The sequence below is a fragment of the Rhinoderma darwinii genome, chromosome 4 (genome assembly GCF_050947455.1).
Source record: "Rhinoderma darwinii isolate aRhiDar2 chromosome 4, aRhiDar2.hap1, whole genome shotgun sequence".
In the NCBI taxonomy this organism is placed as follows: Eukaryota; Metazoa; Chordata; class Amphibia; order Anura; family Rhinodermatidae; genus Rhinoderma; species Rhinoderma darwinii.
The window spans coordinates 378,273,655-378,417,833 of NC_134690.1; the positions used below are offsets into that span (position 1 = coordinate 378,273,655).

The following is a 144,179-nucleotide window of genomic DNA, read 5'->3' on the forward strand; positions in this document are numbered from 1 at the left end:
AGTTGTGCAACTCTTTTTATCCCCATAAAAAATACTCCTTGGAAATAATGCATAACCGCCTGCAATTTCCCTTTTTTGCTATAGGGGAGATTGGTAGCTGCTGTGTGAAGAAAATCTAAGACGACTTAAAAATAATTTTGCACCTTCCCACACACGGGTGATCTGTGTGATCTCTCACGAGAGATCAGTCTTGTCCTTGTCTGTCGAGAGCAGACGAGTGAGAGCGTGTGCGCGCACAGACTCTCCTCTCTCCAGCTCTTGCTGTGGCACTGTCCGTAGCTGATTGGACAGTGTCACAGCCATGATACACGCCCCCTTGCCATTACACGCCCCATTGACAGTTCAGGGGTTTATTTAAATATTGGGCGCCAAATAATACGGCACCGATATCTAAATAATGGAGGAAGGTAGAAGAATATTTTTTAGTGCCCATGGGTTTGTGCAGCCCTGCCCATTACATGCTGCACATGCATGGGCAGGTAAAAGGTTCTTTTTAAAGGCTATGAACACCTTTGCACTGATTTTTTTTTAACATTTTATTCTTTAATAGCTTCCTAAATGCAAAATTAAGCAAATTTCTAAATAGGTTTCATTACAAATTTTCTACCATTTTGCTGCTGTAGAGTCTGTGCAACTCCTGTACATAGCTAATTGTCCTGCAAATTCTGACAAATCTAACAGCTCACTGCTCCTGTTGGTTTGCTCGTGTCATCTGATCTCTCTCTGCTTTCCCCCTCCCAACTCTCAGGAGGTTGCATACGGCAGATTAGAGTGTGTAAAGGGCAGATCACAAAGACGTTCAGTATCAGAGTGAAGATAGTGCGGAAAGCACACACAAGAGTCTGCAGAGGGAGGAGAGGAATTCACACAGTCCATGTAGTAAGCATGGCAGACTGTGGAGGAGGAGGAAGTGGGGGATAACACAGTGTTTGTGTTGGTACAGGGCAGAAGGGATCCTCATGGGCTGCAGAAGAAGATAGCAGTATAGGAATAAAGCGGTGCTTATTCATGTGAGCTAGTGAAGACAGCAGCATCCTGGATACACAGAACTCCCAGCTACATGTATTAATGGTAGGGATATGCCACATGATAGTCCTATGTTTTTGTGCGATGTTAAGTGGCTTGGTCTGGTTTATGGCTTTTTCATCGCAATTCTTCCATGAAGACCACTTCAGGCCAGACTACTCCACAACCACAGCCACTTTTTACAAGGTACAAAATCGGCATGTATTTATACTCCATAAACCTGGACAGTATTTTTAGTTGAAAAGGTGGCAACCCGACATATATATATATATATATATATATATATAAATACACACACACACACACACACACACACACACACTTCCCACAACTGGGAAGGGGGATTACTAGATGAAGTGCACTTGTTCGCCTTTCCAAAACAATGGTCTAAGGCAGCTAAGCTAGATTCCCACGTCACGGCTTAAATGGCTTATTTTGCTGTGAATTGCCGAAAAAACACAAAATTTTGCAACAATTTTTGTCAGAATGCGGAAAAATTGAGGTTTTTGGTTCACAGCATAATGCTATACACCGTTACATAAATAATCCACTTTGCATAAAGTGTTACCATTCAAACTGACCCCTAGTCAGAGCAACGCACAGTGTCCTCAAATAAAGCGAACCACAGTGCCCCCATAACAGAACCATTCACAGTGCAATAACAATTATGAAAATATTATGGGCTATTCCAAACAAGGTGCATAAAAATCCTAGACCACTCCAATAGGCCACACTTGAGTTTTTCACATCCTAGTTCATCGGTTCCCTCAATTGACTCATCTTGTAGTTATTTTAATCCACAATAAAATCTATAAAATAGTGTTTCCAATCAAGCAGCTTTACAATGTATTTATCTCCACATAGTCACTGCTGCAGTTACAGTAAGTGACAGTAAATTAAAATAGACTTTACCCTCCAGGAAGGAAGATTTGCACATGATGCGATTTCCTCCGTGACAGTGGGCACAATTTTTTATTTCTGCTAATTTGTCACAGCGGACTGTATGTGAAAGTTTGATCATCTTATTTATTGCATTTGACTTGAGCCCAGAGGTTATAAGCACCTGCGAGGTGCAGAACTGGGGCGTTTGACGATTTTTATCTACCTGTCACAATACAGCTCTTCTCCGCTAATTAGTCACACCTGCTGTTACTAATTGTTTCAAGAACGGGAAAGGACATTTTTAGCATTTTTGTAAAATGAGCGGAAGGCGATGATTCTACGCTGCTGCACACAGAAAACACGTATGTGTAATATGGATTCACAAACTACCGATCTCTTGTAATGAAAGGTAAAGATTGTGTAGATTTCCAATAGTACCATTGTAAGAGACATATGGTTATAGTATCCTTGGAAGCATACTGTATCAATTGCAGCTTGTTCTAGTAGAAGAAATTAGCACCAAAGTTTTGCAGCGTTCGAGATACACTGCAAAATCGCAATGCTTGCGAGGTACGACGGAGATTAAATTTCCTTTTGCACCATGAAACTTAGTGCTGTGTCAAATCATGTTCGAATGACACAACCTCCCTATATGTGTCGGTGCAGCGCCATTTTCAGAGTGGAGAATGGACCTGAATAGATATAATCTCGGCCATTTAGTGTTGGCCTGACACCGCAGACGTTAGAATTGGCTTGCTAATGCCACCTTGCTTCTTTAGGTGTTCCCTGTCACTAAACAACCCACAAGAATGCTCCTCTCACCCACGCTCTACACTGGGTCCTAGTGCACATGCGCTGACCCTTGCTTTCCTAAAGAGCCAGTGCGTCAAAATTACTTTCCCATGTTTTGACCTTAGCCTGTACTTGACCATCCCTTCCTGCCACTTGCCCTAACCTTTTGCCTCGTTACACGTGACAAACTATTGCCGCCTGTCCTGACCATTTGCTACATTACCCGTTTTGTACGCTGCAGCCTTCCCTGAACTTCCGCTACACTTGACCATGCTATCTGTCAGAACACCTGTTAAGTTAGCCGTCACCAAGGGACCTGGGGTTCCCCTGCAGCAAAGTCCAGATCCCTCTACAGTGGTTAAAGGGTGAAGACCAGGGAGCCCCTTAGACTCCGCTCCCCAGTTTAGCCCCACATCAAATCCCTTGTTGACAAAGTGGATTCCTACCGCCCTCTGCTGGCCCGTGACAGAAAATCCCACGGGCTCCGTGACAAGGTGTTTTTTCCATTTGTGACATGGGCAGTGAGTACTGCCAAATAAGTTTTATAATTTTAAAACTGGTATGGTACACTGGCAGAGAGGAGTCAGTTGTACAGTGAAGATAGTAGTCTACGCCTCTTTCTCTTCCACCTACCCCTGGTCACCACCAGCTACAGGTATCTTTACCAGTAAGAAACACTACAGCTCTCTATGAACACCTAATTGGCTAGCTTTGTTGTTTAGTGTAGTCCCTTGTATTTCAGCTAGTAGATTGAGGTGGCAAGCTAGATTGATAAATGGCAAGTTAATGGTGCTGCCATGGACATTCATTGAAAACTCCAAAATGTCAATATTTTCCTAAGAAATTCAAATCCACTAGCTACAGTCACGTTGCAGGGAATGTTGGGTGGTCTCTAGATTTTTCTGTTTTTACCCAAGTACACGTCGCCACCGCAATGTGTGTCCATTTAGTATGCAATATGCTCCTATTTCAGATGATCCCATGTCGCTTAATAAGCTCCCCTACATCCAGAATGGCAGAACAGCCATCAAAATCAGTGTCGTGACGGACTCCACATGCTAGATAAATTGTATGAACATCGCAGAGCTGTGAATAATTGCCTCATGAGGCACAAAAAATAAAAAAGTAGGGAACGTGTGTCAGGAACTGTATAAATACCTATGCAGTGAACTCCCCCTAGTGGTGGCTGCAGGCAGCCAGAATTTTATCATGTAACTCTATGACTGTGTGGAGCCAAGCTGGGGATTTGAATCCCTGAATAATAAAAACAAGGCTCTGCCCCTATAATAAATTTTAAACCCATTGAGAGCAAATAAATGTAAAATTATAGTTACCTTTTCCTGTCCCAGACTACTTCCATTAACCCCTTCACCATCTCATCAAGGGATACCAGTTGTACTTAGTTCTTTGTCTGCATAGTTAGGGCTTGGGGCAGGCATTTTCTCAGGCACCAATGCTATTAGAAACCCCCTTTAAAAATCCTTTATGGGGTGTTTCTATTCTAGAAAATAATTTCTGGACAATTGATTATATTGCACAAAAGAGAACCAAAGTTGGTGTTTTTTTAAATTTATTCTTACAGTTTTATTGTCAAAGAGAGGGTTATGCAAATTAATCACCAAAACAATTAAAATAATTGGCTGCATATTTGTTTAATTATATGTAAATAGATGCAAATTATATTACCATTGTAATTCAGGTATATCAGAATAAAACTCATTAAATATATTTAGTTACAAAGAATAATATACATCTAATATAATTCTTTACATCTGTACATGTAAGATCGCAATGGTGAATCTTTACCATATAGCCTCAGTAGGCCGAGCATGCTGGGAGATATAGTTCAGTGCACAGAGCCCCTCAGCTTGCCAGTTTTTTATATACTCGTTACTATATTTCCGTAAAGTAATCTCTTGTTTCTATTTTATAACTTTTTTACTGTGTTTTGCACTCTCTGGTCTTGTCCATGTCTTCTCCATCAGTGGGGATAAGTTTTCTATCAATCTCCACCTATGTAAACATAAAGTTGTAAGTCAACAGCAGTCTCTGTAGAGTTTTATTGTATCATATTGCCATCCATGAACATAAATGATTATCCAGTATCCGCCAATAGATCCTAGATGGAACAAGTCAAAAGACCCATACACAAAAAAATCCATTAGAGATAAATACAATCACCACCATCATCATGGAACGAGAATATCTGCCCCAGAAGTGCTGCAGGTCCATGTTGCGGATGGCCGTTTTAGTTTTTTGGAATCTAGAACAAGTGAAATTGCACCCACAAATCAATCCCACTACCCAAAAAGTATTTGACAGGTGGCTGGATTAAAGTGCATGACTTCCTGCTGAGTAGCTGACTAGGGGGAGGGGTTAGCTGGTCCCAGGTGCTATAAATCAGGACTCAGTACTCTGTAGAGCCTGCTCTGTGGCTTGAAAAAACAAGTGGTTTGTAGATCAAGTGGAGTTCCAAAAACCGGAGTTGAAAAGATGACTTAGAGCCCCTGTAAGTACTCTTCTACTTCTTTTTCTTTTTGCATTAACAACTGTTCGCTGTTTTTTTTGTAACTTGGCTAATGGATAGCAAGATTGGAGGTTTTCTTCAGTGCACAGTTTGCCATATGTATGCACGACTGGAGCAGGAGTTCCAGGGTGAATACCTCTGTGGCAGATGTGAGCATGTTGGTCACCTGGAAGCTCGTATTAGAGATCTGGAGGAGCAGAATGCAACACTGAGGAGGATAGACAATCTTGAGCTGAGCTTGCTGCTCACGGAGCATGCAGTTAGTGGGTTAGAACTGGAGGGTGAAGACATGGGTGAGCAGGATCAGGTAAGTAGCTGGGTTAATATAGTTAGGGGCAGTAGAAAGGGGTCAAAGAAAAGGAAGGCTGATCCGGTTTCTGACATTCCAGGCAAAATTGCCAAGTTGGGTGATGATGCGAGGGTGTCAGTCTCAGAAATGGCAGCCCTAGTGGATACTGATCTCCCTAACAGCCGGGAGAACAGCCCATCTAGTAGTCGGCGGGATGGTAATGCAGGTAAGCCAAGACAATTGATAGTCGTAGGGGATTCTATAATCAGGAAGACGGATAGAATAATTTGTCGCCAAGACCACCTCAACCGAATGGTTTGCTGTCTCCCTGGTGCCAGGGTTCGGCATGTGGTGGAACGGGTGGACAAATTGCTGGGAGGGGCTGGTGATGATCCAGCTGTCGTGGTCCATGTCGGTACCAACGACAGAATAAATGGTAGGTGGAGGAGCCTTAAGAATAATTTTAAAGAACTAGGCTACAAGCTGAAGGGAAGGACCTCCAAAGTAGTATTCTCAGGAATACTGCCTGTGCCATGCGCATCACAGGAAAGACAGCGGGAGCTCAGGGAGTTAAATGCATGGCTGAAGTCTTGGTGTAGAGGAGAAGGATTTGGGTTCCTAGAGCACTGGGCTGACTTTTCATTGGGGTACAAACTGTATTCTGCAGATGATTTGCACCTAAATGGAAGAGGGTCCGCTGTGCTGGGGGAGAGAATTCTAGCTGGGGTGGTGGAGTATTTAAACTAGGGCTGAGGAGGGAGGTCAATGTAGAAAAAAAAAGGGGTAGCCAGGTTAGAGAGGGGTCAGACTATATTGGTGGGGGGAGAAACAGAATGTGGGGAGAGGACTAGACAACAAGATAAGGAGATCCTTTCGTTACAAAACATCAGTGTAAATAAAAAGGCCCAATTAATGTCAAATCACATTTCTGATAATAAAAGTGAAAAACTGACAGGCAAGTTAAAGTGTATGTTCACAAATGCCAGAAGTCTAGCAAGCAAAATGGGGGAGCTGGAGGCCTTGATACTGGAAGAACATATAGATATAGTTGGTGTTGCTGAAACATGGCTGGACTCTTCACATGACTGGGCTGTAAATCTACAGGGTTTTACACTTTTTCGGAAAGACAGGACAAATAGGAAAGGTGGTGGTGTATGTCTGTATGTGAGAAGTAATATGAAGGCGAGTGTGAAAGAGACAATAGTGGGTGAAGATTGTGAGGAGGTTGAAACCTTGTGGGTGGAACTAGAAAGGGAGGTAAACACTGAAAAAATTACTTTTGGTGTAATCTATAGACCCCCCAATATAACTGAGGAGATGGAAGTTCAGCTATATAAACAGATGGAGCGGGCTGCACAGGCGGGTACTGTAGTGATAATGGGAGATTTTAATTTCCGGGATATTAATTGGTGTCATGGTTCAGCTTCAACTGCAAAGGGGAGACATTTCCTCAACCTGTTGCAGGAAAATTTTATGGGCCAGTTTGTGGAAGACCCGACTAGAGGTGAAGCTCTGTTGGATCTGGTCATTTCTAATCATGCAGATCTTGTTGGGAATGTCAATGTTCGTGAAAACCTCGGTAACAGTGATCATAATATAGTTACATTTTACCTATACTGTAAAAAACAAACGCAGGCTGGGAGGGCAAAAACATTTAATTTTAAGAAAGCCAATTTCCCCAGGATGAGGGCTGCAATTCAGGATATAGACTGGGAAGAACTAATGTCAAATAATGGGACAAATGATAAATGGGAGATTTTCAAATCTACTTTGAGTTATTATAGTGCAAAATTTATTCCTATAGGTAACAAGTATAAACGACTCAAATTAAACCCCACATGGCTTACACCTTCTGTGAAAGGGGCAATACATGACAAAAAAAGGGCATTTAAAAAATACAAATCTGAGGGTACATCTGCAGCCTTTGTAAAATATAAAGATCTTAATAAAATCTGTAAAAAAGGTAATAAAATTAGCAAAAATACAAAATGAAAGGCAGGTGGCCAAGGATAGTAAAACAAATCCCCAAAAATTCTTCAAGTACATAAATGCTAAAAAGCCCAGGTCTGAACATGTAGGACCCCTAGATAATGGTAATGGGGAGTTGATCACAGGGGATCAAGAGAAGGCAGAGTTACTAAATGGGTTCTTTAGCTCTGTATATACAACTGAAGAAAGAGCAGCTGATGTAGCCGGTGCCAGTGCTGTTAATATATCAGTTGATATACTGAATTGGATGAATGTAGATATGGTCCAAGCTAAATAAAATAAAATAAATGTGCACAAGGCCCTGGGACCAGATGGGTTACACCCTAGAATTCTTAAAGAGCTTAGTTCAGTTATTTCTGTCCCCCTTTTCATAATATTCAGAGAATCTCTAGTGACTGGTATAGTGCCAAGGGACTGGGCAAGCGCAAATGTGGTGCCGATTTTCAAAAAGGGCTCTAGGTCTTCCCCGGGTAATTATAGACCAGTGAGCTTAAAGGGGTTTTCCAACATCGTTTTTGTAATTTTATATACCTTAATATCTGTTACCTATGTTCAGACTATGTTCCCCACCTGTTTTTACGGGTCATTTCCTTCATTAGATGCTCCCTGCGTGTATTATCTAGTTTGTTTACCTTGCTCTTTTGTTGTGAACGTCCGTTTCCTGTTCTGAATAAACACTACAAATCCCATGATGCCAAGCGATTCTCCCAAAACCTCTCCTTCATCTATCGTGGAATCGGCACTTATGACTTAACCGTCCATTCTGATAGCCGGAAACCGGAAGTTACAGCATGTACGTGGCTGAGCAGGAAGTTCTGATTTTGGGTTAGCGAGGCATCACGTGACCAAAGAAGAAATATACAGTTACGAACATCTGATGAAACGCAAGTACATTAAAAAAATATTTGTTTGTACATGTTTAGTTAGGCAGAAGAGGATTTTTTGGTCCCGGAAAACCCCTTTAACATCCATCGTGGGGAAAATGTTTGAGGGGCTATTGAGGGACTATATACAGGATTATGTGACAATAAATAGCATTATAAGTGACAGCCAGCACGGTTTTACTAAGGACAGAAGTTGTCAAACTAACCTAATCTGTTTTTATGAAGAGGTGAGCAGAAGTCTAGACAGAGGGGCCGCTGTGGATTTAGTGTTTTTGGACTTTGCAAAGGCATTTGACACTGTCCCCCATAGACGCTTAATGGGTAAATTAAGGACTATAGGTTTAGAAAATATAGTTTGTAATTGGATTGAGAATTGGCTCAAGGACCGTATCCAGAGAGTTGTGGTCAATGATTCCTACTCTGAATGGTCCCCGGTAATAAGTGGTGTACCCCAGGGTTCAGTGCTGGGACCACTATTATTCAACTTATTTATTAATGATATAGAAGATGGGATTAATAGCACTATTTCTATTTTTGCAGATGACACCAAGCTATGTAGTAATGTTCAGTCTATGGAAGATGTTCGTGAATTGCAAGCAGATTTAAACAAACTAAGTGTTTGGACGTCCACTTGGCAGATGAAGTTTAATGTAAAGTTATGCATCTGGGTACCAACAACCTGCATGCATCATATGTCCTAGGGGGAGCTACACTGGCGGATTCACTTGTTGAGAAGGATCTGGGTGTACTTGTAAATCATAAACTCAATAACAGCATGCAGTGTCAATCAGCTGCTTCAAAGGCCAGCAGGATATTGTCGTGTATTAAAAGAGGCATGGACTCGCGGGACAGGGATGTAATATTGCCATTTTACAAAGCATTAGTGAGGCCTCATCTAGAATATGCAGTTCAGTTCTGGGCTCCAGTTCATAGAAAGGATACCCTGGAGTTGGAAAAAATACAAAGAAGAGCAACGAAGCTAATTAGGGGCATGGAGAATTTAAGTTATGAGGAAAGATTGAAAGAATTAAACCTATTTAGCCTTGAAAAAAGACGACTAAGGGGGGACATGATTAACTTATATAAATATATTAATGGCACATACAAAAAATATGGTGAAATCCTGGTCCTTGTAAAACCCCCTCAAAAAACAAGGGGGCTCTCCCTCCGTCTGGAGAAAAAAAGGTTCAAGCTGCAGAGGCGACAAGGCTTCTTTACCGTGAGAACTGTGAATCTATGGAATAGTCACCGCAGGAGCCGTCACAGCAGGGACAGTAGATGGCTTTAAAAAAGGGTTAGATAATTTCCTAGAACAAAAAAATATTAGCTCCTATGTGTAGAAATTTTTCCTTCCCTTTTCCCGTCCCTTGGTTGAACTTGATGGACATGTGTCTTTTTTCAGCCGTACTAACTATGTAACTTATGTATATGGTAATCAAGATACATGGCGGCTTTTTTCCTGCAGATCACTCTCAACAAGACCATAAAGGTGACGGATATGCTGAAGAGGAATTCTATTTATCTATCTACATCATATGTATCAATCCAATCCGATCGCTCAGTGGGTAGCATTGTTGCCTTACAGCACTGGGGTCCTGGGTTCACATACAACTAAGGCAAACATGGAGTTTGTATGTTTTCCCTGTGTTTTTGTGGGTTTTGTCTGGGTTCTTCGGTTTCCTTCTACACTCCAAAAACTGATGGGGCAATTTCATAGAAAATTAACCTTGGAGTGTGGGTGTGTGAAATAGAGAAATTAGATTGTGAGTCCCATTGGGGACAGTGACTTATTTGAATGGTGACAATCTCCGTACAGCGCTATGAAATATGTTTGCGCGATATAAGCATAGGAAAAAATAAATATCCATTTCATATCCATCTACTCTCAAATCTATCTATTGCATATATATACATCCCGAACACCAGGTTACTATAAAACCACACGGTCATCTCCAAGTTTTAAACCAGTCGTACATTGTACTCCAGTATCCGATATTCATATATCTCACAGGATGAAGTACATAGTTCTCCTATACATGAGACTTTTTATAGCTATTCAATTTTCAATATTTTTCTTTTTTTTTTTTTTTTTACAGAATCAGCATCTGTAAAGACAAATTACAATGCTATCGTTTACTACTGTGATTTAAATAAAAATAAAAAAACAACGTAAGAGAAAAAAAAAGTGTCACTGGAAGTAAAGCTTTCTTTCTGGTAAGCTACCAAAGGGTTAAGAATTAATATTTCATCACAGTTTAGGTCACCATTAAGCAGCTTGGGCTGAATACTCCAACGCCAGCAGTTTTGCTGACTGATATCATCTTTCAAAAACTGATGATTCAAGCAAGTTTAGCGTTCCTGTTTCATTAGGGGAGTCGTGTTTTCCTTGCGCTCCCACTGTTACATTTTGTCTGGCTGGTCATTCACTCCGGCACTAGTCACGGGAGCTTCTATTAATAAAATGTCTTACCGTTACCTTAGATGACTCCTGCATACCTCATATGGAGTCTTATCCCTAGAAAGGATGCTTCAATTTACAAAAAGGTGCAAATAATGCAAATTGCCACGAATCTATTAAAATGGCACACGAGGAAAGATAAGTATTGTGCAACTCTTTAGGCATGTAGTATTACAAGACCACCCCTGTGCTGTCCATATTCCCTAATAAGTCATGTGGACAGGGGTTGTCTTCATTAGACAATCACTTTAATGGCACGTTGTAGTTGGTGGGGGTCCATTGTTGCAAATTTTGCATTTGGGCCCAGTAGCTCCAAGTTACGCCTCTCGCTGCCATACATGTGTACCAGAATATATACATATGTATAAAAAACATATACACTTTTTAGAGAATTATTATACCCAAATACAGTCATACAATTGCGAATAATACATCCATACAATGCGCACGCATTACTACCATTAAGTATCTAAATAGTACCGCTATACAATGCCTAAATAGTGAAAGAGTTAAAAAAGGTAAAATCACTGGTGGGCCATGGTAGTGAAATTTTACATACCCCACTCTCAGGTTGCTCCAGGGGGGGCCCTTGGGGCTCATCCTAGGTAACCGAGGTCCTGTGCAAATGTCCAGCTAAATTCGGCTCTGCCCACTGGTTGAACTTTGATAGAATTATAGGAAGATACTTTATTCTAAACAATGCTCTTCTCGGTGACTGGTGCTCTTGCATTTAACCCTTTCCCTGCCAAGGACATATCTCATACATTGTCAGGAAAAGCAATTCAGTAGCCAAGGAAGTATCTGATTCATCCTTTCTACTAAAAGGTTCTAGCTCAGGCTAGAGGGATACTACAGTAGGCTGAAGTGGGAGCTGCATATACTTGCAAATTTCACCTTAACTTGTGTGGTGGAGGAGGAGGGGATATGTTCGCAGCATGCAGGGAGAGGAGGATCTGTAATCCTCCTCTTGCCCCTGTATAGCTCTAGATCACACAATGGGGAGGTTTAACAATAACTTTTGTACATGTTAACACCCCCCATATCAAATCGCATATGGGGGAGTATTTTCTTTTCCACATGTGTGAGAAGATGAGCAGTTTATGGACTCCATAACCAGGACGTCTGCCAGCATCCGCATCGCAGTGTCAAACAAGTTGCACCACACAAAAATAAAAATCAATAAAGTATCTTTATATTATACGGTTCCTATCCTGTCCATATCCAAGCTTTAGCATAAAATCTCTGCCAATAGTTTACTTGGTGATACATGTTACACGCTACAGCTATAGTGATATCGATTATTAGAGAATATTAGTTAAAGGGAACCAGTCATTAAGTTTGGAGCCACTAAACCAGTAGTTCCCATACATTCCCATGTCTAAGCTGGATGTTTCGGCAATAGCTAGTAAAAGAATTTACAAGTTAGCGAGTGGAGTCCAGCAGCATCTGGCGCATGCACATTGCGCACCTGAAGCCAAGGACAGTACACCTGACTTCACTGCGCATGTGCAGTGTACGGCCCTCAGCTTCAGGTGCGTAATGTGCAAGCGCCAGATGCTGCTGGACTCATCTCGTTAACTTGTAAGTTCTTTTACTAAATATTGCCGAAACGTCCGGTTTGAGCTGGGCAGGTTTGGATTGCTAAACCTCAGCTGCATAATGACAGGCTGTTGGCTTTGTAGCTCAAAACCTAGTGACCGGTTCCTTTTAACCCATTAGATTAGGTTTAGGGATTTGCAATTATTGGTTAGAGTTAGAGTTCATATAGGGGGATGGAGGAGCAATGAATACGACACACGAGTCCTACAGCCTGTCCCTCTATAGGAATGGCAGTCAATGTCTAATCAAAATGTAATATTGGACTCAGAACTCTTCTATATAATAATAATAATAATAATAATAATAATATCAAAAAGGAAATACCATCCCATGGACTTCTATTTCTGGAAAACCACATGGACGGGTGAGGACAGGGCCGCCATCAGGAATTTCAGGGCCCCCTACAGCTAAATTTTCTGGGCCCCCCTACCGTGGCACCGCCTGTTAACGGTACTCCATCCAGCACTATATCATGGTACCCAGGGCCGCCATAAGGGGGGTATTATGGGTACTGATGTGAGAGGCCCGGCCAAACCTAATTGAAAGGGGGGCCCGGCAACTGCCGCGACTTGCCTTTGGTAGAAAAAAAACAGGCCCCTGCAATGGGGCCTGTTTTTTTCACCAAAAGAATGTCGTGAGCTGCGGGCCCCCCTTTCAATTAGGTTTGGCCGGGCCTCTCACATCAGTACCCATAATACCCCCCCTGATGGCGGCCCTGGGTAGCATGGGGGTCGTCATGGGGGCCGTCAAACACTGCCGCCCGTGCGACCGATCGCGCGCACCCGCAAACCCCCGCGCATGCGCACCCGCCTGGAACCGCGCACCGAATTTTGAGGCAGATTTTGACCTGCCCACACTATCTTGCCGCGTTTTTTGCCCGCGGCGATTGAGGACAGCAGACAAAAAACGCAGGGAAAAATGCATTTTCTGCCTCCCATTGATTTCGATGGGAAGTCAGAGGCGGAACCGCGGCAAGAAAGGACGTGCTGCTTTTTCTTTTTTCCGCGACTGGCTCCCATTGATTTCAGATTAAATCAATGGGAGGCGGTTTTGGAAGTTGTTTGGTGCTGATTCTGACGCAGTGTCCGAGTCAATATCAAGGCCCAAAAACTCTGTGAACTGGGCCTTATTGTTAGGGCTTATTCAGACGAACGTGTAATACGTCCGTGCAACGTGCGTGATTTTCACGCGCCTCGCACGGACCTATGTTACTCTATGGGGCCGTGCAGACTGTCAGTGATTTTCATGCAGCATGTGTCCGTGTGTCCGCTGCGTAAAACTCACGACATGCCCGATATTTGTGCATTGTTCGCGCATCACGCACCCATTGAAGTCAATGGGTGCGTGAAAATCACGCCCAGCACTTCCGCAGCAGTATAAACGATGAATGAAAACAGAAAAGCACCACGTGCTACAAACATACAAACAGAGTGTCATAATAATGGCGGCTGCGCGAAAATCACGCAGCCGCGCATCATACGCTGCTGACACACGGAGCGGTTATGGACCTTTTGCATGCGCAAAACGCCACGTTTTTGCGCACACAAAAAGCACACGCTCGTGTAAATCCGGCCGTAGGGTAGGAACACACTAGGCATGAACACTGCGGATTTTATGCAACACATTTTATTGTGGAAAATCGGCAGTGTATTACAGTCGCAGCCGAGTGGATGAGATTTGAACAAATCTCATCCACACGCTGCAAAAAAAATGGACCTGCAGTGTGGCTTTTGGCTTTTTAAGCCGCAGCATGTCAATTTATTCTGTGGAATCGCTGCTCCTCTGTTGCGGAAATGCTGCGGTTCTGCCGCAAAAAGCACACGAGAGAAAAAAAAAAGGCACTTTTTTAAATTTATAAAAAAGTTTAGACTTGCCCCGGCCATAGTCCTGGTGACGCGATCCTCTATTCTTAGCGCAGCCCCGCCTCCTGTCATGACGTTTCATCCCATGTGACTGCTGCAGCGGTCACATGGTCTACAGCGTCATCCCAGGAGGCGGGGCTACGTTCAGAAGTGAGAGATGCGTCACCTAAACTACGGCCGGGGCAAGTCTAAACTTTTTTCCCCCTGCAGGATTCCCGCAGCGGACATGCCTCACCAAACCTGCGCCACTATTTGGTGCGGTTTTGCTGGCGGAATTCCCTGCGGCTACCGGGGCGGATAAGCTGTGTAGTTTTATTCAGCATATCTGCCTAGTGTGTCCCTTATGATGTCGCTCCTGGAGCTGCTGCCTGTCTCTAAATAGGCAATTGGTCCAGTAGAATTTGGAATTATTTTTTTTTGTGAACCAGCTTAAAAAAAAAAAAAAAAAAAACAAAATTTTTGTGTTAGGGCCTGTTCACATCAAACGTTCGCTTCCGCTCCGGGGTTCCGTCTGAGGTTTCTGTGCTATCACTTTCACTTTCCGTTGCGGGGTTCACCCGACAGAAACCTCAGACGGAACCCCGGAGCGGAAGCGAACGGTGATGTGAACAGGCCCTAACACAAAAGTTTTGTGTTTTTTTAAGCTGGTTCACAAAAAAAAATAATTCCAAATTCTACTGGACCAATTGCCTATTTAGAGACAGGCAGCAGCTCCAGGAGCGACATCATAAAGGACACACTAGGCGGATATGCTGAGTAAAACTACACAGCTTATCCGCCCCGGTAGCCGCAGGGAATTCCGCCAGCAAAACCGCACCAAATAGTGGCGCAGGTTTCGTGAGGCGTGTCCGCTGCGGGAATCCTGCAGGGAAAAAAAAAAAAGTTTAGACTTGCCCCGGCCGTAGTCCTGGTGACGCATCTCTCTCTTCTGAACGTAGCCCCGCCTCCTGGGATGATGCTGTAGACCATGTGACCGCTGCAGCAGTCACATGGGATGAAACGTCATGACAGGAGGCCGGGCTGCGCTAAGAATAGAGGATCGCGTCACCAGGACTATGGCCGGGGCAAGTCTAAACTTTTTTTTAAATGTAAAAAAGAACCTTTTTTTTTTTTCTCATGTGCGATTTTTGCGGCAGAACCGCAGCATTTCCGCAACAGAGGAGCAGCGATTCCACAGAATAAATTGACATGCTGCGGCTTAAAAAGCCAAAAGCCACACTGCAGGTCCATTTTTTTTGCAGCGTGTGTTTGAGATTTGTTCAAACCTCACCCACTCTGCTGCGACTGTGATACGCAGCGGATTTTCCACAATAAAATGTGTTGCATAAAATCCGCAGTGTTCACGCCTAGTGTTTTCCTACCCTAAGGCAGGATTTACACAAGCGTGTGCTTTTTGCGTGCGCAAAAACGTGGCGTTTAGCGCATGCAAAAGGTCCATAACCGCTCCGTGTGTCAGCAGCGTATGATGCGTGATTTTCGCGCAGCCGCCATCATTATGACACTCTGTTTGTATGTTTGTAGCATGTGGTGCTTTTCTGTTTTCATTCATAGTTTATACGGCTGCGGAAGTGCTGGGCGTGATTTTCACGCACCCATTGACTTCAATGGGTGCGTGATGCGCGAACAACGCACAAATATCGGACATGTCGTGAGTTTTACGCAGCGGACACACGGACACATGCTGCATGAAAATCACTGACAGTCTGCACGGATGTATTACACGTTCGTCTGAATAAGCCCTAACAATAAGGCCCAGTTCACACAGTTTTTGGGCCTTGATATTGACTCGGACACTGCGTCAGAATCAGCACCAAACAACTTCCAAAACCGCCTCCCATTGATTTAATCTGAAATCAATGGGAGCCAGTCGCGGAAAAAAGAAAAAGCAGCACGTCCTTTCTTGCCGCGGTTCTGCCTCTGACCTCCCATCGAAATCAATGGGAGGCAGAAAATGCTTTTTTCGCTGCGTTTTTTGTCTGCTGTCCTCAATCGCAGCGGGCAAAAAATGCAGCAAAAAACGCGGCAAGATAGTGTGGGCAGGTCAAAATCTGCCTCAAAATTCTTTAAGGAATTTTGAGGCAGATTTTTTCGGCCTGCAAAATACTCTGTGTGAACAGGGCCATACATAAACAGCACTTTGAGACACTTTACTCACCGTGTCAGAAGAGCTGCTCCCACTCCAGTCCTCTTCAGGCGATGTCTTCGGTCCGGTCCAGTCCTTCACCTTCACCTCCAGGCTCCAGAAAATGGCGGGGATCATAGAACTGCCGCCGCGCAACAACTAGACTCCTCCCCCTCTCCTTACGCAGCTACGCTCTGGAGAAGGACGAGGAGGCGGAGTCGGACGAGGAGAGGAGGACGAGTCGGAGGCGGGCCAGCAGGTAAGTAGACTGCGCCGCTGTCCCTGTGTGGCTGTCCTTCCCCCTAGATCTTGTGTTGCGGGCGCACCGCCTCCCTCTTGGCGGCGCGCCTTGTCGTTCGCGCGCGGTCGCTCGTACGCGCGCAAGCGGGCGGTGTTTCGCGGCGGTGATGAAGGGCCCGCAGCTCACGGCGGTGTTTCACGAGAGGGGGGCCCGCAGCTCACGACATTGTTTTGGTGAAAAACAGGCCCCATTGCAGGGGCCAGTTTTTTTCTACCAAAGGCAAGTCGCGGCAGTTGCCGGGCCCCCCTTTCAATTAAGTTTGGCCGGGCCCCCTACAGTAGTACCCCTAATACCCCCCTGATGGCGGCCCTGGGTGAGGAGGGCTGCACTGACTGGGAAACCATGTGGAGTAGTGGAAAAAAATCTGAATTTGTATGCTTTTTTTTTTTTAATGAAAAGTTTTGACGCATAATTCCATGAAGGTAAATGTGTATAAATTGGTGAGTGGAATTTTGACAATGTGCCAGGTGTCTACTTTCAGAAAATATATGGGCAGATGGTAGCCGAAGTGCAAAACGAAAAAAATCAAAAAAAATAACAACAATAATAATTATATATATATATATATATATATAAAATCTATGTAAAAAAATTGTTTTGTATATTTTGTCCACATCTTTTTTTACCTGTCCAAATGACAAACAAACACTGTGATAAAATGACTGTCGCAATTGATGTTAAACCATGTTTTCACGTCTGAATGATAGTCTGGAGAGCGGTGGTTTGAGTATTCCTGCATATATTAAAATTTTGAGTACATTATGGATGACAGCCTTGTGAGGTTTGCACACATTTGCTGAACTATGTTTTCCCCCGGTTTTGAGCACAAAAACAGCTGACACAGTCATCCCATGTAGATGATGAAATGCATATATTTATGCACGACATAAAGTAGATGGCTCATGTTTGAGCAGGCTATATAGCAATGTCTGCTTCAGATAGACTAGTTTAGATGTTGCTGTCACCGAATCCCAGATTTATCTGAAAGCCCCACAAACAATAAAGTGCTGCCTGTCTGAATCTAATCAGTATGTATAATGTTCCATCAGGTCTTCCTATGTCCTCCAATAACAATTTATATGTAATGTAAACCATTCAAACCAAATGTGGAAATCAATAATACCTGGATGTTGTAGCAAGCCTTCTGGGTGACGTGTTTATGGGGCTGGAGATCATTCTCGACGCCCATTGATTTCACCTCTGCCCCAGAGACACATGTAAACGGCATAATAAACTGCACATTTGCCATCGGGTTCCAGCTGCGAGGTATCTCCTGGTCAGACCCCAGCTCCAGCTTACAGGATAAACTGTGCGGCTGATCAGGACCTTAAAAAAAAAAAAAAGAAAAAGAAGAAATGTGGAGAATGTTAGAACTGGGGTGTAATATCCATTGCCTGCACACACCAGGGGATCGGATATGTGTCTTTGGTGCTAGCTCCACATGATGGAGCACGCTCACTAAAGCCGAAAATGTTGCACAGGACACAAATTTTGTATTTAAAACGCACATGACAATGTAGATACAATTTATATGTACACATTCACAAATTCATAGGCACATGCACATATGTCATGGGCATGTCCTGAAGTGTCCCTGCTGTCCCTGTACTCCTGGTTAGCCAGGTCCCAGCACAAATCCATCAGTGGCCATGTACCTCGGAGTACTAAAGACTGCTGCAACAATTACGGACTACAATGTAAAGCAGATTGTACAGCCTAAACCCACAGCTGAGCCTCCAACGTGCAAAAAGTGGTCATGGGGTCTTCCATATCAGTCATTGGGATTGTATGACCTTTAACTTGTTGTATTATCGGTTACTACTTTGAGCCGCTCTCACCACCTCCATAGAATTACAAGAAATAGTTAATCAGTGCTCCCAGTTGGACTGTTTGGCACTGAAGGAGTGGCATATTAGAGCGCAAAACAGTCCATCAAGTAAAATAAGGCTCTGTACACATCTGCGTCGGATGTTTCATTAGGAGCCTCCGTATCAAATTCCATCAACTACGCCAAACACTATAGCGTAATATGCTGCACTATTTTGTCTGCCAAAACGACGGACACTGACAGAAAAGTGACGGAACCCATTAGGGTATGTTCACACGCAGTAGCAAAATACGTCTGAAATTACGGAGCTGTGTTCAGGCGAAAACAGCTCCTGAATTTTAGAAGTTTTTGCAAGTACTCGCGTTTTTCGCAGCGTCTTTTACGGATGTTATCGGAGCGGTTTTTCAATGGAGTCAATGAAAAACGGCTCCAAAAACATCCGAAGAAGTGACATGCACTTCTTTGATGCGGGCGTATTTTTACGCGCCGTCTTTTGACAGCGATGCGTAAAATTACACCTCGTCTGAACAGAACATGGTAAAACCCATTGCAAGCAATGGGCAGATGTTTGCAGACGTAATGGAGCCGTCTTTTCAGGCGTAATTCGAGGCGTAAAACGTCTGAAAATAGGCCATGTGAACATACCCTTAAAGTCAAAGAGTTCCATCGGACGACATTGGTTTCCGTCATGCGAAGGATACAGCAGCTCAGTATTTTCGTTGGACTGCTCCTATGATGGAAAGGGACAACGGAAAGCCTTGACGCAGATGTGAATAGGTGCTAATAAACTAGTACCTTAGCAAGACGTGTAAAATTTGTTGAAAAGATTCATTAAATAAACCTAAAGCAATGAATTCCGAAGGGTGAGGTAATAAATTCGGGAAACAAGGGAATATGTCTTTAGACAGCTAAAGCAGCTACCATGGCATCCTATAACATAGGAGCCCCAGTTCATGTCAGCCTGCTCCTCCCTACTCCATGTGTGGGGTGAATCACAATATTAGAGATAAGTTAGTAAGAACAGACTAAAACAGTCATGCCACCCCCATATCTTTTGCAAGGAAGAGGGGCAAACTGATACTGTAGGGCTTATACAATTTATATGGAGGTGGCCCTATTAAGATAGGACCAGACATGTCCGCAATAACAAGACATGTCACCACAAAGACCTTGAATTCTGTTGAGGTCTGTAAAGATGCAATCTGTCAATGACCAATGGACTATAAATATTACTACATTGTTCTTGCTTTATATTGACATGATGAAGGGGTTCTTTCATTTTGGCTGGCTTAGCCCACACAGCTGAAGATAAATAATCTGGTCAAACAATGATAAGTGGTACACCTGGACCCACAAAGGGAATGATAACTATGTTCCCTAAGGCAGGTGGGAAAATTTTTGTATAGGGCATACTGTAAAGGGGGTTTTACACTGGGCAATTATCGAGCAGACAAGCGTTCATAGAACGCTCAATGCCCATAATTGCGCTGTGTAAACAGGGCAGCAATCAGCAGAAGAACGGGCAAACTCTCGTGCATCTGCTGATCATATAGTTTTAAAAAAAGTAAAATATTATCGTTGTCAGCCGCACATCTGCCTGTGTAATAATGTATGGGGACGAGCGATCAGACTAACGACCGCTCGTCCCCATCCATAGCGCTTTGTGACAGTAGCAAACTATGTCAATAAACCGCTGTAATAGGGCCTTAAAATATCTAAATAGTCTACATGAATATATGTGGGTGAACACTCTTCCCCTTCTTGACTTCTTAGCTCAGAGGGAACACTAACTTTAGGACAGTGCGTCATAAATAGAGCATAAAAATAATGTCATCTCAGAGTGTCTGCTTTAGTTTACAGTTATACACTATATCTGACCAGCTTATTCAGCAATGTTATATATATTTAACAATCAAGTATATATATTTACTAGAATTTTTATCAGGGAGTCGATCAATCTTCCACACAACAGCTTTGTATGCATTCTCGTATTTTGCCGTTCCAATCGTTACTTGTATTACTGGCTCGGATTCAATTTCATATCCAGTACTAAGGCAAGCTCTTCTATTCATCTTTGTCTTCAAAGACCTCTGCCTCTGTAGACTAACAGTCCAAAGTGCTTTCACCCATTGTGCAGGAACTGGGAAGTAGATAGTGATATTTTCACAGTATTTCATCTGTGAAGGACCCAACATATTAGTAGACATGTTTAAGAAGGCTTGGAGCTCCACGTAGGCTCCTTGTACCACAGCCAAGCTCTTTAGAGAAAATGGAAGCTCCGTCAGATCACAGGGAACTTTGAAGCGCATGAGTTCAAACCGGCACGCATCCAGTGGTGTGAATTTAACTACCCGGGACTTATTAAATTCATGTTGCTTAACACACTTGTGTAAATGATATTCCGAGATATTGATCAAGTTTTTTTCATTCTTCTTCTCAAAATAGTTCAGCTTTTGTAATTCAACGTCATTTAGTGCTAAAAAACACTCCATGCCGCTATTAACGAAACTAAGACAAAATAACTGGCAAACCACCGACTTGTCTCTTAGCTTTCCTTCCTTTGAGATTTCACCCCAAAAATTGTCCACTATTTCCACTAACATTTCAGGCTCTTCATAAGTCTTCTTCTGTTTGGAAACCGGTGAGAGCAACAAAAGCTCTTCCTCCATTGTTGCGATAAAGTCCATCAAATCAGAATGCTCTGTGGTTCCCAACTTTAACATTTGCTCAATTTCTGCCTCGTGAACCACTTCAAGTTTTGGATGGTATTTCCTTTTTTCCATATAAGTTACATTTTCTATCCTAACAGTGTGTATTTTATCTGAAACTCCTAAGTTTTCTAGTTTTGGTTCGGAAAGTCTGCAGAATTGATGAAGCTGAAATTCTTTGAACGGTTTTTCAAGGCCCTTTTCATAATACATTTGCAGAATTCCACCAGATACAACTTTCAGGTAAATAGGTCCCCACTGCCTGGAAGACATCATGTTCTTTTTTTCTGGTATCCTCAACATGAAAGGCCACCCGTCTATCCTCTGACTTCTAAAGAGACTTTGTGGAATAAATGATGGGCTTTTACTTTCAGCGCAGACAGGCTGATGCTTCAAGTTGTCAGGTGGGTCAATCTTTAAATGCTGAAGCCTTTCACAAACATAACTGAAGGAACACTGGTTAAGACTTTTCTGGTTATTAGAGCCTTCCTTTTCCGATATATTATATTCCTGTTTTGCCGGCTTTTTTTCTCTCGTGTGAGATTCGGCTGTAGTGCACAGATCCTTAGAACTGGTGGCATCATTGTTCCAAAATGGGCTTGAAAAGGCACAGGAATTTTGAGAGTCATCCAAATGGAAAACTGAGAAATGTCCTAAACTATTATTACTTTTGTATGGTGATGGATTTTGATTTGAGTCATTTGTATCCACGGGCGGTGAAATAGTCAGTGTCTGATTGTCGGTCAATGGAGTTGATCCTTCAAATATATAATGGTGGCTCTGAGGGCTCTCGGATATAGGGTACAAGTTAAAAGACCCTTGTTTAGGAGTGCAAGGTGTGGATGGGCTGTCCTTAATAGGGGTACAAAGAGGGGAATTGCTCGGAGGACCTGGACTCATGAAGAAGTCCATTATCGGAGACGTGTGAGGGGGGGTGGAGTTGGAGGAAGAAGTGCTTGTCTTCCGTTCATGGGACAGGCTTAGTTTAAGTTCATTTCGTTTAGGGCTATGTGCATTGTCTTGAGGAAATATCATGGATTTTTGGGGAGACTGGAAAGGATTTTCATCATCAAATGTTACCCAGCTGTCAGGATTTGCTGAATACATTTCCTTGAATCTGAATGGCCTAGAAAATACAAAAAAAACAAAATGAGTATCAATGGTTTAATCTATTACTGATCTGCATAACATGTAATAATGTTCAATCATTCTGTAGGTTTTGTAACAATAAGATATTAAATGCTTCAGTTTGTTAATTATTTCAAAAGGAAAGAAGATAAATCGGACATTAGTCATAGCTAGAACTATATTTACCACATAGGCTAAGTTGGCACATACAAATTAACCCCTTCCCGCTGCCATAAATGTAAGTTGGTACTTAGCTCCCAGCTATGATCACATAGACAACCCATGTGTGATTTACAGCCACCACCTAGGGGTAACAATGATCGCTGGGGCTCACAGTTTTAAGAGAAAGCCCTGGGCCTAACAAAGACATCCAGGGCTACCATGAGGAAATACCTGTTAGGTCAAACACTAAAAAAGATTTTTAAAAAAAACAAAAAAAAAAACAAAAAAAAAAACACACGATTTCAGCTATATTTATTTTTTATTTTTTTAATTAATGTTTAAAAAAAATGGAAAAAAAAAATGTGTCTAAGGGGTTAATATAGGCTTGAGTTTTGCTTGCGATCGTTTGAGGAGGTTGAGATTTTTGTCCACTAAGGGGAATTCAGGGTCTTACTCCATATTTACATATTTATACAGATCTATAAGAGTTGGTGCTCCCTTTTTTGTTGCAAAGTTTTTTTTTTTTAACTAATCAGCACAGCATGAAACAGGGATTTTCACCCATCTTTTCCACATTCCTGAAAGCACAAACTGCCTAATCATGGACAGACTTGCTACATAACTCTAATCAAATTTACTATTCGGCCTAGAAAAGCTGGACGTCAATCCCTGTCGGTGCTGTAATGACAGCCATATTGGTTATCACCCAGCTTTCCCAGAAAAAAACATATAATAAAGAAATTGCCAAATTAAAAATTGTAGCAACTCAGCAGAAGGTGACAACTCAGACGTCTGTAAACTGGCGATGTATTTCTTTTGGAAGAAATTCTCTTTCAAGCATTGTATTTTTTCAATTCAATCTACAGTACTTGCAGCCCTGAATTCTACCGCCTCGGGCCATTTCTTCAGTCTCTTATTACAGGCTTGCTGCTCTGGCGAAATAACTATAGCCGATAATTTCATGCCATGCAATTTACGGCAAAGATTTTTTTTTAATTTTTATTGTTCATAAACAATATATTTTTCAGACACAAATTATCAGAGCGAACTGGTATATAGAGAAAGTTTTCTTCTCCAAAGATGGTCTGTATTCATTTATGAGCCCACATATATATATATATATATATATATATATATATATATACATATACACACACATACACACACACACACACACACACACACACACACACACACACACACACACCATGTCTATAGTATTTAAAGGGATATTATAATTTTCTCACCAAGACTGCTGTATAGAAAACTCAATATATTTCAGATACTGAAATTTAAGGGAGTCATTTCTAACCCTGCTGGAGAGCGTGTTAATATGTAAAAAGGAGAAGGAGGGGGGATCCCATTTACAAAAACCTGTTTATCAGTTCTTTGTAATGGAAAATGAACAGGCACGATAATGAAATGCCCCAGACATATCATCAGAAACAGCCATATGCATAAATATTAACGCACATAATGCTGCACCATTAATGGCCCGAAAGCCGATTTCCCACAGAGTCATAATATAGAATACCAAAGGGTGTCATTACTTTCACATACATAAATTCATGATGCATGGAGCAGAAAAGTCGGACCCAGTGATAGATTTTTTTTTTGCTGTTGCGAAGTACAGCTTTCTTATGATTTCTGCATTTGCTTTTATATATAAAATATCTCCACTGTTAAATTTATAAAAGACTTTTATCTAAATTATTAACAGTGACAGCATAAGTGAAGGGATGGCGCTGGGTCCTGCCGAGCAGCAGATCTGTACTCCCCTGAAAAGTTTGGCAATGTTTCCCTTCTACAATGTGCTAGGATACATTCCTATATGCCAGTGTAAATGCATAGGGTGCTTTATTACAAGTATTTTTCCAATGCGTACTGCATTATACTATAGATATGACCAAGGACGGATTTACCAAGAGGAATATGCTGGAAAGTCAGGGCAGGCTTATAGTTTATAATATAATTATGCAAGCATTGACTTTGTATAGAGCTCTTTTAATTATATAAATTGATTTCAGGTTAACATTTAGAATTTATTTGTATAAGTGGTGTGGTTAAGATATGGCTTTGCACCCATAGGCTCCTGTGATGTCAATACAGTACTAGCTATGGCATAGTCCTCCGACTTAATCTACATACCCAGCCTAAGATGGCTATAATATGACTGCCCCAAGGAAGGTAAAATAAATACTTTAAAGCCTATAGTGTATTGGAAAATTGCATTCTATAATAATATAATATTATGTAAGCTATTCCATTCAGCCATGGACACAATTCATGGATAAATAAAGTGTCCATGGCAGGATGTCTCGAGTTGACCATGCTGCAAGGGAAGCCACTTGGAATTTGAAGACTCCGGGTTATTATAAAAAAAAAAATATATATGTTTACCGAAGGAAATGTTTCCAAAAAGACTCCTATTAGCTCCATAGAATAAGAATATGATGATGTTCAAATTACTTTCAACTAATATATCCTGCAGTATACTTGAATGGGTTTAGGAGCTCTGTTTTTGTGTCTTCTGCTTGTTTCTGCACAGAAGTCTGACTTTGTAGTCTGTACCGCCCCCTCACAATTGTCAATAGGCAGGTAGATGGTGGTCCAGACTACACAGTGACTTTGAGCCTGGGAAGACGCTGTAAGAAACAAACAAGTTAAAAAAAAAAGACTGACAATTTTTAGGGTTCCCAGCTTTTTGTTAAAAGCCTTTTTAAAGTGAACCGACATACTGAGTGCTCTGCCAGCTATAAAGGGAAAAGAAGAAGGAAAAGAAGAAGAAGGAAAAGGAAAAGGAAAAGAAGAAGGAAAAGAAGAAGAAAAAGGAAAAGGAAAAGAAGAAGGAAAAGAAGAAGGAAAAGAAGAAGGAAAAGAAGAAGGAAAAGAAGAAGGAAAAGAAGAAGGAAAAGAAGAAGGAAAAGAAGGAAAAGGAAGAAGAAAAAGGAAAAAGAAAATAAGAAACAACCGTTTTCTTCTCTTCATTCCAAAAATTATGTGGTGTGCATCTTTATGTATATGTAACGAAGAACTTTTTTTGTTGTTTTTTTTTTTTTTTAATTATGCCTGGGGTTTGTGTTCCTCCCGTATATACAGGGTTATTAGAAAAAAAAAGGATGGTACAAAATGAAAGGCCTGCAGTTAAAGTAGCATCAGTGGTAAATGGCCAGTGAATAAAAAAAATCAAAGCAAAACTGGCTAAGTTGCCCATTGCAACCAATCACAGCACAGCTTTCCTTTTCAAGAGCCAAATTTGAAATGTGCTTACATATTGTGACATAAGATAGCGACATCAAAAGGAAGAAAAAGCTTTTTGCGTGTTGGAATTTGCAAGAACAGGGTGTGTGTTGACAGTACAGCGAAACTTTCAGAATAAATTTGGTAAATGTGCTCCACATAGAAACTGCATTTCGCATTGGATGAAGTATTTCGAAACCATTGGTTGTTGAGGTCATGGGAAAAGTCCGGGACGCCCAAAGATTTCAGAAGCGACCGTGAACAGGATTCGAGCCGTGTAGGAGTGTACTCCTAGAAAGTCGACCAGGCTAATTAGTTTGGAACTACAGGTGCCACAAACTACAGTATTGCACATCTTACAAAAACATCTGCGTTGTAAGTCATACAGACAGGGCCGGCCCTAGGATAGATGGCGCCCTGTGTGAAATTTTCTGTCGGCCCACCACTCCATAAAAAAAAAATGCCCCATATAAAAAAAAAAAATGTATGATGACTGACACAGTATAATGCTCTCAACACAGTATAATGCCCCCAAGTGTCCCCACAAAGTATAAATAGTGCCTTGGAGGCCCAGGGAGTGAGTGTTGGTATGTCTTCACTCACCAATTGGCTTTTCTGCTCCGACCCCGTCACTACACAGAGTCTGACATACATTGCATTGTAATGTCACATGACACGTGTCAGTTTCAGTGCAGCACCAGCAACGGAGCAGAGAAGAACCGCACAGGCCGGAAGGCAGCTGCAAAGTCGCCGGACTCGGGAGCCTGGGCCGGTTTTAGACAAATTGTGGCCCTGGGCAAAGTTAAAAGTGGGGCCCTAAATGATAATTATTATATCAATAAGGCAATCAATTCAGAAGGTGGTGTGCAGAGAACTGCATCCCTGATTTCTAGCACGTCTAGGAGTGTTGGAAGCCCTAAAGTATACGTACCCCCCTCTCACACAAAAAATTGAAAATATACACTACCGTTCAAAAGTTTAGGGTCACTTAGAAATTTCCTTATTTTTGCAAGAAAAGCACCGTTTTTTTCAATGAAGATAACATTAAATTAATCAGAAATACACTCTATACATTGTTAATGTGCTAAATGACTATTCTAGCTGCAAACGTCTGGTTTTTAATGCAATTTCTACATAGGTGTATAGAGGCCCATTTCCAGCAACCATCACTCCAGTGTTCTAATGGTACATTGTGTTTGCTAACTGTGTTAGAAGGCTAATGGATGATTAGAAAACACTTGAAAACCCTTGTGCAATTATGTTAGCACCGCTGTAAACAGTTTTGCAGTTTAGAGGAGCTCTAAAACGGACCTTCCTTTGAGCTAGTTGAGAATCTGGAGCATTACATTTGTGGGCTCGATTAAACTCACAATGGCTAGAAAAAGAGAGCTTTCATGTGAAACTCGACAGTCTATTCTTTTTCTTAGAAATGAAGACTATTCCATGCGAGAAATTGCCACGAAACTGAAGATTTCCTACAACGTGTACTACTCCCTTGAGAGGACAGCACACACAGGCTCTAACCAGAGTAGAAAGAGAAGTGGGAGGCCCCGCTGCACAACTGAGCAACAAGACAAGTACATTAGAGTCTCTAGTTTGAGAAATCGACGCCTCACAGGTCCTCAACTGGCAGCTTCATTAAATAGTACCCGCAAAACACCAGTGTCAATGTCTACAGTGAAGAGGCGACTCCGGTATGCTTGCCTTCAGAGCAGAGTGGCAAAGAAAAAGCCATATCTGAGACTGGCTAATAAAAGGAAAAGATTAATATGGGCAAAAGCACACAGACATTGGACAGAGGAAGATTGGAAAAAAGTGTTATGAACAGACGAATCGAAGTTTGAGGTGTTTGGATCACACAGAAGAACATTTGTGAGACGCAGAACAACTGAAAAGATGCTGGAAGAGTGCCTGACGCCATCTGTCAAGCATGGTGGAGGTAATGTGATGGTCTGGGGTTGCTTTGGTGCTGGTAAAGTGGGAGATTTGTACAAGGTAAAAGGGATTTTGAATAAGGAAGGCTATCACTCTATTTTGCAACGCCATGCCATACCCTGTGGACAGCGCTTGATTGGAGCCAATTTCATCCCACAACAGGACAATGACCCAAAGAACACCTCCAAATGATGCAAGAACTATTTAGGGAAGAAGCAGGCAGCTGGTATTCTATCTGTAATGGAGTGGCCAGCGCAGTCACCAGATCTCAACCCCATAGAGCTGTTGTGGGAGCAGCTTGACCGTATAGACTGACTTGCTGTATGTCAGTCAGCATTTACTCCTGGTTGTTGTAATATCTTGCTGGTTCCTCCAGCGAATTACTCCTACTTCGGCTTCTGGCAGTGATAGTTTTAAACTCATGTATGTGGTCTGTCTTTTGCTATACGTAGCTTAATAAAATTTATATACTTTTTCTACTAGTATTGGGTGGTCAGGAAAAAGGGTTCCGTCTGCCTGCAGGCATTCCTTCTATTGATCAGCTTGACCGTATGGTACGCAAGAAGTGCCAATCAAGCCAATCCAACTTGTGGGAGGGCCTTCTGGAAGCATGGGGTGAAATTTCTCCCGATTACCTAAGCAAATTAACAGCTAGAAAGCCAAAGATCTGCAATGCTGTAATTGCTGCAAATGGAGCATTCTTTGACAAAAGCAAAGTTTGAAGGAGAAAATTATTATTTCAAATAAAAATCATTATTTCTAACCTTGTCAATGTCTTGACTATATTTTCTAGTCATTTTGCAACTCATTTGATAAATATAAGTGTGAATTTTCATGGAAAACAAAAATTCTCTGGGTGACCCCAAACTTTTGAACGGTAGTGTAATACCACCATATCATAACCACATAGTGACTGTATAATACCCCCATATGGTCACTGAATAAAAACTAAACAAAGACCAATATTACCACCATGTAGTGATCATATAGCGGTAGATGTCAGTTAAACACAGGAGCTCTGCAGACAATAGAATATTAATAGCATAGAGCAACCATAAAGTGGTAGATGGCAGCTATACACATGGTAGCACAAACCCCACAATACTCAATCAAAATGAAATAAAACATGACAACAGTTTCTTTGGATAAAAATGGCCACGGTGTTTATTAAGGGTAACCTAAGATAAAATAATTCGAAGAGAATAACCATAAATAATCGAATAAATAATAAAATATAAATATTTTGACCAATAAAAACCAAGTCCGCCCAGCATTAGCTGGGTGACAAACCCCTCTAACAAACAACGTGACGTGAAGGAATTTAAGAACAATAGGGCGGGAGGGTGGGCGACGGTCCAATCTTCAAAAACTGGCTGCTTGACCACGATGAACTGCTCCTTTTATGTCCAATTTTCCCGCCTTTAGGATTTTATCAATGACCAATCAGCTGGCCTTCCACAAAACTGCCTGGAGATAGAATCTGCCAGAACCTGCTCATGCAATTGCACAGCTGACCTAGGTCCAATCAGCTGGGACCAACTCCAAACTGCCCAGAGACAGAAACATCTGGAAACCGGCTCGTGCCACCAGCACAGCTTACCCGGGGGACACCACGATGGTAAGTACCATTCTAATATAAAATAACAAATGGAGAAAAGAGGGAAAGGGGGAGAGAAAAACATACCAAGCAAAAAAACATATTTTATTAACAACTTATGGGGGGCCGTGCGACCATGTGTCCCCCAGGCAATAGCCTGGGGGGCCCCTGACAGGAGTTCTGCAGACAATATAAGTGATTACAGCGCACATATCTACTGATTCACAGGTGATGTCTTCTCTGACTAGAGTCGTTCACTTTCCCTTTTATTCTCCATATGGCCCAGACCACTGTGACTACTTATTCCAGCCACGACTCATCTCTGCAGAATTTGACACACATACATGTTGGTTTCTCGCTTTTCCAGCACCCACCACACCTATACCCCCCATCCTCTAAACAAAGTCGTAATCCACAGTGCCCCAAATGGTAATAATGATCCCTCAGTGCTCGACACGATAAGTATCCCATCAGTTACTGTGCCCCCTTTGTGCCTCCACACAGTAATAATGCCCCTTTGTGCCCCATCAATAGTGCCACTGCATCCCCAGTAGATAGCGCCACACACAGCCGCCTCTTGTAGATCGTACCACACAGCCACCCTAGATAGTGCCACACAGCCCTCCCCCTGTAGTACCATACAGCCCTTTCCCTGTATACTGCCACACAGCCCCCTTGTAGATCATGCCACACAGCAATCTCCCCCGTTTTAGATACGACCCCCCCCCCCCAAAAAAATTTTTTACTTACCAAGCCCTGTTCCCGCAACGGATGGAGCACTCCATGGCCTCCAGGCAGGACACATGCGTAGGCCAGCGTGATGAAGTAACCTCACCACATCGCCCTGCACAGATTGTATCGGTGTCCTGAGGATGCAGATACAAGTGAATGTGGCAGCTGCTAGCACCAGGCCCCCCCCCCCCGGTGCTATAGAAGCCACAGGGCATGATGGGGCCCATGCCGCCCGGCCCATAAAGGTTATGGGTTGGGCTAGGGGGCGTCCTCATGCCGTGGGCCCCCTAGAAGCCACTATGGGGCCAGAAACTATCGGAAACATTGGAACGGCTGCACCGGAAACGATTGACAGATGTTGCACTGGCCTCCACCATCGCAAGATCTAACATCCTGCGACTTTTTTCTGTGGTGCTAAATCAAGGACTCCGTGCATCTGTCCCCCCAGCTACATGATCTGAAGAACCTGAGACAATACATCACTGAAACTGTGCAGTCCATATCCAAGGCTATGCAGGCACGCATTTGGACAGAACTGGACTACCGCCTAGACATCTGCCGTATCACCAATGGAAGTCACTTTGAGCATTTGTAGTGTATAGATAAAACTTGGATAGTGTGTTTTTTCAGGTTAGTAAATTTGTGTTATGTTCTCTGTTATGAATACAGAGGCTATAATTTTGCACCATCCTTTTTGAATCTCCCTGTATGTTGCAAAATAAATAAATCAATCTTTTTCGCTGCATGTGGTGCCATTCTTGCTGTCAAATGTGATAGGACTGTCGACAGACGCTCCAATTGGAGAATCCAAAGGCAGTGTAAACATAGCCTTAGGCCTTGTGTACACACACACACACACACACACACACACACACACTGTAGATTTGATGCAGATTTTACATGTAGATTTTTTTTTTTTTCTTTTTTAATTACGCCAAAACCAGAATTGGATTCAGGAGGAGACACTTTAAAAGCTTTCCTCCAGGCTCCGTTCCTGTTTTCGGCTTGAAAAAAAAATACTTGCAAATCTGCAGTGTGTGTACATGACCTTGTAATGCAGAAATTTTCAGGAGGCTCTTCTAATATGCACTTTATATGGGGACTAAGTCTGTGGGGTGGGGGTATGCACATGTACAAATTTCTTACCTGTTGATGAGACATAAGTAGACATATACTGCCCCTGCTGTCCGTGTGGACAACATATAGAAATGGCTCAGAATGTAAAACATAATATCAGATTCCTACATCAACACATCCTGAAGCACACAAGTGCCAATCACACATCAGTAGGACACTTTACAGCTTTATTCATCAAGATATAGATAGAGGTGAAACACATAATTCAATGTTCAAGTCATCAGCATGACAATAGGGGACAGGAGCCGAGGTGCAGATAATGGATGACAATACCGGGAATGAATAATGCTGTACTGTGCTTTACACTGCTATTATAAGTCTACGTGAATATAAACATATTAATTTGATTCAAAAGTATGAAAGGAAACAAAAAGTGTTGCCTTGGCAACAACCATATACGGCTACCGAAACCTCCAAGCAGTAATATAGAGCATTACAATAAGTGTTAGAAATGCAACAATCAGAAATAACCAGCAAGGAAACATATGCAGAACAGAGATAATATAAAAATATATTATCACCGACCATAATTTCATACAGTAATGGCTTGTCTATGGTTCATGCATACTGTGCCTCCAAAGCCTAAGCAAGACCCCTGAATCTCTTTTCTGGGGCTCCTGAAAGAAATGGGCAAAATAGGTGCTAGACACAGCCACATGGACCAGAGCAGCGCTGTGTCGAGTACTGCAATAGAAGGGTCCCTCATTTTGCTGGTCGGTGAGAGTCCCTGAGGTGAGGGTGTGGTAGGAAAGATTTAGGGTAGGAACACCCACAGCGTAAACATTGCGGATTTTCTGCAACTGATTAATTTTCTGAAAACCCGCAGTGTATTAGTGAAATTTCAACAAATCTCGTTCCCACACTGCGGAAAAATGGCGCCAAAAACCAACAAATTCACCTGCAGTGCGGTTTCTTCAACCGCATGTCAATTAATGCTGCGGATTCGCAGCTCTTCGGTTGCAGGTTTTAGCATTGAATTCAATGGGGTGCTTAAACCCACAACAAAGTAGTGTGTGTTGTGATATTTGCGGTGGAATCAGTGATTCCGCCGCAAAAATCGGAAGAAAAAAAAAAAAAAAAAAAACGTACCCAGAATTCCCTTCTGCTCCATTCCGGCCTCCCTGGATGATGCTGCAGGCCATGTGACCGCTGCAGCCAATCATAGGCTTGCCCAGTTCTGCTGATCAAGGGAGTGACGCCAGTGAGGTTGGCCCCTTATCTAAATGATTATCCGGATAGGGCCGTGGCTAAGTTGATTTATGAAGGGTTTAGTTATTCCCGCTCCTCCACATGTAGTCCCATGTAGTCCCAGTTACCCGGCGAAACCTCCAGTCTGCTTACCAGCATTCTGAAGTGGTTTCCTCTAAACTTAAGAGAGGTATTGCTGGATCATGTGGCGTGCCCCTTCCTTGCCGTCCCCCCCCCCCCCCCCCCGGTGGGGGATCTGGTAGTTTCCCCTTTGGGCGTTGTGCCAAAGCGGGAGCCCAACAAATTTTGTTGATCCAACATTTATATTTCCCAAAAGGGTCATTGGTAAACGACGGTATTGATCCAGACCTGTGTCCTGTAGCTTATACATAATTTGATAAAGCGTTTAGTATGGTTAGACGGGCCTGTTGCGTGGCTCTTTTGGCAAAAACCAACATTGAAGTGGTGTTTCAGCTGTTGCAAGCGCACCCTGACAGCCAACGGCTGTTGGGATGTTTTTGGGATGGGGGGGTTTTATGTTGATCGGTGCCTTCCTATGGGTGGCTCCCTGTCGTGCGCGTATTTTGAGGCGTTTAGTTCGTTCGACTGGGTCACGAGGTTGACTCCTTGATTCACGATCTTGCTTATTTTTTGTGTGTTGGCCCCAGGGAATCTCGTTTGCGGTAACCTAATTGTATGCGTTGCAAAATGTCACAAGGGATTTCGGTGTCCCTTTGGCACCCGAAAAGGACAGAAGGCCCTGTTACTACCATCTGTTTTTTGGGATTGAGACAGATTTCGTCACAATGGAATGTAGACTTCCTGAGGATGTTGCGCGTCCTCAGTGACTAGGTTCAACGCGCGTGTCATTTACGAAAAATGACCTTACGTAGTCTGCAGTCGCTGTTGGGGAAGTTGACTTTTGCTTGTCGGCACATGCTGATGGGAAGGGTATGTTGTTGCCGGTTGGCGGCCGCTATGACGGGCACCACATCATTTTGTGTGATTGGGCGCTTAACATCGGGCGGACTTGCGGGTGTGGGGTGATTTTCTTGAGCAATATAATGGCCGGTCCCTTTGGCTGTTGCGGGTGCTCGATACATAGGATTTAGACCTCTTCACGGATGCGGCGGGGCAGGTGGGTTTGGTGCTTACTGCAGAGATCAATTGTGCGCGGGTAGCTGGCCATCGAGCTGGGTGGTAAGCGGTCTTACAAGGAATCCGGCCCTGCTCGAGTCATTCCCCATCGTAGTCTCCGTGACCATTTGGGAGGATAGGCTCAGAGACAAGAAGGTTCGCCTTTACTGCGACAATCTCAGGGTAGTGTTGGCGATTAATAACATCACTGCGTCCTCTCCACCTGTTGTGCGATTGCTTAGGCATTTAGTACTGGTTTGTTTGTCATTGAATGCGTGGGTGGTGGCAACTCATGTGCCAGGTGTGGAAAATTGTATTGATGACGCCCTCTCTCACTCAGTGGGACCATTTGACAGCTGGCACCGGGTGCGGAACAATTTGGGAGCTGGTTTCCATTTAGCAGGCAGGTTAATTGAGAGGTCTTTGGCAGGGTCAACATGGGTCGCTTACTCTGCCAGTTGGCGCAGTGGGAGAATTGGGTAAGATGCTTAGACGATGTCAGTACGGATAGTGACAGGTTGGTCTCTCTTTTGTATTGGTTGGGGGATTCTTATGAAGTGGGCTATTCTGCAGCTAAAGTTCATGGTTTTGTCTCGGCGTTAGCTTTTGGTTTTAAATTGCGGGGTTTAACGATGTGACTAAGGATTTTCTGGTAAGGCAAGCGTTAAAGGGTTTCCGTCGAGGCAGGGCAGAGTTAGATCGTAGGCGGCCTGTTTCTTTTTCCCTCCTTTGCTCGCTCGGGACGGCTGTAGATGCAGTATGCTGTTTGCGTTTTGAGGTAAAGGTGCTCCGACTCGCTTTTTCTCTGGTGTAGCTCTCAGGCTGGGCGAGCTGGTCTCTCCAAGTACTTCCTGCGTGTGGTGTCTTCAACAGGACGATGTGGAATTGAGAGAGGGTAGACTGGAATTTTTATTGAGTCGGTCAAAAACAGATCAACTTGGTCGGGGTAAGCGTATAGTTTTGTTCTCTCACCCGGTGCGATGTATGTGCGACTTCAGGCCCCAGGGTAGCTTGTCAGATGCGCCCTTGCTGTGTCATGTGGATGGTACTTTTCTTTCTAGATTCCAGTATTGTGCAGTGTTTAAGAAGTGTTTGTCGGAGGCGGGGGTTAGCTCGGTTATGCTTCACATTCATTCATCGGTGCGGCGACAGAGGCGGAGCACTGGGGGTTGGACATGGTGGGAGTTCGACGCATTGGGAGGTGGGAATCCAACAGGTTTAGGTCTTATGTTCAACCTCATTTGTTATAATGGATGCCTTGTCAATTGTATTTTATATGTTGTGTGGCGGTGGTTTGCTACGGAGCCGGTCTTGCATGAGTTCCACACATATTCACAGTTAAACCGGGTTCCTGAAAATTCTAGTCTTGCATCTTGGCGGGAACGACTTGGGTGTCCACCCATTTTGCGAGCTGGTCCGGGACATTAGGCATGACCTACTCGGTTTGTGGGCTTCGCACCCAGGCCTGGGATTGGTGTGGTCTGACATTGTACCCAGGAAGCACCGGCGCTTCGCTCGGTCCTCTGAACGGATTAACAAAGCCTGTATAATGGTTAACGGAATGGAGGGGTTTGCGTCCGCCATAGGGACTTCGAGTCTGGGGATGGTAATTTTTGGAGAGGTGACAGGGTACACCTCAATGAGGTTGGTATGGATTTGTGGAGTCTGGCCCTGGCAGAGGGGATTGAAAGAGCAGTGTTCATTTGGAGGGACTTACAGGCTTGAAGTGGTCAAGGGCCTGTTTCCCTGTGGCGGGGGGAGTCCTTGAGGTTGGTCAGTACAAATTGGTGGGGGGGGGGGATTCGCATCGGGGGTATGCGTCCTCAAAATTGGAATAATAGTTGGAAGACTTTTTAGGGTGTTATCCCTTTGAAGCAGGTTTCTGAGCTGGGTTACGGCTAGAGGTAAAAAAGGTGGTGGTTGCAGATTGCTAACTCAATTAAACAAAAAAAAATAACTTCAAGGACTTCCCCTATCTTATTGTATGTTGCTCATGTTTATTTACGTATGTTATTTATTATATAGGTTTGTTGATATACTGACCCAGGTAGGATCAGGTGAATTTTGGGAGGAATTCTATTGTGGAGAATTCCCTATGTTTTATATAAATGTTTTGAATAAACTTAAAATGTTTATGTTATTTAATTAAATAAATGGCTGCTGTGGCCGCTAAAATCCAACCTAGTTTCCGGTGTGTGTTTTCTCGGAATTAAGGGGTTAGAAATTAGGTAAGTTGGACATCAACACACGACTCTAACTAACCAGGTCATGCCTTATTGATGTTTGTTCTTGAGGTTTATTAAATGGTTAATCCAGTCAGCATATATTTTATACGTAATATCTGTATACAGTCTGTTCTTCACCGCTAGAACAACCTTCACAAAGTTGACAGTTTTGTCCGCTACGTTACTTTCCATGCAGTAAGATGTTCTGAAAGAATGAACTCTGCCATAACAAATAACACCGCTTTATTACGGAGCGCATTAGTATGCACAATCTGCCATGTTTTAATTGTGAGCCATCAGCACAGCATAAGAATAAAGTAATAATAAGAAGAATAATTAAATCTAAATATAAAGACCTAAAATGCACAGCAGATGTTGTGACTTTGAAAACTTTGCATTCAGCAACTCAAATTACAGCTCAGTGATCTTAAAGCAACAATGCACAGATAGGCCTTTATTGTATATCAGATCTCTTAATGTAAAAAAATAAAATAAAAATTGCAACATTTGATATTTCGCGAGAGCATTTTTTTTCTGGGTACGCACCCAGGATTTTAATTTTTTTTTTTTTTAACATTACTACTTTCCAATCCCAGGTCTATAAATTGGTTGTCTCTGCACTTCCAAAGTAAATGACATGCAAGTCATATAGAGGCACTGATGAGAATTTTAAAGCGGATATACACATTGGTGTGACCAATCCTCGGGTAGCTGGATGAGGAAATGCAGGAGAGACACACTCTGCGTCCCTCCTACCTCACTCTTAATATATGATAGCGAACTGATCTATAGCAGTATGTAAAGTAGTAGATATACAAAAAAAAAGTTATTCCAAATCCCTGTACCCCAGCTCCACGAAACCATTTATATACATTCTGGTCAACAAAAGGTTTGTGCTGCTGATCTGATGAAGGGGCGAGTGAACACCTGGAAACGTCTTATCCTATTGACAAGAAAGATGGAGCTTTGCTTTACCCGTTGTGAACAAATTTATACACTGGTATACATGTTGCACCGTCCGTGCTGCACCGCATGGTGAGAGCGTTACGTTATCCATTCTCATTACCCTGTTTACCACCAGTAATAGGAGCGCTCCTTGAAGTTCTGTGAACTGACGTATTGCTGTCCTACAGCAAATTGTGTTGCATTATTTTCATAATGTGCGTCTTTTTTTTAATGAAATTCTCCTTGTTATAATAATGCCACTATTCACATTGCGTTTGTGCTATCCGCCGAGCGTATACTTTTTTTTAAAATAAAAACGTGGACCAATAAAAATTTATACAAACATGTACCGTTTTCTGTTTAAGTCTGTTTTTTATAGCGTGTACGTTTAGTGCAAAGTCGGTATACGTTTCTGTACATACCTTTTTTTTTCTTAAAGTGAAAACTGCTGGAAAAAAATAAATAAAAAAAATTGATAGATTAACTGTATGTAAACTGATACAAAACGTATAGCATTGCGTTTGCATACGTCATCCATTGAGATCAATGCTAAAGAAAACGTTACGTCGCGTATACCTTTTTTTGGCACTACAGAATAGCGTAGCAGACGACGTTATTCAGTACTTTTAAAAAACAGTATCCCAACGTAAACCATGACAAACACAGACCAAACGGATGTTATTTTAGTTTACGTTTGACCAATTATAGTCTATGTATACGCTTCAATAATTTTTGGGCGTTTAAAAACGTATATGCTCGGTGGATAGCACAAACGCGATGTGAATGGGGCCTTATTCAGACAAAACTATTGCAAACTCGGACGTAAAAAACGGCCGTTTTTCACGTCCGAGTTTCACCCGTGTGGGACCGGTTTTCACGAATCTCTATAGACTTGAGTATCAAGGGATCGGTGAAAAAGAAGAGGAAAGGAAGAAAATAGTATACGTTCTATTTTTCAACGGACCCTTCAGTCGGTCCGTTAAAACAACGGCCGTGTGAACGGCCCCCTTGAAATACATGCGTCCGTGTATTCTAGCTTCGTGTGAATAAGCCTTTAATAAATTTCTCCCCCTAAGTTACAATTTGTTTGTGCATTATTCATTTCTTCCATTTCTCTGCCTTTTACGAAATTCAATTTAACCGGCACTCTGTTTCATCATCTCAGGACTATCCTATAAACATGCTAATATTATATGACCTGTGTGAGCACTTATAGACTTTGATCTCTGGGGAACGATTGGCTGGCAGCATAGGCAGATCATGCCAGACCAGTCACCCTAAGGCCTCATTTACACGAGCGTAATATACGCGCGTGCGACGCACGTGCTTTTCACGCGTGTCGTACGCACCTATATTACTCTATGGGCAGTGCAGACAATGCGTGAATTTTGCGCAGCTCGAGTGCGTTGCGTAAAACTCACGACATGTTCTATAATCGTGCGTTTTTCGCGCATCACGCACCCATTGAAGTCAATGGGTGCGTGAAAACCATGCATGCCGCACAGAAGCACTTCCGTGCGAACTGCGTGATTCGCGCAAGAGCTGTCAAACTGAATGTAAACAGAAAAGCACCACGTGCTTTTCTGTTTACAAACATCCAAACGGAGTGTCAGAATTTAGAGATGAGGTTCGGCCGAACTCGTTTTGACCGAACCCAGCAAAAAAATTTCCGGTACGCGACGTCAGGAGACAGTCACTGTCCACGGTGCTGAAAGAGTTAAACTGGTTCAGCACCCTGGACAGTGACTTCCGATCACAATATACATGAACGTGTAAAAAAAAAAAAAAAAGAAGTTCTGACTTACCGATAACTCCCGGCTTCTTCCTCCAGTCTGACCTCCCGGGATGACGATTCAGTCCAAGTGACAGGTGCAGCCAATCACAGGCCAAGCACAGGCTGCAGCCAATCACAGGCTGCAGCGGTCACATGGACTGCCGCGTCATCCAGGGAGGTGGGGCCGGATGGCAAGAGAGGGACACGTCACCAAGGCAACGGCCGGGAGACCGGACTGGAGGAAGCAGGAAGTTCTTGGTAAGTATAAACGTCTTTTTTCTTATTCACAGGTTGCTGTATATTGTGATCGGAATTCACTGTCGAGGGTGCTGAAAGAGTTACTGCCGATCAGTTAACTCTTTCAGCACCCTGGACAGTGACTGACGTCGACTAGCCTCAGCTCTATGATGGTGGCTGCGCGAAAATCACGCAGCCGCGCATCATACACTGATGACACACGGAGCTGTCAAGTGACTTTTGCGCACGCAAAACGCTGCATTTTTTTGCGTGCGCAAAACGCACACTCTCGTGTAAATGAGGCCTAAGCTTCAGCAGGAGGAAGACTCCGACCCTTGCGGGACCTTTCAGCATGGAGAGTTAGGGAACGGATTCTGAGCACTTATAAAAAAAAATTTTGTTTGTTTATTAAAAAGGACAACATGCTAAAGAATGCTAGTCTTCATAAATCAGACTATACAAATTTGCAGTAACATTTTCATAGATATCCATTAATATACGGATAAAATCCAAAGCTTTGGGAGATAATTTATTGCATGTGCTGCTCCTGCTCGTTTCCTAAATGATCATGAAATTCTCATTGCCTGTAAAATTGAAAATGTAATTTTTTAATAAAAATAATATTAAAGCAATTTTTCCATTATAAATTCTGGTAGGAAATTGTATAAAATCTGTATCAATAAGTTACCATATTTTCATCCTGAGCATCTTAAAAAATGTAGTAGTACTTTAGAATTCATTTAATACTGTTGAGGCCTAAAATAAAAAATGTTTTACTTTTATTGAATTATCTATTTTTCTTTGTTTCTTTTTATCCCAATGAATTAAATGTTGTACTCTACTGCCAGCTAGTGGCAAGAAAAGGAACAACAATGGTGATTATGAAAGCTGCTGTTTATATGTGAGGATAACGCAATTGCATTGACCCGCACATGTCTCTGCAAATAACTGAGTATTTTAATTTGTAGAACTACAAGTCTGTGAAAACCAACAATATTACATGACAGTCCTTAACTGTTACATAGGATGCCGAATTTACCAACAGTGTCGCTAAGCATGAAAAGGTTGTGACCTCTGGAAAACAGTTCAGCAAAATGCGAAGCACATGTCGCAAGGGGCATAGCTAGAGTTCAACATCAAAGCCAAGCTTGGAATTACCCCCCCCCCCCACAGATGTAATGATGCGGTCTTATTAAAAGGGGTTCTCCAGATAAAAGGAAATTAATGTTGATATTGTATAATTAAAAATGATACAATTTTCCAATATACTTTCTGTATTAACTCCTCATGGTTTTCAAGATCTCTGCTTGTTGTCATTCAGTAAGAACAATCATGGTTTACTTCTATTGAATACAATTCTGTCTATGGTCATGTGATGGTCGCACAGGTGCAGGGCTCGTTACAGTATATGCATCAGAGCGGTGTCTAAGGATCCCAGCACCTGTGTGAACATCGCATGACCATGTAACGAGCCATGCACCTGCGTGTCCATCACATGACCAGTACAGAATTGTATCCACTGGAAATAATGTTCCTAATGAACATACACAAAAAAAAAAAACATTTATTTGCTGAAATCATAAAACCCCTTTTAACTAATCAACTGCAATGAAATAACTGGAGATAAAGTCCCCATCAGGGAAGTGTGACAAAGGAATCACCGCAGTACAGAGCATTTTAGAAATTGTGAATATAATTTTACTCTGAAATTGCGAGTAGTTAAGCAGGTGCTTGGGGCCAAATCACTTTTGAAGCCTATGACGATTTCATTCAATCGGTTATAAGGACCATGTATGGGACAGTCTCTTAGGATTAACATCCTCGTCAACCGTATCATATCCAGGATATTTATACAGTCAAACCAAAAAGTCCAGCTCAGTAGCTATGGCTGTATAAAGTGGGGAAGTTTAGGTTTAAGAGTGGGGACAAAGCCACAGAAATCTGTGGTCACTGGTATCTCATCCCTATAAAGGACCATGCTAAGGGGAAGTTATTCTTTACAGTCAACACAGTCAGGGGGGGAGGGACATTTAGTACCCTCAATTTCTCTACATTTATCTTGAAATTAGACCAAATGCTAAATTAAAGGGAACCTGTCACCAGCATTTCACCCATTAAACCAGCATTACCTTGCGATAGTGGGTGTAAAATCATTTCTATATAACCTATAATGGTCTTCTTAGTTGGCTCTGTAGCTTTAGTATTATGTTTTTTAGTGTTCCTGCACCGTATGCGAATGAGCAAAAAAAAAAAAAAAGTCAGATCTTCATTTCTCAAGTCTTTGAGTTTTCCCCGCCTCCTTACTTTTGATTGACAGCTCCACACCTGCTCAAAATCCTGTGCTTGTGCATTGATATCCTCTTCTGGTGTGTGCGCACAAAGGGACACCGGATTATTACGATAAAAGGCGCTAAATGTCTGCTGACCGTTATTTACAGTTGGAGGAGGAGTTTAGGAGCGGGGATAACGGTAATGAACTTTTGATAGCAGCGGCCAGTGAGGGATAAGTAAAGTTCAATAGGTGAAATGCTGGTGACAGGTTCCCTTTAACACAGTTCAATCATGAGGGATGGCAGCGAGATGTGGGCAAAAGCAGGAGATCCACAAAGGCCAAGCATGGATATCCAGGTTGACTCAGATCATCAGGTGTTCCATTATTGGATGTATAAAGGGGGGAGGTGGGGGGGGGGGGGGGGGACATCCTTGTCAAGTTGCTTGTTCACAACATTATTTTTTTATTAAAAGGAGCGGCTTAGATCCTGGTATATATGGTGGATGTGCGGTCCATGTCTAGTCTCACAATGCTGCCGTTTTTATTAAAGGAGTGGTCTACATTTGGCTATACTTTCTTGCAAAAAAAAAACGGTCGACTGACAATAAGCTCATCACATGGTGTCCCGCAACCGTAATCTGGGGGGGGGGGGGAAATCGGCAGCCTGTATTCAGTTTCCCTGAAGTGGCAGGGGAAGTAAAAATCACAGTGTCCATTGTAATCTATGGGCTGTCCATGTAATGAATGGATGTGCCAGGTCTTCCAGTGAAGGAGACACTCTTTGAAGCCGTTTACCACTCAGGCAAATATAGAACATCAGAGCCTCCATCACATATTTCTGTGTCTCACACAACCAAATACTTAAGGCACCGCAAGACCATTACTCCACAGGCAAATCCGATCTGTATCTGCGGCAGAAATCCAAGGCTTATCTGACCTATGTAGATCGTGCCACACAGTGCCCCTTGTGGGTAGTGCCACAGCCACAATTCCACCTGTCCCTGCTCCTACATTGGCCTCTTATGGACAGGCCTGCTCCAGCGGAATGACAGAAACGGCACAATGACCTCATCAGAAAGTGCACCGAATAGCAGGCAGGGAACTGACCTTACAATTGAATAGCCTCTCTTAGCTATTGCGGTGTATCTGCGTCCTAATAACGTCCATGGTCCGGATTGGGACCACGGCCAGTTGAGTGGACCTGGTCTAGGATTCATTAGTGGTTGAGGAGATTACTGTCCTCTTGGTCATTGCCCAGTTTGCTGCTCTGCAATTTAATCTCTATACTAAGGGGAACACAAGATGTACTTTACTGACATGGGGGAAAAGTGGGGTACCAATGGGAACATTATCTCTGTATGACCTTTAAGTCCTGTAATAAACATCTAGTGATCCTTGTAGAACATGTTTTTTCACCCTGTTAACTAGAATCACTTTCTTAAACCAGACATCCCCTTTAAAGAAGAGGACTTATGACATCAGAATCCGCACTTAAAATACGCAGCGTGTGAATACACCTTATTCGGCCTCATGAACACGAACGTATTGTTGTCCTCCCGTAAATACGGGTCCGCTGTCACCCGTATTCCACCCGTATTTACGGGCACGTTTTCGCTGCAAAATTACACTGCAGTAAATAGGCAGCCCCTTCTCTCTATCAGTGCAGGATAGAGAGAGGGGACAGCCCTTTTCCCAGAAAAAGTAAAAGAAATTCATACTTACCCGGCCGTTGTCTTGGTGACAAGTCCCTCTCTTGACATCCAGTCCAACCTCCCTGGATGATGCGGCAGTCCATGTGACCGCTGCAGCCTGTGATTGGCTGCAGCGGCACATGGGCTGAAACGTCATCCCAGGAGGGCGGACTGGAGGAAGAAGCAGGGAGTTCTGGGTAAGTATGAACGTCTTTTTTTTTTTTTACAGGTTGCTCTATATTGTGATCGGTAGCCACTGTCGCGGGTGCTGAAACAGTTACTGCCGATCGTTTAACTCTTTCAGCACCCTGGACAGTGACTATTTACTGATGTCGCCTAGCAACGCTCCCGTAATTACGGGTGCACACATGTAGTCACCCGTAATTACGGGAGCCCCATAGACTTCTATGGGCCTGCCCGTGCCATAATTACAGCCTGAAATAGGACATGTTCTATATTTTTCAACTGTACGGGCACCTTCCCGTAAGCATACGGGGAGGTACCCGTGGCCAATAGAAGTCCATGGGCCCGTAAAAACGTGCCATAATTACGGGCGTTTTTACGTTCGTGTGCATGGGGCCTCAGTCAATGGACTCCAACTCATTTCAGCTGCCATAAAGCACACACATCATGCTGCACTGTCTAGACATGCAAAAAAATTAGCAAGACTGACTCCAATATGGCTACCGCAGGGAAGTTTTTAAAACTAAAAATATCTACATTATAAAAAAAAAGATAGAAATATTTTTTATTTTTTTTAAAAAAAAGGCAAATACACATTTCTTCTTATCTACAGACTTACATCATTAATGAAACAAAATGAAATACACTTTCCATTTAACCCCTTAAGGAAGCAGCTCATTTTGGCCTTGAGAAGGCAGCTGATTTTTTTTTGTTTTTGCCTCACTGCATTCAGAAAGTCATAACTTTTTTATTTTGTTTTTTTTCGCTGACGCTGCTGTGAGGTCTTGTTTTTTGTGTTTGAGGGTATTTTTTATTTTGGAATAATGTGGTAAAATTTCAATATCGTCTTTTTGTTCAATATCCGATCACCTTAAATTATATGTTAATTTAATCATACAGGTTGTAATGGTTAAGGAAATAGTGTTTTGTTTATTTTTTATGTTTAATAACTTAATAAAAATGGTTTATATTCAAAATAATTGTGTTTAGTCTTTTTCCGGGTGCATGTTTTTTTGTTTATTTTAAAACTATTTATGTAATTAAATCTTAATTTTTTTGTCTTACAGGGGGACATTTACATTAAAACTTGAAGAAGCGATCCGGCTTTACCCAACCCCCTCCCCTTCCCAAATGCGATACAGTGCAATTGAGTCATGTGTATCGGCTTACCTGGTGCTGTATATCACGGGTAGCCGCTCCATTGCGGGCTATCGTGGGGTCATGTGAGCTCCATTCTGAGTCCCTGAATCCTACAGCATCTGCTGTAGAAACCAGAGGTCAGTTTCTCAGTGCAAGTCTAAGGCTGGGTTCACACACCCTATTTACGGACGTAATTCGGGCGTTTTAGCCTCGAATTACGATCCGAAAATGTGGCTCCAAAGCGTCGGCAAACATCTGCCCATTCATTTGAATGGGTCTTACGATGTTCTGTGCCGACGGTCATTTTTTTTACGTGCCGCTGTCAAAAGATGCCCGCGTCAAAGAAGAAGTGCCTGTCACTTCTTGAGATGTAATTGGAGCCATTTTCCATTGACTCCATGGAAAAACAGCTCCAATTACGTCCGTAATGGACGCAGCGAAAAACGCCTGCACATGCCATTACGACTGAAATTCCTGAGCGGTTTTCTCCTGAAAACAGCTTCGTAATTTCAGGCGTAACGGAGGCTGCCGTGTGAACATACCCTAACAGGACACAGGATAGGCCTTGGGGCCTTTTTTAGGACCAGAGTGGTCTTTTAAAACAATCAGCCACGGCAAAAGGCATCACCGGGGCTGCCGATCAGCTACAAAAGAGATCACAAATGATTGAAACATCATAAAAGATTAAACGGCCTTTGCCACAGGACGGCAAATATAAATCTCAGCCAGCCCTCTTTCCCGCAAATGATCATGCAGGCACAAACACTGTTCACTGCAATCACAACACTGTAAATGTTTGGCACTGGATGCCAAGTACCATTGCAGGGTGTCGGAAATTAACAGTACATGTCGCCAAGAGGTTAAAAACAGATATCACATAAAGATGATCGGAGTATTGGTTCCCATACACATTAACAGGCTGACGAACGTTCATTCGGCAAACAATTATTTCTCTCAACTCGGTTGAGTGGGCTGGGCAGAGCGTGCGTATTTATGTCAAAGGGGAGTGGGAAATACACCACTGCTCCTCTGGCACCGGCTTATCTGCAGTGAAAACAAAGGATCGGGCACATTAAAATCCAACATTCTTGATCCTTCTGTCCCCCGACATCTGCTGTCGAGGGAGATTCAAATTGTGACTCAGTTGTGCCCTTGTTAGCGGCATTGTTTTATAAAAGCCGAGGTCGTTCGGAGGATTTCAATTAAGATTTTCTCTACAGATTGGTAAACTTAATGTGGCCCATTGCCAGCGACATCATTATTATACATATTCATTAGTCTTTATGATAAATTTCCTCTGTTCACACGGCTTCTACACATTCAGACCAGTTTAGTATTTGCAAGGTTTCAGAATTGTCTATCAATTCCAGGTAATTGCATAAAGAAGACAAAGAAAAAGTTGACGCATAGTTCATTAACCCTTAATGCAACCTGCTTTGGGCCTTAAGGAAGCAGATATTTTTTGCTTTTTCAGCGCCAAATTCCAAAGGCTATAACCTTCTTATTTTTCTGCCAACATACGGTAACCATACTAAGACATGTTTTTTGCAGAATTACCATGCGTTATAAATAGTATTTTTCCTATTGTTAAGCTCGCGGCTGCCATGGCAACCCATCAGCACCCTGCGATCACATTGTAAGGGGGTCGACAGTCTTACAGAGGGAGCCCCCTCCCTCTGAAACCCTTTAGGTGCTGCGGTCACTATTGACCACAGCATCTGTGGGGTTTACCGGCTGGGATTGGAGTCAAGTCCATTCCTGGCAGGCTGTTGCTGAGCCGATGCAAAGAACTTTTGGACTTTTTCAATGGCTTAAGTGATACGATATCACTCTGCAGCAAGTTATCAGAGTCATGATAAGGATTGTTACATCTGTACACAAGGACACTAAATAAAAAAAATGCAGGTAATAAAAAAACAACCGAAAAATGCTTGAAACTTAAAATGCGGGAAAAATAAAAAAAAGTAGTGTGAGAAAGAGACCAGAGTCTGAAAGTCCAGTCTCGGCCCAAATATTCTCCATGTTCCTGGTTAACCATCTAATCACAAACATGTGTGGTATTTGGTTGAGAAATGTGACAGGAAATACCATTCACACAGCTAAAAAAAATAAAAAGAAATTTGACAAAATGGATAATAATGTTCCAGAATCCATCCAGATCCTATTTATAGGAGTATGAACATAGTGGAAAAACTGGAGATATCTGATAAGTGACATTTTTCCAGGTGTGTTTATATAGTGTAGTGGAAAGTTATACAAACTTACATTTGTGTTTCAATAATTCAATATTTTAAAGATCTGTTTACTGTCAGTGAAGAGAAAGTTTCTAGTTTACATAAAACCAGTAACTGTCTTTACTAGCATGTCTTTTCTAGAACCGATGTTCTATGCCGATTTCTTAATGTTTCGTATGTTTATATTGGTCAGAGCTCTACCTAATGTTTCCAGTGCTGGTGAGAAGAAGAAATTTTCCACAGTTAGAGACCACAACGAAGGCAAATACAACATTACAGATCATCCCAGACTGAAAACGGAGTCATCTGTCCATCACTTACAAAACAAACACATTCAAAAGCGGTATATTCTGTCCCTGCCTGCGATATAACAGGCACTGTGTGATATGACAATTATATTTATATGTATGTACCAAACATTGTTCTTGCATATTAGATGGGTAACATTAGATGGGTAATATTCTGCATTTATTGATCGAAGATTAAATGTTCTTAAAAAGATAGCAAAAACCGCGTCAAGAAAGTTTAAGGAAGTTCGGGCAGGACTTGCAACGATGGCTGCAGTTTTGATTACCATATATGAGAAATGTGTACATAAATATAGGATAGACTTAAATGGGTTGACCACTTTAGGTATGCCATTTCCAAATGTGTGTTAAACACTAAAATAGGCAACCAATAAATAATTATTTTTTTAGTAGTTCTGCAGCATTTTCGCTATTTATGACGCCATGCTTCCTGGTTCACATATACTTCCTCCCTCAGACAGCGCGCTGCCCCATCCATAATAAGGCCGCAGATGGAGGGACACTTGACATTGGATGTCCATCAACTCTGAAAAAACCTACTGCGCATGCGTGACTCGTCTGTACAGGTCCTGGAGAGTCTGAAAACTGGCGCAAGCGCAGTGGGTTACATCAGGGGTTGTGGACGGACATCGCTTGTCCCGTGTTCTATCCACGCCAATCATATAGATGGAGCGGTGCGCTGTCGGGGGGGGGGGGATATTTGAACAATGAGGCGTAGCTTCACAGATAGCGAAAACTCTGCAGGACTTCTAAAAATAGGCAACTTACTAATTCATTATTTTTAGGTCTAAAAACACATTTGGAAATAGTATACATAAAGTGGCAAACCACTAACCATATCAAACTTGCAAATGTCCATTTACAGTGCATTTTTTCAAAAAGGAATTTCAAAGGTCAGCATATGTGGAATTTCCTCTGAGGTACCCGGCTGTCTGGAAATTCAGGATATTCGAGCATGGAAACACATGGGAAACAGCTTTAAAAAAAAAAAAAAAAGGGAGTTTTCTCCAATACATACATTCAAAATGCCATAGTTCTAAAATCATGATGAACATGACCCATATGGACATAGCCTTTAAGTGTCAGTCCAGTTATACTCTTCTTCACAAACACGTATATATATCTGGACCTACACTTTAAGGGTTAATTCACACTGCAGATTCGTTGCAGAAATTTCTGCATCTGAAAATTTGCTCCATTTGAATGGGGTTGTATTTGCAGCATGTGCATGGATATCTGCATACCCCATTCAGGTGAATGGGACACTGCAAAATTTTGGCAACAAATTTGCCGCTTGACTATATTCTAAAAGGTGTTTTCCCACCACGATTTCCCACTTTTATGACTGCAGCAGTCCCGCTCACAATGTGTGAGAAGGGTCTCTCCCCATTGAGATGAATGATAGTAACAGAAACCACTAAGTGCTTTTACTTTCTGTAATTCCCATTATTTTCAGTGGGGAAAGGGTACGCATGCATGGAAAGCTAGACCAATGGCATTGTGACTAAAGCGACCAGAGACCGTAGGGATCCTAGTGGTGAAATCTCCAAATTAGCTAAAAATTCTAGCAAATTTCATAAATCTACATGAACCTGGTCCATCACATGGCAAGTTATGAAAATGCAACCGTTTAAAACCAATGGGATGGCTCCTCCTAAACCAACACTTATGATATCATACTCTCATCCAGTTCAGGCTTGAATCACAATCCAAAAGAGTAGAAAATATCAATATATAAAATGATCTTGAATTTTCGCAGAAGAATTGACTTTTGTCTCTTACTGCTTTCCCCTTTGTGTTAAAAGGGTGGTCTCAAGATCAACGTGGGTCTGGCTTCTCTAACCCCTACATCTGGAGCTCAGATATAGAATTACATAGTGACCATTAAAATGAATGGCCATCCATCTAATGCATGAACAGGCCAGGTCATGGGAGACCCTCTTACACATCGGCTCCATGTTATGGCTCCTTGAGGGTGGTCCTAAGCAAGGGACATCCATCTATTACGCCCATATTCCCTATTATAGCATATGGACTGGGATTGTTTTGAGACAACCACTTAAGAGGTGAATAATTGGTTTGAAAAATGAGGTAAGACCTAGTCTGCTTTGTCTCTATTTAGTAGGCAGCTGCAGCAGTACCCTTGTAGTACCCATTGTAGTGTCCCTTTTTAGATGAACCCTTTTATCTAATCCCAGTCCTTTCCTAAAGCTTCAGTCAAACATTGGGAGAACCAAGAGGTGACAAACCCATGTTTTCTCTGTCAGATCTAAAACGGATTAGGCGTTTCCAGTTTAATTTCTGATCTTTTTCTTATTCATTAATAGATTAGTATCTCTACTTATATAATATGATGTCATTTTTCATTATACATATAAGAATGAGTCTGATTCTCGAAAATCCTGTCATGCCCCATGCACACGACTGTATATATTTAATCCGTAATTACGGACTCATTCATTTCTATTAGCCACGGACACCTTTCAGTATTTTTACTGAAGGGTGTCCGTGCTTAAAAAATATGCTAGAACCTGTCCGGTTCCTGTCCGTAATTACGCCACAGACTCTCCCATAGAAGCCTATGGGTGCTTCCGTAAATACGGATGGCTACGCATCCGTAAACTGGTCGCATTTACAGAAACATTGCTATGCAACATGTTGGTGACCTCGTTTGCATCCCCCCTCCTTTTTTACGGATCCGTATATACGAATGGAATACGGACTATATTTACGGACAGTATTTACGGATAGATGAAAATACGGTCGCAAGCACACTACCGTATTGTCATCTATCCCGAAATACTGTCCGTAAATACGGATCCACAGGCACCCGTATTTTATCCGTATATACGGATCCGTGAAAAAGGAGGGGGGGATGCAAATGATGTCACCAGCATGTTGCATAGCAATGCTGCCGTAATTACGGACGGTATATAGTGGGAGAGTCTGTGCCGTAGTTACTGACAAGAATAGGACGTGTTCTATAAAAAAAAATTCAGCACGGACACCCTTCAGTAAAAATACTGAAAGGCGTCCGTGACCAATAGTAATGAATGGGTCCGTAATTACTGATGAAAAATGTGGTCGTGTGCATGGGGCCTAAGTAAGCAAGATGATAATATAAAGTAATATAGATAGTAGTATAGCTAAAATTAGTATTAGTGTAGAGAAGATGCAATAAGTTCAGGCTACATAGTGCTAGTTAATGTGAAGAGAGCTGTAAATGGGATAAATATGACCGGCTTTACTAATCCATTTAGGGTCCATTTGTCTTACTAGAACAACGTCCAATTATTTTGCGATTGTTTCGTACTGCATTTCTCAAAATGGTGCCACGTTAATTGGCTAGAAAATGACTTAAGCTCTACGAGGACATTTTGTGGAATCAGTAGGAGTGAAACAAGGAAAGTTTCCATGGTGTTTTGCAGGGTAATTAATGTACGACTGCCTTTGTTTCCCTAGACACAAGTACCTGCAAAGCCGAACATTCATTCAAATCCCACACAGTGCAAACATTTCTAAATCCACTTCTATATACAAACTATGCGGCCAATTAGCCGTGTCAGCTCAAGTGGGCAAACTTTAACTGTACATACAATATAATGATTACAATAAGGGGGATAAACATGATCGGCTAAAGTATGCGGAGACCCCTTCTCATCTGCCATTTCAGCCGTACCACATTGATATTAGGTGCAAATAGCCAAGTAATCTCAATCACCTTCCATGGTCATAGGATGCCTCCTTTCCAAATAGTCATGGTGGCAAATATTTGCTCTTCTTGAATTGCTCTTGGTAAGTTGTATCTCAAAGATAGGACATCCAAGTGGTTAAGAGCATACAAATATTCTGTTCAAGGTTGTAGCACCCGCTACCAAGATTTCCTTGAATTCTGTCTCCAAGGCAGAGTAGCCACACACACAACCATGGAGTCACCATGCACAGTGCCAAGTGTTGGCTCTAAAGGTGTAAAGCACACTGTCAATGGACTCTGGAGCAATGGTTCTACTTTTATTAGAGGGATTAATTGAACTTTACCATCTGAAAGACTGACCTGATGAATCTGTGGATGTCTGGCGAGTAATTCCTGCCTTAATGCATAGCTCCAACTGCAAAGATCGATGGAGGGCGAATTATGGTCTGGGGCTGTTCTGGTCTGGGCTGGGCTCTTTAGTTCCAAAAAAAGATAAATTATAATATTAACATATAAAATTACATTCTGAAGAATCATTTGCTTCCAACTTTCTGAAATGGCTTGGAAAATGGCCTCTCTCAAACGGAGTATTGACCTCAACACCATACAACATTTTAGGGTAAATTGGAACTCTGACTGTGTGCCAAGTCTGATCAGCCAACATGGGTGCCCAACCCACTAACACACTTGTGACTGAATGGATGTGAATTCTTTCAGCATGTTCTAGTGGAAAGCCTTCTAAGAAGAGTGGAGGCTGGTGTAGCTGAAACGGGGATTCACATTAATACACATAGTTGTAGAATAAGATATACAAGGACTTATGAATGCAACATTTAGGTGTACAGATATAGGATCTGGGAATTTGTCACTATGTAGTAGTTTCAAGTAGTGGACTGTAAGCCATATGTACCTCTGGCCTACTGTATGTGGCTCCCCAACTTGTGGCAGCCCTAAGTAATTGTGTGCCCAAGTGGTACCATGGATGTCATAGTATGACAAACTTTACACTTAATGGTTAAAACCATATTACTGGCAAACAATATACCCATAGGACTAACATCATATCCATAAACAGACTTTTCCCCTTTAAATACCCAATGTGGCTCAAGACCACCTGAGACATTTGAAAGTGGCTTGTGAGCTAGATAAGGTTGCGGATCTCGGCTATATAGTTATATGATGTAGCAAGAACTAACTTATGGTTTCTCCTGATTAGGGTAAATTCAGACTCTGTGGTCAAAAAGCAGTTTATTACAGCGATTACCGCAAAATTGTAGCAGTGTTTTCGATTGAACTGCAGAACTTGATTACATCAAAACCATAATGAACTGCAATTTGATCAGACCATCTCCTTCATAGGAGCTCAGCTAAGCTGATAAGGGGTCTGTCAACAAGCTTGTCGACTGTTTCCAATAACAACCACTAGAGGTATAATACAGGCTTTAACTGAGGGCCAGTGCAAAATAACAACGTAATGTTTTTCCAGAGCTCGGCTGGTCGCACACCACACCACGAGAAATTGTCCTGTACATTTTTTTGTTATCGAAAGTAGGAATGGATCTCAGCACCAGGGAGATGTTTTATTTCTTTTAATATAAGAGAGAGCAGAACTACCGAACCTGGCGTAAAACCAGCCTTACGCAACATTTTATGTACATTATATATGAACTGTCAAATGTGAACTTTACCTGTAAACATAAAACACTGTGAATAAACTTATCCCGTGTTTCCCACTGAAGCAGCTCGGGCAGCAGTCACGCGCTTTGCTGCGGGTGTCTTTCGTCTAAGTCAGGGGTGGGCAAACTTTTTGACTCGCGGGCCACAATGGGTTCTAAAATTTGACAGAGGGGCCGGGCCAGGAGCATTTGGAGGGAGTGTTTGGGCCGGATATACTAAAGCATTAAATGTAGTGTGTGCAAACCTCATAGCACAGTAAGAACACTACAACCCAATTTATTAACTGTCTTTCAAATGTGAAAAATAGCCCTTATCAGTTAATAAATTTGTCTCAAGGAATATGCAAGATATGGCATTTACATACTATTTCGCAGATACTGGGAGGAGGAAATGTAAATAGATTAAAATAACATACGCACTGTGATTTATCAAGAAAAAAGTTCTGTTGACTCTGTAAATTAGCTGCCAACCTCTGAGCAGTAGCCGCCCGTTCTTGTGTTGACTGCTTGCTAGCATAGTTTGCATGCTTCGTGGCAAAGTGACGGCTGATATTGTACTCTTTGAAAACCGAAGGGCTTAATGGTGACGTGAAACGAAGTGAAAATTAAAGTGAAAGAGAAATACGCGCCACATTAACCCCTTAATGACCGGGCCATTTTGCACGTTAATGACCAAGGATTATTTTTTGTTTTTCCACGGTCGCATTCCAAGAGTCGTAACTTTTTTTTTATTACGTCGACATAGCCGTATAAGGGCTTGTTTTTTGCGGGACGAGTTGTATTTTGTAATTGCACCATTTTTAGATGCTTACAATATATTGATTAACTTTTATTAACTTTATTTTAGGAGAGAATTGAAAATAAGCAGCTATTCCAGCATTAATTTTCACGTTATAAATTTATGCCCTTTACTATGCAGCATAAATAACATGTTACCTTTATTCTACGGGTCGGCACGATTACGAGGATACCAAATATGTAAAGGTTTTATATGTTTTCCTATGTTTGCACAATAAAAACCCTTTTAGAAAAAAATTACTTGTTTTTGCATCGCCGCGTTCCAAGAGCCGTTATTTTTTTATTTTTCCGTCGATGTGGCCGTATGTGGGCTTGATTTTTGCGGGCCAATGCGTAGTTTTCATTAGTACTATTTTGGGGTACATAGGACTTATAGATTAACTTTTATTTTATTTTTTATGGGGGGAATGGGAGAAAAGAGAGAATTTTGCCGTTGTTTTTTGCGGGTTTTTTGGACGCCGTACATCCGGCGGTTTCATTAATGTGTTCATTTTATTGGTCAAGTTGTTATGATCGCGGGGATACCATATATGTGTATGTGTTATTTGTTTTGACACTTTTACTGAATAAAACCACTTTTTGGGCAAAAAAAGTAGTTTTATTTGATTTTGACTGTAATTATTTTATTTTTTTTCAACAAACTTTATTTAACTGATTGACATTTTTTTTTTAAGTCCCACCAGGGGACTTCACTATGCGATGTGCCGATCGCATATATAATGCTTTGGTATACTTAGTATACCAAAGCATTATTGCCTGTCAGTGTAAAACTGACAGGCAACCTGTTAGGTCATGCCTCCGGCATCGCCAAACAGGCAGTTGCGGAAGACAGACCTGGGGGTCTTTGTTAGACCCCCGGCTGTCATGGAAACCCGACGGCGACCCGCGATTTGTTTGCGGGGGCGCCGATCGGGTGACAGAGGGAGCTCCCTCCCTCTGTCAAACACATTAGATGCCGCTGTCACTATTGACAGCGGCATTTAATGGGTTAAACTGCCGGAATCGGAGCGCGCTTAGATTCCGGCAGTTGCAGCAGGAGCCAGGCTGTGTATAACAGCCGTGCTCCTGCCGCTGATCGCGTGGGTACACTGGCAGTACCCGCGCCATCACAGGACGGATATATCCGTCCTCCTGCGCGAACTAGCAGCTGCTGAGGACGGATATATCCGTCCTTCGGCGTTAAGGAGTTAACAACGGTCAATGTGTTTTGAGTGCGCCATCTATTGGGAAAACGTGGGCATTGCAGGGAAAGGGGAAAAAAAAGGAGGTTTTTACTATGATTTGGACAAGTTCGGCGGGCCGGATTAAAAAGCCTAACGGGCCGTATGTGGCCCGCGGGCCGTAGTTTGCCCATGTCTGGTCTAAGTGCAGGGCTCTTTTTTGGAGGCATGACTGTTCTGTAAGGGGTACAATTTATGACAATGCTGAAATCCAGTATAGGCTCAGTCCGTTCACGGCAAGTAAAAAAAGATGGCTGGATTACTATGGAAACCCGGTGTAAAGCAAAACGGACTGGGTTGTTATGGGAACCTGGTGTAAAACTGTGAATTAAGATCCTGCAAGCTTCTATTGGCTAACATGGGTCATCTGATGTGATATAGGACCCTTGATGTGAAAGCCAGTGGTGCCGTATTTTTTTGTTGATATTTTAAGAACAGCCTAGAGAGCTGAAACCCGGTATAAAACCTTCAAAAGTGCCTGATTTACTTGTGCCAAATTTGGTGCAGATTGGTCCAGTCGTTTGGCCGTGCATAAAGAACAGTCAGACAACAGTAATTTGTTTTTATATACAGGGGGATTCAAAATGGAGGGTGCAAAAGTAAAGGCCTGAAGTTCAAGTGTCAGTGGTAAAGTGACTGAAAATCAAAGCAAAACTGGCTTAGTTGCCCATAGCAACCAATCACAGCACAGCTTTCATTTTCAAGAGACAAATTTGGAATGTGCTTACATAGAGCGACATAAGATGGCAACATCAAAGCAAGAAAAAGCTTCTTGCAAGAATGGCGTTTGTTGTGACAGTACAGCGAAACTTTCAGAATAAATTTGGTAAATGTGCTACGCACAGAAACTGCATATCACTTTGGGTGAAGCAATTCGAAACAACTGGGTGTTTATGTCAAGGGAAAAGTCTGGCCCGGGCCAAAGACTTCAGAAGAGAGAGAGTGAACAGGATTCGAGAAGTGTATGAGCGCAGCCCTGGAAAGTCGACCATACTGACTAGTATGGAACTCCAGGTGCCACAAACGCTGTGACTTTTGCATGGACTAGCATGGCCTAATGGAAGAGGACGAATTCACTGCCAGGCTGGTGTTGAGATGAGGTTACCTTTCACCTTAGTGGAAGGTCACTGACCACAACGTTAGAATTTGGAGCGCAGAAAAATCATGTGCCACCAAATGAAGGACTCACCCAAAGTAAACCTGTTCTTTGAAATGAGCAGGCGCAAAGTCTACGGTACGTTCTTTTTTGCAGAGGATCCGGTCACTGGCCGCTCCTACCTGGACATGTTAAAGGAATGGCTTATGCCATAGATAGACTATGTTTACAGTTTAGCAGATCTTCCTCCATCAGCAGGATGGTGCATCTCCACATTTCCATTTGGATGTTCGCTGATACCGGAATAAAACTCTACCGGAACGTTGGATTGTCCGCAAACAATGTTGTGCTGGTCTCCAAGATCGCCAGATCTAACACCCTGCGACTTCTTTCTGTGGGGCTACATCAAGGACTCAGTGTATCTGTCCCCGCAGCTACATTATCTGAAGAACCTGAGACAACGCATCACTGAAACAGTGGAGTCCATATCCAATGTTGTGCTGGCACGCGTCTGGACAGAACTGGACAACAACCTAGACATCTGCCGTGTCACCAATGAAATCCCTTTGAACATTTGTAGTGTATAGATAAAACTTGGATAGATAGTGTGTCTTCTCAGGTTAATACATTTGTGTTATGTTCTCTCAGTTATGAATACCGAGGCTATACATTTTGCAACATCCTTTTATATATAAAAGATAAATATCTGTTATTTTTTTCCTCAAGTACACAACATTTCATGCTATGTAGCCCATTCCTTATATTGGTTACTACACTCTGTTTTCACCATTTATTTCCCCATTAACCTGGGCTGAATCAAGGAATAGAGTCTAAAAAGAAGTTTAAAAATGAATTCTTTTATGCAGTTCAGGTTAATTCAGCTGGGGAGCAGGTTGAGAAATCGGCAGCAGAATTGCTGAGCGTTCCAGGTGAACAGAGTTATATAAACAAACATACTGGAACATCTGACTCCTCGGATAGAAAGTTCACTACGAAAATTAATTTGTGTCACACACAATCATATTTCTGCAGCAATTATTGTCAGTCTTAATAACCAATGCGCTGGAGTAAGAAGGGACATATTTAATAATAGGCAAACGCCTCTTAATAAAATGCGTTGCATCTTTCGGCTGGCCGTGTGCAACAATTGTGGTGTAAAAACCGCGGCTGAGCGCCATGAATTCGTATCCCCCATTGGACACAAAAGAAAAAAAATAAAGTATACTCACCATCCGTGCTGCGTCAGATACAACGTCCTGATGCTGCCCGACGTCAGGATCTTTTATGAGCCGCAGCATGCTGAAGGAGCCTGGGTGGACCCAGAGGGAAGACGACGAGCGGTCAGGGGAGTATACTTTTCTAATTATTATTTTTAAATTGTCCGATGGGGAAGGTGGGGGTAGTTTGCTCAGGGAGGGTGTAGGGCACGGGGCCCGGCACTGGCGTATATGTGCACTATAATTTCTGCCATGATCTGGTAACAACTATAATAAATTGGTGGTGCCGCGATGACCCGCCAAAATTTTGGGAAGCCACACCCTATTTTCCCAAAGTTCTGAGTGCGACAAAAAAAAAAAAATTGTTAAAGGTCGCAATTTTCAACGCAAATTGCAACTTTTTGTCTCTTTAGCGACTTTTATACGCCAGAAAACTGGCATAGAAAGGTTCCGCCCTAAGTTTATAGAATTTTGCAGCAGACTAAACATTTCTAGGTTAAGGTTACATGGCGACGCAACCTCAATTGTTCCTTATGGGGGGAAAAAATTTTTGCAAGCGACCTTGTATTTACTTTCGACTTTCCCACTAAAACTCGCCCTGCAACCCCGATTTTAAAGAACTTCTCTAGAAGGCCCCACAGAAGCAGCATAGCTCATAGTCATGTTTTATGTAAAACAAACATTTAGATTTTCAGCTTCACATTCTTTAAATTTGCTCTTTTCTATTCACTGGAACATTCCCCTGCCTTAGGAAATGGACCTATAGTTATTCTCATCCTGAGCCTCCTGTTTCACGAATGCTAAACCAGAATTACAGGGCGGTAAGTGCAAAGCAGGACAGCTCCTACAAGAACTATAATGGCTGCCTTTAGTGGTTGCAGTGTCTGTTTCTCCATATAAACGGCCAAAAAAAACTTATTTTTATAGGGGATTTGTTATTGTGCTCTTTAAGGGCACAGCATTTTGCTCACATCTGAAATCTGAATATAAATGGTTTTCATTTAGAAACGCTTAATGCAACATGGATCGCGAATCCAGTTATTAAGCAACCACAACAAACAAGCGGTCCGTCTGCACATTCCTCATTGTCTGGAAGAGAACTGAAAACGAGCTATAGTGGGAATGTTTCAACAATAGATATTCAGCCAACTCACGTGAGCGATTGCGATCAGATTCCAGCCTTATTAATCGATTCTATCTTATATTAACATCGCTTTTGTGTTCAAAAATAATGCATGACGAATGACATGATCTCTGCAGAACTGGCTACAGCATTGCACCCACAGGATTTAACAGTGAGAAGAGGCAGAAGTACACTGAAAAGTGATAGTTACACTTTTATAGGTAGCAGTGGCTAGATGGTTGTTGTCAGATGTGTGGTTTAAAGGGGTTTATGTCCAGATCACCTGCGCAGGCAGTGGCTGGCCATCCATTTCCCCGATAGCGGCCGCTGCAGAGGAAATGTAGTGTTACATGCTAACCATGGCCGTCCATGTGATATACGAACAGGCTGGGTCCGCCAGGGATCTCTCTTCTGGTTCATAGATCCCAAGCATTACCCCTATGACAGCTATAGGATTTAATAGGGTATATAGACATGGTGTGTCAATAAGACAAGCCTTTAAAAAAATATATTTATTTTTTTTTAAAAGTAAAAGAAACTCACCAAAATCTCCAACACAAATTGTAATTTCAATTTTAACAGCGTCAACATGTGTATATATCGTGTATTTAAAAAGTTTATTAACTGTGCAGATACGGTAGAAATTTTTCAGAAGTTTTGATCGGTGGGGGTCAGAGCACTGAAACCCCCACCAATCGCTAAAACGAAGCAACAGAAGCGCCGTGCCACTTTGAATCTAAATTTCTTTCCTCAGAAAGCCAAGCGAGCAGTCTATGGACTCAGACTTGTTCTGATCCCCACCGATGAAAACTTCTGACATGACATTATGACATGTCAAAAGTTTTTTTAAAACTTCAGTTACACAGCAAGTTATGAAGGACTGCCCTTCCTGTAATTGGCTGTCAGAAAGCTTCTATATGTATGTCACCCACTGAATAGTATCTTCTCCCAAGAGTATTCGAGATGCACAGGATTTGTTGGCACTACCTGTTATGCGCAGCCGATCATCTCTGTTCCGTAAGGTTTGCGTTTTTTTGGCGGTATCAATAGCGTAGTAGACTACGCTATGGATTTAGTAAAAAAAAAAAACGGAGAACTTACGGATTGGAGACAGACTGAAACCATTAGCAACAAAAGCGTTACCATTGAAAATCAACGGTAAGGCTAATGGAAAGCTATTGTTTCCGTTCGTGGGTTCCCCTGACAGCAAGGTTGTAGCTTCCATGGCCGCGGACCTGTGAGCGCTGGTCCGCACCTACTCCCCAGGGGACGCCACCGTTCTCTTCCGCTCTGTTCTGCTGTGTTCCTTAGGGCCAGCGCGCACACATGAACATAATCAATTAACCCATGACCACCCTGGACTATAAAAAGTGCTCCGCCCTTTCACTCATTGCCTGAGCGTTGTTGTGTTTACCCGTGTTAGTCTTGCAAATGGTCCATTCGTCTTGTCCTGTTCCCAGTGTTCCCGTACCTGCTACCTGTATCCTGTATCCCGTGCTACCGTTGTTCCTGTGCCTTAGAAAGTTGGAGTCGTGTTGGACCATCGGTCACGCCTGCTGTGTTACACCACGCCTGGTGTCTGCTGCCAAGGTCCCATCTGAGCCTAGCCGTTACTACTGTCTGAACTGCCAGTACCCTTGTGCTTGGACTATATAGACATTGACTTGGTACACTGTTTGGCCAGCTGTTATCCCGCTACGGTAAATCTCTAAAATGTACATACATTTTAATGTGAGTCAGATTGAACATAAAAATAGCCTTTTCACATAGAAAATTGTCCTCATGTATATGAAATTGTAGTTGAGGTCACTGTCCCCACAAGATCAGCACACTCCTCTCCTGCTGCAGTCATCATTATTATAAGGTCATTGTCTTTGGGTTTTATTTCATCTTCTACTTTATTTCGTAATCCCTTTCACATATAGACCTGTCCCTTCACTAACATTCACACATGTGAACAAGACACTTATTCTGTCTACACATTCAGATCTTGCTGCTCTCATAAAAAATATATTCAGAATGGTGTCAGATTGTTCTCTACATACTAACTTCAATCTTCCCGTCACAAACAGACACGTTCTCACTTGAAGATTCATACCAGTGGACAGGTCTGTTTCTCCTACTAGGTCAGCACACTCTTATCCTGCTGCTGTCATCATTCACATATTCTGACCAATTACAGGTTGTTCTCCACTTACAGGAAGATTGTCATTATATTGGTAACACATAGTCATGTCCTCACAAGATCGACACACACCTCTACTTCTGCTGTCATAATGAATACGTTTTATTTCGCAACTTTATATTTAATCTGGTCTATGTAATTGGTCAATTTGTCACACGCCCTGTCCTCCATGACATATCCACAGGAAATGCCATAAATGCCCTATAGGTGAGGGTCCTAGCAGTGCTGGTGCCTTTTCGTCACTCCTACAGACTTCAATAGAGGGTAGAGGTTTGGATTGGTGGGGGTCCGAGCACGGAGACCCCCACTAATCGCTAGAACGAAGCAGCTGAATGAAACGCTGGTGTGAGCGCTCAGCCGCTTCGTATCTGTTCGGCATTTTCCGGAAAGCCGATGTATCGGAGTACGGGCTCAGACTTTCTATTGAGTCCGTACACCGATATATTTATTTCCAGAAAAAGCCGAACAGACACGAAGCGGCTGAGCGCTCACACTTGAATGAAAAATTAATTCTCTGTATGGTTACATCCTTTTATATTACTTTATACACTAATACTGGTTTATTTCCTCCAGGTTGAGTACATGTACAGTATGTAATCTTTTAGCATATGTTTGCACCGGACCTCTCGCAGCATCATGAATACCCCAGAATGTGTGAAAGCTTCAGCAGGTGTGCTCCAGACCTTACAAACAATTAAGAATAATCAATCCTATATCCCGAAGGGCACTAATTCTATTACAGCTTTGAGATTTCAGTAATTAACAGACAATCGAACAACTGCTGGGGCGGACATACTCTAACCGGTCATGACGTCATCTATATTCTAATTAGAATTGTTTTAATTAATCTGTGATTACTATGAAGAAGAAAGTGGATAACATCAGTCAAAAGAAATTGTTCTCGTTACGATATTATCTCTTCTCATCCATTCAGGGTGCTGTATGAAGTCGCCATGCACTGTCTCTCCCTGCAACTGTGGCGCTGAATATCCACTCCTAGGCTCAAGTACGTGACCTTATGTACAGATCTATACACACAGATGCATTGTTACTACGGGAGGATATGGTTACTCGTGGATTCACCATACAGCAGCGCATTGAGCGCCTACTGGTCTGTAATACAGAGCCGTACAGACTCTATATGCCGCCATAAACAAGATTTTGCTACACGCTACACTGCCTACCACCGTGAGAGCGTTTTATGTGTCTCTGTGCATGGCATCAGGCTTACCACCACTGTGGGAATACTCACTTTCTTCACATAAGTATCCGCCATTAACATAGGGTCCCATCGTACCTTATGAAAGTTTATTTAGTTTGTGTAGACCATCTAATTCACTGATGACTCTCATATGAAACATGGAAAGAAACGCGTTGGGAATTTGTTTTGTTGTAGGGTCAGCTTAGTGTAGGGACAAGGTCTGGACCTCCCATGCTCTACACAGCAGACAGGGTCAGTAGCAGGACTGAACATGCGTCCGGTTTTCTTTTAGACGTTAGGGAGAGATAGGGACAGGTTGCTTTTCTCGGAGTTCCCTGGTCTACCAATAGGAACTATCAGAGTATTGTTCTCTGCCGATAGGAACTACCTGAACCTCATCCCACATGTCTTGTGTGCACTAGGAAGAAGTACGGTAAAATCCCCAAAATTTTTTTCTGCTTTATATACTGCTTTGGTTGTATACAAATATTTAACGACCCTATTTCGCAGTGGACTGGATTTACAATTGACCTATGTTCCAGAGTACATGCCATAGGGACACTTAATCCAGCTGTGTGTATTTGTTTTGTTTTTTTGTACCAATCTATCGGCTTTAATTATTATTAAAAGTCACATTTTATTTTCGTATTACGAACGTATAGTACACGAATATAAAAGATTTTTTATAATATATATAGATAAGTATAGGTGTGTAAATCCTTTTAGGCACATGGGATCCCTGCAGCTGCATACTATGGAGTGATAGGCACTACGTGTGCTGCTGCATGGTGCACTTTATGGCACAATATTAGACTATGTTCACATCTGTGTCATTAACTTGTTTTCTGTATAGGGCTCATCCACACGTAACGGAATTGCTGCGTATTTTCTATCTGAAATTACGGACGGAAAATATGCAGCAGAATACAGTAGCAGCTGTGGGCGATATGTAACAAATCACATCCACGCACTGCGTAAACATTCCGTCCAGAAATTGACCTGTGGGGCGTAATTTTTCGTAGCGCAGCATGTCAATTCCTGTTGCGGAAAGTGGACTGAATTAGGGCACGTTCAGACGTGGCAGAATTTTTCCGCTGCAAATGTTGGTGCAGATTTGGGACAATTATGCAACGAATCTGCACCAACATTTGCATATTTGACAGGTAATTCAGACGTTGCAGATATCACAGCGGACTTGCCACAGATTTCAGTTTTTGCATTGCAAAGGCTGAAATCCGCAGTGAAATTCCGCTTCTTCTCTGCAACGTCATGAGCATGATGCGGAGGGAAAATTCTGCACCGCAGCCTAATTTCCGCACAGTCTTTTCTGCAACGTCTGAACTAAGTTTCCTAAAAATGTATAGAAACAAATTTAAAACACGGCTGCTGCAGAATTCCACTGCGGACTGTCCACAGCAATTCCTCCACGTCTGAAGGTGCCCTTACAGCGTTTTTCAGAGGAGGAGATGTCACCATCTCCTAACATTGAGAAAAACGCCGCAAAATACGCACCAAATTCTGCAATTAAAAAACGAAGGAAAAGCGTTTTTTCTGCAGCGGAATGTCTGCTACTTTCAACGGAATTGCTGCAGAAATGTTCTGCAGCAATTACGTTACGTGTGGACAAGCCCTTAGTCATAGGAACAGAAAAAACGAAAACAGAAGTGCTGGATCAGTCACATGATGGACTCCCTCGGTGCCTGACAGAATCCATTAACTTTAATGGGTTCTGTAGGGTTTTCAGAAATTTCCCAGGCAAAATAGCGCTGCATGCCGAGCCTCCAAAACAGACGTAAAGACGTAAGATGGAGTTGTAATATGGCCATGTCAGTGGTGAACATAGACAGCAGAGGGCCCCTGTGCAAGAACAGTATTAGGATATGTTCACACGGTTAACAAAATACGGAGCTGTTTTCAAGAGAAGACCGCTCCTGATTTTCAGCCGTTTAAGCAACTAGCTTTTTTCCCTGCGTTTTTTGGGACCGTTTTTGGAGCGGTTTTTCTATTGAGTCAATGAAAAATGGCTCCAAAACCAGCTCAAGAAGTGACATGCACTTTTTTACGGGGCGTCTTTTTACGGGCTGTTTTTTTTAAATAAGGCGTAAAAAAAACGCCCCGTCGGAACAGAACGCGTATTTCCCATTGAAAACGGGCAGGTGTTTGCAGTCGTTCTGCTTCCGTTTTTTCAGGACATTTACGGCCCGAAAAATGGCTGAAAATAGCCCGTGTGAACATACCCTAAGGGCTCTGTACTCCCCATTAGCTCACCAAAAGACACCCCACCGTCACTAACAATTCATCAATAATTCTCAGCCATTGTCAATAGCCAAGTCCCTTACATGCAATACAATAGACAGTACAAAGCTGCTTTTAAGGGTGGCAGTGTGCCCCCTACCTACTGGACCCCTGTGCATCTGCACACACTGCACCAATTGTCTGGCCCTGGGCCATGTGCAGGAGGCCTAAAACCCATAAAGCTATGCAGAATATAAGAGAACATAAAATCAGAATTTTTAAAGTTTCCAAACATTGTTACATGCAATCTACTGATAAATAAAATATCTACTTTTGCTGACAGTTGTACCGCCTATCGCTGTACTGTATTCATATGTAGATTACAAAAACAATGTCTTTCCCTATAGCATGCAGAATGTCATAAATGGTTAATTTTGAACTTCATAAAAGCTAAACTCATTAAAAACCAAAAACATAAAAAAAAAAAAAATGTACAAATATAATTATTCATATGAAAATATTTACTATTATTGCGATCAACAATACGAAGAAATTGTAAGGCCCAATTCACACAGAGTTTTTTATGCTGATTTTGACGCGGAAACCACGTCGGAACAGCCATAAAACGTCTGAAACCTCCTTCCATTGATTTCAATGCGAGGCAGAGTAGTCTTTCCGTGGCGGCTTTTAGCCGCTCGCGGTAAAAAAAGTGGCATGCTCTTTCTTGCTGCAGTTACGCCTCTGACCTCCTATTGAAATCAATGGGAGGCAAAGAAAGCGTTTTTCAGCGCTCAATGGCCGTGGCGAAAACGCAGCGAAAATCACGGCAAGAAAACATAAAAAAAAAAAACTGAACAGCTCCTAAATGTACATTTATGCTACAAAATTATCCAAGCGAGACCGGTGATCCCGGACTTCCAGCATTTACATTGGTGACTTTGTCTATTTTTATTTACACTTTTGTGCTACCAAATGGAAAAAAAAACTCCAACAATATTTTCATCCAACATTTTAGTCAAAAATAAATAAACAAAGACTTTTATAAACACCAATAAAACCATCAAGGCCAATTTCCTAAACAAACAGTGAATTTCAGAGGAATCTGAAAGTAGGATTAAAAAAAAAAAAAAAAGTTTGTCAAAACAATTTACACTATAATCTCCAATCACGTCACAACTTTAACTCATTGCAGGTATATTATTATAGTTTATTCATAACATCTGTGGCGTCAGCCGCCGGCTACCCAAGTAGGATACAGATGTAGCAGAACCGAATTGGTCACATCATTTGCTCATATTTTATGAACATAGTAGCTATAGGGTATGTTCACACGGAGTGTTTTCAGGCATATTGTGAGGCGTTCACGCCTTGAAAAATGCCTTAAAAAAAACGGAAGCAGAATGCCTCCAGACATCTGGCCATTGATTTCAGTGGGAAATTTGGCGGTCTGTTCCGACGGGGTGTTTTTTACGCCTCGTTTTCCAAAAACGGCACGTAAAAAGACGCTCGCCAAAAAGAAGTGCATGTAACTTTTTTGGAGCAGTTTTTCATTGACTATAGAAAAACAGCTCCAAAATCATCCGTAAAAAACATTGCAAAAATCGCTTGAAAACCGCTCCGTATTTTCAGACGTTTTTGATTTTGTGTGCGCACATACCCTTAGAGCTCGCCCACACGCTGCAGAACTGCTGCGTTTTTTTCATCCAGATTTGGACGGCAAATACACAGCAGAATACAGTAGCAGCAAAGTGGGTGAGATTTAACAAATCTCATCCACACGCTGCATAAAAATTTTGGCTAAAAATTGACCCGCGGTGCATATTTTTCGGACTGCAGCATGTCAATTCCTGCTGCGGAAAGTGGACTGAATTGCTGCGTTATTAAGAGGAGATGTCACCATCTCACAAAAAAACGCCGCAAAATACGCACCATTTTCACCCGTAAAAACCGTCGGAAAAGTTTGCGAGTTTCAACGGAATTACTGCAGAAATTTTAATATATATGGTCCTGGTAATATAGTGCATGATGAAAAACTCATTGGACCAGCTCAGTTATACATATTTGAATGGAAAAAAATAAAAATAAAAAAAATAATTGACTAAAATCCTAAACGTTGAGGCATTTAACAAATCCAAACAATTTGACCATCTGTTATAAACAAGGCTCTGTTAAAAAAAAAAAAAAAAAAAAAAAAAAAAAATTCTTCTGAACTTACACAAGCATTTCATTTGCATGCACTCTTCCAGTAAAAATGTTCAGCCCTGTGGATACAAGAGTTCCCCAGCTGTGACCATGAATCATATAAAGAGCGCAGCTTTATAAAATAGCAAAAGGAACAGGAGTTTTATCAGCGAGCTAAATCAGGCAGAAAGGCTGCACCAGTGGGAAGGTCATCCTAGGCCCTGGGGCTATAAAGCACTGCCAGGCTTTGTGGTGAGATTCACATTACCCCGTTTGCATGGATTAATACATGGCTCTCGTTTGCGAGCCATCGACGCTCCCAGTAGATACACACTTCATTAAATCTCTCGGTTCTCCAATCCTTCATATTTATAGCGTTTTCAATACACACAATATGATAGGCACAAAAATTAGATAACTCCTGAGGTGTTTTCAGGTTCTTCTTCACGGCCTGAATTAATTTTACACTCTTTTCCTTCTTCCAAATAGCCTGACAACACTTTCTGTAGACAACACGAAAGCGGTTTCAGAAATTAAATTTTTATTGACTTCAAATGGAATTTCAATCCCGAAACGAAAAAATAATAGATCACATTTACTGCTTCGGTATTTTAAAGAGGCATGCCAAGTTTTCAGCTAATGCCCGTGCATGTTAATGGTTGTACGGTATAAATAAGCAATCCATTATAATTAAAGGAAGTTTATAGGGATTGTGAAGGATTAAAAAAAACATGGCTGCTTTCTTTCTAAGGTCCCATGTGCACGACCGTAGAATTAGTCCGTAACTACGGTCCGCAATTACGGACCAATTCACTTTTATTGACCATGGACACCTTCCTGTATATTTGCAGTAAGGTGTCTGGGCCATGGAAAGCCTTCGCCCAAAGTTAGGACTTGTCCGATCTTTTTCTTTTTACAGACCGTGCTCCCATACTTTGTATGGGAGGACGGGCAGAAAATGCAGCTGGCTGTCCGTGGCCGCGCCCTTAATCACGGACCAAGATTACAGGCACAGCCGTGTGCATGAGGCCTAAAACAGTGCTGCACTTCTTCACAGGTTGTTTGTGGTATTGCAACTCTGCTTCATTCACTTCAATATGCCAGACACGCTTCATGGACAGGGTGTGGCACAGACGCTGGAAGAAAGCAGCCATGTCTTCCCAATCCTGTACAACCCCTTTACGGTGCAGTCACGGTGCGTTTAGAATTTTCCTAATTAATCTACGACATCCCTCACACACCGTGATCATGTCTGTCATAGGCTTTGCATTAAAACTGCAGCCAGGACGCCACTTCTGCAATGTATTCTTGCAATCAACCTTGTGACCACAAAATCCGACATGGTAGGAAACGCAACTCCATCTCACTGTAGAGCCCTTGCCTTACAAATCCAGTAAATTGTTGACCAGATACAGATTGGTACTCTAAGGCCATGTTCCCACGTAGCTTAAATGCTGCGGAATTTCCGCAACGGAATTCTGTGCGGAAATTCAGCAGCATTTAGAGTGTCAGCAAAGTGGAGATTTAAAAAAATGTCATGCCCGCGCTGTGGAAAAAAACCCCACACAAAAGTTGTCCAGAAAGTGTTCTGCAGTGTGTTTTCCAATTCCGCTGCATGTCAGTTTAGGCTGCGTGTTCGGTGCAGAGATTCTGCGTGTTTGGCCCATAGACGTCAATGGAGAGCAGAAATTCTGCAACAGATTTATGTTGTTGCGGTTTATAAAGAGTTTAATCAGCGGAAACGCAGTAAAAAAAAACGCTTGAAATCCGCAGGTGCACATATACGTTGCTATAACCAATGTTTAACACTAAATACACAATATAAGCAGACAAAAAAAATAGTGCGGATTTCTGTGACAGATTTACCAGCGTAAAATCTGCAGCATATCCTGTGTGTGGGAACATAACCTAAGGCCCTGTTCCCACGTGTCGGTTACGTTGCGTAAAAACTGCGCAGCGTATCCGACCTGGAACCCGCAACACCTTCCGTCCGAAAAACCGAAAAGTGGTGCGGTTTTTCAAGTGGAATTTCTGCTGCAATAAGCAGCGCTGTGGAAAAAAAAAAAAGCTGTTAATGTCCATTCATTAATGTCCGTAATGACCATTCACTTCTATGAGCGTTACGAAAGCAGCGTAACTCAGCGGGTTACGCGGTTTTCGTAACTCCTGACCATATAGTCAGAAAGTGGCCGGGAGGCAGAGGGAGCAGAAATAGGTAGAACGGGGTTTAGATGGCCTCGTTCTAGCGATAGGTGAAGGTTCCAGAGGTGGGACCCGCATCTGTCTGACATTTATGACATATCCTGTGGATATGTCATAAATGCCTTATATGGGAAAACCCCTTCAAGGCCCTCCTTTATATAGTTCTTTGGCTTCAGCTCCGTTCCTGGTTTTGGTTTAAAATATACATGCAATAGCTGTATCCAATGTGCACTGTGTGAATAAGGCCTTAGGGCAGGGGTCTCAAACTCGACCGGGTAAGTGGGCCACTATATTACTATAATAATAATAATACTACATTACTATAATAGCGCTAGGTTTACAATTTGAGAGAGTTCTCCACGTGCTTATTTCAACAATACAGTTTTCCAGTTTAAGTGTCGCGAAATGCAGTCCGGCGGCTCAGTTGGCAGCGTTTGGCAGACACACGTCAAGATTGGGCAGCCCCTTTTTAGATAATACCAGTGCCCTCTGCGGATAATGCCACAGTGCCCTCTGCGGATAATGCCACACACCCACAGATGCTGCCACAGTGCCCTCCGCAGATGCTGCCACATACACCGCAAGTAGATAGCTCCATTGGGGCTCCCTCTAAGAGTGGAATCTCCAGCCAGAGCGTTACCGACGCTTTGGCTGGGGATTCCTCTGCTGTTGGAGCTCCTTACGTCACTGTCCATACACTGTTACGCAGAGCACTAGTAGGCTCTTCCTGGGACTCCAGCTGTGCTCCTGACATCACTGGGACTCCTGCTCTGGGGAAGCCCCTGAAATCACTGTCGATGTATGGACAGCGATGTCAGGGGATTCCCCAGAGTCCCAGAGCAGAGCCTGTACTAGCGCTCTGCTCGGGACTCCGCTCTGGGGAAGACCCTGACAACACTGTGCATATATGGACAGCTATGTCAGGGAATTCCACAGAGTGCCGAAGCAGAGCTGATACTAGCGCTCTGCACGGGACTCTGGCTTTGGGGAAGCCCCAGACATCACTGTCCATATGTGGACAGCGATGTCAGGGAATTCCACAGAGTTCCGGAGCAGAGCCTGTACTAGCGGCTCTGTGTCCCGCGGGCCGCAGAGGACTGCCCCAGGGGCCGCATGCGGCCCGCGTGCTTGAGACCCCTGCCTTAGGGTATGTGCATATAGTTTCTTCTGTCAAGCGAAAAAAATCGTGCCTCAAAAGCCCAGAAGGAAATTTTGACGCAATTTTGAAATACAAAAATTTTCTGATGCAGCTTTAAGGTGTTTTATTTTTAAAGCAAGTGGGAATAAAAGCGAGTGTTTTTTCCGCCGTCCATTGATTTCAGCGGAGGTTCAGAAGAGGAAACTGCTCCAATAAAGGGCACAATTATTATTATTTTTACGCAAGCAGACAAAAATTGTCCGGGAAAGAAAAAACGCCTATACTTTATATTGACATCAATAAAAGGGAGATTTGGGGCATTCTTGGCGCTTATTCAAACACGGATTCCGTATCAAAATCGGCAAAGTAAAAAAAAACAAAAAAAAAAAAAAAACTGTAAACTGGGATTTAGGGATCCAAGTTAGGACAGAAAATTTTGGTCGTATTCCGAGGGCTCATTGGAGACCCATTTTATGTACGGATCCAAAATACAGCGGTCATACCCTGCTATGGGCCCATATGGTGCCTCTGTGTGTCTTCGGTTTTATACAGAGGCTGTAAAAGGGGGTGGAGTAATAGCGGGGTTCACTTACTCGTGTCGCCCACTATTACCAACTCCTTTACATAGTAAATAACTCAAGTGGTTTTGTGAAAAATCTCAGATAGCACATTGGAATTGTGTTCCTAAATATTGCAAACGACAAACTCAGCTCTGTTACATCTGTATTCACAGTAAGAGGTAGGAACAGTATGGATACTATAGAATCTGTTTACAAAGATGTACAATCCTGTCTATTCCCTCCCACGTAATGTAATCTCATTTCTGCATCTATATGTCATTGCCTTCCCATATTATATACATCACCTTCGTAATATCCTTTATGCTGATACTTGTCTGATTGACAGTTACTTAGCAACATTTAGTCATACTAATTGGTTCACTTGTCTGTAAAATATGTTCAGCCGTGCAAAAACTAGGCCTATTCCATCATTAAATAAGAGGAATTGGCTTCCACACAGCAGGTTTGCATATTTCCACATTCATAACTAATCCAAATTGTCTCCTAAATATGTCTAGCGCCTAAATTCACCTTCAGCGTCTTCAAGTTGTGAGTTTCAGGAGTCTGTGGAATAATTGGCCTTGTACAGTAAGCAGAGACTCTCTGCCAAAACGTTTAATACGGGGACCAGCGCGTCAGCACCCGGCAAGGTCGGGCAAATGTCAGGGACTACTGCAGGAGGGACGGTCTATTGCCCACTACCTTTATGTCCCATGTAGTTTCTCCTACACAGGACATTGGGGTAGGGGCCAAACCGACACTATGGTGCTCAGAGGTTGCCTCTATATTTATTTAACAGGAGTTATCAATAAACATCACTAAGTACCATATCCGGAACTCTAAGTGATAGGTAAATGGATAAATAAAAAAAATTAAAAAAAAGGTCAAACAAATGCAATACCCATTATTGGTGTATGGTATTCTGGATGGGGAAAGAAGTTGAGGAATAGAGGGTTAACAGTATCCATCCCCCTAGGGGCCATTGATGGGGATCCCAAAACATACTAAAACCTTGTGCAGATGCATGGTATAGTTGAATGCACTGTCGGGTGTCGATATTCTCCTCTAAGCATTGCTCTGTACTTGCAACATCTGATGGAGAATGCCACTTTTTGGGGGGGGGGGGGGGGGTAAAAAAAATAATATATATCCATTTTCTTCTGTATGGAATCCGAAAGAGAATGCCTTCATATGCCCCTGTATGAGTTTAGAGGCATACGGAGATCTAGTAAAAGACCAATACACCCTTAGGCCCTGTTCACACTGAGTTTTTTTGCAGGCAGAAAAATCTGCCTCAATATTCCTTCTGGAATTTTGAGGCAGATTTTTCCCTGCCTGCACTTTATTTGCCAAGATTTTTGGCCATGCCCATTGAGTGCCGCAGGCATAAACCGCTGCTGGCAAAAAAACACTTTCTGCTTCCCATTGTTTTCAATGAGTGGTCACAGACAGAACCGCGGGAAGAAAGAGCATGTCTCCCCCCACCCTAAATATTAGTGAGGCGATTTTGGCCATTATTTGGGCGCTGTTTCATACGCAGTTTCTGCTCCAAGAACAGCACCAAAAAACTGTGAACTAGCCCTTAGGGTCCCCTATGAATATAAGTGCATAAGAAAAGGGCTACATGGGTGCATTTGCAAGAATATTTGGTCAGAAATGGACACTTGATGTATACTTTAATTTTAGCAAGACACTTGGTAAAACCCCTACAGCAACCCCCTCCTCCTCACTAAATGCAGACACTGAGTGGTTATGGGACCCAAACAACTCCCATAGTCATGATATATTTGAGGTGGGATAAAGCTTTTGTATTTGGACAGGCTCTATCTTTGTGAAAAGTTTCCCTGAAATGTGCTGAATGTAGGGGTCACTTTGTCTCCTGTTATAATGTGCTCTTTTTTTCTTATTTGTAGGCCCTTTAATGATTGTTGCAGTTGTCCGAGGCGCTTTGGGCACCCTCTGCCCGTGGGCTCTCAGGTAGTGCCCAAATGTCTGAATGGTCAGACAAGTGCTGCTTCTAACAAGGCGGCGATCAAGTAAGGTTGTGAATGTAGACGGATATCTGTGTAAAGTCAATTTTTTCAAGGATATCATAGATAAACCCCTACTTTACATGAATATAACAGACTACCACTTATTTTTTAACGGTCTGGTATAAAAATTAAAAAATAAATAAAAGCTGGCAGAGCAACCCTCAAGATGATGAAAAGAGTCCTTGTGGGCAACCTCTCCTCGACGGATTGCGATTCCCAGGAAATTGCCATCTCCTCCTGCTTCTCTCCATCTTCTCCGGAGGCAAAACTGAACTGATATTATTTATCTGGATTTTTGTATTTTTATCTATTTTTTTTACGTTAGTGTCCCAAAGCTCCAATCTAATCCTCAGTAGGCTCAAGTGGTTGGCGAAAGTCACTGGTGGTTCACAGACATTCATCCATAAATATGGGGTATGTCCATAGATCCCTAGACCCATGGGAAGGTATATGTAGAAAACCAGGGCCCTACTTTCCAGGAATTACTTTCTACAGTGGGTATACCAGTATTGTGGAGTAGTACATAGACGCTCTTTCATTAAACCATCCCCACAAATAAATTGAGAGGAAATCATCATAACTGCAAATTAAGGCCGGATTCACACGAGCGTGTGCGTTTTGCGCGAGCAAAAGGTCCATAACAGCTCCGTGTGTCAGCAGCATATGATGCGTGGCTGCGTGATTTTCGCGCAGCCGCCATCATTATGACACTGTTTGTAAACAGAAAAGCACGCGGTGCTTTTCTGTTTTCATTCATAGTTTTGACTACTGTAAAGTGCGTCCGTGTGCCGTGCGCGGTTTTCACGCACCCACTGACTTCAATGGGTGCGTGATGTGCGAAAAGCGGGCAAACATAGGACATGTCGTGAGTTTTACGCAGCGGACATACGCTGCGTGAAAATCACTGACAGTTTGAACGGCCCCATTGACTAACATAGGTCCGTGCGAGGCACGTGAAAATCACGCGCGCTGCACGGACGTATTATACGTTCGTCTCAATAAGCCCTAACCCCATGTATTCCACATCACAGATGCAGATATCATGTCTCATAGAAGTCAGGGAGAACTTTGCGGCTTCTCTACAAGCCGCCCAGATAAGTAAACCTAATTTCCTGACTTCACAAAGGGACAGCAATTCCCAGCCTACAGAGCACTTCACAGCTTGTTCATAGCAAGAGGGAACTGTCTGGTATATGACATGGTGGAAACCGTATTTCCGGAATCTAAAATATATTTATGTTCGGAAATAATGAAGAGGATGAGACATTACAATCTACATTGTTGTGCCGTCTAACTCTCCTCCATAAAATAATGGCTAGCTCCTGCAAAAACCATGATGCCTTTTCCTCATTATTACTCGTTCTCCATCACAGTAGGCAAGATAATCTCATAATGCAGAATGGTTTTATATTCCGAATACTACATGCCAACAAAAAAAATTATTCACATATATTTTCAGGTCTGGTCATATACTTTGTCCGTGCTTGTGGTCAAAACAGGGATTGGATCAGAGATTGTCATTTCTACTCTTCGAGGGATGTTCTCTGGCTAGACGGCAGCTTAAGCGGCACAGTTTTTCTCAGCAGCCTAAGGCATCATGCACACGACCGCTTCCGTCTTGTGGAGCGCAAAACCCAAATCCTAGTGGCTTTCGAGTGCTGTCCGTTTTTTACACTAGAATGGGTGAGACGGACCGCAAACACGGACAAGATTGGACACGTTGTATAATTTGGATGAACGGACACCCGGATCGGCAAAAACACGGTCGTGTGCATGGCTCCATAAAAAGGAGTGGTTCAGTGTGCTATCCGCAAAAAAAATAACAAAATGGACAGAACACTGAAGAAAACAACTGTCACGTGCATGAGCCCTAAATCATGACTCCAGGCCACAATAGGCTTTCATAGGGTGTGTGTCCTAATGTGGGTGGTTCAATACAACGGTTTTAATCTTCACTTCACCCCATGTTCTCCTACGTGCTGTTCACGTCATCAGTGATGGCCAATAAGTAGATCACAATTTATAGGACGACCAGAAAACCAAGAGCAGGGACCAGTAGATATCAGACTCTCGCATTGGAAGGTCTCGATTAAAAAAAAAAAAAATTCAGCTACAATAGTCTATCTGAAAATTAATTACAGTTACTAAGAATGCAAAATTATTGTTAATAATTGAAAATGTGTTAAGTCCAGGCTATGCTGAGATTATGGTTGCAAGTTTGAAGTGAAAATAGCGGGACTGTTTTTTTTTATCATAGGAATTTTTTGCTGCATGGCCCTGGAATTACAGTATCTAGAGCAAGGAACAACAAACAAACAGAGTAGATGGCTCATTGGTCTCAAAGGGTGAAAAAAAGATTTCTTCTCAAATTCCACATATGGCAATAAGGTGAGTTCCCTGGATCAGTCACTTCGACATTCCTTGTATGGAAGGTACCAAGTCATAAATCTGTGTAACAAATCACACCCTCTCCTTGTGACAGTGAAAACATCTTTCCAGAAGTCTCTACGGCCGTCCTGTGGTCACCTTAACTTTTGTGTAAATAGGATTTTTTCCAAGCTTAGCAGTCCGCCCAAAACAACCCAAGTTTCTGAAGTTTTCTTTTCCCTTCATTTGATAATAATGTAGTGCCCAGGGATTGTTTTCTGGTTTCAAGAAAATTAAGTTTAATCTTTTTACAATGAAAAGTTCTACCATTATCTAATATACTTTTGGCCATATATACGAAGACTGGCATTCAATACGTGTGTGAACATACCCTTAGGATCATGGAAGATTTACTGAAAGAGGTCTGGTCAGTCTCAATACAGGAAACTAAATTTGATTCCCAAATGTGAATTTTTTCTAAGATGGCAGATGCTTCAATGGGGGTTTGGTTAGGTCTTCTTCTTCAGTGTGTGTACATATATACTGATCAACCATAACATTAAACCCACCTGTAGGCACCCTTATTCCACCAAAACAGCTCTGACCCGTCTAGGCATGGACTTCACAAGACCTCTGAAAGTGTTCTGTGGTATCTGGCACTAAGACATTAGAAGTACATCCATTAAGTCCTATAAATAGCGAGGTGGGGCCCCCAAGGACCGGACTTTTTTTTTTCAAGTGTATCCCGCAAATTCTTGGTTGGATTGTGATCTGGGAAATTTTAAGGCCAAGTCAACCCCTTGGTCCTCAAATCATTACTGAACAATGTTTGCAGTGTGGCTGGCGCCTTATTCTGCTGAAAGAGACCACTTCCATTAGGCAATACCGTTGCCATGAAGGGGTGTAATTGACTGCAACAATGTTTAGGTAAGTGGTACGTGCTAAAGTAACATCCACATTAATTAACCCAAGGTTTACCAGCACAACATTGCCCAGAGCGTCACACTGCCTCCATCGGCTTGCCTTCTACCCATAGTGCATCCTGGTGCCATCTCTTCCTAAGGTAGCAACGCACATGCACTCATCCACCCACATGATGTAAAAGAAAAGATGATTCATCAGACCAGGCCACCTTCTTCCATTGCTCCAAGGTCCAGTTCCGACACCCACATGCCATGGGATGACTACGCAGCCCCAAACACAGCAAGCGGTGATGCACTGTGTGTACTGTCACCTTTCTATCATAGCCAGAAGTAACTTTTTCAGCAATTTTTACTAGAGTAGATCTTCTGCATGATTGGACCAGATGGGCTAGCCTTGGCTTTATGCTCGCATCAATGAGCCTTGGGCACCCCTGATCCTGACATTGGTTCACCGGTTGTCCTTCCTTGGACCACTTTTGGCAGGTACTAACCTCTGCAAACCAGTAACACCCCACAAGACCTGCCATTTTGGAGATGTCTGACCCAGTCATCCAGCCATCACAATTTGGTCCCTTATCAAAGTCGCTCAGATCCTTACGCTTGCCAATTTTTCCTGCTTCCAAACCTTCAACTTCATGAACTGACTGTTCACTCGATGTCTAATATATCCCACCCCTTGACAGGCGCCATTATAGCAAGAATTAATGTTGTTATTTGCTGCACCTGTCTGTGGTTTTAATGTTATGGCTGATCGGTGTATACTAGGATCATTTCGATTGACCCCCTTGTCCTTTTCTACCTCTATATACTGGGCTACAACATTCTATAGACATCTACTGTATGTAGTTCTGGGTAATTCAGACGAAGAGTTAAATCAAATTGCACATTTTAACGATATTTTTTTCCTGCGACTTCGGTTTGGGTCTTGGTACTCGTGATTTCATTGCTAGGGCGCTGTCCGGTAACTAATTCTCGGAGTAAAATTGGTAGAAAAACTTCGTTTTTGTCGTTATTGTTGGCCGCAACCGATGTCTCGCAGTCATCTGGCCAAGTCTGAATAAGCAACTCGAGTGCAGTGTCAAAAGGAAACAGCAAGAACATATTCAAAAACTAGCCCGGGTTGAAACAGAGCAAAACACAGTGTAAGGGGCACAAACAAAATAAGACCAACCGAGGTCAGCAACCCAAACAAGTTACATAGGGGTCACAAACTAATAGCATAGTCAAACAATCTGGGGAAACACAAGGTTAGGCTAGATTCACACGAGCGTGGGGAAACTCGGACGTGAAAAACGTGACATTTTTCATGTCCTAGGTGGTCATCTTGTAGTCTGCCAAGGAAGTTAAGTTAATGGAGAAACACAAAAGGTGACATCATGGATCTTGAGGCATTGCCTGACATAATCGTCCATGTAGCTAATAGATATTTATCATATGATTGTTTGTTTCATGCTGACTGTCAGCCATCCGAAAATGCCAGTGCTATGATTTAATGCCGAACATAATTAAGAGAATATACACACTAATTTCTCATAGATTTTAATTAGCAAGTTCAATAACAAACTACTAAAAAACTGAACATAAAATACAAGTTTATGTAGAAAACTTATTAAACTAATTTGTTTAGAACGTACAAAGATTTCCTTTCCCTGTATACTGCCTGGGCAGCGCTCAGTTTGCTGCGGATCTCATCTACTAATAACAGTGCTGTAAAATAATTCAGCAATCTAACACAACATCTGGTCAGATGTGGACCCGTTCTATAAAGTGGAGGTAAAGGTTCTTCATACAAAGATAGAAGACACAAATGTACAAGACGTTATGAAAAATTGTTAGGCTCCAACCCCAGTGATCTGCAGAATAAAGGGACTACGGCACCCAAGCGACTGCTGCATCCCCTTATTTCTTTACACAGGCACAGTGCCATATATAGGTGTGGCTGTCCCTGGTACTGCAGCTTAGTACCATTCATTTGAGCAGAAGCACCAAGCTGCCCATATGAGCGAAACTGACAAAGAAGAGAAACTTACGACTGCTGGAGCTCTGCAGCCTTTTTATTCTGCTAATGGCGGGGCTCCCAGGGGTTGGACTCAACTGATCAAACATTAATGGCCTATTCTAGAGGACCTGTCACCTCTCCTGACAGGTATATTTTAGTACATTCCTGTATTTCCCATGAAATAACAATTCTGGAACATATTTTCTTAGAACTCTGCAATGTACCGTTCCTCCATTATTCCTCCTAGAAATGTATGAATAAATTGACAACTTTGTATTACCGTTCCCCTTGTCAAAGGGGCGTGTGGCTACAGTTGGTCAGAACTGATTGGATCACGTCAGTCTGTGTAGAGACACACCCCTAACTGGTAACACCCAGTTGTCAATTTATTCATATACTGTATTTCTGGGAGAAATAACAGAGGAACAACAACACAGAGCTCGAAGAATAGATGCTCCAGAATTGTTATTAGACACATCAGGAGAGGTAACTGGTCCTCTAGTCTGTGAGGAATCCGTAACATCGCGGCCCGCACGGATCCACCTCGGACGTGGAAAAATGCAGTTTTTCACTTCCGTGGTGGGCTACATTCGTGTGAATGTAGCCTTAGGGTGAACAATAAAACTGCTGTATTTGTGCTTTTTACCTTTCTTTCCACGTAGTTATGTCCAAAGTTATTAGTTAAATGGATTTCTATTGAACTTCCGCATTGAATATCTTACAGATTTGCATAAATAGCAAATCCCTTATAGGTTATCAAAATCACTTTTATTAACTGCAGATATCATCCAAGGCTGCTGGGAAAATTTTTACATTTCCAAAAATTAACCAGATTATACATTTGCAATTTGCTAACAGATTGTGATTACAGCATAATTTTGCAAAATTTAATGTTTGAAAAATTGACAAATACAAAAATCTCCAGCTATCTGTGGACTTACATAAACAACTATTTCCTAATATTAGTTTTAGTAACAGAACTACTCCCACTGGAAACAGGAGCAGTAAAAAAGAAAAGAAGCAGACTGAGAAAACTTCATATTCCCTGGGGATTCCCTGTCATTCTGCCAGCAGCCTATTGACTGATTTACAACAGCCTGTAGTCTAGAATGAAAAGTGCCACATTGAGCTGTATGTGTGGCCAGCATTAGACTGGGGCTCCTTGGACCTAGAATCTAGGCCCGCCGTCCATCCTCACGGATCAGGTGTCCACTTTAAATTGCATTGTAATCTTTATGGTTCTCAATGAACGCAAAGAGGGATAACCTGTGCAACAAATGTATTAGGCTGGATTCAGACGAGCACATTACGGCCGTAATGGACGGAGCGGAGCGTATTTCGGCCGCAAGTCCCGGACCGAACACATTGCAGGGAGCCGGGCTCCTAGCATCATAGTTATGTACGACGCTAGGAGTCCCTGCCTCTCCATGGAACTACTGTCCCGTACTGAAAACATGATTACAGTACGGGACAGTTGTCCGGCAGCGAGACAGGGACTCCTAGCATCGTACATAACCATGATGCTAGGAGCCCGGCTCCCTGCAGTGTGTTCGGTCCGGGACTTGCGGCCGAAATACGTTCCGTCCATTACGGACGTAATGTGCTCGTGTGAATCCAGCCTTAACGTTAAACCATGGATCTAAACACGCTCAACCCCTGTCCCTACACACCCAGTTCCATTTGTGCCCCACACAGTAATAGTGCCCTCCTTTGGGTACCAAACAGTAATCGTGCCCCACACACTTTCATAGTGCCCTCTTTGTGTGCCACACAGGAATAGTGTTGCTGCACTTATCTCCTTAGTGCCTCATCACAGTAATGATCTCCCCTTAGTGCCTCCCCACACAATACGAATTCCCCATACTGCCCCCTCATACACACAGTATGATGCCCTTATAGTGCCTAGCCCACAGTATAATGCCCGATGGTAGCCCACACAGTATAATGTCCCATAGTAGCCCACACACAATATAATACCCCCATAGTGCCTTTTATACACAGTAAAATGCCTCTAAAGTGCCGCCCCGCACAATAATTCCGCCATAGTGCCCCCTACACAGTTGTATTAGGGGTCTATTTTCATGTCAGAGCCTCGGGCCACCGCAGTATCCTCTGGTACTTGGTCAGTCTGAGCCTCTGTGCCGCTACTGTCACTATAATTTGTGAGTACTACAGAAACAAAAGCTCCTCCATACAGAGCGAAATTCATACATTAAACTTGTATTGTGCTGCAGACAGGAAATATGAAGAACATTTAGTTGCTAGGATTGAGGACAGCCGCCTTCCTGTAACAATGACTCGTCCTGTATTAGGAGTAGGGCTCGTTGAGCGATTGCCTATAGTAAGTGAAGACGTCCTGACAACAGCGCAGCAATAATAGTGGCAATGACCATCAACGCTTTCCTATGAACAAAATTACTTCCCTTTATAACAAAATGCCTCATCTATCCCGCTGGCAAAAAAAAAAGACAGACAGTTACAGTCCTGTATAAGAAGGACTGAGCCATAATGTTGTTATTATGTCCTTCAAAAGACATTCTAGATACAGGATGAGTTTATATAAAAAGAAAACCCAGCTGTCATATTGGATTTTAACTTTGTGCACGACTTGTAGGATGAGTAACAAAAATCAGGATTGAATGCCGGGGTAGGGGTGCAATTCACAAAATTGGCAATATAGAATTTGCAGATATTTATCATTATTTTTAGATCAAATTCCGGTCGTGATGCAGATGCATTTTAAATAGATGCCGATTTAAATGGTTAAGAAAGAGCTGTTCTGCGGTTATTAAAGGGGATGCCTCATCTGGGCATACAATTTCCCTGCAGCGGCCACTACAGGGGAATTGTAGTATTACATGCCGTTCATTCAAATAAATGGCCAACCATGTGGGTGGTCAGTGTCTGCAACAGCACTGCTCTTAGGGTCTCGCTCTGATTTAGTTCCTGAATGGGGGACCCCTCCCCCATTTATGACGTCCGTATGCCGTAATAGAGCACATGGATGGACTGGGATTGTCTTGCTGAGAAAACCCTTTAACATCTGAATTTTAGTCTATATAGCAAGCTGTAAAGGAAGCCTTGTCCATCACCGCGCTTGGTTATCAGAGCTTCAATCATGTTGCACCACCGAGACATCTAATTCAGATAAGTGACTGTGGTGTGCACCCCCATCAAATACTGAATTTGGAATACTTTGAAGTAAACGCTCTTGGCACCCACTGTAATAACCCTTTATAGGAGCTTCCTTGAGTAGCAGTACAGTGTTGGGCACCCTGTTTGGCACTATACAACTCCTATAGTTCTACCGATATTGAGTGGCAGTAAGGGAGGGACTTGCCCTATCCCTTATCCAGGTATCTAGGACACCCATTGTAGGAAGAGGAAAACGGGAGGTGGAAATGATCCGGCTGGTCTACAATGTCAATAGAATTGGTGGTGGGATGGAGGGAATGCATGGCGCCAACTCCCAATCTAATACAGCATTTTCCACCACACTGTACAAGTACCTGCAATAGTAGGAGGGATGTTCATATGTAGCGGTAATTATTTAGCATTTTTCACTTTTATTATATTTACGTGACTATGTATGTAATGCGTTAATGTATAGATAGAATTTCCAGGGACAGATGAGGAACCCTACTAGATTTTACTTGGTTTAAAGGCAACGCTCGGTCACTACAAATAGTAAATTTGGATTTGGTACCTAGGGCTTAACATTATGTTTTACAGCTACGATTATTATTACTAGTATATTTTAATCTGCCTTACACTATTTTCCTATACATTATTATTTGATCTACCACTCGCTGGTTACTGCAGCTGGGCAATGAATGGATTCATCTACCACCCACCAGTCGCTGTACATCTCTTCCTAGCTCACAGCAGGTTTATCTACCACCCGCTAATTGTCGATAATTTACTGGTCTAGATCATCAACCTCAAGCTTCCTGATCAACCTGAAGTTGTCCTGCGTTTTGGACTAGAACGTGTACCCTTATACACTTACCATAAGGCTACATGCACACGTTGCATAATTTGGTGCAGAAAATCCGCAGGTAATTCCACAGGTAAAGACCGCAACTAATAGTGTGGTTTTTTTATGCGATTTTTAAGTTTTGACGTCTAAATAGGTGCGGTTTTATGCAGCGGATTTTGGTGCGATTTTTTTATAAACTTGTCAGATACAATTCGCAAGTGGAAATGAAAGATCAGTTGACATGCTGCAAATTTTAAAATACGCACCGCGTGCGGAAAAATTCCGCAACGTGTGGATGAGATTACTTGAAATCTCATTTACTTTGCTGGTAGTGTATTACGCTGCGGATGTTCTATAGGAAAATCTACTCTGCAAATCCGCACATCATACACATCGTGTGCATTTGGCCTACGGGTGTTGACCCGGAATATGAGGCTTTAGGCACATTACGAGTCTTGGAACTTTTCGTCTACAAGTAAATGGCTACATTTAACTTTGTGCATGACTTGCAGGATGACTAACAACGCAGGATTAAATGCCTGGGTAGGGATGAAATTGACAAAAATGGCAATAGATAAACTCAATGGGACTTTGACTTGGCAGATGTAGAGGATTACGTGAATATCTATGCCAGAGATAAATGATGGATTAGGCTTGTATACCCTGTGTTTTCAGGGAGTATCCTATACTTAGGATAGGCTGTCAATGTTTGATCGTGGGGGAGGGGGTGGGTTAGTCCAACTTTTTAAGCTTCAGCATCACTCTTCTAGGTCTCACTGAAGTGATCACTGCTGCGCACTGAACTATTAGCCACAGCATTGGTCGCCTCAGCCGCTCAGCCTGTATCTCAATGCACCAAAAGTTTTCCTTTTAAAGAGGTATTCCAGCAATAACTCTATATAAGAACAGAATAAGCCACATGGGAGTGCTCAGCGGTTTCTCTAACTCCCATAGAGTTGTCTGAAATGATCGTCACTTCATACAAACTCCTCAGCACAGTCACGCATGTCGGGGAGACGGTGTGTGGGGTGATGTCCCCTGTTTGAATAATTCGTGGGGGTCTTCGCGGTGAAGCTCCTATAGATTTAACACTTATCACCTAACGGATACAAATTTTCTGCTGGAATACCCCTTTAACTTTGTACATGATCAATTTAAAGGCATTCAATGCTTTCTACTATAGAGCATGTCCCCGCAAAATCATTGTCCGCCAGACTCCCTCGTTGCAGTATCTCAGTATAGGTAGCTAGATTTTCCATTCAGGAAAGCGGTCTTGACCTAAGTGGGTACTGTAATGGTGGGCATATTGGATGTCACTGGTGGTCATCTCCGTTCTAATATATGAGGAGTTACACTCCCTAATAACTGATCTCATGAAGCTTTTCTTCAGGGTTGATTTATTTGCTTGCTCTCCCTGCGTGTTTGTCCAGACAGCTTGTCTGTATAGATACAATACAAGCATAGAAAGCAAACACCACAACATATCCATACAGATAAGCCGTGTGAACCAGCGCGCAGCGGGCGTAAATAAATAATTGGATCCTCTTTGCATTCGGCAGTTCACAAGATCAGCTCTTTTGTGACCACAGAATACAGTTTTGTTATATCATTGTGACACCTACTGGTATTCCTGGATCACAAAGAATTGAGTTTTGTAAAAGCGGAGTTTATTGTCTTTATTTTGTGTGTACATTTTATAGTAAAAAAAATTATTGTAAAGAGCACCTCACATGAGACGGATCAGTATCTACTGTCTAACTAAGCTCTACTCAAAAGGGGTTCTGTGCTATCTAAAAGGGGCTGTCTCCGAATTACAACCCCTGCCCATTTGCCCTCTCGTTCGAGACCCTCCTCTATCCGCCAGGACTGGCGAACTTCAGCTATCCATGTATTACAGGGATGGCCTTTCATCTGAAGAGCCAACGTGATGATTTCCCCTGCAATGGCTGGCCGGGTAAGGCTTCTCCCGGGACAATCGGCTGTTTGCCAGGGGTGCAGGGAGCCGGGTCTGATGAGACAACACTATAATGTACAATAATAATAATAAATAATAATAATTAATTATACTAATTACGATTTCAACTTTTTTTAATTTTGAACTGCAACACCAAGTGGCACCAAAATTGTAGTTGACTGCGTCTCCAGCGTTTCTTCCAAGGGACGCAATGCTTAATTAAAAAAAGGGCATTCTGTCAACGCCGCTGCTCAGAAGAAAATATAGGTCTCGAACAGATCCATTTTATTTGTCTTAGGTCAGGATCACGCACACAATTTTGATGCAGTATTTGTGATAGTTTTTGCCCATGCTTTTTATCCAAACACAGAAGTGGTTACAAATCAAAGTAGATGCATCAGTTTTTTCTAAATACCTTTTGTTCCTTTTAGGCTCTGTTCACACAGTTTTTTATAGGCAGAAAATTCTTCCTCAAAATTCCGTTTGGAATTTTGAGGCAGAGTTTGCTCTGCCAGCACACCGTTTGCCGCCGCGTTTTTTGCTCATGCCCATTGAGCGCCACAGGCAAAAAAAATACGCTTTCTCTGCCTCCCATTGTGTCAATGGGCGGTCAGAGACGTAAACACCCGAAGATAGGGCATCTCGCTTCTTTTTCCCGCAAGCTTTTTTTACTGCTCGCGGGGAAAAAAGCGCCTCCACCTCCCATTGAAATCAATTTCGGAAGTTTTTTGGCGCGTTTTCAGATGTTGTTTCCGCATCAAAAAAAACATGTAAAAAAAACTCAGTGTGAACAGGGCCTTAGATCCACTTTTGGTTTTGACTAAAAAAACAGTGCTAAAAAAACTGCCACAAAAACGGTGTGTGATCCCGACCTGAAAAGGGCTGTACAAAATGAACCATTATCAACAATTCACAGGATAGATTATAATTGTCTGACGGCTGGAAGCTCCAGTACTGGGACCCCCACTGATCGCAAGAACGGGGGGATCCCAAACTCTCCATTCCTCATCACTGCACCCCAGCAGTGAAGAGGAGCCAGAATGGAGCGCCAGTCAATTGCGCCCTGCCGCTCAATTCATGGTCTATGGGGCCGACAGAAACAGCCAAGCGCTGCTCCAGTCAATGTCAGGAACGCAGGGTTTGGGACCCCTATTCTCACGATCAATGGGGTCCCAGCCAACAGACAATTATCACCTATCCTGTGAATAGGTGATATTTGTCAAATCTGGTAGAACTCCTTAAAAAAAATTATGATGATGAATTGGGGACCATCTTTACGGTGTCTTGAAACAGTCATGTTGCAGCCCAATAAAAGGAAATGAGGATCTGACCAAGTTACTCACTGAACTTTTACTGGGATCGCAGCCTTATAACAATCCATGCTGGGTATCCATTGTGCGTTTTTGTGGCAGATTCGTCCATAGTGGCCAATAATCATACGGCCAGAATAAGAGATCTGTGGTATATGCCATGACAGGATGTTGGACAATCATTACAATAGACGTACTGTAGGGGCACATTTATTTGTGTATTTATGCCAGTTTTCTGGTAAAAAAAAAAAGAAGGATTCTAAAAATGTACATTTGGGGCCGAACACCATATTCACAAAGCCCCTGCGCCCCTTTATCCCAGAAATACAAATATGTTGGAAAAAGGGAGAAAGGCTTCCAAGTCACACAGAGGGCCACTCATTTCTTAAAGACTTCTGACACTTTGCAAATTACTGAAATACTTCTTCAGATCTTCAAAACTTTTTTTTTTTTGTATGACTAGTTTTATATAGATGCAGCAGAGCTCTGTTTGTCATTGAACTCTTCAGGCTGAACGGTTAATGCACCTTAATGACTTCAGATAATGTAGAAGGTTTACTGCAGTCCCATGTAAAACTACAGAAAACATATTGTGATACTACAATCCACTTTGCTAAATGACAATTTCCGCTCAGCTCTATTTGCGGCTCAGCACTACAGATGTAGCAGTGCTTAACTTGTCATGTAACTCTTTTGAAATTCATGGCAGTCCTATGAAAAACTACAGATTGTCTTTTACCAGAAACAGCTGTAATTCAGTAATCCAGATGGCATAGCAGTGCTGAATTTGTCACTTAAAAAGTGTTCAGAATTCCTGTGCGGAGTAAACATAATATTGTCAATTTATCTGCAGTCCTAGGACACATCATGATATCACAAAGAGTTGTGCCAAATACCAAACTCAGCTCTGCTACATCTGTAGGTAATGTCAGAAATACATAAGGAGTCATAGTGAATATTGGATGCGTTACATGGGGGTAGGGGGACTCACTTGTTCTGTTGGTGGATCTGGATGAGCAGGATTTAGGCCGGGACTGTATGATCCGGATGAGGGATGAGTTGGTTCATGTGCAGCTGCTGTCGGGTGTTCTGCTGTGAGTCCTCAGGGACAGGGTGATGCTGCGGCTGCTGCCCGTGATGTGGAGGGGGAGGCTGCATCTGACAGAGGAAGTTCAGCTCTACAACAACAAGAGAAAGGGGGAAAAAAAAACTTTGCAGCCTGGAGAACTCTGTGCAGGAAGCAGAGACTTTCCAGGAGCCGTGATGTCAGCCCCTGTGTGTCTGTACCAGGCCCAGGCTCATGTTCCCTCTAAGCTGTGTGCTCTGGAAAGGAAAGAGTTAAAAGGACATTCTAATGAGGACTCCTCCCTACATAGATGATTTCACCGTCAGCTGGATTTTAATTTTTAACACTGTAATTTCCAGATTTCACAGTTAGTCCAGGCCAAATCCTATCCATCCATCCATATCTCTCTCTAACCAGGATTGAATCCTAGGGTAGGATGGAAAAATTGCGCTTTCTTTGGTTACTCCACTCGCTACACCTCGAAATATTTAAACCACACCATCAACACAAATAGGAAAATTAAATTGGAACATAGAAACGCCTAGTTATGTGGTAAAAGACGGGCATACTCTCGCCTTTAGGCCTGATTCACACAAACGTGTTAAACGTCCGTGGGGCGGCCGTTGAAACAGTGGCCGTCCCACGGACCTATGTAATTCAATGTGGCCGTTCACACAGCCGTTGTTTCAACGGACCATGTGAAGGGTCCATGAGAAAATAGGACATGTCCGTTCTTTTCACGCATCCCTCCATAGACTCTCAACTATGGGGGATGCGAGACATCGCGTCCCGCAGAGCTGAGCACGGATGCACCTCGGACGTGAAAAACTTCAGTTATTCATGTCCGAGATGCGCAGCGCTCGTGTGAATCAGGCCTTACAGTGTAATTGTACGCCAGCTCTATACAAACACCAATAATACCGCCATACAGTGACCATATAGTGGTCAGATACCAGTTATACACAACGATCTGCAGAGTATTATCACAGCGCAGATTACACGGTGACCATACAGGGGTCAGATACCAGATCTACATTACACTAGCGCTTTGCAGAGTATTATCACACTGCAGAATACACAAGAATATACTCTTCTGATCTGACGCAGTCACAAGCAGAATACATAATAGTTAGGCTGGGTTCACATGACCTATGTTCAGGCGTAAACGAGGCGTTTTATGCCTCGATTTACGTCTGAAAATACGGCTCCAATACGTCGGCAAACATCTGCCCATTCATTTGAATGGGTTTGCCGACGTACTGTGCCGACGACCTGTCATTTACGCGTCGCTGTCAAAAGACGACGCGTAAAATGACTGCCTCGTCAAAGAAGTGCAGGGCACTTCTTTGGACGTAATTGGAGCAGTTTTTCATTGAATCCAATGAAGAACAGCTCAAAATTACGGGCGTAATTGACGCCTCGCAAAACGCGAGTACGAGCAATTACGTCTGAAATGCAGGAGCTGTTTTCTCCTGAAAAGACACACACTGACACCCCCACCAGTCGCTCAAACGAAGCGGCAGAAGCCGATATATCGGAGTACGGGCTCATAGACTTTCTATTGAGCCCGTACTCCGATACATAGATTTCCGGAAAAAGCCGAACAGACACAAAGCGGCTGAGAACTCACACGAGCGCTTCTGCCACTTCGTTTGAGCGAAGTTACCGTTTAAAGACTATATCCACCTTAGTTAACCATTTTATTAATTGCTCTAATGTCTCATCTTTGAATATTTCTTCATTAAAATGATCCTTCTAAATAGATGTTAGCATTTACTAGGGGGCAGATGGAAGGGACTGTCTGTGACTGCAGGATCAGACTACATGGGGTTTGTTTGTAGTCTGTATCCATGGAGACATATGAGCTGTAAAATCAAAATAAATCAAGACTATTTGCATAGCTGCAAATATTTTTCATTTTAGCAAAAATTGGTAACAAAGTTGGACGTAGCCTTTGAAAACTGAAAAACAGCCCTTTTTGTGCACCCTTATATATACGGTATATACTAAGGTACGCTAATTGATGCTTAGGAAATCCTCTCTAGTCATATGTGAGTCTCCCATACATCTACAGACAGCACTGACATATTTTTATTTTGGGACAAAGTTAAATCAGTTATACAATCCACTTCGATTTTTTTTTTTTTTTAAGAAAAATAAAGGTGCCACAAAAAAATGTGAACCTAGCCTCCCTCCGTATTTCAATACATGATCATTTTTCATATAGAACAAGGTGCTCTGGGATAAAGGTACAGTTCACTGGATATAATGAAATGATGTTCTTATTCATGTGTGGACCTCATTGCCGGATTCAGTGTTGGATTATCAATCATCATCCTTTGCAGATGATTACATTACACAGGGAAATATATATTCAAGGTAATACACAGCAGCGATATAAATGACATTTACCTCACAATTTGTCAAAATACTTCATTATATGCCAGCTTCATTCTCATGCTCCGTGAACTCCCTACATCCTAGCCTTGTAAAACATTTTTTTGCATCTTTTTGTGTTGTCAATGTAGCAAATCACTGGACGGGGGCAAACACAGGATTTTTAAGAGATGGGGGGGGGGGTTCAAGTACGTTAGTGCCCACAACAGATGGCAAAATCCTCCTAAAGGTGGTTTAAGGGTTATTGATAGTATTCCTGTAACATCCCTGGAGGTCTAGGGTGGCTTAGCACTTTGGTTTATTATTAACTAGTATCTTTTGCAGTCTAATCCATAGCGGTCTAGGATAGTAATGGGTAAGATCTAATATCCCTGGTATGGTAGGTTTATGTAATATAATTATAACGTTTATTATTATTACATGGCTTAGGATGATGAAGGGGTTAATGGGGGTGGTCCAGGGCAGGAAAGTCTATCTATAATTTTATTTTATTTCTTTCATTCAGAGCTACAAATCCCCTACTTTTCTTTACACAGCCATAAAGATGATAAAATTCTGGCTACCTGCAATTGTTGGAAAATCACTCTTTTATATACAATGCTTTCTGTGTCTCGTAGATAGCAAGGTAACAATGAGAAGGGCTAAAGGAACAAAACTCCTGTCTTCTTTGCAAAGCCTTCTTCAAACAGAAGTTACTTACATGCTCAATTCCATCACATATCCACACCACAAGGAAATTAACATTTATTCTGGGACAGTGGGTGAATTCAGTGGCCAACTATGTATCCACAGCCACTGATAGAAAAGGGATGTATTGGACCTCCACTCAACTACAGCAGGGGGCTAAGAACTGGTAGATATCTCATCAAATATAGTTGTGATCGCTATGTATGGGCAACTTAAAGTGGTATTCCCAAAATCATAAATTATCACCTGTGATCATTTTCTGATCGCTGGGGGTCCCACCACTGGGAGCCCCCCCCCCCCCCCCCGATCGCGAGAACATGTGTCCTGAACCCCCAGATCCTCCGTACTGTACTCCGTACAGCGCGGAGGAGCTTGAGTGGAGCAGCGGTCGAACATCTGCCCACCGCTCCATTCATTATGTCAGAGAGTGTTGTAAACAGCTGAGCGCTGTACTTGACTGTTTCCGGCATTCCCATAGACTTTGACTGGAGCAGTAGTGTGCATGCTCGACAACCACTCCATTCAATGTCGTCCTTACTGTGGTTGAGCAGTAAGGAAGATCTGGAGGTTCAAGGCCTCTGATCTCACAATCGGTGGGAGTCCCAGTGGTGGGGCCCCCAGTGATAAGAAAATGATCGCCTATCCTGTGCTCAGGTCATAATTTATGATTTTTAGATTTTAAGATTTTGTATTTGTAGGCATCTGTTAAATTCTCATGCTCATTGGTAAGTCAAGCACTTAGCGTGATTAGAGCCTATGGACATCATAGAGTAGAAAAAAATTATTAGCTAAAATGGAGAGCGCTACAAAAAGTAGCTCCTGCATCAGAGGACTCTTTCAATGAGCGCCATGTAATACCAAATTTCTCCTGCTGGGGCCACTCTCAGATTGCCCTGGTGAAATTAGCTGATCAACACCGGTTTCGGTTGCTCTCCAGATGGGACAACCGGTTTACAGAATTTCCCTAACATCCAGTTATTAGCAGAACCACTGGTGGGTGGGTAACTGTAATAACGCAAGGGGATTCCCACCAGCTTTCTAGTCACTGGTTCTGCAAACTTTTACATAGTTCTTACTTGTAATGTATACAGTACTATGTAGTACATAAGGTATTTTTTAAAAGCAAACATTGGGCTCCTCTCTGACCCCCGGAAAACAGTTTATCATCACTAATCTACTGTCAGCTGGCGGACTTTCTCACACAGTGCAATGATCTGAACAGGAAGCTGATCCAAAACTGAGCAAACTTTAATCTGAAAGCCATGCATGCAACAGGAAAAAATACTGATAATGGACAACTATTTTTAAATGTTTTAAAAAAAGAAAAAATAATGGAATGTGAGAAGTACTCGTCCCACTGGAAATGTTAGAACTAAACTGTGAGAAGTACTGTATTGCTTAAAAAGTTGCAAAATAAAGAATCTGCTTTCTTTTTTTTCCCAGAAATAGCACCAGGTCTGTCCATGGGATGTGCCTCGTATTGCAGCTGATCCCTGTTCAAGTAAATAGTGCTGAACTGCAATACCAGTTATGGACAGACGTGGGGCTGTTTCTGGACAAGAAGCAGGTCCTTTTATTCTAATTCTCCACAACCACTTTAAAGGAACAGTGTCACCACAATTTTTTTTTTAATATGTTAAAGATGTTAGTGCTTTATTAAAAACGTTTGGATTAATTTGTGTGTTTGTGTGTTACTTTTTTTTATTTTTACACTTTTTCTTCCCTATGGGGGCTGCCATTTTTTTTTCCATTTCTGTATGTGTCGATTAACGACACATACAGACATGGAATACGGCAGCTCCAGTCCCATAGGGACTGCGACCGGGGCCCGTTCCAACCACTATCATGTACGCCGCTGTGTGGGAACGGCGCATGCGCCGCTCCCACACAGTTCAATTTGAAATGCGCGCCGTCCGGCGCCATTTTCCTGTGGACCGGAAGTCGCGGCCGGACAGTAATATTACTACTTCCGGTCGCGGCTTCCGGACTTGTGCACATGGAGCAGCGGCAGCAGACGGAGCGGATGGACCGGAGGGAGCGGCGGCAACTGGAGCAGGTAAGGGATTTCTATGTATGTTTGTGTTTCAGTGTGTGTTTACTACTGTATGTAAACCTACTACACTGTGTGTTAGCTCAAAAAATGGCGACACACAGTGTAGGAGGTTAGACCGTTCAAACCCCTCGTTTCTCCCGGCACTAGCCAGGATAAAGGAGGGGGGGATTCTGAGAGCTCACTAGAGCGAGGGATTTTTTCCCAATTTTGCAGCATAAAGCAATGTGGTTGCTTTACCACATGCAATGCTGCAATTTTGGGAATGGCTCCATCTAGTGACCAGCAATGGAAAATATTATAAATTAGAATCCAATTGAATCCAATTTATAATATTTTCTGACTCGTGAAAAAAAAAAAAATAATTAGAACAATGTTTAATCACCTACACACTAATTATTTAACTAAAAAAAACAAAACATGTTTTGCTGGCAACACATTCCCTTTAAGAGGCAGGCTATGCCATTACTACAAGGTAGTTGTGTAGGATGGGGATATTTCTGCCAATCAAGGGCTTACATAAGAAAAAGGACCAAATTGAGTTTACTATGATACCACCCCCTTGTCTTTGATGTCTATTGCACCAAATACATATCAGAAATATTGTTTTCGTGTCAACTTAGAAGAAAGTTATCCTGCTGTAGAAGCTTGACAAAAATTTTGTTAAATCCGCACAAATTGCATGGGACATGTGAAGTCAACAGGCAATGATAATAGGTGCAAGGTTGCAATATAGTGGCATTGCATGCCATCAGAGGTCAGAAATTACAATGTAACCCTAAATGAAAGCGTTATGTCATGTGTGTGAACCAATGTAATTCTATTGGCACTGACACAATGAATACTTCTTCAAGGACACCTCCAGTTAGGCATGAGTTCTACATATGTCCTTATAAAGCCTAGACTAAAGCGGTCATAGACAACAGAACTTTACAGTTTTGGCTATCAAGGAAAATGTATATTTATATAAATGTGCTATTCCAGTATAAATCTGGCAAAAAAAATTATTAATTTGTCTAGTTAGATATTTCTTTGGCTATTTTAGGCTTCCTATCTGTTGATGAACAACCATTCGCGAAAACTACGGAAGGTCAATGAAGGACAATACTTTTCAGGTGGACTTATGTATGGATGGAGCTGTCTAGCATCTTCAACACACCTCAATGTTGGGGATAACCAATCGTCTATGAGGTGGCTGACTACGTGGTAATGTCTACGGCCAATAGTCTACGCTCATAAAGGACTTATAAAGGACACATAAAAGATCTGCTCTAGAGTAGCAAAGTGACCTGGCTAATTTCACTCATTGTAAAGACATCAAACTAAGCCAGTCAGATTGTTCTTAAAGGGGTTGTCCAGTTTAGAAAATCTATTTTCAAATTCTGAGTAAATAGAGGGGTCGCCTGTTCAGGATCTTCATCCTTTGGCCAGAGTAGAGAGCAGCTACAAAGAGTGTCGCTCTGGAGGACCTGTCCTGCATTACCCAGACAACCCATTCATTTAAATGGGCACTGCGTAATGCTCAATTTCCTCTGTGGTGGCGCTGCAGGGAAACTGAACACTTACTGACAGATTTCCCCAGAAATAACAATGCTAGGGGGCCCAGCTGGGGTCACTTTGGGATCTGCCTATTGTCAAGGGACACTTCTAACACGTAGGGATCGTCCAAAGCGTACAACCCCTTTAATATTATTTCCATATTGCATAGGACTAGGAGATACTGTATATTTATGATATATTTATGATAAAATCATATAAATATGGGGTTTATTACTATGCACGGCTCTGAGATGTGTTGACACAGCTGGAAGGACCATGCGCTATTTGCTACATAAAATACATTACTAATGGGGTCATTAATATTGTTAGAACAGATTTTCAAATGTATTTCTCCTTGTTCTACTGTATATTATAAGCAGACTAATGGGTGACTCCAGGGTGATTACATGCAAATAGTGCAGATAGATGAGACTGGGGTCTCACGTTTAGCAAAATAAACGTGGTTTAATAATAAGTAACACAGAATATAAAGTGCAAGTTCATGCGGCAGCACAAGGGTGAAGTCATAATGGAAGACAAATGAGGCTGCCCGTACTAATAATATTCATATATTACTAGAGAAAATACAGAGTCTAGAGCCAGTTTATGTCAAAGAAGTATCAAAAAACTTTATTTAAACATACAAAACAAAAACATAATTTAAAAAGATATATGACAGGAGAAAAACTCTAAATATGATCACCAGAGAGACACATCAGGAGAACCAGAACAATAAATCACAAACCCCATTATGTGGGCCACTATAGGATTGAGGCTAATATAGATTAGTGTTGTTTCCTATCTATACACATGTTAATACATGGTCAGGACATAAACAGTCCAAGTGTAAAGGATCTGCCAGGCACTTCTGTGTATACGCCCATGGGTAATCAGTCTGCACCTGGTTCTATGTCTCTGAGACTGACTCCATCTTCCACCACTCAGGATGGCAGGCTTAGGAGTGGGAGAGCCTATCGCAGCCTGGCCAGACGGAGCTAGTTCCGCCCTCTGTCTATTTATACCTGCCTTTCCTGTTCCTCCTTTGCTTGTGATTCTTCTCGTGTGGTTTCCTGGCCTTGCTGCAGCTCCTAGCTATTTGACCTTGCTTCATACTGACCCCGGCTTTCTGACTACTCTCCTGCTCTGCGTTTGGTACCTCGTACATTCCTGGTTTGACTCGGCTCGTTCACCTCTCTTGTTGCTCACGGTGTTGCCGTGGGCAACTGCCCCATTTCCCTTTGCTTGTGTCCCCTTGTCCGTTTGTCTGTCGTGCACCTACTGAGCGTAGGGACCATCGCCCAGTTGTACCCCGTCGCCTAGGGCGGGTCGTTGCAAGTAGGCAGGGACTGAGTGGTGGGTAGATTAGGGCTCACTGTCTGTTTCCCTACCCCCCTGTCATTACACCAAGCGTAAGATAGTATGATAGAAGGAAAATAGTAAGCCATGCCCTAAATCTTCATGAAGTGAGCCACTTGTTCTTACCCATAAGGTGTTCTCTGGTGTTCCCAGTGGTCTCTGTGTGCGCCCCGACGCGCGTTTCGCAGTGTCTGCTTCCTCAAGGGGAAGCAGACACTGCGAAACGCGCGTCGGGGCTCACACATAGACCACTGGGAACACCGGAGAACACCTTATGGGTAAGAACAAGTGGCTCACTTCATGAAGAATTAGGGCATGGCTTACTATTTTCCTTCTATCATACTATCTTACGCTTGGACTGTTTATGTCCTGACCATGTATTAACATGTGTATAGATAGGAAACAACACTAATCTATATTAGCCTCAATCCTATAGTGGCCCACATAATGGGGTTTGTGATTTATTGTTCTGGTTCTCCTGATGTGTCTCTATGGTGATCATATTTAGAGTTTTTCTCCTGTCATATATCTTTTTAAATTATGTTTTTGTTTTGTATGTTTAAATAAAGTTTTTGGATACTTCTTTGACATAAACTGGCTCTAGACTCTGTATTTTCTCTAGTAATATATTAATTATAGAGTTGCCAAAAACTATATATAAGGGGGGATGTTCTTTGGAATAATACCTAGCCCAGTAACTATTCTGTATCTGGAGGTTATTAATTATAACTAATAATATTCAGTAGGATTTATGGTTTGTCTGTCTATGTTGATCTGCGTTTTCATCAGAATAGTCCATTTGTGGTTCATTTAGTTGAGAAAATAAAAAAGTATATAAAAACAACAACAAATGAGTATATAAAAAAACAACCCCAAAAATATACAAACATGAACTTGGTGAAAACTTAATTTAAACAGGACCTTTCCTTATGAAATACACATGTGAGTGTACAGAGCCTCAAGACCACAATTGGTGAACCTATAGCACACATGCCGGTCCCCCTGAAGCGACTCATGTACTGATGATGTCACACTTGGCAGCCGTCTTCCTTCATGAGGCATTAGTGGCATAGAAATTGCATGGCATATGTCTAGTTTTTGAGACAAGGTGACAGGTGTGACTGCTGGAGGTGAGTTATATAGATGTCTCAAGGGAGGCTGTGGCTTATGAAGGGTATGGGAAGGGACTCCCCTTTTTGGGAGATATGGATGTTGTGGTAGCACTATGGCTAGCATTATTACGGGGGTCCTCATAGGAAAGCTTAGGTGTGCTTCCCAGGGATAATGGATATCAATATTTACCCCTTCATCACTCCAGACAACAGCTTCTTAATCTTTTTCTACTGGCGTCTCACCAGCCAGAACATGGTGATGCCCGGGCCTCACCATTGGTTGTCTAGACCACCAGAGATACTACTTATTAACCACTAAGCCACTCTAAACCCCTAAATATTTTACAGAAATGCTAACACCTCAATCACTATAAATAAAAATATTTGATGTAGTAGATAGTGTTTTTTTGACTGTCAGTTTAATTTATGTTTATGTTTATTAGTACCTTGACAATCCACAGGATTTCTTAGAAAGATGTTCTCCGATTTGGGCATGCTTTTTATTTCCTAAATTGTTCTGTGGGGAATATCTGAGCCGCACATGTAGAAATTTTCCCGTTTAGTTTTGTACTGATGCTAGATGCCTCAATTTATGTGTGCTGTCTTGAGGACTTTACGCTACACTGTATATACATGCTGGGGTAGTGTTTTGTCTTATGCCAGTACTTCTCTTGAAGGAGTTGCACTTTCTTTTATAGATGAACCAATGTTTCTTAAAGTTAAGCACTCGTTTGTTAGATCACCTTTGGTCTTACAGTGGCTGAAGGCATATATGATCCCAATATATATATATATATATATATATATATATAAAGGAAGTAAAATTATTTTAACTATATACCCGTAAACTTGACATCAGTAATGGATCAAATAAATGTAATGGAATTTAAAGAGATAACCAGAAATATATTCAGAAAAATTCTCCCAGAGTCTCCACAGGGTTTCCTACGGGTCAATCATGGCAGGCGCCGCTAACCTGATCAAGTTCTAATCATGAAAATTTATTTTATGTCATTTCTGTATACTCTGCTATAGTATTTCATGCAATTCACATACGAGATTAATACATAAAATGAATGCACTAGGCCTAGAGGAAAAGGTATGTCAGATTAAATACGGCTGAGGTATGGGAAGCATAGGATTGTTACAATGGAATGGATTAACCTTATCAGTGGAATGGTCAAGGAATCGGCACTGGTCAGTAATCTCCGTCTTTCACAGTCCTAATAAATTTGTTCCATCATCTTGTGGCTACAGTTCTGACCTGACATGTTCAGCACATTCTTCTCCAGCAATACCGAGTGCTGCTATAAGAAGTCAGACGATGTAGACTGGAAACGTACCAGATAAGCATAGCGTTAACTGCTTCAAAGGACAGACAACGCATTGGACAACACGAGTGGAAATGGTCAAAAATAACATCTATGGGCCTGCCCTCGCATAAGGCATTTGTGGGATGCGGTTATTTCATATTTAGGCTCTACATATATTTATTTTACCCTGACACCTAAATGGACCATTTTTACCATCCTCTTAGATTCTGATATTCGACTGTCGCCAAAGAGATTTAAATCCATGCTACAAATTTGGGCAGGAGCAACGAGTAAGGCCTCATGTACATGGCTGTATTGATTTTGCGGTCCGGACCGTAAATTGACTTGTCCTTAGTTTTTGCAGTCCAGATTTGCGACCCCCGCACCGTTCCATGTAAATCACGGTCGTGGGCATGACACCATAGAGTCCACAATGTATCATCAAAAATCCGGAAAAATTGCAGCCGCAAAAATACGGTCATGTGCATGAGGCCTAAGAGTATTCTTCAACACTGAATTAAACGGCTCTTCCATTTTTTTTTACTCAGTCTTAAGTTAACTATTTGTTTAGGATGGATTCGTTGAATAATTTATTAGAAAAAAACGTTTTTTTGAGACATGGTTATCTTTTATTGATAACCATGTCTCAAGACATGAAAAGACAATTAATATGTGGTTTTAAGAATACTGAATAGTATTTTTCAGAAATATTAGCTCGGCCAACTCCTATCTCTCTTTCATTATCCCGTTAGTGACCGCCAATACGCCTTTTAACGGCGGCCACTAACGGGCTTCATTCTGATGCATACGCCTTTTTATGGCACTGCATCAGGATAAAGTAAACAGAGCAGGGAGCGTCAAATCTCCCTGCTCTCAGCTGCTAGAAGCAGCTGAGGGCTGGGGGCGTCCCTGCTCTGCCGGGTGAGATCGATATTAGTATTGATCTCACCTGTTTAACCCTTCAGATGCGGTGCGCAATAGCATGCACCGCATCTGAGTGGTTTTGGAGAGAGGGAGGGAGCTCCCTCTCTCTCCCACCGACACCCGGCGATACGATCGCCGAGTGTCTGTGTCTCTAATGGCAGCCGGGGGCCTAATAAAGGCCCCCAGGTCTGCCTGGAGCGAATGCCTGCTAGATCATGCCGGAGGCATGACCTAGCAGATGCCTGTCCGTTTTAAACTGACAGGCAGTAATACACTGCAATACAAAAGTATTGCAGGGTATTATAATAGCGATCGGAGAATCGCATATTATAGTCCCCTAGTGGGACTAGTAAAAAAGTGGAAAAAAGTTTAATAAAGTTAATTTTAAAAAAAATGTGAAAAAAATGAAAAACCCAGTTTTTCCCCTTACAAAATACTTTACTATTAAAAAAATAAAATAAAGTTAAAAAGTTACACATATTTGGTATCGCCGTGTCCGTAACGACCCAACTATAAATCTATTACATTACATAACCCGCACGGTGAACGCCGTAAAAAATTTAATAAAGAAACTATGGAAAAATTGCTGTTTTCTGTGAATCCTGACTTAAAAAAAATGTGATAAAAAGTGATCAAAAAGTCGCATCTACTCAAGAATGGTACCAATAAAAACTACAAGTCTTCCCGCAAAAAAAAAGGCCTCATACAACCGCATCGGCGAAAAAATAAAAACGTTACGGCTCTTCAAATATGGAGACACAAAAACAAATAATTTTGAAAAAAGTGTTTTTACTGTGTAAAAGTAGTAAAACATACAAAAACTATATAAATTTGGTATCGATGCAATCGTAACAACCCGCTGAATAAACTTATTGTGTTATTTATATCACACGGTAAACGCCGTTGATTTAAGACGCGAAAAAGAGTGGCGAAATTTCAGGTTTTTTTCTATTCCCCCCCAAAAAAAAGTTAATAAAAGTTAATCAATAAATAATATGTCCCCCAAAATGGTGCTATTAAAAAGTACAACTTGTCCCGCAAAAAACAAGACCTTATACGGCTATGTCGACGCAAAAATAAAAACGTTATAGCTCTTGGAATGCGACGATGGAAAAACGTAAAAAATGGCTTGGTCATTAAGGTCTAAAATAGGCTGGTCATTAAGGGGTTAAACCACACAAGGTAGGTGGGGTGGATCTGATATTTACAAAACATTTAGGATTGTATATCATGTTTTTCACTTTTTTATCTCAGTACTTTTTTTGGGCATGATGGAGATTGTTGTATTGTATGGAAAATGATAAAAATATTATTTAAAAAAAAAATCTATGTTGACAAGGTATGGCACTTTCTGGGCACTGTTTGGCACTATGTGTACATAGTATAGCACTATGTAGGTACTGTATGGCTTTATATTGGTAAAGTATGGTATTCTCTGGGCACACAGAATGTTTACACTACTTTGGAGCAATTTGGCCCTATGTAGTCTCTATCACAGGTGGACAAAGTATGGCAGTCTTTCAACAATGCTATGTGGGCAAAGTATGTGGGTACTGTTTTGTTTTATGTGGGCCTCTATCTCCATGCATGGTTGTATATCTTTGTCTGTGTGAACCCCACCCACCCCCTTGACAAAAACCCTGCGTACATCTTTGCTCACAGGTATAATAAATAAATGGCTTTTTGTAAGGAGAATCAGCAGGAACATAAAAAGACTACAGGCAGACGACAGCGCCATTTTCAGTATTTCCCTTATCACATCAAAAGACAATATAATTCATTATTACATTTTGGAAGCATTATGATTAAGATCAGAAACGACATTTTAGTCTATTTCTTTTAGACAGACAGTTCATGTGATGTTACATAATCTAGACGCAGGTATAACTCTTGGTAAAATTAGGCTGGATTCACACGACCATGTTACGTCCGTAATGGACGGAACGTATTTCGGCCACTAATCCCGGACCGAACACACTGCAGGGAGCCGGGCTCCTAGCATCATAGTTATGTATGACGCTAGGAGTCCCTGCCTCTCTGTGGAACTACTGTCCCGTACTGAAAACATGATTACAGTACGGGACAGTTGTCCCGCAGCGAGGCAGGGACTCCTAGCATCGTACATAACTATGATGCTAGGAGCCCGGCTCCCTGCGGTGTGTTCGGTCCGGGATTAGTGGCCGAAATACGTTCCATCCATTACGGACGTAACATGCTCGTGTGAATCCAGCCTTAGAATTAAAGGGTAACTAAACCTACAACAAATTTCTGATATGTCATGTGACGTGTCTAGTGACATGTCAGAAGTTTTGATTGGTGGGGGTCCGAGCTCCGTGCACTGAGACCCTCACCAATCACTAAAACAAAGCATTTCTGTTTCCTTTTTCCGGAAACGATGTAGCGGTGTACGAACTGAATAGAAAGTCTATGGGCCCGAACACCGATACATCGGTTTTCCGAAAAAGCTCAGACCCCCACCAATCAAAACTTCTGACGTGTCACTATGAACGTTTAGTTACCCTTTAAGAGACTCTGTGAGAACTCACACAAATTGCGATACAAATGAAAAAAAAGGAAAAGGAAGCAAGATTTGTGGTAGAAAGGAGAACATGACATGTGGAAGCATGCTTACTCAGCGAGAATACACTCATCCTCCGTGTAATTGCAGACACACAGTAATCCCTCTGTGTAATTGCAGTTCACACAGTAATATTCCCACTAAGACTTGTAGGAATTGTTATTTTGGGTGACATGTATAAATGGCAACAGTATTTTAGAGGGAAAAAGTTAATATATAATCGGAGCAAAACTAATGCTGAAATAAAGGACTGCTTCAACCAGAGACATAACTTAAAGCTCCTGGTCCTCAATGCAAAATATGTAACAGGCATGGGTGTTGCTAAGGTCTTGAAAGATCAGGGGAACAAAACCAAAGGCATTTGCTTTTGCCCTCACGTCCCGAACCCCCAAAAAGAAACATTTATTGAAGACAGTATATCTATAAAACTGTAACAATGCCCCATTGGTGCAAATCACACAGTTATAGTGCCCTTTTTTTGTGCCTTACACAGTAATACTTCCCCCCTAGTGTCCCCCACACAGTAATAAGGTCTACTTAGTGCCCCCACAGGGTAATGGTGTCCCCTTAGTGCCCCCCACAGAGTTATGTATCCTCTTAGTGTCATCTACCTGGTAATGGTGTCCACTAAGTGCTCCCTCACAGTTTTATTTCCCCTTGGATTCCCACACACAGTAATGATGTTCCCTTCGTATGCCACACACTATAGGTGCCCCCTTAGTGCCCCCTCACAGTACTGACTTCCCCTTAGTGTCCTCCACAGTATTGGTGCCCCCTTAGTGCCCCCTCACAGTACTGATTTCCCCTTAGTGTCCTCCACAGTATTGGTGCCCCCTTAGTGCCCCTTTAAGTATTGGAGACCCTTAAAATAAAAAATGGATACTCACCTAGCCCTGTTTCCATGATGAACAGAGCAGAGCAGTCCACAGGAAAGGAAATGTACCAAGCAAATAGATGTAAGATGAAGGAGGGCAAAGAGATTAAACATTCATCAACTCCTTTCTCAGCACAAATCATCTTACTTGTTCTCAATCAAGCACATTACTTTCCTGACCTATGTAAAGACAATGACAAGCAGGAGCTTAGTGGGATATGTGAAACATAATGATCACTTTGTCATCTCTTTTGACACTTATCATAATCATGGAACAGCGTTGGGTTGCAGTATCTCTTGAGCGTTATCAAGGAGAGTCAGAGTCATCAATGACCGGCAAGTGAATTATGTCTTATTTATCGGATTACATTCAAAAGAGAGACATTAAAGTAGAAAAATTCCCACTTATCTGATAAGGCATAACACCAGAAGAGCCAAACAGTATTATGGTATGTTCACACGCAGTATCAAAATACGTCTGAAGTTACAGAGCTGTTTTCGCCTGAAAACAGCTCCTGATTTTCAGACATTTTTGTAACTACTCGCGTTTTTCGCGACGTATTTTACGGACGTTATTGGAGCTGTTTTTCAATGGAATCAATGAAAAACGGCTCCAAAAACATCCCAAGAAGTGACATGCACTTCTTTGATGCGGGCGTCTTTTTACGCGCCGTCTTTTGACAGCGACATGTAAAATTACTCCTCGTGGGAACAGAACATTGTAAAACCCATTGAAAGCAATGGGCAGATGTTAGTAGGCATAAAGGAGCCGTTTTTTCAGGCGAATTACGTCTGAAAACAGTGCGTGTGAACATACCCTTACAGTGAAGCCCAATTGAGTACCTACCACTTGAAGTACTTTTTGGAGACTCAAAAGTAGTTGGAAAATGACTCATGCTCGGTTGTATTACAAGCTCTGAGTTGTATGTGGCCGTAATATGACATATGAAATACAGTATGATTGCGGCATGCTCCATGAGATGACGTATTACGGAGGTATTCTAAGGGAGAACATGTCCGTAATATGGTGTATTACAGTCCATTGTACAGTGGGGTTCATAGGCTCCATGCACGCTATTCAGCCTTGTACATAATTCCTAAAATAAAAAATAAAAAATTGGAGGCACCAAGTTTTCTAAAAAAAAAAGAGGAAGAAGAAGAAGGACCTCTCTCCTTTTGTTGTTTGTTCATTTGTTTTATTTATTTGTCCTTTTACTTATTTATTAGTTCCCCAATTGTAAAAGGCGGCGAAATTTCTTGGCTCTATATAAATATATAATTTTTTAAACTTGTTTTATTGAAGAATGCAATAAACAAAGGCAAGTAAACGTAACATTCAGCCGGTATACATAATGGCAATTTTTCAGTAGTTACGTTATGAGCATAGACAGATATATGGACTCAATAGCATGTAGATGTGCTCGCAGGAAAGTTCACTTCACGTAGTCAGGAGTGTCACAACCGTAGTAAACAATTCAAGATCTACTGAAATGGTAATTAAGAATTGGCCAAATCTTGAAGTCCCCCGCAAGCTATATGACATTAAAGGAGAAAAGCACCACCCATCCCATATCTGCTGAAACTTCGCATTGATTAATTTATGCCACTGGGCACAGGTAAGTGGTCTATCGCCATCCACCACACGGCCACCGCTTTCCTGGCCATAAACAATGCCTCCCTTATAAATGCACGCGCATGGTGTGTCCAAATGGCAGACATTTGGTTTATAAGGTACCGATTTCCCCCCCACATCTCGGAGCAACTCCTTCACCTTCTGGCAAAAAGCAGCAATCATGGGGCATAGCCAGATAAGGTGGTTAAATTCTGCACGAGGCGATGAGCACCTGTGGCATCTATTTTTATCAGTTCTCCCCATATGAGAGAGCCTGACCGGGGTCAGATAACACTGAGGAATGATATATACCAAGTCATACCAGCAAATGTGATGTCATCGCATCAGTTCAATCTTCAGCTGTAAGGGATGGCATCAATTCCTTCCAGTTGCCCTCAGCTAAAAGGGGGTCGATGGCGGAGTTTAGCAACCACTAGGTGGGTATATATGGCTGACACTAACCTCCTATTTCCCTGGGTGCGTAAGACTCCAATAAGGGAGTAAAAGAAGACAGTAAGGCCCATAGCTGGAAACTGAGAGCTTACCGCATAGTGGTTGCAAGTATTTAAACTCATCTCTCTGCGGCAACCCCCAAGAATCCTGTATCTCTTTTATAAACATAAGTGTGTCCTCACCGAATGTAACTGCTCCCTATCCTCCAAGTAGTGTGCTTCTGGAAGGTTTACCCAATGGGATAACCTGGGATTGGACTAGATTGGGATCTCTACAACTATATTTGGCTTGTTGCCAGACCTGTCTAGACATTTTATTTGCAGGTCAATAGCGACTGCGCTATTGACTGCAGCTATATAGACTGCGAATGCGCTATTGATTCCTTCAAAACAACGGAACCCTGTCACAACGGTGAAAAACGGAAACCTTTAGCAATGTTTCCATCACCATTAAGATCAATGGTGAGGGAAATAGAAGCTAAAGTTTCCGTTTGACTTTCCGTTGAGGGGTTAACCCGACAGAAACCTCAGAGGTAACCGCTCGACAGAAGGGCAACACTGATGTAAACACAGCCAAATTGCTGTGGAATATGGTGGCTCCATATAAAGATTATTATTATTATTATTATACTGTATAATGTTGTTATTATTAATAATAAGTATTATACTTGCTCTTTATGGCAGTATTATATTGGGCAAGCAAAGGTGGACTTGGCCAGTATTGACACTGTTCAATATTGTATGGCAGTATTATTTGAGCACTCTGTGAATATACTGTATACAGTATATGGTTGGGGCACAAATCATTAGGCATTTTATGCCTACAGGAGCCTAAAATGTAAATGTAGTGCTAAAGTAACCATAAGGCTGCACTCAAAAGACCCTGAGCAACCTCGGATGTGAAAAACTGAAGTTTTTCACGTCTGAGGTGCACCCGTGCGGGACACGTTACCACGGATCCCTCATAGACCAGAGTCTATGGTGGGATGTGTGAAAACGCAAGAAAATAGGACATGTCCTATTTTTTTACGGACCCATCACACGCTCCATTGAAACAACAGCCATGTGAACGACCCCATTGAAATACATTTGTCCGTGTGACAGCTAGCCGTCACACGGACAAGTTACACGCTCATCTGAAGTTTCTTATGTTTCTTATTAAAAACCATAGTAAACCCTCAAAACAGCACACTAACATGGTGTATGAAGAGTATTCATAAAGAGGACCTTGTACCAGATGCAATGGCTACATTGTACGATGGTATATATTGCCTTGAGTAGGTGCTTGATGGTAATGCAACGCAGCAGAGATACATCTGTATATAACCTTAACATCTCAATCATTCATTGGAAACTCTACCGGAGACACTTCACACCCATTCTTTTACCATGGGAATGGTTCATTGTTGACTCAGCTGGCTCAGGCTGACTTTGAACTCCCCTACTTGGCCCCTGTAGCAAAATACTCTTTATCCTAACTGTGTGCCTTGAATTTATTTCTGCTGCTAAGGAACTGGTAGCGGCTGTGATTATGTAGGGAACAGACAATCCACCATCTTATCAAGCGTAAACAACAAGATGTACAGTACATAAAGTTATCACAACAAATGAATAACCTTCCTATGTTTATGACGAAGAGTGAAAATATGGACGTGCCAAGATATTTTTTCGAAGTGGCAGCTGATAAAGTAGAAATGTACAAACAAATCTTTTTTTTTTCATCTTTTCATTTCATTAGCATTACATTAGAAATTATAACATTATAGTAAAACAAACATTAGACCACGGAGCTGCTGAAATATTTCTAATTTAAGTTTAGGAAATGTTCCCCTTTATATGGTTTATTGGTCTAAAACATACTTAGGCTTCGTTCACATGTGCATCAGCGTTCCGTTCATGGGTTCCGTCGGAGCTTTCCGTCAGGGGAACCCATGAACAGAATCCAAACTTAAACAAACAGAAACCGTAGGTTGTTTAAGGGTTTTGACGGAATAAATAGCGCAGTCGACTACAGTACAGAATCCCACCACTGCCTAAATGCAAAAGCTGTTATGTTTATTTATATGGTTTTTGCTGCATTTTCATTGCAGCCATGTTTTTTAAAGAAGCAGTTCCCCAAAAAATTTCCTTTAACTGTTTGTATGGAAAACCATACCACGGTACTGCATGTAAAAACCGTTGTTGCATTTAGTAACACATACATCCATCCAGTAAATTGCTGTCTAATAAAATTCACTTATCTGTATGTTTTTAAACTTGAATGTGTCCCCCAGAAGACAGTAACACCAAGAGCTGTCTCTTTTACATCAGGAATGGGGTAGTTTAAGAAAACTACCACATGGGGAAAAATTTTTTAAGGCTTCCTCCATGGTGAAAAGGTTAGAAATGACTGAATTGGACAATCATGCGCCTTTAGATGGCACAATATTTTGTTAGCTATTTACATATGTTGGCCAAACATCCTTTTGTTTTAATGGTGGGAGACTGCTTATGATGTAACTATGTAAAACAGTCAGTTGTTGTTTTTTTGAGGGCTCATGTATATGACTGCAATATAGGGCCTAATATGGAATCATATTGGGTTCTTATTGCTGTATATCACCCCGAATTACCCCCTAGAAGGACTGAGCAAGCTTATTTTTTTCATGCAGCCCTTGTCTATTATAAACGACCACATACGAATGCAATACCACCATGTTTAGGATCCATATCACTCAGATCCCGAACTAACCTTTGTTAGTTGAATCGTAATTTGCTCCACTGACGGTTTAAGGCGGGAGGTCCATGCATGGATCATAAATAATAGGGATTTGTGGGCCCATTCAGCTGCTGCCTTGGACACTGACTGATTGTTTAGCTCATGGTATATACTGTGTATACACAGTATATATATATATATATATATATATATATATATATATATATATATATATATAAAATCTCAAAAGCTAGGAAGAATTCACCTATATGTCTTTTGTTTGAGATAGGAACAACACTACAGCGAGAAAGGTGGTATCTGCGGCTTTATGCATCCTCCATAATGGAAGACGACTGAATCAGCATATAAGGAGTTAACTCCCTGGTAAATCAGAAGCACTCGTTGTGCAGATATTTCTTTCTTGCGCAAACACTACCTGGGCATTCTCAGACTGTTCTGTAGATCACCGCCAATTGAGGTGCATTTCGTCAAATTGATATTGAAACCAACTGTGACCAATGGAGTACGCAGTATGTTTCTATAGACACCACAAATTTTATTTGAAATTGTTAAAGCAAATGTATTATTATAGTTGTTTGGAAAGAAAGAATTGCAGAAATAAGTAGTTGATGAGAATATATGAATAGATATTATTAGGGGCTATAGGTATCTGATTCACCTTCCTGCAGCATGTAGTTCCCATTTCCCTGCCTAAATGTAATGTTCAGAAACATCTTCAGTCACTACAAGATCCCATCTAGTGTAAAACAGTAAGTACTGGACAGAGGGGAGAGGGAAACTTCAGCAGGATCTCTACTTCAGTGTCTGTGCTGTGAGAGGGGAGAGGGAGGAGAGGATCATATTACAGTCTCTCTACCCCTTAGCCTGTGTCTCAGATTGCATGAGGGGGTGATGGGAAATGGAGCAGCAGGGGTTGAACAACACCGCTCTGACATCACACAAGGAAGAGCCCACCCACTCAGCAAGCACGGAGAGAGAAAATAAACATCTACAGAAATGATGACAGAAGAGAGGTAAATACCCAAAATTTGCAGGTTACACACAATAGTTCTGGCTGCTCTACATTTAATCACATCTACAGATGTCTTAGGAACAATGGAGTAGATATAGAGGGTGCAGAGGTAGCAGTTGCAACCAGGCCCTAGTGCTTGAGGGGGCTGAATGCCCCTCTGCCACATATGAAGTAACATAAATATCACATGGTAAGTGAGGGGCCCTGTTATAGATTTTGTATTGGGATCCAGAAGCTTCCAGTTAATTCTGCTAAGGAGGGATTGTGATTTTTGTTTTGTAACAAGTACGCTTTACCAATACATTTTAATAGTGGAAAATGATCCAAATATCATAGAGTGAATAAAATGTGGTGCTAAGAGTAAAATAACATGGACCATACATAGTGAGAAGGTGCGGAGCTGACAAAATGCAGCCCTCGGACAGGGAGCAGAACAGATGTTGCTGCATAGACTGGGATATATTTTATGTTCTGCTTCTTGGTCGCCTGCAGCTTTGTCTCTCAACACATCATTGACGGGGAACATAAGGATTGACAGTCTGTTCCTGTTTTATGAAATTCATTTTTATTATTCTTACTTTGTCAGAAGTATTTATGATCACATATAATGTCATTATAGAGCATAAAAGCTAAACATGTGTGAGCGGAGGGATCTGAACCATCAGTGGGGAATGGCAACTCATTTAAAGAAATCCAGAACACATTTTACATGTAAAGTTCTAGAGATGACTGACAAAAAAATTTGGGTAACTGGCTTCCTATGAAATTGGCCCCAGTGAGTATGTGTGTGTCTGTGATAGGGAAATTAGATTATGTTTTATATATACTGTATATAGTGGAAAATAAAAAAATAAGTTGCATTAGGCTGATCTAAACCATCCCCTCTACCTTACATGGGGCCCTTGGTACCTGAAGTAAGATTCTTGGGTGGTATTTGGGTCCATCAAGCCACTTTGCTTTGGCCAGGGTATTTAGATACAGGGCTAGTGCAGCAAGCTGAATCTTTTCCAGGGGCACAGGAAAGCTTAGCTACTACTCTGTTAAAGGGTAACTAAACATTCAATAAACTTCTGACATGTCACAGTGACATGTCAGAAGTTTTGATTGGTGGAGGTCCTGCACTGAGACCCCCACCAATCGCTAAAACTAAGCGGCAGAAGTGCTCGTGTGAGCGCTGAGCCACTTAGTTTCTGTTCGGCTTTTTCCGGAAAGCCGACTTATCAGAGTACGGTCGGGCTCATAAACTTTCTATAGAAGAGGCTGGACGCAGCCTGCAGGGCTTAAGGGGAAGCCTCCATGACCTCACTGGTAGGGAAAGGGTTAATAGGTAAGGGAGAGTTGGAGGGAGAGTTAGGAGGAGGTGGAGGAGGGACAAGGAGGAGTCAGGGGGCCGTTGCTGAGCTTCCCGCTGTTTGCGGCATTGAGCCGGAAGCAGCGGGAGGAGTAACACAGGGAGAGACAAGCTCCCCGTTGCCCGCGCTTATAACAATGTCGGAGGCCGTATTATTAGAGCGGCTGCGTGCCGCTGATGTGCACCACGGTCCCGGATGGCTTGAGGAGACCGTGGCTGCATTAACTAGGATCCCGGACGCCGTTTCGCCACGCCAGGCCCGGCGTTCGGGGTCTGTTGCAGGGGACAGGCTCCCCTCCCCCGGCCCCCTTACTAGCATTACTATGGCGGCGGGGGGGGAGTCGGCAACAACCGCTCCTGCTCGGAGCAGGCTGAGAGCGTTGCCGGGGGTGACGGCGACTCAGGCCGGGTCGACCCGTCCCTCCCGGCGGTCCCGACCTCCAGAGCGCCTCAGTCCTGAGGCAGTCCCGCGGACACGGCGTCGCAGAGGGAGCCCGATCTCGGACGCTGCAGGCCAGGCAGCTGGGAGGACCGCCCCTTCCCAGGCCCTGCGTCCTGGCAGGAATCCCAAGCCGCGACGGGGTCCGGCGGTAAGCAGGGAGTCGCAGGCCGGGCTCCCTGTCACCCCTCCCCCATCGGATGGAAGATTCGGAGGACAAGGTACGGCCGCCCCGCCTGGTGATGTTCCGGCCAGGGGGCAGGCTTCTTCAGGATCAGCGAGACGGACGTCTAGATCTGCAGCGACGTCGAGGCAACAGGTCCGGTCGGAAGTCTGGGTCCCGGCGGTCGGGCGGCAGGTTGCCGGCCCATCGGTCAGCGCGTCCTCATCTCCGTTCCGAAGATGTCGTTTGGATGGACAGTCGTCGGCGAGAGAAGAGCTGGAGGAAGGTGAACTGGACGTGTATCGTCGAGGTCAGGATGGTCCGGCTGACGGGAACACAGCGCCTGTGCAGCCCGGTGAGTGTATAACTCCATCATTGTCATATCCAGCGATTTTTATGTCGGGTATCGGCGGGGGGGCTGCTAGCGTCGCATCGGTGGCCGGTAGTGGCGCGGGCGGGCGCGATGGCGCGGGTTTGGCAGACTTAGTGGGTTGCTTGAGAGAGCTGGTCGGGCGCCTAGATAGGGCGGTGGCGCCGGTAGTCACGGAAGTGTCCCCGGCGGTAGTTGGGGAGGGTCCCAGGGAAGGGGGATTGTTACAAGCGCGGCCCGTAACGGCGGTTAGAGAGGCGGTCGCGGTGTCGGTACAGACCGAGGCGCAAAACGATGGCGATCGGGTGCGTATTGATGATCGCGCTCGTGGGGAGGTGTATGTGTGTTTCGAAGGTCCGTTGGGGGCGCATTTAAAGCAGGAGGTGCGTGAGCGGATCTGGAAGGACGAATATGTAGAGATTTTTTCTCTCTTGCCGCTCGCTAAATTTAATTTGGATAAGGGCAAGCGGGACGAGAGTAAAAAGGACGAGGAGGAACGGCGGCGGTATAGGCTTATCCCGCAGACGTTCGTTAATTGGTCGCAGGCGTTCGCCATATTAGCCAGTGTGATAGGGGAAAAGGCGCCGGAAAATTGTTTGGCGTTGTTTTGTTATTTTGATGCTATTGGGGAGGCTCATAGGGCGTATGGGGGCCAGGCGTGGCTGCGATACGACGAGCAATTCCGTCAGCGAAAAGCGGTTCGGCCGGCGATTCGGTGGGACCAGAAGGATATTGCTCTCTGGTTACGGGTTACGGCTCCGGTTAGGCAGTCCTTTCCCGGGAGCGCCGGCCAAGGAGGCCAGTCTAGTCAGGTTGGACAAGGCGGCGGGGGAAAGGCAGGGTTTTGCTGGCAATTTAATGAAGGCCAGTGCAAGTTCGGGGCCACGTGCAAGTTCAAGCACGTGTGTTCGGAGTGTAATGGTGCATCACACGGGGCGGCGAAATGTATGCGGAAAAGGAGGTCAGGGAACCAGTCCTCCGCGGCTGGTCAAGGGGGTGTCACCGGTGAGGGTGGAAAAGATGGCCCCTTATCTAAATGAGTATCCGGACAGGGCGGCGGCTAAGTTGCTTTACGAGGGTTTTCGTGTTGGTTTCGTTATTCCCCCGCCTCCTTATGAGGTTCCGGTTACGCGGAGGAATTTAAAAATCGGCTTACTCGCATGCCAAGGTCGTGTCGGACAAATTGTTAAAAGAAGTTTCTTTGGGTCGCATGTCAGGGCCTTTTGTTGAGTCGCCAGAAAAAGATTTAGTGGTGTCCCCGTTGGGTATTGTTCCTAAGCGCGAGCCCGTAAAATTTCGTTTAATTCAACACTTATCGTATCCCAAGGGTTCGTCGGTAAACGACGGGATAGATCACGAGTTGTGCTTCGTAGCCTATACCTCATTCGATAAGGCGGTGGGGTTAGTGCGGGCTGCGGGTCCGGGCGCGCTGCTAGAAAAAACCGAAATCGAGGCGGCGTTCAGGTTGTTGCCAGTTCATCCAGAAAGCCAACGGCTGTTGGGCTGTTTTTGGAATGGGGCCTTTTATGTGGATCGGTGCCTTCCGATGGGGTGTTCCCTTTCTTGTGCGTACTTCGAGGCGTTTAGTAGCTTCGTGGAGTGGGTAGCGAGGGGAGTATCCGGGGTCGACTCGTTGATCCATTACTTAGATGATTTCTTGTGCGTTGGCCCGGGGGGTTCGCCGGTTTGCGGTAATTTGCTTTATGCACTACAGAAGGTTGCGAGGGATTTTGGGATCCCTTTGGCGCCAGAAAAAACGGAGGGCCCAGTAGCGACGATTTGTTTTTGGGAATTGAAATAGATTCGGTGGCAATGGAGTGTCGTCTCCCTGCGGATAAGCTGGGTGCTTTGAGGCTGGAGGTACGGCGGGCTTGTAGACTGAAGAAAATGACGCTGCGGGAGCTTCAGTCGCTGCTGGGGAAGTTGAATTTCGCCTGCCGGATTATGCCAATGGGGAGGGTGTTTGGTAGACGGTTGGCAGCGGCAACGGCGGGAGTGCGTGCACCGCATCATTTTGTGCGGCTCAAGGAGGAGCACCGAGCTGATCTTCAGGTTTGGGATGACTTCTTGGGCCAGTACAATGGTCGCTCGCTGTGGATGGCCCCAGCGCAGGATACGAGTGATTTGAATAATTTTACGGATGCGGCTGGGGCGGGCGGTTTTGGAGCTTACGGGGGAGGTCCGTGGTGCGCAGGTCAATGGCCGGCTAGTTGGGTGTCCAGCGGACTCACGCGGAATCTGGCCCTGCTCGAGCTGTTCCCCATCGTGGTGGCGGCAACCATTTGGGGGGACAGGCTCAGGGATAAGAAGGTTCGTTTTTACTGCGACAACATGGGGGTGGTGCTGGCCATTAATAACATCACGGCGTCCTCTCCTCCTGTAGTTCAATTGTTGCGACATTTAGTGTTGGTATGTTTGTCGTGGAACGCGTGGGTGGTGGCGGTGCATGTGCCGGGGGTACGGAATTGCATCGCTGATGCTCTTTCTCGCTCGCAGTGGGACCGGTTTCGGCAATTGGCACCGGGAGCGGAACGTCTCGGTTTGGCTTGTCCGGAACATCTTTGGGATCTGGTCTCGGTCCCGTAGAACAACTGGTACAAAGGTCTTTGGCGCGCACGACGTGGAGTGCTTATTCTGCTTGTTGGAGGCAGTGGGAGGAGTGGGTAAGAGAGTTGGGTGACGTCAATACGGATAGAGACAGGTTGGTGGCACTTTTGTACTGGTTAGGGGACGCCTGGGAGGCGGGGTTTTCAGTGGCAAAGGTGAACCGGTTCATATCTGCGGTGGCGTTTGGTTTTAAGTTACGAGGCTTTCAAGATGTATCTAAGGAATTTTTGGGTTGGGCCGAGGTAGAGTGGAGGCGGATAGTAGAAGGCCTGTGTCGTTTGCTTTGCTTAGCCAAGTAGGGAAGGGTAAGCTGATAGTTTTGTTCGCCCTCCCGGGGTCGGTTATGTGCCCAGTAGAGTGCATGCGGGGTTTTTTAAGCCGCAAGCGGGGTCTCCAGATTTGCCTTTGTTACGTCATGTGGACGGGTCGTTTTGTCCAGGTTTCAGTTTGGAGATGTATTTAAGGAATGTCTGACGGCGGTTGGTGTCGCGGCGGGCTCATATTCATCTCATTCCTTCAGGTTTGGCGCAGCAACTGCAGCGGGGCGCTGGGGGTTGGATGATGAAGGGGTGCGGCGCATTGGTCGTTGGGAGTCCAACTGAGTTAAGTCCTATGTCCGCTCCATTTGTTATAATTGTTTTCCATTTCAGATTCGCCTCCGTGTTTGGTGTGGTTGCTGGGTCATTCGTACGTGCACTGGGTCATTCGTACGTGCCCGGACGGTCGCCAGTTGCGCATTCCGCGACAGGATGCGGTTGTGCATTGGCTGGGATTTAGAGGTATGTCATGGAGCAGGGGGTTGGCAGAATCCCAGACATAGGCCCGGCTTGATAGGGTTCCGGAGGTCTTAGTGTTGCACGTGGGTGGGGATGACTTAGGAGTCTGCCCCTTGCGTGAGTTGGTGCGGGATATCAAACACGATATGTTGGGTTTGTGGGTTTCTTATCCCAAGTTGGGGATAGTGTGGTCGGACATAGTCCCGAGGAAACATTGGCGGTTGGCTAGGTCAGTGAAAGAGTCAATAAGGCTCGCATTAAAGTTAATCGGGCGGTGTCCCGTTTCGTAGCAAAAATCGGGGGCATTTGTGTGCGGCACAGGGATTTGGAGTCAGGAGTGGGGAACTTCTGGAGGGGTGATGGGGTTCATCTGACCGAGGTTGGCATTGATCTTTGGAGCTTGGCGATAGCAGAAGGAATAGAAAGGGCGGTGGTGGTGTGGCGGAACTCACAGGCTTAAGGTGGTCAAGGCCTGTTTCGCTGTGGCGGGGGGAGTCCTTGAGGCCAGTCAGTACAAAATGGTGGGGGGGTCGCATCGGGGGTATGCGTCCCCCAAAAAAGGTACATGGTTGAAGACTTCATCGGGTGTTATCCCTTTGAAGTGGTCTTCTGGTAGAAGGTATATCACTTGAAGGCTTCATCGGGTGTTATCCCTTTGAAGTGGACTTCTAGTGGTCGGTATATCACTTGAGGGCTTCATCGGGTGTTATCCCCTTGAAGTGGACTTCTAGTGGTCGGTATATCACTTGAGGGCTTCATCGGGTGTTATCCCCTTGAAGTGGACTTCTAGTGGTTGGAGCCATCTGCAGAGGTGAACGGTGCTTCCGAGCTGGTTTACGGCTGGAGGTAATTGGTGGTTTGCAGATGGCTAATTCGGTGTGTTCTTAAAAAGGAACATCTGAAGGGGCTTCAAGGACTTCCTCTGCTCGGGTTAATGTTAACGTTAAATTGTTATGTACGATTCTGACCCATGTTGGGTCATGTGAATTATTAGGAGGAATTCTCTGGGGGATTCCTAACTAGTTATCCGAATGTTTCGGATTTAAATTGTTTTGATAAAACTGTGAAATTAATAAACGGCTGCTGTGGCCATTTCACATCCAACCTCGGTGTCACGTGTCTTTCCTAAAGGTGGGGGTGGAGGGATAAGATGGGTAAGGGAAGGTTCATTAACACACGACTCTACTTAGGAAGGTCAAGAAGAGGCTGGATGCAGCCTGCAGGGCTTAAGGGGAAGCCTCCATGACCTCACTGGTAGGGAAAGGGTTAATAGGTAAGGGAGAGTTGGAGGGAGAGTTAGGAGGAGGTGGAGGAGGGACAAGGAGGAGTCAGGGGGCCGTTGCTGAGCTTCCCGCTGTTTGCGGCATTGAGCCGGAAGCAGCGGGAGGAGTAACACAGGGAGAGACAAGCTCCCACCCTCCCGCCCTTTGTTTGTTACCCCTGTGGGTCTTTATGTACGTCCGTTTATGAGTGTTGTCTTTGTTTTGTGTGCTTATTTAACATGTTTTTCCTTTTTTCCCGGAGTAGGTTCTGTTGTCATGGCAGCTGGCGGGGGGAGTCCTTGAGGCCAGTCAGTACAAAATGGTGGGGGGGTCGCATCGGGGGTATGCGTCCCCCAAAAAAGGTACATGGTTGAAGACTTCATCGGGTGTTATCCCTTTGAAGTGGTCTTCTGGTAGAAGGTATATCACTTGAAGGCTTCATCGGGTGTTATCCCTTTGAAGTGGACTTCTAGTGGTCGGTATATCACTTGAGGGCTTCATCGGGTGTTATCCCCTTGAAGTGGACTTCTAGTGGTCGGTATATCACTTGAGGGCTTCATCGGGTGTTATCCCCTTGAAGTGGACTTCTAGTGGTTGGAGCCATCTGCAGAGGTGAACGGTGCTTCCGAGCTGGTTTACGGCTGGAGGTAATTGGTGGTTTGCAGATGGCTAATTCGGTGTGTTCTTAAAAAGGAACATCTGAAGGGGCTTCAAGGACTTCCTCTGCTCGGGTTAATGTTAACGTTAAATTGTTATGTACGATTCTGACCCATGTTGGGTCATGTGAATTATTAGGAGGAATTCTCTGGGGGATTCCTAACTAGTTATCCGAATGTTTCGGATTTAAATTGTTTTGATAAAACTGTGAAATTAATAAACGGCTGCTGTGGCCATTTCACATCCAACCTCGGTGTCACGTGTCTTTCCTAAAGGTGGGGGTGGAGGGATAAGATGGGTAAGGGAAGGTTCATTAACACACGACTCTACTTAGGAAGGTCATGATCTCGTACTCTGCTACATTGATTTCCGGAAAAAGCTGAACAGATACTAAGCGGCTCAGCGCTCACACGAGCACTTCTGCCGCTTAGTTTTAGCGATTGGTGGGGGGCTCAGTTCTTGGACCCCCACCAATCAAAACTTCTGACATGTCACTATGACATGTCAGAAGTTTGTTGAACATTTAGTTAACCTTTAAGTATTACATGTCAGCGCAGTCTGCTCTACGGAGACCATGGGCAGAGGCTGGTGTTTAGCATTCACCAGCATCTACTCGCCCACTTCACACAGAGAAATACATATACTGTAGACAGACATCTAATCCTTATAAATTCTAAAAAATATAATAATGTAGTTACTTGTGTAATGCCTGGTACCTCTGCGGTTGTGGGGGTTGTCCTGAAAATGCAGCTGCCGATTTCCAGTCTGGATTATAGAATGGGGTGTGGATGAGGCTTCTCCTACCAAGGGTGACAAGGGAACCCCTGCCCAATACACTTGTACAACACAAGAATACAACCTGATGACTGCTCAAGAAGTTCATATAACAATTTGCATGCCACATACACCTGTCCCTGTTTCTCATCTCCAAAAGTTGGGAGGCATGCATTTATATGAGTGCTAAGCGGGGGATGTGTGTAGTGGCCTTGGATAAGTGAAAGTGCTGAGTAACAAAAAATATCTAGGTTAGCCACCAGTGACCTAAGTCACCTCCAATAAACTTTTTTGGTCTGTTGAACAGTTATATTTTATACAGTGAAGGAAATAAGTATTTGATCCCTTGCTGATTTTGTAAGTTTGCCCACTGTCAAAGACATGAACAGTCTAGAATTTTTAGGCTAGGTTAATTGTACCAGTGAGAGATAGATTATATAAAAAAAAATTATATATATTTATTTGCATTGTGCACAGAGAAATAAGTATTTGATCCCTTTGGCAAACAAGACTTAATACTTGGTGGCAAAACCCTTGTTGGCAAGCACAGCAGTCAGATGTTTTTTGTAGTTGATGATGAGGTTTGCACACATGTTAGATGGAATTTTGGCCCACTCCTCTTTGCAGATCATCTGTAAATCATTAAGATTTCGAGGCTGTCGCTTGGCAACTCGGATCTTCAGCTCCCTCCATAAGTTTTCGATGGGATTAAGGTCTGGAGACTGGCTAGGCCACTCCATGACCTTAATGTGCTTCTTTTTGAGCCACTCCTTTGTTGCCTTGGCTGTATGTTTTGGGTCATTGTCGTGCTGGAAGACCCAGTCACGAGCCATTTTTAATGTCCTGGTGGAGGGAAGGAGGTTGTCACTCAGGATTTGACGGTACATGGCTCCATCCATTCTCCCATTGATGCGGTGAAGTAGTCCTGTGCCCTTAGCAGAGAAACACCCCCAAAACATAATGTTTCCACCTCCATGCTTGAAAGTGGGGACGGTGTTCTTTGGGTCATAGGCAGCATTTCTCTTCCTCCAAACACGGCGTGTTGAGTTAATGCCAAAGAGCTCAATTTTAGTCTCATCTGACCACAGCACCTTCTCCCAATCACTCTCAGAATCATCCAGATGTTCATTTGCAAACTTCAGACAGGCCTGTACATGTGCCTTCTTGAGCAGGGGGACCTTGCGGGCACTGCAGGATTTTAATCTATTACGGCGTAATGTGTTACCAATGGTTTTCTTGGTGACTGTGGTCCCAGCTGCCTTGAGATCATTAACAAGTTCCCCCTGTGTAGTTTTCGGCTGAGCTCTCACCTTCCTCAGGATCAAGGATACCCCACGAGGTGAGATTTTGCATGGAGCCCCAGATCGATGTCGATTGACGGTCATTTTGTATGTCTTCCATTTTCTTACTATTGCACCAACAGTTGTCTCCTTCTCACCCAGCGTCTTACTTATGGTTTTGTAGCCCATTCCAGCCTTGTGCAGGTCTATGATCTTGTCCCTGACATCCTTAGAAAGCTCTTTGGTCTTGCCCATGTTGTAGAGGTTAGAGTTAGACTGAGTAATTGAGTCTGTGGACAGGAGTCTTTTATACAGGTGACCATGTAAGACAGCTGTCTTTAATGCAGGATCCAAGTTGATTTGGAGCGTGTAACTGGTCTGGAGGAGGCTGAACTCCTAATGGTTGGTAGGGGATCAAATACTTATTTCTCTGTGCACAATGCAAATAAATATATATAATTTTGACAATGTGATTTTCTGTTTTTTTTTAAAATATAATCTATCTCTCACTGGTAAAATTAACCTAGCCTAAAAATTCTAGACTGTTCATGTCTTTGACAGTGGTCAAACTTACAAAATCAGCAAGGGATCAAATACTTATTTCCTTCACTGTAGTTATATTTCTCTTATATCAAACTTAAAAGTTGAGACTGAAGTTCTCCAGCATCAGTGGTAGAATTGAATGAGCTCCCTTTGATGTGTGGATTTAAAGAGACAGAAAACAATAGGGAGCTCTAGTGACATCATCATGATATATTTCTTGATCCTGTTCTGCTCCCTCCAGTGATTGTAAATATGAAACAATAGGTTTGTTAAAAAGACTGGGACTTCAGCTGTTTTGCATCATAAGCTCCATATAATTTTTTTTTTTAAATAGGCACCAGAAAGAAAAAGTCGGCCCCATGAATTAAGCCCCAGCCAGGGGCATAACTAGGAAAAACTGGGCCCCATAGCAAACTTTTGACTGGGGCCCCCCCTCCCCTGGGTATCACACAACCCCCCTTGTAGATAGTTCCTCCCTATAGATTCTGCCACACAGCGCCCCCTATAGATAGCACCATACAGCCCCCCAGTAGATAGCGCCATACACAGCCCCCTGTAGATAACACCTTACAGCCCCCCCTGTAGATAACGCCATACAGCCCTCTTGTAGATAACGCCATACAGCCCTCCCCCTGTAGATAACGCCATACAGCCCCCCTGTAGATAATGCCATACAGCCCTCCCCCTGTTGATAACGCCATACAGCCCTCCCCTGTAGATATTGCCATACAGCCCACCCTGTAGATAACGCCATACAGCCCCCTGTAGATAACGCCATACAGCCCCCTGTAGATAACACCATACAGTCCTCTCCCTGTAGATAACGCCATACAGCCCCCCCCCTGTACATAACGCCATACAGCCCTCCCCTGTAGATAACACCATACAGCCCCCCCCTGTAGATAACACCATACAGCCCTCTCCCTGCAGATAACACCATACAGCCCCCCCTGTAGATAACACCATACAGCCCCCCCTGTAGATAACACCATACAGCCCTCTCCCTGTAGATAACGCCATACAGCCCCCCCTGTACATAACGCCATACAGCCCTCTCCTGTAGATAACGCCATACAGACCATCTGTAGATAACGCCATACAGCCCCCCCTGTAGATAACGCCATACAGCCCTCCCCCGGTACATAACACCATACAGCCCTCCCCTGTAGATAACGCCATACAGCCCCCCCTGTAGATAACGCCATACAGCCCTCCCCTGTAGATAACGCCATACAGCCCCCAACCCCCCCCCCCCCACAGGATAGGGGATACATGTGTGATAGCTGGCAGCGATAAGGAGAACGGGGGACCGAAAGTCCCCCAAAGTTCCCCATGACAAACCTAGGACTTCCAGCGTCTGCGCAGTGCAATAAAAATTAAAGGAGCGCTGGTCACGCATGCGCACAAGCGTGACCGGTGCACAATTCATTTCTATGGAGCTGCCGACAGACCCAGGAAGTCCGAGGTTTGTCATGGAGAACTTCGGGGGACTTCCGGTCCCCCGTTCTCCTTATCGCTGGGCAGGACACATGTATCCCCTATCCTGTGAATAGGGGATGCATGTCTTTTGTAGGAACAACCCCTTCAGTGGCGTCGCGCTGTAGCAGCCATAGCTCTAAACTTTGTGAGGCCGAGCACGATCTGCCTAGTCAAAGTGTCCCCAGCCTGTCCCTGCCTACCATGGACTATTAAAGGAAGTCTGCCCTGTATCCCGGTACCTGAGCAACGTTGTACTAACCTAGTGTTAGCCTGCAAAGTTTCCATATCCTGTGTCCGTTACCAGTCGGTATCCTGTACCCTGTATCTTGTGTCCTGTATCCTGTGGCCTTGACCATTCGGTATCCTGCATCCTGTGTCCGTGACTAAGCGGTATCCTGCATCCTGTGTCCGTGACCAGTCGGTATCCTGTGTCCGTGACCAGTCGGTATCTTGTGTCCGTGACCAGTCGGTATCCTGTGTCCGTGACCAGTCAGTATCCTGTATCCTGTGGACGCTTCCAGTAATGTGGCACCAGTCTGCTTCCAGTAATCCGGCACCAGCCTGTTTCCAGTAATCCGGCACCAGCTTGTATCCGCTACCTGCAATCTGACTGTATCCAGCTGCCACCAAGGTACCATCTACCTGTGACTGTCTCACATCTGTCTGGCGGGCAGCTACTCCGTTACGGACTGGAGGGAAACATTAGGGATGGATTCCCTTGTAGATTTCTGTAAAGTTTGTTCAGGAGGTCTTATAAACTGATACATGTTTTCTTGCTTTTTTTTTTTTCATTCTTTTCTAGGTTTAGTGTCCCTTTAACTTTACAAATGTGGCCATTAAACCTGACATTAAAAGTTGTCCATCAGTTTATACATTTTTTTAAATAAAAGTTGCTCTGCTATTCTATCACAGCCATTTATATTGAGGACACGGATTTGTTAACCTATTTTCCCGGGTGGCACTGATATTCCTTTTATTAGTTTGCTAAGAATCAAACGTGTTTTCTACTGCTCTCCAAATCTCTGACACCTACCAGAAAAATACAAAATGCAAGAAGCTTCTTAACAGAATAAAAAGGTGATTAAAGTCTAGAGATCCCCGGAGGTGAATCTATTTTATTTATTTTCTGGTATTTATATACTGTAGCACTGGCATAGAATGCAACTCAGGGCACATAATGTACTTGCCCACATCAGACGCTGCCCCCACTAAGCAATCGGCAACATACAAGATACGGCCATATTTCATAGTAAACTAAGTATGTTTTTTAAGAACATGGTGATAGTGCCGCATTTGAATTTAATCCTATTTTCCTAGTGCTACTCAGTAACAGACAAATACTGTATAAGAGCCATAATATGATATTATATTATAATGTAGATAGATACAGGTGTGTCCAACCTTACCTTTGCTTTCATTTTGTTAAGGACTCCAATTTATCATGAAACAAATTTGATACAATATTGTGACATGCTAGCAAAACCCTTCACAGGCTGCAATTCCCATCACAACCACTTGGTGGCCACATACAGACACACAGGAGAAATGTATAAATGTTTTAACTTTTTCGTTTTCTGGCAAAGAAAAGTCGCAAATGGCACAAAAGTCACAGTTTGTGGTAACAATAGCGACTTTGTGGTGTTTTGGTGTAAATCAATGCTAGCTAGGAGCGTATATTTTCCTCTCTGGCGCATGGGCGGATAGAGATCTTTGTAAATTAGGCGCATTTTACCCAAACGTTCTTTATATGGACTGGCGTACTATACACCAGTCCTAATAAATTCCTCCCATAATAGGGAATTTATTAAACCATATAAGCCAGTTTTCTGGCATAGAAATTCGCCATTTGCATAAAAATTTTGCAACTTTTCTAAAAAGTAGGTGGGACTGGAGCCACCCACAGCCTGGCACGTTTACTATGGTTTACGTCAAATATTATAGCGGAGATCTACACCAGCTGGCCTTGTGGCCAGTCAAAAGCTCTGAGAGGGTTTGTTGTGTGACCGCCCTCCCCCTTCCACATATGAACCCTTTTAGCACTTGCGTCTGGGTGGGCTCACTAAGTTGTGCTAAAACCTAACATAGCAGATGCCCCATTTCTGAGAATCTTTGCAAGGCCATATAACTAGTACAAATCACATCCAAGTGTATCAGTTCCCCTGTAAGTGTCCACCCATGAACATAATTTATTTTTTTATTTATTTTTTTATTTTAAAGGGGTTTTCTGAGTTAATAAAAAATGTGTCCAATGGGTGGGAACGCAATAAAAAATAAATAAAAAAAAGCCATTACTCACACGACTTCCCCTGGCGTTCAAGCATAACCGCTCCGGTCTTCCCTGCTACAGTTTGTTGACATTGCTGCAGCAATGACGTGCCCGTATACTTACGTGATCGCTGTAGCTAGTCACTGCCCCCAGTAGTGCTGCGCCGTAGAGCCCATGAGGCCAGTGATTGGCTGCAGCGATCACGTGTGTAAATGGACACATCATCGCTGCAGCCATGTCAACAAACAGCAGGGGGGGGGGACCACAGTGGCTATGCTGGAACACCGGGGGATCTGTCAGAAGGGTAATGCCTCTATTTTTTGTTTTATTGCATTTTCCCTGTGGCCACTTTTTGATAAATTTGGAAAACCCCTACAATAGGTCTAAAATTCTCAGCTGATTAATTTCTATATACGTCTTTATATATCGATTAGAACTCTGTTTTCTTAAAAACTGAGATCTAAATCGCCTGTACAGCCCTAGGGTTAAATGATGAAATTCAAATTGCCTGAAACCACCACTAGAGGGAGCTTAGGAGCTTACTGCTATATGCACTAGACAGCGAGCTTCTATGATCCCCCTAAAGGTGACTGCTAGCAGACTCAATGGTTTATGTCTATGCAGGGGATTTGGAGCTCTAGCTCATAAAGATAGAGCTACGACCACTTCAAAGATGCATTAAGAAATAAATCAACACGTTATGTTGACATAGCATTAAAATAGCTTATTACTACCTACAAATGTGTACATTAATGACCCCTGGACCCCTATTCACAGCCCCGGTCGGTCAAGTTCTAATCATATTAGATGCAGTTATTATCATAACTGTAAGTTATCTGAGAAAAATAGCATTTTCTACCCAGTGACTTGAAGTTGCTCAGATCTCAAGGGAGCAGGAAAAGTTCTATGAAGGTAAATTGGCTTTGTGTGAATATCAGTTTGTGAATATATTAAGTAATACAAGTTATATTCTTGTAACAATTAACATTCTGCTTTACAATTGATGTATTTGTTGCTGTATTGCCAGACGTGTGCTGGATGATAATCACTAAGCTCCACATAGATTTAATGCTGACGGGTTGTCACTTGTCATGCTTTGTTTTCTTAGGCTGCTAATAGCTATTTGTTGGGGATGGAGTTCCTGGAAAGGGGACCCCTCAGGTCTGAAAAGTATCAGGGTTCCATTAAAGGGGGTGCCCCCTTAGAGAATTGCTAGGCCAAGATTTTCCCCTATGAGACATTCATATTGAAATTGCTCAATTTGACAAACATGAAATTCTAAAAAGAACCTCCTGGATGCTGGGAATTTCAGACTCCTCGTGCTTGGCCTGGAGACCAGTCAGCAGAATACAGGCTGATTATGGTTATTGTATTGGTCTGCAGTTCATTGCCAGAATTCAGGCTGTGATAAGTGGCAGCCTTGTAGAATAAGGGGCTTTTTAAATAATATTCTAATAACATGATATTCATGATCAGCAATTTCCTAATACGATCATTAATCTGACCCAAATGGATTTTTTGTAGAAACAGACATTCATGACATATTAATTCAGCCTTCGAGACAATAGATCATACGGACATGCATGCTACAATGGCATACATACCAATGAGGCAGGCCATGCAGCTGCTATGGTGCCCCTGAAGAGAGTAACTGGTCTTATCTGTGCTGTGTGGGCTACTGGTTTGTTAACATAGGTACTTTTTATGTAACATTTAGTTGGAATGTGCTGTTCAAATTTTTGTTGTGTTTATGGGATCCATATAGGTGGGGTTAGTAACTGCCTCCACTTGTTGTTCTTGCACTCCTCCCATTCTGCCCTGGGTGATTTTAATCAGTTCAATGCTGGATCCTACCATCCCCAGGTATATATGTAGGCTTAGTCCCAGTTCTGGGTGTATGTGCAGCGTAGGTTCCCACCTTACAGAGGTCGCCTTGTCGTGGCAGGTGGGCTAACACTTTTTGATCAAAATGTGCACTAAGAACCTCCCTATTTGTAAGTAGATTTAGCTTTAGTGCATATTTATTTATATTTAGTGGTTTAGGTGGCATTAGTGTCGCAGGGTGCTGTCACCATTCTATGTTTGCTATATATATATATATATATATATATATATATATATATATATATATACATGACTTGTCATCCCAGGAAAGTGCTGCAGCCTGTGATTGGCTGCAGCGGCGGTAGTCACATGGGATGAAGTGTCATCCCAGGAGGCCGGCCCTCTGACGTCATTCAGGCCGGCCTCCTAGGATGATGTTTCATCCCATGTGATCACGGCTACGGCCTATGATTGGCTTCAGCGGTCACATGGGATGATACGTCATCCCAGGAGGGTGGAACACAGACTGCTGGGTAAGTATGCCATTTTTATTTTTTTTCTGAGTTGCGTTTTTTTTCCCGGCGTAATCGCTATTTGTTGCTGGATTTACCTCCCTATAGATTTCAATTGGGAAAACCCACAACATATAAGCAGCATTTACGGAAATACAGTTGACATGCTGCGGAATAAAAGGTCAATTTCTGAGCGTTTTTTCCGCTCAGTATTTACGCAGCGTGTGGATGAGATTTGTTTTATCTCATCCACGTTGCTGCTACTGTATTTGCTGCGGTCTTTCATGGACAAATTCTTGTCCAGAAAAACCGCAGTATTTACGCAACGTGTGAACTGACCCTAAGAGCTCATCCACACGCTTCAGAATTGTTGTGTTTTTTCCATCCGGAATTGCGGACGGAAAAAGAGCAGCAAAATACAGTAGCAGCACAGTGGATGAGATTTAACAAATCTCATCCACACGCTGTGTAAAAATTCAGAGCAGAAATTGACCTGCGGTGCGTAATTTTCAGACCGCAGCATGTCAATTCCTGCTGCGGAATGTGGACAGAGTTGCTGCGGTTTCAGAAGAGATGTTTCCAACTCCCAGCATTGTAAAAAACGCCGCAAAATCAACACCATTTTCTGCAGTAAAAACCGCAGGAAATGGTGAGTTTTTTCCGCAGCGGAATGTCTACTATTTTCAACAGAATCGCTGCAGAAATTTTCTGCAGCAATTCCATTGTGTATGAACAAGCCCTAATGTGCCAGGCTGTGGGCGCCATGACACAGCGGCCAGCCGCTATTACCTCTACAAGCACTCGTTCATGCAGTCTACCCAGCACGGCTCAGTGCCTTAAGAAGGTCGCATAGACCGAAATATTGCACTCTTCCATGGGCATTAAAAACAAAATAAAAATTACCTTTATCTCAAATTGGTGTGCCGGATACTCTTTTCATACTGAACAAGCCCTAAGGGTGCACTGTAGTCAAATTATCATAGGTGCAATAGAGCACATGCTTAGGGGCCCTTCTGCCCTGGAGTCCTCCAGTTATAACACCAATAAAAGTAACAACAACAATGTAAACCAGAACTTGCTGGACTATGTAGCATGGACTGTACTGTTACAGGTGGTGACCTCCCGTCTTAAGTAGGCAGCACCATAATAATTAATCTTGAGATTAAAACGAAGCAATTTAGGTTCCCTACCAGGCTTGGTACCGGATCTCATAGCGTTTACCCGTGATAGAAGGTTTAGTTGCAATGTTTATCGGGGTATATGGTGGGGGAAGCTTTTGATGGGTAAGTGGCCACATTAGAGCTCTGCTCAGTAATTAAATCTGCCCCTGTTTAGTCACCTTTAATCTAATCCTAATCTAAATGTATTTCTGCAAATACCCAACCCATTTTTCGTTACGTCTAGAGGCTTAAAGCATACCTAAAGTTTCAGGGGACTTTTCAGAATAAGCTGTTATATGCGTGTACATGAGGAATTATACTATTTCTGGTTATTATATAACTTGTATGGGGCATTATTTCACAGTTTTCCCCTCTGCAGGCTCTATCTCTAATTTTCAGTTGTCTTACAGCTAGTGGGCGGAGCCTAATTGCTATCATGTCTTCTATACACTACATACATAGAGAAGAGAGCATACTGCTCTCTCTCTCTCTCTCTCTCTCTCTCTCTTTCTCTCTCTCTATATATAGGAAGCAGCAACAAATTGGAGGAGATTATACAGCGGTAATGAATATTGTAGCTGAGAATCCGGCGCTGGTGTGACATGGAAATCTTATCATCATGTCTGTGTGTTTCTCTCTGCTCCTGCCTCTTCCCCATGCTCCCCCTCCATAGACTTACATGCATGTGTGTTGCTGAGTCACTCTATCTCTGCTCCTTCCTCCTGCACCCCTTCCCCTCTCCATAGAAAGTTATAGCAGACAGTGAAGTGACATACCCCCTTCTTCTACAGCTTGTCTCCTCTGCTCTATAACCAGGGATGGACAATGTTTGACAACAGGGATGAACAGCAGATTGCAGGAACGGAGACACCTAGTGGCAGTAACTTTACACAGAATTTGCATGGATGAAACAACTACATTTTAACAATCAGTAAATTACAAATTTGATCTATCTCAGAGTGCAATGTTCGGCTTTTTCCGATGCTGCAATAGAGAATGAATGGAGCGGCAGTGTGCATGAGCGACCTGCCTACTCGGTTCAAACTTCGGGTTCGGGCAACTTCGGGCTCCCCTTTCTCGTAAACGGTGGGGGTCCGAGCTGTCGGACACCCACCGATCAGCAAGTTACCCCATACCCTACGGATAGGGGGTAACTTGTTGTAACTGGAATACCACTTTACGGCGCTCACGGAGGTCATTCTTCAGCTGGGGAACTGGATAGATGTGACAATATGTCATCAACTTGTACACTCCATGCCAAGAAGTGTCTACGCAGTACTTAAAAGTAACGGAGGACATACTAAATACAGTACTAGTATGTGACTTATTTGTTGCATTTAATCACTTACATCCCTGCATGAGAGCAAAATTAGCTAATAAATTTTTGACATATCTTTGTATGTTATAAGTATATTAAGTATATATTTAATATTTTAAAAATTTTTTCATCTTCACATAAATTGTAACGATGATTAAATATATATTTATGTTGAGAGGGGGTGTACTCATTTATGCCATGTACTGTAGATGTAAAACCTTATTTCTGAAGACTCATTGGTGAAGTGTTTTCCATGAATCCAAAATACTTTCTTTTTCAGATTTTTGTGGAATAAGAAGTAAGCGCTGATTTGAATAACACATGTATTTGTGCTTCTACAGTACTTTAGGGCATTCAATAGGAATAAATAAAATCTCTGTCATTACCTCAGGATTTAATGCATGCACTTATTCAGTGACAAACACTTACGTGCGCATTCTTTTCAGAAGAACATTTCAAGCCTTATGCTCTCTAGCCTGCCAGTTTACCAGGTTATCATGACACGCTAGTGTGGGCAGCATTGGTATGTGATGTAAATATATCAAAATAGGCTACTGCTGGGATAAGGACACCGAGGTCTGGGTTACGGGCGACCGGGACTCAGCGGGTAATCATCATAGTCCTTATAGTAAATTAGTAGATGGATTTCAATACATAATAAAAGATTTTTATTCTTCTTATCCTTCCCCCTTCTGCTTTCACTCTGATCTCCCATCTCTCTCTCTTCTCTCTCACACATAATATGGCTAGATATGATATAAACAGTTCTTATGTAAACTATGTGGAGCGCCCTAACTGTATACAGCAATACATGAAGAGCAGTGTATCACTACATAATTAGGTTACCATTCAGAATAGCAGAAATGTTGGGTGACAACACCTCTGGGAGCTGTAATGCCAGTCGTACTGGGTGTCACCCAACTTTCGAAAAACGTATATTACTGATATGGCCGAATATGATTTGACAGTATAGTTTATTATGTATAGATCATTATTTTCTCTGTCTGCTTTGTTCATCCACAATCTCTGCATAGACCAGGCAGGATTGTTGTTAAAGGGGTGGTCTCGTGAGTGAAACCCTTTTTTAAATAGGTAATCAGCCTGGCGATCAGCTGATTGCCATGGGTCCCGTTTCAGAACCCCCCGTCAATTAGCTAACTGTGGATAGGTGATTACTGTTTTTTCGTAGGATGACCCCTTTAAATGTAACAACACAGGCAGCTCCTTATGACCTCTCTCCTCCCCTATCACAGGGGAATCCTCCCCATCAGTGGCGACGCCACCTCGTCATGATGCACGCCACTCTGCAGTACCTGTTGCTGCTACCCTGCTGTGCCCTGACCGCACCTGCTTGGGGAAAATAGGCAAGGAAAGAGACATTACATATTGGGGCAATCATTTTACAAGGACTTACAGAGGGGAGGAGAAACATATGGAAAACACTTGGCAACCTTCCACACCGGACAGCAGGTAACACAGGGAGTTCAGGGGAGGGGGATTAGTCTCCTCTTACAAGCGGCCAACTGCTGACACAAGCCCATGCAGACTTTCCAAATGGCAAGTCCGCACCTGGATGTTGGTGGGGGAGGGGTCCGAGCATCCTGTGTGCTGGGGGATATTTAGGCTTAATGTAATAAGTGGAAATGGGGGTTGTATGTGGGAGTAGTATGTGGTAGAGTGGAAGTAGTATGGCGTGGTCTGAAAGGGAAGGGTGTGTATGTGTGGGAGGGGAATATTGTAGGCCCTGAGTACTTTGGGCAAGGTTGACATCTTTTCCGCCATAAACTACTGGCCATGTTTACATGGATAATAATAGGGTGCAGTTTTGTGGGGCGTGACTACTCCAACAGGAGTTTGGGATTCGCCATTTAGGTGCGGTAGTTCTAGCTACGCGTTTGGCCACCAGAATTTTTTAACTAATGGTGAGCGACAGTCGGGAGTCTGCAGGCTGCCAGGGAAAGCTTCATGGTACATTCATTATATATTTATTTATTTAATATCTCATGTTATACTTCTAGGGAGAGGGAATACCTACAACCGTGACAATGTAGGAGGAAGATTCCTGTCCCCAATGCATGTGCCGACCTTCTTCCTCCAAATTATCGGCAATTGATATACCTGTGAAAAACTTATACTTGCTCCAACCTCCCAGCTGACTTAAGAAATAAGGAGAGACCTCCCAGAGGAGCAGAAAAGTCTCCCGGGCACCGCGTCCTGATGCTGGCTCTAACAAGTGTGTTCATACATTTTTACAATAAAAGTACATCCCATTCATTTTTTTTAAATCCCAGAACAAGAGAAAACTTAAATTATGGTGAACGTTAACTGTATAAAAAAAATTGTCTTAGCTCTCAGTTGGGGATGGGGCACATTTTCAGATTTGCAATTTGGCCCTAAGATTTCTGTATACGCCCCTGGCTGAAATGGATAATGAGGCAGTTTACTATTTAATATGCGCCAGAAAAGTGGCTTATCAGGAAAGGGGCATAGTCTAGCAGAAAAGAGATGTGTCTTAAAATGTGCCGCTATGCGCCAAAAAACTGGTGTAAAATAAGCCAACTAATAGGTGGTGTAAGTAAGAGAAAAGTGTCCAGCAGGCGTTTATCATGCAGCATGCACCACTTTGATAAATTTTCCGCATTTTCCGACTGCCTTGCCTTAAACAGTATTAGTGAATCTGCCCCACTATTCATTGACATGTCAATGGAAAATTTCAAAATCAATAGTGATACAGTGTATCATACCTCCCAACATTCAAGTATCGCAAAGAGGGACAACCGATGCGCACTAGTGCCACGCCTCTAACCCCGCCCAATCCCCAGCCATACACACCCGGTTCAGCCCACACAGTATCATGCTCCCATAGTGCCTCATAGAACCCCCACGTAGTATAATGCCACTATAGCTGCCCCAGACAGTATAATGCCACTATAGCTGCCGCCCACACATTATAATACCCCATAGTGCCTCCCACACAGTTTAATGCCCATATACAGTATAATGCCCCCATAGATGCCGCCATACAGTATAATGCCCCATAGATGCACCCATACAGTACTGATAAAGCCAACACAGATGCCCCCATATAATATAATGAGCACACAGATGCCAAATACAGTATAATGCCCCCATAGCTGTCTCCATACAGTATAATGCCCACACAGATGCCCCCATACAGTATAATGCCTTATAGTGGCACAATGCCCCTGTAGATAGTGCCATAGAGCCCACTGTAGAAAGTGCCCACATAGATGATGCCAGTGCCCACATACCACCACGGTGCCCATAAAGTGCCACAGTGTCCACATATAAAGTGTCAGTGGCCACATATAAAGTGCCACAGTGCCCATGTAGATGGTGCCATCCTGCTTGTAGATAGCGTTAACCCCCAGGGCAAGGTCCTGAAGCCAGTCCTGCAGATTCTGAGGATGAGCAGATGAGAACCAGCCACGCCCATCAAGGGATACCAGAGTGTCACCTGTGGCATTGTCTCCTCCTTCCCACACCTCGCTGTCCAAAAGCAGCGAGGAACCAAAATGTGTCCAAGGAATTTTTTTATTTTATCATCTGATCAATTTTTGTTTAATTTATGTCACTTATCATTTCAGTACTAATAATGTTTCTATTTTTTAGTCTACCCAGCTGTATGATGCCTTATTTGGGAGGACTTATGGTTATATTATTTTTTATAATATATTATATTCAGATCGTTCACCACAGATTATTTCCATGGTATGTGTTTTTGTATGTTGGTGATTTTTTTTTCTTTAATCTTACAACACTTTTTTATGTTATTTATTTATTTATGATCAGGCGCGTAACTATAATTGATAGGGCACCATAGCAAACTCAGATGGGCTATTAGTGACAGGAAACTGAAACAGCAGTAGTAGTAGCAGCAATAATTAACTGTATTTATAATAGCGCAATATATCAGAGAACGTATTTACTAATTCTATGTAGCAGAAAACCACCAATTTGTTATTCCATGTTCTTGCATGGGAGTTAGCCCCCTAAACCTACGAGCCCCATAGTAGCTGGGGAGCACATTACGTCAGTCAATCAGTGGTTGGCACCAGTGGTGTCCCTACCATTTAGGCAGGGTAGGCAATTACTATGGGGCCCGTGGAAGGAAGGGGCCAAGCTCCTAATTGTAGACCTGCTTACTAGAGGGGGAGACAGGGGTGAGATGTGTCATGCGACTGCTCAGAGGACGCTCTCATGTTGTAGGACAAGATCCCAGCAGCTAATATAGCCAGCAGATAAGAACTTCCTTTTTACTGAGCAGAAGCTCTGATCGGTTGAAAGTTTGACAGCTGAAGTGATTGACAGGTGCTCCACCAATCAGAAACAGGAAAGTTCTGACTGCAGTGGCAGAAGACAGAGGGGGAGGGGTGATGGCACAGGCCTGTGTCATAACAGCCACTAGAAGCATCAAGCTCCTTATGACCGTGAGTGTCCCTCCCTGCAACCTGGGGAAGATGGAACAGTCCCCTATTAATCTTTGGGTTGTAAGTGGCTGATCAGGGCTGGCTTTAGGCTAGAGGGCGCCCCCTATAGGATTGTTTTGGCGCCCTCTCCCATATTACATATCTTACACATAAATAATGCCGCCATATGCTGTTTGCTGATGCAGCTCCATGTGTTGTAATGGAGGGGGGGGGGCACTGCTTTATATACTCTGTGCTGAACGGGGAGGGGGTCAGGATCCTGTGTAATATTGGTGGCGGAAGGGAGCATCCTGTGTGCTGGAGGGTGTTATTTAGGCTTTATGTATTATAGAGGAGTCGGGGATGTGTGTTTGGGGGGTATTTATGTAATAATTGGGAGTGGGGGTTGTATTGAGGGGTATTGAGGGGTAATCGGATGTTTCCGTCATTCCCATAGACTTTGAATGGTGCGGAAGCGTGTATGCTTGACCGCTGCTCCATTCAAGGAGGGACAGGGTTCTTGCGATTTTTAGGGCTCCCAGCGGTGGGGCACACAGTGATGAGACAATCATCACCTCTCCTGTGAATAGGTGATATTGTCCATTATGGACAACCCCTATAATATAAAGTGTATATGGCGCATTTTGGCAATTTTATTTGATCTATTGGAGTAGGAATATGCCCTGGTGTGCATTGTATGCTGTAATCATAACTTTGTTGGAACCTGCTGTTAAAAAATGTATTCCCACCCCTGCACAGATGTACAGGAGAAGGCACAAGAGAGGCTGCAGACCGGGCTCATTTATGTCACAGGCAGTGTACAAACTCCATCCCACTGCATGGAGAAGCAGAGATGATTGGTTGGGAAAAGACTTAGGGTATGTTCACACGGCCAAATTTCAGACGTATACGAGGCGTATTATGCCTCGTTTTACGTCTGAAAATATGGCTACAATACGTCGGCAAACATCTGCCCATTCATTTGAATGGGTTTGCCGACGTACTGTGCAGACGACCTGTTATTTACGCGTCGTCGTTTGACAGCTGTCAAACGACGACTCGTAAAAATACAGCCTCGTCAAAAGAAGTGCAGGACACTTCTTGGGACGTTTTTGGAGCTGTTTTCTCATAGACTCCAATGAAAACAGCTCCAAAAACGAGTTGGTAAAAAAATGAGTTGGTAAAAATGCGAGTTGGTAAAAAACGTCTGAAAAGCAGGGTCTGTTTTCCCTTGAAAACAGCTCTGGATTTTCAGACGTTTTGGTTGACTACGTGTGAACATACCCTTACCATGATCAGGAAGTAGCCTGGAGAAAATTCTCTGACAACAGAGGAAAACTAAGAGCTAAGCAGAATTGAAGTTGTCACCTAGTTCATTCCGGAATTGTTACTATGTAACAGCTCAGCTACATTCTTCCTGATATTTTATTATTCAGAAACCCACAAGAGACAACATCAATATCAGACATCAGGATAACCGGTCAGAAAACACATAGTAAATTGGTTCTCCCCAAAGTTTTCCTTTAAGTCAGCCGTTTCCTTTTACTTGGTCTAGTTTAGCTTGCGTTGTATCAGTTCATATGACACATTTGTAAGGGGTATGGTGTATGCGATGAGCTGTAAACTGCAGTTCAAGCAGATTAAGTTGCAAAACCTTCCTGGATTCATTAATTTTCCAATTTTGTACATTTCAAAGTAATGTTTTTCTATCCTCCCGCTTAACAAACAATTCCGTTTGTAGAATGACTCCCTTTAAATGAACTGCACACCAATTATATAAATGATTTATGAGCTAGAACTCAAAGCAGATAAGACTTTTTAATGGAAACATTGTAGCCTTCTGCTTCCCAGAAATAGAACCATTGTCAATGTTGCATTGTCTTGCTATGCCCCCTTCTGGAAAGTGTGGACATTTAAAGAGCCAAAGACATAATTACAGTCACCATAGCCAACACATTTGCAAGAGAAAAACGTATGAGGGCCAAAATCTCTCATATTCTTAAAAAAGAAAGAAAATATCCTGAGAAAAATCTAATTATCTTCTCTACCTAATTTTATTCTCTCTCACACATGATCTCCTGGCATTGCAGATCATGAGATGTGAGGTCTTATGTAGTGTTTAGGGGATTTTACACTGGAGGATTATCGTGCAGACGAGCGGTCATAGAACGCCTGTTGCCGATAATTGTCCTGTATAAACGGGAACGATCAGCAGATGAACGAGCAAACGCTTGATCTGCTGGTCGTATAGTTTTAAAAAAGTTAAAGATTATCGTTGTCAGCAGCACATCTCCTTGTATGTACAGGGAGATGCGCTGCCGACATGATGATAATGGATGGGGACCAGCGATCGGAGTAACGACTGCTCGTCCCCATCCATAGCTCCGTGTGACAGGAGCAAACGAGCGCCGATCAACGAGACAACGCTTATCTGCCTGTGTAAAAGGACCTTAAAGGAACAGTGTCATCACAAATTATTTTTTTATATGTTAAAGATGTTAGTGCTTTATTAAAAACGTTTATATTCATTTGTGTGTTTGTGTTTTACTTTTTCTTATTTTTACACTTTTTCTTCCCTATGGGGGCTGCCATTTTTTGTTCCATTTCTGTCTGTGTCGATTAACGACACATACAGACATGGAATACGGCAGCCACAGTCCCATAGGGACTGCGAACGGCTCCCGTCCCATTGACTTCAGTGTACGGCGTCTGTGTGGGAACTGCGCATGCGCCGCTCCCACACAGTCCAATTCGAAATTGGCGCCGTCCGGCGCCATTTTCCTGTGGACCGGAAGTCGCGGCCGGACAGTAATATTACTACTTCCGGTCGCGGCTTCCGGATTTGTGCACTTGGACCAGCGGCAGCAAACGGAGCGGACGGGCCGGAGGGAGCCGCGGCGGCAGGAGCAGGTAAGAGATTTCAATGTATGTTCGTGTTTGTGTGTGTTTACTACTGTATGTAAACCTACTACACTGTGTGTTAGCTCAAAAAATGGCGACACACAGCGTAGGAGGTTACACCGTTCAAACCCCTCGTTTATCCCGGCACTAGCCAGGATAAAGGAGGGGGGGATGCTGAGAGCTCACTAGAGCGAGGGCTTTTAACCCATTGTTGCAATGCTGCAATTTTGGGAATAGCTCCATCTAGTGACCAAAAATGGGTAGTATTATAAATTAGAATTAATTTATAATATTTCCTGACTATTTCCTGACTCGTGAAAAAAATAAAAAAAATTTGAACAATGTTTAATCACCCACACACTAAATGTTTAATTTTTTTTAAAAAAACATGTTTTTCTGGCAACACATTCCCTTTAAGGCCAGGATTACACACACAATTTTGATGCCGTTTTTGGGTCCGTTTTTTGAGCCAAACATAGGATTGGACACAAATGAAAGGCAATGCTTCAGTCTTTTATACCTTTCTTTCCTTTTAGATCCACTTCTGGCTTTGGCTCAAAGAAACTTAGCAAAAATTGCACTAAAATCTGCACCAAAACTGTGTGTGTGATCCTGGCCTAAAACACAGTTGATCTTATTGTGCTCGGGCTGAATCATCAGCTGTCAGGGTTTCTGGATTATTACATACTGCATTAAAGGGTTATTCCCATCACAATAAAGTGATGGTATACGGCTAAGACTGCCGAGACCCCTACCGATCCTGGGAATAAAGGGGCAGCAGTGCTGGTTTAGCACAGCATTTCAATGGAGCAGTGTTGCAGGTCCCTGTACAGCCGGGAGTGTCGTTGTGCAGTGAAAATATTAGAAGACTCAGCGCCCTACCAGCTCTGCAGCTTCTTCAATCTCCGTTTTGGTAGGCGTCCCAGCAGTTGGCCCCCCACTGATTACCAAGTAAGGGCATATCCTAGCGATATGTTATCACTTTATGTGATGGAAATAACCCATTAACCCCTTGAGGACCAGAACAATTTCTTGATTTTTCCTCTTTTTTCTATCAATGTAGCTGTATGAGGCTTTATTTTTTGCGCGACAAGTTGTACTCTAAGTAAGCACCATTTTTTGGTACGTATACTGTATAAATTATATATATTTTGGCAAAAATGCAGAGAAAAACCAATTCTGCTACAGTTTTTATAAATAAAATATTTACGGCATACACCGATCATCATAAGTGATGCTATACATTTATGATACACGTTGTGACAATACCGAATATGTATATTATTTAATATTTTGGAACTTTAGATTTTATACAGTTTATTTATTGTAAAAAATGCACATTTGTGGGGGAGCGGTTTACATATTTTTGTAACATAATTTATTTTATTTGTTTTATATCCCATAGGGGGATTTTTAATTTTGATAAATGGTTAAAGATACTTTATGGTAGGTATATTTTCCTTCACCGAGACCAAAAATTTATTATGTTTCCCTAGGCCTGTATCTAAATACCGAAGCCAAGACACCGTAGATAGATATAAATAAACAGATATATATGAGATAGATAGATAGATAGATAGATAGATAGATAGATAGATAGATAGATAGATAGATAGATAGATAGATAGATAGATAGATAGATAGATAGATAGATAGATAGATAGATAGATAGATCGATAGATAGATAGATAGATATGAATAGACAGATAGATAGATAGATAGATAGATAGATAGATAGATAGATAGATAGATAGATAGATAGATAGATAGATAGATAGATAGATATGAGGATAGATAGATAGATATAGATAGATAGATAGATAGATAGATAGATAGATAGATAGATAGATAGATAGATAGATAGATAGATAGATAGATAGATAGATAGATAGATAGATAGATAGATAGATAGATATGAATAGACAGATACCGTAGCTATGAGATAGAGATTAGATATATCCATTGTCCATGTCATTGTACCATATATTATTGCTAGTTACCAGTGTTATCTCATGTACAATATTCTAGTTAATTTATCCTGTTCTAAACTACCAAGTAGATTTAATTCTCATGAATATTATAATATGAATATTGAATTGAGGCTTCTGCTATCTGTAGTGACAGACACACCAAGACATATCCAGGTAATAGCCTAATTTAATGTGAAATGTATCAAGATAAAGGGATTTTTTAAATTCAAAGGTAATCACAATTTCTGAGATTTATAAATGGATGCCCTTTTAGTTAATTCACCTATACAACTATGGCCATTCACCTATACAACTATGGCCATTCACCTATACAACTATGGCCATTCACCTATACAACTATGGCCATTCACCTATACAACTATGGCCAGTCACCTATACAACTATGGCCAGTCACCTATACAACTATTTTCCATGGTTAAACACTAAAATATAAAACAATTGTTTCAAACATATAAAATTCCACGTGGCATCTAAACAGCCACGTGGAATTTACTATTTTTGAAATGCGGATTTTATACTTACGTTTGGAAGAAAAATAAACCTATTAGAGTTCCCAACCCTGGTTGTAGACGTTATTGTACTGACTGGTTTTTATGTCTTTTGCAGAATAGTAAGGACATCTATACAGTGAGATCTGAGTGAACTTAAAGTGCCTGTTTCTTCTCTGCCAGCAGGTACTGACATTTATTCCTGGAACAAAAGATAGGACTTGATTTCCATATCACATTGTTCACTGAGGATACCGGGAGAGCGCAATGATTGTTTTATATTTTATGTTTGACTTCTGAGAAAAAGGAAGATTTTCTTTACATTGTTGCTGCCCCCGCTGCCTTAGTGCATTGTATGCAGGTTACACTATTTTATATTCTACTAGTTTTTCATGGTTGCTTCCTATTTTCAATGCCAGTTAAGTTGAGAATTCAGAATATAATCCCCTCAAATAAGTCGTCCTAGTATGAAAACTTGCTTTGACCATTTGTATGAATGAGGTTTTGTTAAATCTCATCTACACATTACATTTTGAAAACGTGTTTTATATAGTGTATCGGCCTCATTTATCAAAACACAAGAAAAGTAACGCCACTGCCCCTTTAAGGAATTAAGTGCACAGCTATTGGCAACATTATTGCTCCGGCGCTACATGGGCGTCACAAGTGCAAGTCCATAAGCATATTCATGAAAAACAGCACTGAGGCACTCACGCAGAAGTTGTCTTTACTGTAACCAAAGCATATCACCAGCAGTAAGGATGGATTACAAACAATGCGATAAAGATTTTGCATAGATTCACGCTTCATCAAGGCCTAGCACCAACACTATTTTTCTTTTCCTTAAAGTGAACCTGTCACCTGTTTCCCGTGATAGTTTTTATTGCTTTTGTAGACGGATCATTACATAGTAATTATATTCTGACAGATATTATGTGTGAGAACATATTTATTTTCCCAGTGCAATGAATGTCTGTGAAAAACCTGAGTTCAGCCTAAAGCCTCATGCACACGATCGTGTGTCGGCTGTATTTCCGGGCTCCTACCATCATAGTTATCCATGACTCTAGAAGTCACTGCCTCCCGACGTGAATACTGTCCTGTACTGAAAACTTGATTACAGTACAGGACAGTATTTCCAGGGAGAGGCAGGGACTCCTAGCACTATAGATAACTGATGCTGGGAGCCCGGCTCCCTGAACTGTGGTCAGTCCAGGAAATACGGACAACATACGGTCCGTATATCACGGACCAAACATGGTGTTCATGAGGCTTTAGTAGTTGAAGATAAGCCATGTTCAATTATGGGTTTTATAAGCCAACAGTTGTGAGGCTGTAATGAGAGAGAGGGGGAGAAAATTGAAAGTCTTGTGATGTTCAACATCATATGTATCCCACCACTTCATCCATGTGCTGTGGTGGTGGCGGTACATAGACGATGTCTTCCTCATTTGAACCGATCCTATGACTGAGTTGGAAGAGTTTTACACTTTTTTGAACAATATATGTCTAGGTATTAAATTCACTATGTCATATTCTGAATCTTCTATAGAATTTCTGGATACACATATTCAATTATCTGGTTGTAATTTAACCACAGACTTTTTTCTAAAAAGACTGCTAGAAATAGTTTATTACATTATAAGAGTGGACACCCTAGGGCAATTATGAAATCACTGCTATTCTACCAACTCCTTAGAGTAAAAAAGATAGTTAGTGAGTAAGATGAATGATCTCCACGACTTGAACAAATGTGCAAAAGATTTCTAGATAGGGGTTATCCTAAAAACATTCTGGATAATCATATAAGGAAAGTTCAAATACTCAATAGACAGGAGCTTTTGAGTGGACAGAAAATACGGAAGGAAGATGTTAGGGTACCCTTTGTCTCCACTTACTCCACTATAAGCACAGAGATTAGTAACATCATAAGGGGAGATTGGAATCTGTTTACTAAAGCTTTTCCAACAATTTGTGAATGCCAAGAGATGCCTATGATGGCGTACAGAAGGGGCAATACGATAAGAAACCGCGCAGATGAAGGCTGATATTAGAACAAAAAGCAGTAAGGTGCAGTCCTTCTCCGGGCTTATATATATTACACATTATTGTTGTTCTGGCTGATCGACTGTCATGTGCATGAGGCAGAAGGACATGCGTGCTGATCATTCTGAGTAATTGAAAGGAGCTCGTTCAAAATAATAGCAGTGAGGAGTTAAATTGGTGAAGTCCTTCATTCTGTGGAATAACAGGTGTCAATTTTGGCCCTTATTTAAGGTAAGAGGGTGGCAAAAGTTGCACATGTTGGTTATAGTGCATTTCCTTCTGAAATACTGGAGAAAATGGGTCGTTACAGACATTGTTCTGATGAAAAACGTACTTTGATTAAAAAGTTGATTGGAGAGGGAAAAACATAAAGAGAGGAGCAGCAAATTATAGGCCGCTCAGCTAAAATGATCTCAAATGCCTTGAAGTGGCAACCAAAACCTGAGAGACGCGGAAGGAAGCGAGGATCTTCCTGGGCTGGAATACCTGTTCAGAGGTGCCAGAAGTTGTCGACTCCATGCAACACAGATGTCAAACTGTTTTCAGAAACAATTGTTATGCCACTAAATATTAGTTCAGTAAAGTGAAATCTGAAAAAAAAATTCAGCTTATACATAAAATTTTTGAGTTTTCAAAGATAAATGCGGGCACTGCTGATATATATATAAAATAATCTTTATTTATATAGCGCCAACATATTACGCAGCACTCCCATCACCCAGCTCACCTCACACCCTATGGGACTGATAGCTCCAGTTCTCCCCCTTCCACCCAGGGACCCGGGGCTGGTGGGGGCCTCTCCCTCTTGGTCCTCCGGCTCCGCATGGCACAGCTACCCCAATGCCCCAACAACCATAGCCTCGACCCTGCTTATGGGATCTCCCCAGCACCCCGGGACTATGCCTGCACTACCTGCAAGTGACCAAGGTCCTCAATTGCACCCACTCCCGTCGCCTGAAGTGGACACGCCAGCCAGTAGTGGACTAAGTTTTACCGACCCGTTGTCTGGATCTATGTGTGAAAATCGGCCGGCGACTCTCTCAGATATCCGCCAGCTTGTTCAATTGTTGCCTACTAGGGCTGACATGACCTCCTTTGCCAGACAGATCGTGGAAGAATGCAAGCTGGAGTTTACACAGTTTCGTGCTGAACTTTCCTCACTTTCTACGAGGGTGGACACTCTTACGCAGGATTGGGTTGCTGATAATGCCACTATTGCAGATATCCAATCCACTATCCAGCAGCACTCAGCTCAGTTGTTCACTTTGCAGCAGCACCTTGATGATATTGAAAACCGCAATAGGAGGAACAACCTACGTGTTCGAGGATTGCCCGAATCTGTTCCTGCGTCTGATCTGTTTTCGACTCTCTCCACCATCTTCAATACTTTACTAGGCCGTCCGCCGAATACCCATATAGAGATCGACCGGGCACATAGAGCTCTCCGCCCTGTAAGTGTTGATGATCCTCGGCCGAGGGATGTCATCTGCCGAATCCATTTTTACGCAATCAAGGACTCTATCCTCCAAAAAATCCGACGGCAGCCCATCATTCTCCACCAAGGCACGCAGTTACGTATTTTGCCGGATTTATCTTGACACACGCTGGCGCAAAGAGCTGCTCTCAAACCCCTGCTGGAGGTACTCCGAAACCGGGACATCATCTACAGGTGGGGCTTCCCGTTTGCCCTGATGGTCCGACAGGAAGGCCGTACCTAAACTGTGCGATCCCCGACCGACCTGCCTGGTTTCTTGCGGGACTTGAACCTTCCTCATGTTGCATTACCGGAGTGGCCCTCGTTGTTATCCTCTGCTGGCGGGGGATCGCGGGGGAGACGCCCATTCTCGGGGCCCCTAGCTGTGGTGGAGGGTCGCCCTCCACGTGGACCCCGCAGACGATCTAGACGCCGACAAGAACGTGACCCTACTCCACCCATGGAGACCGCCCGTTCGGCGTGATGACCCAGACTGCCGCTCCTGGAATTCCTCCTTTTACTTACTTACTGCTGTCTGATTTCAAGATTGCTTGTTGCTTTGAGCATTACCTTCAGATGCCTTCCAATGTCTTCCTCTCTCGTTATTCAAAGTGTGCAAATGATGTTAAGCTGTTAATACTTATATTATTGTACGCTAGGGAGTGCGGATAACTCTTATGCGTAGTTGTCACCTTCCCCCTGTAGGTTTTGGACCGAATTTTTGGTCTTCCGCAATTGTGCGCTTAGCTTGTGCGGCAGTTGTTTTCCTACTGCCTTTTTTGTTTGATTTTATGTCTGTGTTTTTCTCTAATGCTCTGTTCTTTACTCCTAGCTTGTTTCCCTCCTCTGCTTCCCTCCTGGAGATCCTGGACTCCGATCCTTCGTGCGTTAGCCGGCATACCTCAGCGAGCCGTTTAGTCTGCATCCATGGCTGACCTTACTATTGCCTCCTTCAACGTGAAGGGGCTGAATGTTCCTGAAAAGCGGGCGCAAATCTTACACCATCTACACAAGCGTAAGGTACACATTGCATGCTTCCAGGAAACACACTTTAAGGAGGGACATACCCCTACTATCAAGCACAAACACTACACTACGTGGAATTTCAGTAATAATCCCCTTTCCAGATCGTGTGGAGTTGCCATAGCCCTTCACAAGTCTCTCCCCCATCAGGTTGTCGATCTTGTTGTGGATCCCGATGCGAGATACATCATCTTAGTGCTTAATATTGGTGGGAGGGAATTCACGGTGATTAACGCTTATGCTCCTAACCAGGGTCAGGTGCCCTTCATTCTTCAACTTATAGAAACCGCCCTTCCGGTGGTCCGGGGGACTGTGGTGCTGTGCGGAGACTTTAACCTTACTCTGGATCCGACGGTGGATAATTCTACTGGTCGCTCTAGTGTTGCATACGGTGCTATTAGGCGGGTGAGGCGTGCTCTCCTACAGCTTCAACTGTGTGATGCATGGCGCATTCAACATCCCACGGATAAGGATTATAGTTTTTACTCCCATCCGCATGGCACCTACAGTCGCTTGGATTACATTTTCCTTCAGCAACATGCTCTCCCCTGGGTAGCCTCTACGTCCATTGGCAGTATCCTGTGGTCTGACCATGCCCCGGTATATTGTACCTTACATCTCCCCTTCATCACTAAAGGCCCCTGGACCTGGAGACTGAATGAGTCCCTGCTCCTGGATGGGGTGTGCCATGCTGATTTGCTTCAAACGGTGGAACATTTCACACTTGATCATGCCCAGGATGACACGTCCCCCTTGGTTCGTTGGGAAGCCCTTAAATGTGTTCTCAGGGGGGTCCTCATAAAACACGGGGCGCGGCTTAAAAGAGAAAGGGCCCACTCCCTTAAAATTGCCCTCCAAAAAATTAGCGCTCTTGAACTGGCTCACAAACGTGCGCTGTCTCTTCCGATTTTACGTGAGTTACAGGTTGCCCGACAGGATGCCAGACGGCTGTTGGACTCTGCCCAGCAGCGCGCTCTTCAAGTCTGTCGCAGTAAATTCTACGAGTTTGGCAATAAGAGCGGACGTATGTTGGCCAGAGCTTTAAAAACCAGAATTGCCCAGTCACACATCCCAAATACTAAGGCTCCTTCTGGCCAAGTTGTTCACACGACCCCAGAGATAGCGGAGTGCTTCCATAGCTTTTTCTCTGATCTTTACAACCTTGACCCTCCCACCCCCGCCCCCTCCCAGCCGCCAGAACGGGACTCTTTCTCATCTCCCTTCACACCGTTGTCTAGGGAGATAGCTGAGGAACTTGATACGGACTTCACTCCCTCGGAGCTCCTCATGGTTATAACTGATCTTCCTGGGGGAAAGAGTCCTGGCCCGGATGGCTACACTGTCAAGTTTTACAAGGTGTTGGCGGACCGGTTGCTACCGCTTTTGTTGTCAGCTTTTAACTCTATTTCCCCGGAGGTCCTGTTTCCTCCTAGCTCCACCTTGGCTCATGTCGCGGTTATCCCTAAGCCGGGTAAAGATCCTCAACTCTGCTCCAGTTATCGTCCCATCTCCTTGCTCAATGTAGATCTAAAAATTTACGCTACATTGCTCGCCAATAGACTGAATAAATACCTGCCTGATCTAATTCACCCGGACCAGGTGGGGTTTGTGCCTGGTCGGGAGGCCCGTGACAACACCCTTAAAACTTTCGATATCATTCACCACGCCCAGACTAACCGAATCCCGCTCATGATCCTGTCCCTAGATGCTGAAAAGGCGTTTGACAGAATATCGTGGCCTGCCCTTTACCAAACCCTTCGGCATGTGGGAATAGGACCCTCTCTCTTGGCAAAAATTATGGCATTGTATCGTACGCCCTCGGCCCAAATAAAAATAAATGGCTTCCTCTCGGCACCTTTCCCTATTTACAATGGCACACGACAGGGCTGTCCCCTATCCCCCCTGTTGTATGTTCTGGTTATGGAACACCTCATGGCCTCCATTCGGAGCAACACGGATATTAAGGGTATTAACATTGGAGGGAAGGAATACAAGTGCTCGGCATTCGCTGATGACCTATTGGTCTATCTCACAGACCCTCATGTCTCTCTCCCTTCACTGATGTCCGAGTTGTCTCGTTTTGGAACATGGTCTAATTTCAAAATCAATTTCGCTAAGTCTGAGGCGCTAAATGTTTCTCTCCCGGGCCCGTTAGTGTCGCTTCTCCAAAGTAATTTCCCCTTTTCATGGCCCTCCAGAGGTATTACATATTTGGGTGCCCGTATAAGTGGGGACCTTACACAATTGTTTACAAATAATTTTATCCCCCTACTGGCCAAGTTTCGCACTGACCTTAATTCCTGGCATAAGACTGAGTTTTCCTGGTTTGGCCGTATCAATATTATTAAGATGTCTCTCCTTCCCCGCTTGCTTTATCTCCTGCAGACGATCCCCATCTCTATCCCATCCTCCTATTGGTTGCGGCTTCAGCGATGCTTCGGCTCCTTCATTTGGCCGACTGGTCGTCCACGTCTGAGCCGGGCTCTTCTGACTTGTTCCAGGGGTACGGGTGGGGTTGGTCTGCCGGATTGTCGGCTCTACTATCTGGCATCAACTCACGCACGTGTTTTAGATTTTTTTCATAACCGTGAATCAAAACTATGGGTCCGTTTGGCTCAACAACTATGTCCCAGTACCCTATCATCCCTGCCGTGGACCCTGTCCGGGAACAGATCGACTCAAGCCTCCTTTGTTGTTTACCATACTCTCATGGCTTTGAGGTCCTTAGGGCCTGGAAGTACGCTTATAGACCCCCTGGGTCCTTTAACTCCTATCACAGATAATCCAGCCTTTCCTGCTGGTAAGGCTGGTCGCTCCTTCCTAGGCAGGCCGTCCACCAACCCCATGTATTTTGCCCAGGTCCTCTCCGCTTCCTCTCTTCTCCATCTGTCCCGATGCCGTGCCCCTCACTCGCCATATATATGAATATGCCCAGTTAAAACATTTTTATGGAGCAGTTAACCGACGCGCACATCTTCACAGGTGTTTGACGGACTTTGAGCGCCTATGTGTCTCCTCCCAGCCCCCTACCCATACCATTTCCACAATATATAAATTACTCCTTTCACAGCGTTCCCAACAACTCCCCTCCTTCTGCGGGGCCTGGGAGAGAGAATTACATACTACATTTACTGATACACAATGGAAGCGGTGTTTCTCCCTCTCACAAAAAGCCTCTATAGCCATTAGGGCCCAGGAAACTAGTTATAAAATTGTCTCTAGATGGTATCGGGTCCCGGTTGCGCTTCATAAATGGTATCCGTCTGTGCCTGACAATTGTTGGCGTTGCGGTGCTGTAGGAGGTTCCATGTCTCATGTTTGGTGGAGTTGCCCCTTGTTGAGGAGTTTTTGGGATGCGGTACTTAAATTGATATTGGAGGTTACTGGAGTCTCTGTCCCCAACTCTCCGGAAGCAGCTCTTTTATTCATGTTCCCGATGCCAATACACGTTTATAAAAGCTCCCTAACTAGACATCTCCTTCAGGCGGCATAGTCAGTGATCCCGCGCAGGTGGAAAACGGCAATACCCCCAACATTAGATGAGTGGTTTCGGGAAGTTGCCTTGATACAGCGAATGGAACACTTGGTGGCTCACTCCCCGGCAGCTGTGGTAAAATACACGTCTACATGGTCTCCTTGGATAGTGTTTCTTTCTTCTCCTTCCTACCTCACGGCTGTAACCTGAGTCGGCCTATGCCCCTGTGAAATGTACTACGGCTCTTGCTCGCTGCTGATTTTTACTCATAATACGCCGGAACTGGAGTCCAGGATCCCTCTTGTCCTCTCCCCTCCCTCCTATCCCTCCCTCTCTTGGGGCCTTTTTCTATACTTTCTCTCCCCCTGTCTAGGGTAATGTGCCTCTCTTTCTCTGTTTGAATTAAGTGGTCTCGCTGTACCTCCTGATGTTGTGCCTCTAGGATTATTCATGCTACTGTTGTATACCGACCATTCTTTTTCATGTTGAGATGTGATGCACATTATTGATTTTCCTTTTTTTTTCTTGTTTGTTTTTGCTTTGGTCCACTGACCTTGTTTGTTTTTTATTTAAGGTGTGGAGGCCTTCCCTCCACTATGTTTTGTAATTTTGTGTTCTGAAACTCAATAAAAATTTGAATAAGAAAAAAAAAAAGGACAAAAAAGATTGTCAAAATGTATGTTTTTTTTGTCACTTTGCTTGCCAAAAAATCGAATAAAAAGTGATCAAAAAATCACATGTACCCTAAAATGGTACCAATGAAAACTACAGATTGTAACGTAACAAATAAGCCCTCGCACGGCTCCGGTGGAGAAAAAAATAAAAAAAATAAAAAAAAGTTCTGCCGCTCAGAATATAGTACATTAGTACACTAGAGCAACATGTGGGATATTTCTAAAAACGGCAAAATCTGGGCAATAAATATTGAGTGCATTTCTTGGGTGAAACCCTCTGTGTTAGAGAAAAAAATGTATTACAAATGAATTTCGGCAAAAAAAAATTAATTTGTAAATTTCACCTCTGCTTTAATTTCTGTGAAGCACCTAAAGGGTTAATAAACTTTCTGAATGCTGTTTTGAATACTTTGAGGGATGCAGTTTTTAAAATGGGGTGATTTATGGGGTCTATCTAGTACATAAGGCCTTTCCAAGCCACTTCAGAACTGAACTGGTCCTTGACAATATAGCCTTTTGAAATTTTCCTGAAAATGTGAGAAATTGCTGCTAAAGTTCTAAGCCTTGTAACGTCCTAGAAAAATAAAATAATGTTCAAAAAAACAATGCAAATATAAAGTAGACATATGGGGGATGTTAATTAGCAACAATTGTGTGTGGTATTACTGCCTGTTTTACAAGTAGATTACATTTAAAATTAGAAAAATTATAATTTTTGCACATTTTATTTAAATTTTGGTGTTTTTCACAAATAAGCTATGAATTTATTGACCAAATTTTTCCACTGCCATAAAGTACAATATGTCACGAGAAAACAATCTCTGAATCGCTTGGATAGGCAAAAGCATTCCAGAGTTATTACCACATAAAATTACACGTCAGATTTGAAAAAAATGGGGCTGGTCATTGAGGTATCGATGACCCTTGGTCCTGAAAGGGTTAAGCAGGCCACAGGTTTCAAGCAACATGGGAAAGAAAAAGGATCTCTCTGCTACTGAAAAGCGTGAAATAGTGCAATACCTTGAACAAGGTAGGAAAATATTGGATATTTCAAGAAAACTTAAGTGTGATCATCGTACTGTGAAAAGATTTGTGGCTGATTCAGAGCACAGACGGGTTCGTTCAGATAAAGGCATAATGAGGAAGGTTTCTGCCAGACAAATTAATAGGATTAGGAGAGCAGCTGTTAAAATGCCATTGCAAAGCAGCAAACAGGTATTTGAAGCCGCTGGTGCCTCTGGAGTCCCGTGAACTTCAAGGTGTAGGATCCTCCAGAGGTTTGCAAGTGTGCATAAAGCTATTATTCGGCCACCCCTAAACAATGCTCACAAGCAGAAACGGTTGCAGTGGGCTCAGAAATACATGAAGACTCATTTTCAAACCATGTTGTTTACTGAGGAGTGCTGTGCAACCCTGGATGGTCCAGATGGATGGAGTAGTGGATGGCTGGTGAATGGCCACTATGTCCCAACAAGGCTGCGACGTCAGCAAGGAGGTGGCGGAGTCATGTTTTGGGCTAGAATCATGGGGAGAGAGCTGGTAGGCCCCTTTAGGGTCCCTGACAGTGTGAAAATGACCTCTG

At 43.0% G+C, this 144,179-nt stretch overlaps 1 protein-coding gene across 2 annotated transcripts; it reads right to left on the reverse strand.

The window, feature by feature from the left end:
- Positions 1-4,294: 4,294 nt before the first annotated feature.
- On the reverse strand, positions 4,295-84,931 carry STON1 (stonin 1). 2 transcript variants are annotated; one of them, XM_075863190.1, is made up of 5 exons: positions 84,615-84,931; positions 50,587-50,700; positions 20,490-22,393; positions 17,855-18,057; positions 4,295-4,713 (listed from the first exon to the last, which is right to left on the reverse strand). In XM_075863190.1, the coding sequence occupies exons 3-5, from the start codon at positions 22,372-22,374 to the stop codon at positions 4,639-4,641; spliced, it is 2,163 nt and encodes a 720-aa protein (XP_075719305.1). In that variant the 5' UTR covers positions 22,375-22,393; positions 50,587-50,700; positions 84,615-84,931; the 3' UTR covers positions 4,295-4,638. The 2 variants fall into 2 exon arrangements, with proteins under 2 accessions (XP_075719305.1, XP_075719306.1); XM_075863191.1 differs by lacking the exon at positions 50,587-50,700.
- Positions 84,932-144,179: the final 59,248 nt, after the last annotated feature.

Bases quoted from the DNA above. Each gene is read 5' to 3' on its own strand.
- STON1 (XM_075863191.1), bottom strand. From the start codon at position 22,374: ATGTATTCAGCAAATCCTGACAGCTGGGTAACATTTGATGATGAAAAT. The intron at 18,058-20,489 runs GTAAATATATAT...TTTTTTTTTAAG, and splicing joins ACTCCCTGATAAAAATTCTA to GTCCTGATCAGCCGCACAGT. The intron at 4,714-17,854 runs GTATTATTGATT...ATGTTTACATAG, and splicing joins AGGCTTGCTACAACATCCAG to GTGGAGATTGATAGAAAACT.